The sequence below is a fragment of the Macaca thibetana genome, chromosome 7, assembly GCF_024542745.1.
Source record: "Macaca thibetana thibetana isolate TM-01 chromosome 7, ASM2454274v1, whole genome shotgun sequence".
Taxonomy (NCBI): Eukaryota; Metazoa; Chordata; class Mammalia; order Primates; family Cercopithecidae; genus Macaca; species Macaca thibetana.
In genome coordinates this window covers 19,146,124-19,268,019 of record NC_065584.1, presented here as the reverse complement: position 1 = coordinate 19,268,019, position 121,896 = coordinate 19,146,124, and the positions used below count along the sequence as shown (strand labels likewise).

The 121,896-nt window shown below is 39.4% G+C and overlaps 2 protein-coding genes across 8 annotated transcripts in view; one reads left to right on the top strand and one right to left on the bottom strand.

The window, feature by feature from the left end:
- Nucleotides 1-10,704: 10,704 nt before the first annotated feature.
- Nucleotides 10,705-74,985, top strand: SPATA7 (spermatogenesis associated 7). 6 transcript variants are annotated; one of them, XM_050798544.1, is made up of 12 exons: nt 10,705-11,140; nt 16,630-16,704; nt 18,592-18,687; nt 21,693-21,740; nt 51,170-51,303; nt 62,591-63,063; nt 63,999-64,065; nt 65,677-65,792; nt 67,762-67,815; nt 69,712-69,789; nt 74,076-74,130; nt 74,363-74,985. In XM_050798544.1, exons 1-12 carry the CDS (start codon nt 11,122-11,124, stop codon nt 74,945-74,947), a joined length of 1,800 nt encoding a protein of 599 aa, XP_050654501.1. In that variant the 5' UTR covers nt 10,705-11,121; the 3' UTR covers nt 74,948-74,985. The 6 variants fall into 6 exon arrangements, with proteins under 6 accessions (XP_050654501.1, XP_050654500.1, XP_050654503.1 ...); XM_050798543.1 differs by having other exon boundaries at nt 63,999-64,068; XM_050798546.1 differs by lacking the exon at nt 18,592-18,687.
- A 19,818-nt stretch (nt 74,986-94,803) lies between these two features.
- Nucleotides 94,804-121,896, bottom strand: part of PTPN21 (protein tyrosine phosphatase non-receptor type 21) — a 90,317-nt gene continuing 63,224 nt past the window's right edge. For both annotated transcript variants that reach the window (XM_050798527.1, XM_050798528.1), the window contains 9 exons: nt 115,882-115,942; nt 115,172-115,256; nt 108,981-110,413; nt 102,957-103,094; nt 101,546-101,767; nt 98,931-99,059; nt 98,508-98,742; nt 97,922-98,082; nt 94,804-97,303 (listed from right to left, as the gene is read on the bottom strand). In XM_050798527.1, coding sequence (XP_050654484.1) covers nt 97,175-97,303; nt 97,922-98,082; nt 98,508-98,742; nt 98,931-99,059; nt 101,546-101,767; nt 102,957-103,094; nt 108,981-110,413; nt 115,172-115,256; nt 115,882-115,942 — 2,593 coding nt within the window. In that variant the 3' untranslated portion in view covers nt 94,804-97,174. The remainder of the gene's footprint in view (nt 97,304-97,921; nt 98,083-98,507; nt 98,743-98,930; nt 99,060-101,545; nt 101,768-102,956; nt 103,095-108,980; nt 110,414-115,171; nt 115,257-115,881; nt 115,943-121,896) is intronic.

Below are 121,896 nucleotides of genomic sequence, written 5' to 3'. Positions count from 1 at the left end.
CAAAAATTCATTAACTGTTAAAACTTCAGATTCTATTTTTTTTAAGTGGAAAAGATATTATCAGGATAGATGAACAGATTGATTAAGCTTTTTGTTTCGCTTTGTTTTTCATGGTGAAGCCACTTGTAAACAGAGAATGCGTTTGGTGGAGATTATCAAAGCTTTAGGGTGAGCATCCTCCCAAATGTACTGTTGTGGAGATTGATTGACAGTGGAAGAATAGATGGAATGCTCTTCTTAAGCTATGGGGACAGGTTACCTAGTAACCACCAAATGATTAAGTTCTGTTCACGGAGACTTGTTCTCTTAATTGGACGAAAAGATTTAAAGAGCGCAGCTGGGGAGAAATGGAAAGATGGAGGACCATGGCCATTATTAGTGGACCTGACATCTGTAGTCCCAGCAGCCTTAGCCAAATGGTCACAATATGAGTGAATCTTCTGTTAGTACAAAGAAGTCAGTGAAGGTACCTACAGAGTCACTGTTTTGTGCACTTTTCAACTGTAGGAAAAATGAAAATAGAGTGTGGAATTACACATATTAAAAAGTGCAGTGAAAACTGTGTGGTGTTATAGTTATGAGAGTGATCATTTTCTGTGGACAAGATTATATTTGTGTTCAGATATCAGAGTTCTATTCTATAAGAGAACTCAAAATAAGCACTTGAGGTCAGTATATCCTATCACAACTCTCTTTGGTCTAATACCATCAGGCACATACTGCTTTATAGAGAATTGTGGTCACTTCTGCTCTCTCCTGCTTTTAACAATAAAATTAAGAAAAATCAAGGTATACATTGGTAATAATGACATTTTTCATTCATTAAGGACTAAGAAAAATCAAGGTATAGTTTGGTGATAATGACATTTTTTATTCATTAAGGATTTTTAGACGATAGAGTGCTTTTTGCCTATGCTCAAAAAAGAACTCAGTATTTATATATTAGAAACAAAAAAGTATCTGAGATAAGCCTCAATCAATTTAGAGATTTATTTTTCCAAGGTTAAGGATCATGACCTATGACACACCCCCAGAGGACCCTAAGGACATGTGGCCAAGGTGGTTGGGTTATAGCTTGATTTCATGCATTTTAGGGAGACGGAAGTTACAGGTAAGACATAAATCAATACATGTAAGGTATATATTGGTGTAGCCGGGAAAGGTGGGACATGTTGAAGGTGGGGGGTAGGCTTCTATGTCATACGTGGATTTAAAATTTTCCTGATTGGCAATTGGTTGAAAGGGGTAAGCTCTGCCTGAAGAGTTGAAATCAGCTTGAGTGAAGCTAACTGGGGAGGGGTGGGTTGTGGAAACCAAAGTTTTTGTCATGTAGGTGAAGCCTCCAAGTAGGAGAATTGAGACACAATAGATGTGAATGTCTCCTGTGGAACTTTAAAGGTCATCAGACTATTCAGAAAGACCTAATAAAGGAAGGAGATTCTCTACAGAATGCAAATTTCCCCCACAAGAGACAGCTTTGCAGGACCATTTCAAAATATATCAAATAAGTATATTTGGGGGTAAATTACTTTCATTTCTTCAGGGCCTACTATCTGTCACGTGATGCTATACTAGAGTCTGTTTGGAAATTGCTGGCTTATTGCTATAGAGCCTGTTCTGTCAGTCTTAGAATTTCTATTTTCATATTAATGCTGGTCAGTTGTGCCTGAACTTCAAAGGGAAGAGGGTTTAATGAGATTTGTCCTACCTTCCCCTTCTCGTGATGGCCTGAACTGGTTTTTCAGATTCCTTTGGGTCCCCTTGGCTAAGAGGAGGATCCATTCAGTCAGTTGGGGGGGCTTAGAATATTATTTTGGTTTACCATATATATATATGTATGCACACATATATATGTACACATATATTATTTAATTGGAGAAGCTCTATCCTGGAGTGGAGCTTTTTTGTTTGTTTGTTTTTTAATTTTTAATTTTTGTGGGTACATAATAGGTACATGTATTTATGAGTTACATGAGATATTTTGATACAGGCAAGTAATTGGTAATAATCACATAAGAGTAAATGGGATATACATCTGCTCAAGCACAATCCAATTATGCTCTTTTCATTGTAAACCAAAAAGTATCTGAGGCAGGTCTCAATCAATTTAGAAAGTTTATTTTGCCAAGGTTAAGGACATGGGCCTCGGAAGCTGCACCTGGGAAACAGATCTGTGCTTCTCTCCAAAGATTATTTTGAGGGTTTCGATATTCTAAAGGGGAAAGAGGAAGAAATTTTTTAAAAATGTAGATAGATAAGAGACAAGTGGTTGCATTCTTTTGAATCTTTGATCAGCCTTTCATCAATTACAAAGTGTACATGTGAGAGGGGATAGAAGAATAACCCCTTATGCCTTCTCTAGCTCAGCGATCTGCATTTTTACACCAGAGGAAGCAATCAGATATTCATGTGTCTCAGAGGAGCAGAGAGATGACTTAGAATTCTGTCCTTTGTCCTGTACCAGTGAAGATAAGCTATTACTTACGTTGTTGGGATAAAATTCAACAGAGCTACTTTAGGATAAAGCTCTTGGGCCCCACAAGGAATTTCCCAGTGGGCAAACTGTGAGGCAGGTGTGTTGCTTTTTTATCTTTGTAGCTGTCTTATTTAGGAATAAATTGGGAGGCAGGTTTGCCTGATGCAGTTCCTAGCTTGAGTCTTCCCTTTGGCTTAGTGATTTTGGGGTCCTGAGATTTATTTTCCTTTCACATAGTTATTTTAAAATTTACCATTAAATTATTTTTTACTATAGTCACCCTTTCGTGCTAGCAAATATGAGGCCTTATTTATTCTTTCTAACTATTTTTTGTACTCATTAACCATCCCCATTTCCCCCTCCAACCCTGTTACTCTTCCCAGTCTCTGGTAACCATCGTTATACTCTCTGTCTCCATGAGTTCAATTGTTTTGATTTTTAAATCACAAATAAGTGAAAATATATGAAGTTTGTCTTTCCATGCCTGGCGTATTTCAGTTAATATAATGACGTCCAGTTCTATCCACGTTGTTGCAAATAACAAAATCTCATTCCTTTTTATGACTGAATAGTACTGCATTGTGTATATGTACGTTTTCTTTATCCAGTCATCTTGTCGTTGTTGTTGTTGAGACAGAGTCTCGCTCCGTCACCCAGGCTGGAGTACAGGAGCGCGATCTCGGTTCACTGCAACCTCTGCCTTCTGGGTTCAAGCGATTCTCCTGCCTCAGCCTCCTGAGTAGCTGGGATTATAGGCGCTGCCAACACGCACAGCTAATTTGTGTGTGTGTGTGTGTGTGTGTATGTGTGTATTTTTAGTAGAGACAGGGTTTCACCATGTTGATCAGGTTGGTTTTGAACTCCTGACCTCAAGTGATCTGCCCACCTAGGACTGCAAAGTGCTAGGATTACAAGCATGAGCCACCATGCCCGGCCTATCCATTCATCTTTTGATGGACACTTAAGTTGCTTCCAAATCTTGGCTATGGTACATAGTACTGCAACAAACTTCAGAGTGCAGATATGTCTTCAATATCCTGATTTCCCTTCTTTTGGGTATATACGCTGCAGTTGGATTGCTGATTTATATGGTAGCAGTATTTTTAGTTTTTTGATGAATGTCCAAACTGTTCTCCATAGAGGCTGTACTAATTTACATTCCCACCAACAAGGTACAGATGTTCCCTTTACTCCACCTCCTTGCCAGCATACGTCACTGCCTGTCTTTCAGATAAAAGCCATTTTAACTGAGGCAAGATGATAGCTCATTGTAATTTTGACTTGCATTTCTCTGAGGATTTATGTATCTGTTGTATGTTTTTTGATTTGAGGTTACCATGAGGCTTGCAAATACTATCTTGTATTTATTATCATTAATTATTTTAAGCTAATAACAACTTAACACAGCTTGCATAAACAAACAAGCAAAAAAAAACCAAAACAATAAAAATTCTACACTTTAACTTCATCTCTCAGCTTTTTAACTTTTTGTTGTATCTATTTATATCTTATTGCACAGTCTATGTCTTCGAAAGTTGTAATTATTATTTTTGATTTCATCTTTTAGTCTTTCTACTTTAGGGTACTTTACACTCTACAGTTACAGTGTCATAATTTTCTGTGTTTTCCTGTATATTGACTACTACCAGTGAGTTTTGTACCTTCAGATGATTTCTTATTGCTCACTAATGCCCATTTCTTTCTGATTGAGGTACTCTCTTTAGGGGAGTACTTGTAAGACAAGTCTTGTGTTAATGAAATCCTTCAGCTTTTGTTTATCTGGCAAGGTCTTTATTTCTCCTTCATGTCTAAAGAATATTTTCACTAGATATACGATTCTGGGGTAAAAGTTTTTTTTTTCTTCAGCACTTTAAATACGTCATGCCACTCTCTCCTGGCCCGTAAGGTTTCCACTGAAAAGTTGGCTGCCAGATGTATTAGAGCTCTAGTGTATGTTACTTGTTTCTTTTTCTTGCTGCTTTTAGGATTCTTTCTTTATCCTTGACCTTTAGGGGTTTGATTATTATATGCCTTGAAGTAGTTTTCTTTGGATTAAATCTGCTTGGTGTTCTGTGGCCTTCTTGTACCTTGTACTTGGATAGTGACATCTTTCTCTAGGTTTCGAAAGTTCTCTTTTATTATTTCTTTGAATAAACTTTCTATCCCTATCTCTTTTTCTACCTCATCTTTAAGGCCAATAACTCTTAGATTTTCCCTTTTGAGGCTATTTTCTAGATCTTGTAAGCATGTTTCATTATTTTTTATTCTTTTTTCTTTTGTCTCCTCTGTGTATTTTCAAATTGCCTGTCTTCAAGCTCTCTAATTCTTTCTTCTGCTTGATCAATTCTGCTGTTAAGATACTCTGATTCTTCATCAGCTGTGTAGCCTGGGGTTGGTGAGGGGGGACAAACAGGGAGGGGTGCAAGCACGCTCTTAGCTTCCCCAGCTGGTGTCCTAATAGGTCATATGTCCCACCCTCCAACCCAATCTACTGGCTCTGCGCCCAGCTCAACACTAGGACTTGCTTAGGAATTGAAGTTCTTGTGACCTAAACTGCCCCTCAAGTTCACTTAGGGCCCCAGTGCCTCCAGCCCACAGTGACAAGGCTTGCCAGAACTCAAGCTCCAACTGCTGGAATGGACAATTACCCTCTGCCTTGGGCCGGTCCAAATGCCCCCTCCATGGGCAGGCATCAGCTGAGTACAGCTCAGTTCGCCTTCTGCTGTGTTGGGGCAGCACTGAGTCTAATGCAAAGCCTCATGATCGCTGTGCTCCCCCTCTCTGAAGCACAGAGACTGTCTGTACCAGGCAGCTGCTGCTGGGGAATGGGGGAGGAGAGAGGGGTAGCATCAGCAATTTAAGACTGTCTTTCCTACCCTCTTTGGTGCCTCTTTCAGTGATGTGAAATCAAAGCCAGGCACTGAGAGTGCTCCCTTGATTTTTCATTCCTAGGAAGGTTACTCCCTTTGTGTAGACAGTTGTCAAGCTAGGTGTTCCTGAGAAGGGATGACTGGTGGAGCCTTCTATTCAGCTATCTCACTCCACCCCTCCCCTGGAGTCACTTTTTAAAATGTTTGTCAGTTGCACATTACATATTGCTTGAATAAGATTTGTAAGTAATACTGCCTTGGCATGGCTGCTTTCCTCACAGGGATGGAGCTTAAAACTTTCCTAAAGCCCCCTCTAGTGACAAACAGCAAATTAATCCATTATTTCATAACATGCTAATACCCCCAAGCTCTAAAGTTCCATTTCCTCATTCAGTTATTAGATGAATCAATTGCTACATTATTTCAATTAGAGAATGACTGAGAAATAGTTAATAGTTCAAATTCTTAAGCATTCTTAAGTCCCCAAAACCTAAGCAATTTTGTTTTGAGACTGAGGTTAGCACAGTGCACATTCAAGTCTATAATTTTACTCTGCCCTCATACATATAAGTTTTAAAAATTCCCTAAATTTCCTTCATTTTTGTCTTTCAGGAACTTTAAGGATTAAAATATGTTTGCAATAACTCAACAAATAGAAAAATGTTGTTTTGATCTTTGACTTCTTGTTGTTTTCACTGTATTTACTGGAACATTTTCTAAACACAGAAATATAAATTCCAGGAATCCTCTGAATTATGAAACTAGGGGTCATTCATAAAGACATGGATTAAATGTATAACAATAACATAATATTTAAAATAATAATATATAATAAAACAGAATAAACAATAAACTATATATTATTTGCATAACTATAGGTTATGGTATTAAAATATATAGTTTATTTCATTTATATAAAATTGAAATATATATTTTCAATTATATAAAAGCCCATTTCCAAAGGGCTTAAAGCTCTTCCAATAAGACAGGTCTAATTGAACCATTAAAAGAAGAGTAGAAGAATGGAAGTCATATTCCTAATAAAGGGAATTAAAGAGATAAATTTTTAAAAGTCCATGAATATTTATTTGCAACTGAGCACAAATCTTAGTTTTGAGGTTCCAGTAAGCTAATACTAAAAAAGAAACCCAATAATTGGCTAGTTCATGCAAATTCATTAAGGGAAACAAAGTATTTCCGTCTAAAATACACATATGGGTCAGGCACAGTGACTCACGCCTGTATTCCCAGAACTTTAGGAGGCTGAGGCAGGGGGATCACTTCAGGCCTGGAGTTTCAGTTTCAGAACAGCCTGGCCAACACGGCAAAACCCTGTCTCTACTAAAAATACAAAAATTATCCAGGTGCGGTGACTCACCCCTGTAATCCAGCACTTTGGGAGGCCAAGGCAGGCGGATTGCCTGTGCTCAGGAGTTCAAGACAGCCTGAGCAACACGGTGAAACCCCATCTCTGGTAAAATACAAAAGAAATTAGCCGGACGCGGTGGCATGCACCTGTAGTCCCAGCTACTCAGGAGGCTGAGGCAAGAGGACTGCTTGAACCCGGGAGGTGGAGGGTGCAGTGAGTCGAGATCATACCACTGCACTCCAGCCTGAGCAACAGAGCAAGATTCCGTCTCTATGAAAAAACAAACAAACAAACAAAAAACACATACACAGATTCCTAAATGTCAACAACAAGATTATAGCATCGGAATAATTTCAGAACATGAAATTCATGTGTAAACATATATATTCAACAAAAGGTCTTCAGAATGCCTACTCTCTAAGGCCATTGCAGCTGGTGATGATTTCCCCAATAGAAGGATGTTTCTCGGGAGCTCACTCTATAATAAACTCATACCAGCTGTATCCATCACCCATGATCATGAATTATTTCCTGGGACTAGCAACCAGAAAGAATCTTCTCTCATGTTTACATACATAGAGCCACAGCAAAGGACAAATTAAATTGCACTTAGGATAATATGTTCATTGCTAAAATTGGAGAGAAATAGACCCTATTGTGCACACATTCTTGAAATAATTGGAACAAAATGTTGAAAGAGAAATAATGAAATAGATGGCTTCAGACAAAGTTGGGTACCAGGCAATATGGTCTTCAGAAATTTCTCCCATTCTGCTGCCCTCTCTAGATCACGGAGTCCCCTTTGAAAACTTTGAAAACAAAATCTACTTGTCATCCCAGAGTCTACTTTTCTAAGAGGAGCTGGTATCACCTTCCCTGAGTCAGGTCACTGTGTTGCTTATTCCAAGGGTGTTTGCCTTGGGTTCTTTATTTCTAATTCAATTCAACAAATGCTTACTGGGGCCTATTATATGCAAAGTATTTGCAGTTGCAAGTAGTGAAATAAAGGCCTTCATGATCTTAGAAATGGATTTCAAGCAATAGTAAGTACCTAGGAAGGAGTTTTTTTTCTCTGCATGATATGATTTGGTTCTGTGTCCACCTCCAAATTCCATGTTGAACTGTAATCCCTAATGTTGGGGGAGGTACCTAGTGAGAGGTAATTGGATCACAGGGGTGAATTTTCCCCTTGCATTCTCACGATACTGAGTTCTTATGAGATCTGTTTGTTTAAACGTGTGTAGCAGTTCCCTGTTCACTCTCTCTCCCTCCTACTGTGCCATGTGAAGAAGCTACTTGCTTCCCCTTTGCCCTTCTGCCATGATTGTGTTTCGTGAGGCCTCCCCAGCCATGCTTCCTGTACAACCTATGAAACTGGGAGTCAGTTAAATCTCTTTTCTTCATAAATCACCCAGTCTCAGGTAGTTCTTTATAGCAATGTGAGAATGAACTAATACACTGCATAACATCTGACTCCCTGCTGCTGTATCCTTCCAAATGACTTGTTGGGGCCACAAAGCCAGCACACACACGCTTCAAGATGCCTCCAATTTTGAATCATTGTCTATCTACCCTGGGTTTTAGGAAAACAGGGGTTCAAGTGTTACTATAGCCAGGTTTCTGATTTATTTCTCCTTCCTTATTATAGGGTTTCTGACTTATTTCCTCAAGCCTGAATTCCCTGATACCCAGCTCTGCTGAGATAGGAATCTTAGAAGAGAGAAAGCTAACATTTTTTGAATACATTCTTTTATTTGCCAGGCACTGTTACTTCTTTTAACTACAAAATTAGTAGCATCATTTTTTCATCCTAAGCAACAGAGAGGTAGACTGTTGACAAAAAGAGTCAAACTTAGTAAAATATTTTTAGAGATTTATTCTGAGCCAAATATGAGTGACCATGGCCCATGACACAGCCCTCAGGAGGTCCTGAGAACATGTGCCCAAGGTGGTTGGGGTGCAGCTTGGTTTTATACATTTTAGGGAGACATGAGACATCAATCAGATACGTTTAAGAAATACATTGGTTTGGTTCAGAAAGGTGGGACAACTCAATGCTTATGTAAATTTAAACATTTTCGGGTTGACAATTGGTTGAGTTTATCTGAAGACCTGGGATCAATAGAAAGGAAATGTTGGGGTTAAGATAAAGGATTGTGGAGACCAAGTTTTATTGTGCAGAGGAGGCTCTCAGATAGCAGACTTCAAAGAGACAGCGGGTTGTAAAATGTGTCTTGTCGGGACCTAAAAGGCCTGGCTTTCAGTTGATTATCTCCTGGATTTGGAAAGGAAAGAAGGAAAACAAAGGGGAAAAGAGATTCTCTACAGAATGTGGATTTTTCCCCACAAGAGACTTTGCAGGGCAGTTTCAAGGTATGGCAAGGAAATATATTTTGGGGTTAAATATTTTGATTTCGGTGAAACTCCGTCTCTACTGAAAATACAAAAAAAATTAGCCAGGGGTGGTGGCGGGCGCCTGTAGTCCCAGCTACTGGGGAGGCTGAGGCAGGAGAATAGCTTGAACCCGGTAGGCGGAGCTTACAGTGAGCCGAGATCGCGCCACTGCACTCCAGCCTGGGCGACAAAGCGAAACTGTCTCAAAAAAAAGAAGAAAAAAAAATTTTTTTTTTTTTTTTCCTTGTCTCATAATGTTGTGCCAGAATCAGATTGGAAAGTAAGTCATGATATATAGAGTCAAATAAAACTCATCTGATAAGAATTTATGGTTTGTAGGGCATGACTCCCTAGACCCCTTAGATAGGAATTTGGGCAAGATAAAAAAATCAGAGCTTAGTCCTCACATCTCCAGAAGAAAACGACATTTACCCAAGAAAGGGCATTGGAATGGGAATATGTGTGCCATGGCAAATTGTTTGCATATTAAAGGAATTAAAGGAAAATGAAGGTTTTTTAAAAAATAAAAAAAGGAGAGGATTACATACATAATTGTTTTGAGGTAATTAGCCTTAGCTCCCAGCATCAATAACAAGGGTGACGTCAGTTCAAGGTTGGACAGACAATTGCTGGGCAGATGTCCTCATAGAAGTATCTTTTTGGGTAAGGTGAGTCTTTGTTCAAGGTTGCGGTTTTTGCAGTATTTTGTGATAGTTTTTATTATCAGGCATTCATGCATGACAACTCTCCTTCATGGCCTTCCTCAGCTCCACTTGTCAGGTTTTCTTTTTTAATACGTGTGACTCTATTTTAATGCTGACGACTTTCACAATTTACATTACAAAAGAGGAAACTCAGGCTCAGAAAGTTTTAGAAACTAATTCAAGATCAAGCCGGTAAGTCCAGAAAATTCAGAATTAAGTTCTGCATATCTGGCTTCCAAACCAGGATTCTTTTCATCACAGCAGCGGTTCTCAACAGAGTTGCGATTTTGCCCCCCAGGGAATATTTCACAATGTCTGGAGACATTTACGACTGTCAGGATTGGAGGTGGAGTGGGTGGGGTCTGCTTCTGAGAAGCTACTTGCTTCTAGTGAGCAGAGGCCAGGGATGCTACACGAAACAGTTCATAGGGACAGCACCCCCACACAGAGAATTATACAACCAGCCCAAAATGTCAATGGACATTTGGGCTGAGAAATCTTACGTGACAGAATGCTTCCTACCCTGTTCTGACGTTATTTCCAAGGATTCAAAGGTAACTGCTTCAAAATTAAACAAATTATAGAAAGCCATAAATAAATCAACCCCTTATTCATGTTGCAGCTCTCTTCCATTATAAAGAAAAATGGATCGAAACTTACGATAAAAGGGAGGCAGGGTCAGGACGGGGGAAGCTTGGTGAGCAGAAAGGAAATTCAAACTTATTAAGGTTAAGAATTAAGATGTAAATATGTAGATTTTTTCACTCCTAGGATTTTCACTAATCCAAAGGTTCACGGACTGCTTTGAAATTTAATTATTTGGAACTGGTTAAATGTTACCCTGACCTCAACTAACATTTGTGTTTGACTTTTCTCCAGGACCCAGGGGACGTGGATGCCAGATGAGTCCACCTCCTCTCCCTGCTCTTCCCGCAGGGACAGAGCCTGCCAGGTGCTGGTGACTTGGATCCTGACAGGAGGTCGCTCTGCGGAAAACTGGCAGGATCCCAGAGCAACAGACTGGGGCTCGATGCACCTTCCCCGCCAGGTCTCTCCGTCCGCAACTGTCCTTCTAGTACCGTGCACCCCTGGCGCGGGGAGGCGGAGCGCACGTCCTCTGCGCCGTGACGTCATAATCGCGACTCACTGGACCCGGCCCTTAGCAACGGGCCTGGCGACGGTTTCCCTGCTGCTGCCGCCCCCGCAGGCTCTTACTTTCCAGTCCTCCACTGCCGGGGCTGGGCCCGGCCAGGGGAAGGACCGAAGGGGATCCCCCGTGTCCCTACGGCGGCTGCAAGAGGACTAAGCATGGATGGCAGCCGGAGAGGTAAAGGGCAGCTGTCACGGGCTACCGCCGCCTCGCCCCTTGCTCCAGCCGGCGCTCCCAGCCTCGGGTCCGGGCAGCCGAGTGCAAGGCCGCCCCTTGGGCGCTTCCTACCCCTGGCTGAATCGCCAGTGTTGCCCGGAGCTGCCCGGGCCCACGCAAAGGAAGAGGGAGAGACTGCTTGCCAGCCTCGCAGGTCCGCTTCTTTGCCCTGAATTTGTCGCCCTGACACCAGGGGCCCCTGTCTCCTGAACTCAGGGTCGTGCAGCCGTTAAAACCTCGGTAGCTCCCAGGCAGAGGAACCAGGTTTGGTCTTTGGAGTCAGACCGCCCCGGGCCCCAAATCAAACCCCTCTGCTCTCCATGGAGACGACCCTCAGTTTTCTCATCTCTTGAACATGAGGGTCAAATACTCAAGCCATGGAGTTCTTGAAGATTAAATGCAGATAATGTAGAGAAGATCCTGGCACATTTTAAGTGGTCAGTAAATACGAAATCTCCCATTCAGTAACTACCTCCCAGGTATGGAGTAACCCAGGGCTTCTGTAACTTTATGTAAATAGGAATCCCCTCAGAATCATGTTAAAATGCAGATTATGATTCAGTAGGTCCCTTGGGGGTGGCTGAGATTTTGCATTTATAATAAATTTCCAGGTAATGCAGTGTTGCTGGTCAGCGGACTGCAGTTTTAGCAGCAATCCGTAATCACTATATACACCTGTTATCTACTGATTTCTTAAGTCAGGTGGACATCATGGGGTGAGGTTGGGGGGTGGGGAAATATAACCTTAAATCTCTACAAATCGGCCCAAACCAAATAATTTGCATTTTCACACTTTCTGAATGAGTAGCATTCTTTCCTCGAGTCAAATGAGGCAATCTTTAGACTCCCCGCCCCTCCTAATACAGTGTTTTTATCTATTTAAAAGACTGCCTTTAAACCAAACTGCTAAATGATTCCTGGATGTCATTTTTTGAATGAGTCTGCCTTTATTATGTAGTCATTGATCAAAATAAGTGCTACTCTGATTGTAGGAGATAACTATTCATTGATCAGCAAACTGTATATTCTGACACTTTACCAACCTAGGTTTCAGAAAAAGCAAATCAAAACGCTTTATGATCTTAAGAAATTTTGCACATAAACTAAAATTAAACCCTTACTATGTACTAGGAACTATTTCCAAATTATCTCATTTAATGTACAAAAATATCTTGTTAGGCATTAGCTTTATTTCATAGTGAAGAAACTAAAGCAAAAGATCACAAATGATTTGCCAAGGTCACAGTGGCAGAACAGGATTTGAATCTAGGTGAAAAATATAAAATCTGAAGCCAATGCGTTTACTTACTATTCCATGGTAGGGATGGGCAGGGGGAAAGGATATATGTAAAATTTAGAGTATAGTAGATTTAGTAAGTTGTCAGTATTTGATTTTTGAATTATTTTAAAAATTGGGTTCATGCCAAATGTAAAAGTTAATATTTTTACAACTTGCACAATTTAGTTAGCTTCCTATTTAGGATATAATATATGATAATATCAAATATTGTTATTAGTTTTGAATTTTTAAAATAAATGTAATCAGCAAATAACTGGGGCAGTCAGCTTTCATATACTGTAAATTATTATTAATAGGAAACCATAAATAATTTTAGACAAAGCTAAAATACTTAATTGAAAATAAATTTCTTAGATTTCATTAGAAGGTGCTTTTAGTTATTTCAGATGATAAAATGTTAAAATATCTAAAGAAAAATTATGTTTTGTCATGCTCTTACTGTAATCACGTTTTAGACATTCTTTTGCAAGGCAAACCTTCTAAATGGTGGTATAATAGAGCAACAGACTGAAAAACGGTTAGTCTTGTTTGTAATCTTCGTTTCCTATTAACTAGGTCATCTTCACCTCACTCTACATCCCTGGGCCTCAGTTATTTATCAAATGGGGGCTTGGACTAGGTAATATATAAGGCGTGGCTTCCAGCTTCCTATGGGGGAAGATGAAGAAAAGATTGGTAATAACAAATTGCCATTCACTCTAATATCAATGACCTTTGGGGAGGAGAGGAGGCAACCTATTAGTATAGGTAACTGAAAGTAACTTGAAAAAAATTTTTTTCCCAGCACTCTGGGAGTTTCAGGTCTGGAGTTCGAGACCAGCCTGGGCAACATAATTAAACCCCGTCTCTACCAAAAAATACAAAAATTAGCCAGGCATGGTGGCATGTGCCTGTAGTCCCAGCTACTGGGGAGGCTGAGGCAGGAGAATCACTTGAACCTGGGAGGAGGAGGTTGCGGTGAGCCAAGATCATGCCACTGCACTCCAGCCTGGGCAACAGGGCAAGACTCCATCTCAAAAAAAAAAAAAATTATTTTGATCTATTGGTCTCATAGAGACACTTATCAATGGTAGATTCCGAAACCTTTGGTCTTCCGGAGAAACCCTGCCACAAGAAACACTTTCATCTTTCCTCACTGGACTTTCTTCTGGCTATTTTAATCAAATTGTGTAGGAAAATGGGCTGCTCTCATATACCCGTGAATTTCCCCACTAAGATCTTCGATCTCATTGACAGGATGTTAGTCCTAATAGTTAGAGAATGATGTTCTTTTCCTTGGCATTTGGTTTTTAGGCTACTTCTTCATGCCCCTTTGGCTCATTCTGGGTCCAGTCAGGAGATAGAAACCATACATTAGTTTATACAAGGAAAAGTTAAAGAATTGTTATACTTTCATAAAAGAGTATAAGATGTAAGAGGCTGGGTATGTCAGCTCATGCCTGTAATCTCAGCATTTTAGGAGGCTGAGGCAGGAGCATCACCTGAGGCCAGGAGTTTGTAAACAGCCTGGGTAACATAGCAACACCCTGTCTCTAGTATTTAAAAAATTTAATGAATTAATTAAAAAGATATAAGAAAACTGTATTTGGTACCTAGAATTAAGGGAAAGTACTCAAGGAAGGACAATTTGAAAGAGACTTTCTCCCATAGACTGGGGTTCAGACCTCATTAGCGAAGGCGTGATTGTGCACGTGCCCAAAGCTTCATCACTGAGGAGTGGTATCAGAGGCTTCCCATTCCATGGGAAATAGACTGATAAATTGCTTAGCCAAGTCACTAAACAAACAAGTGAACAACAATGGAAACAAGCTTAGGAGAGGATTCTGTATCTAGAGTTGCTACAATATGTTACCTAAATGTTAACTTTTCAACAAAAAGAAATTACAAGTCATGCAAAAAAACAAAAACAAAAACAGGACAATGTGACCTATACACAGGACACAAAGCAGGACCCAGAAACTGTGAGAGGGTAGATGAATTAAGTTGTCTATTTCTCCCATCAATTCTGTTAGGTTTTTGGTTTTTTTTTTTCTTTTTTTGAGACAGGGTCTTATTCTGTTACCCAGACTGGAGTGCAGTGCAGCCTCCTGGACTCAATCATCCTCCCACCTCTGCCTCCTGTGTAGCTGGGACTACAGGCGCACACCACCACACCCAGCTAATTTTGTATTTTTTTTGTACAGTTAGAGTTTCACCATGTTGTCCAGGCTGGTCTTGAACTCCTGAGCTTAGGTGATCTGCCTGCCTTGGTCTCCCAAAGTGCTGGGATTACAAGCATGAGCCGTTGTGCCCAGCCCTAATTCTGTCACTCTTAATATGACATTTATATGTAGGAATATCAGAACCCAATGAGTATATGCCTTGGTGTACATCTGATAGTAAATAGACAAGGGAACATAGACATCAAGGAACATCTAAATTCCATGTTTGTTCTTATCACCATCTTATGCTAAAGAGAAGCTGGTTTGATTCCTGGGGCCAAATATTAACCACCTTGTTCACAGCTGTCACCTACAGATGGGTGGGGAAGCATTTCTATCCAAGGCAGTATCACTAGGTTCCAACCTTTTTTCATTCTTTTTTCATCCTTTCACACTTCTCTGGGTATACCTGTTTTTCCTTTTTCTGTGACCTATAGTGAAACATACATACAATAGAATGGAATTTGAAGGGAATAAACTACATATAGTTGAGATATCTTCTTGATCTGTTTCACATGATTTAGTAGCTTAGAGCATGGTTCAAGTACTGAGCAGTTTATATTGGTCAAGATAGTGTAATAAGTAAGATCCAGGAACCAGACTGCTTGGGCTCAGATCCCAAATCTGTCACAATCTTGTGTAATCTTTGGCAAATTATGAGTTTAACCTCTGTGCTTCAATTACCCTCATCTATAAAGTAGGGAGAATTGTAAGGATTAAATGAATTTATACCAGTAAAGTGCTTGGAGCACTGCCTGGCAGGGTTACTACTAAATTAATTAGCATTTTGACTACAAATGAAGAAATCAGCTCATACTAGTTTAAGCTAAAATGTGATTTTTTTTTTTTTTTTTGGCTAATATAAAGAAAAGTCTAGGTAAGGTAGAGCATCAAATATGGTTGGCCTCAGGTACTCAAATGATGTCACCAAGGAATCTCTTTCTATCTTGGTTCCACTTGACTGTGTAGGCTTCATTCTCAGACAGGTTCCTTTATATGGTTCGGGATGGCCACCAGCAATACAGGGCTTGCTTAGACCCTTCACTGGGTTTAGCAAGCCCAGTGAAATGAAAGGACCTTTCCTAATAGTTCCAGTCAAAGGCCCAGGATTGTGTATCTCATGGCGGGACTTGGATCACATAGCATTGCTGACGCTGTCAACGCAGCTGTCCAGATTTGGGTTTTATGCCTAACCCTGACAGTGGGGTCAGCTCTCTTTGAACCACCTGGGCTAAGAGTAAAGGAATAGCAGTCGCCCAAAAGAAAGTTGAGTTGTCATTTCCAGGTGAAAAGGCATTAAATTCTGGACAAGAAAAAAGTCACAGTTCTTTCTATCTGGAGAAATGAGGCTTTTCTGAGAGTTTGTTGGTATTTTTTCTACCCTCCTTCTTTCTTGGTAGAAGCTATGCTCATTTCATCACTGTCTTTTTTCCCAGTTCAGATGGCATTGCCTTGGCTTGTATTGTCCTAAGTAATTTTTTTCCATCCTGCACTCTGACCTGTGACATAGAAAGAGCTTCATAGGTATTCCGACCTCAGTTTGTTTTTCTGTTTTAATCTATTCTGACAAGCTTTGTTCTCTGGTCCTAGATTTTAGTTCTCCTATCTTGATACTTCTTTTTTCTACATTTAGTCATCCATATATCTTCTAGACTTTGTATGTGTCCTCCTTGTTATAGCTTTTAACAGCCCACCTGATAGTGAACTAGCCATCTTACCCTCTTAAAACGTCTCTGGGGGATATAGCATTTATATTTTGCATATTAAATTACGTTTAATGCCGTAACTCAGACTTCCTGTTTTGGAGATTACCACTAAAAACATAATCACCTTTTGGGAAAGAAATTATTTTGTGATAAATTTATTATTTAAAAAATATTGAATATTGTTGTTTTTGTAAAAGTTGTGTTTCATTTATCCTAATTTATGATTTTTTTTCTTGTTAAAAGTCAGAGCAACCTCTGTCCTTCCCAGATATGGTTCACCATGCCTATTTAAAGGACACTTGAGCACCAAAAGTAATGGTAAGTGAGGTGCTTAAAATGGTAACTTTGTTAAAAGATTGTCTGAGTGTTTCCTTTACTTGCAAATTATATGACATGATGGAAAAATTATTTCATTTGACGAATATTTGAACCTCATATTATTAATTTTAATGAAATATAGGCGTTCTTGAGATTAGAGAATTTTGGAGTCTATGATTTCAAACTATTATTGTGCCCTGGATGTGGACTTGGCTGTCTCCTGCTCCCAGCTGCTACAGCAGCCCAGCTCTACTTTTGCCAGGAAACTACCCTGATTTAAGGCATGCCTGCCTTGTTAAAATGGTAAGTAGCAGGTATTAAAGACATAAGCACTGAAAAGGAAAAGCTATGCCAAGAAAAAGTGCACTTGAATAATACATTTCATATTAGGAGCAAAAGCCTATGGGCCTCTTTATCCAACTGGATTTCTAGGTGCTGTGATATTTTTATATTTTAAAACTTTCAAGGTAAATTTTTAAGATAGGTTTTTAAATAAATTTTTGTAATTATAGCTTAGAAGTATAAGTGAGTATTCTTAGGCAAAATAATTGAAAGCCTTATTTTCCCTATTTACATGAAAAATCTTTGATACTGTTACCTCCAAATGTGTTGGGAGGATCTTATTTTCAGTTGCCTCACTTATTTGTCTTACAGTGTGATACATACATACATATACAGCCATAATCATAAACTTTAAAAAAATAAATTTTAAATAAAAAGTTGAAACTAGATTTAAAATATACATACATAGAAATCAGGATAAAGAACAATATGTAAAGTTTGCTAACTTTCTTTTAAAGAATATATGTATAGAGCTGGTATAGGTATGGTGGTTGTAAGTATAAGGCTGCCTTGCGTCACATGGAAGCTGCATCCCTTATCAACAGTGTAACCTTGAAGATGTAACTCATATCTCTGTGCCTCAGTTTTCACTTCGAATAAATGATGATAATAATGATGAGATAAGTTTATACTTATGAAGAATTTAGAACAATGCATGGTAAATGGCATTTATTCAGTAAATATTTTTAGTAGTAGCATCAAGCTCATAATTATTGCATAGGCTTATATTATGCACAGAGCCTCTGGAAGGATGCATTTAAACAGTAACGGTGTATTTCTGGGAAGAGAGACTAAAGGTCAGGGTAGAGAAGTCACTTATTTTTCAATCTCCATATGCCGTTTTATCTGCTGAATTTTTTAAACCATTTTGCATGTATTCTCAAAAACTTTTTAATGTTTAAAAAAGTTTTGCCTACATTTACATTATATACTTGTATGTAAGTGCTTAACTATTTCTAAGATTTCTTTTAAATGGTTTGAATGAGGACCAAGGAGTTTCATGTCATGGAATTTCTTTGCGATTACACTTGTTATAAGATAGTTTTAGTACTTCAAAAAGAATGTAGTAAACTGATATGTAGATCTTGTTTTCAGGTTTAAGTTAGAAATTTGCTTCTCAGAATATAATTTTTGTATGTAGAGTTTTGGGATTGGGTATTCATTGAATTTCTGAAACTCCATTGATTGTTTAAGTATTAACAGTGATAACTAATTAAGCAAGCAGCTAAACATTCTTAGTTACAAGATTGAGAGCTGCCAAAAAGAAATAGTTTTCTAAATGCAATAATAGGTCATATCCTAGAATCTCTTCCTCAGACTCTCAGGCTTGTAAAATTTTATTCTCAGGAAGGTTTGAACCCAAATGGTCAATAGCTCATTGGCATTATCAGTGCAAGATTAAAGATTCACATCACAATGTCATATCAATATCTCTGGTTGAATTTCAGAACATTTTATAAGAATGAATTAAATAATCAGTACCTTGTTTATCTCATGATTTTTATATTAGTTTTAAATATATAATGATTATGTTTTAATTTTTAGCTTTTTGCACTGACTCCTCTTCTCTCAGACTAAGCACTCTCCAGCTGGTCAAGAATCACATGGCTGTTCACTATAATAAAATCCTTTCAGCCAAAGGTAAAAATGTGCAAATGTGAACTCTCTGTTCTCAATTTAAACCTCCAGCTTCACTTCTCATTAAAATACATCTATAGCAAAAATGAAAACCTTATATATATATAAGAGGATTTGTATTTGTTTGGTTTAGTGTGATACAAATTATTGACTCTAGGTACTTAGCAAATTCACACCCATTTTTGTTAACTATATTTGAAATCTATATAATGCCTGTTTTATTTCATTTTATCTCTATTGCTAATAATATTTTGTTAGATATTGCTTTTAATATAAAAATTTATAATCTGCTTTTTTGTTTACACATCTATGGAAGTTGCACAAAGAAGATGCTAGCTATATTTCTGTTTAATTTTTTTTCTTTTATCAGCTTTATTGAGATAAAACTTACATTATAAAATGCATTGATTATAATGTGTACAGATAAATACTTTGAAAAATGAACACATTTATATAAATACTACTACAACCATGCTGTAAAACAGGAATCAGCTAACTACACCGTTCAGGCCAAACCCTCTACCACCTGTTTCTGTACAGCCCATGAACTAAGAATGGTGTTCATATTTTTAAATGGTAGCAATAAATAAAAACAATATTTTGTGACATGAAATTCAAATTTAGTTATCCATAGACAAACAGTCATTTTCAATCTTTTACATATTGTCTGTGGCAGCTTTTACACTAAAAAGCAGAGTTGACCACTTGTGACAGACTGTATCACCCTGCAAAGCCTGAAGCATTTACTACCTGGCCCGTTGTAGAAAAAATTTGCCGACCCTTGATATAGAAAAAATCCATTACCTCAAAAGAGTTCCCCCTAGTCCTTTGCAGTCAGTCTCCTCCTGACAAATCCCTGGCAACCACTGATCTGGTCTCTCTCCTGTAGTTTTACCTTTTCTATAAGTTCATAGAAATGGAATCGTGTATTGTTTTGGGTCTGCCTTTTTTCAGTTAGCTTAATGATCTTGAGACTAATCATGCTGTTCTGTGTACCACCATTTATTCTTTTGTATTGTTAAGGAGTATTTCATTTAATGAATAGACCACAATTTGTTTATGATTCACGATTTGTTAAATATTTGGATTGTTTTGACTCACTTTGGGCCATTAGGAGTAAAGCTGCTATAAACATTCACATACAATTTTGGAAGATGTGTTTACATTTCACTTGGGTAAAGTTATGTGTCAGGAGTAGAACTATGAGGTAATATATTAAGTATAAGTTTACTTTTATAAGAAACTACGGTTTTCCAGAGGGAATATACCATTTCCATTTCCATTACTTCTGCACCCTTACCAACCCTTGGTGTTGACGGTCCTTTTTTAACGATTCTATGAAATAGTATAACTTCACAGTTTTAGTTTATGAAATAGTATAACTTCACAGTTTTAGTTTGCATTTCCCTGATTTCTAGTGATGCTACGTTATTATTTCCCATCTGTATATCTTCTTTGGTGAAATGACTATTCAGATCTTTTACCCATTATTAAAAATGAGTTGTCTCTTTAGTATTAAGTTGTGAGAGTTTCTTTATATACAGATTCTGTATCAGATATATGTTTTGCAGATTTTTTTTTTCTCAATCTGTAGCTGGTGTTTTCATTTTCTTATTTAAATTTGTATTCTGGAAAATTTTTTAGACTTACAGAAACATTTAAAAATGGTGTAGAGAGTTACCATATACCCTTTACCCTGCTCTTCTGCTAATGTTAAAAATCTTAAAAACCGTAGTATAGTTATCAAAACCAGGAAATCAATATTGATGCAATCCCATTAACTATAGACCTTATTTGAATTTCACCAATTTTTGACTAATGTCTTTTAAATTTTTATTTTCTCATTTAAATAGCTAAAGTTTTTAAATTTTAGTTTATATTTTATGATGCATATATTTTTAAATGGCTAAAAAAAATCAAAAGAAAAATATTTTGTGATGTGAAAATCGTGAAATCTTTAGTTTTTTATACTTGTTTTCATAATCTGTTCAAGAAATATTTGCCTAACCTTAGGTCACTCAGATTTTCTTAATATGTTTTCTTCTAGAAGTTTTAAAGTTTTAGCCCTTACATTTAAATTTGCGATCCATTTTGAGTTAGTTTTTGTATATGGTATGATATAAGAGTTTTGATGTTTTTTGTTTGTTTTGTTTTTTTACCTCTTCATATCCAAATTTCCCAGTTCCATTTGTTGAAGAGGTTATCTTTTCTCTATTTAATTGTCCTAGTACTTTTTGAAAGTCAGTTGAGGCTGGGCGCGGTGGCTCACGTCTGTAATCCCAGCACTTTGGGAGGCCGAGGCGGGTGGATCACGAGGTCAGGAGTTCCAGACCATCCTGGCTAACATGGTGAAACCCCGTCTCTACTAAAATTACAAAAAATTAGCCGGGCGTGGTGGCGTGCGCCTGTAGTCCCAGCTACTTGGGAAGCTGAGGCAGGAGAATGGCGTGAACCCGGGAGGCGGAGCGGAGCTTGCAGTGAGCCGAGATTGTGCCACTGCACTCCAGCCTGGGCGACAGAGCGAGACTCCGTCTCAAAAAAAAAAAAAAAAAAAAAAAAAAAAAGAAAGTCAGTTGACCATGTACGTGGGTCTGTTTCTGGACTTAACTCCTTGGTTCTGTTGATCTATATGTCTGTCTTTAAGCCCCATACCACACTGCCTTAATTATTGTAGCATTACAGTAAGTCTTGAAATCAGGCCGTGTAAGTCTTCCATTTTGCTTTTTTTCCCCCAAGCTTGTTTTGGGACTACATTATAAGTATGTTAAGTCTATTTCATTCTGAATAGTTTATATTGCTGTGTTTTCAAGTTCACTAGTATTTTCTTCTGCAGTATTGAATGATTTATTAATCCCAACAGTGTATTTTTAATCAAGGGTATTGTGTTTTCCATCTCTAGAAGTACAATAAACAACTGCAAGGTCTGGAATATTTTGTGAGTTCCACATTTGGTATTTGTCATTTATAAGTACTGAGAATATTATTAAACTATTAACTTTCTCTTTCAGCTGCAGTAGACTGCTCAGTTCCAGTAAGCATGAGTACCAGCGTAAAGTGTAAGTAATTTTTTAACATTATTTTAATTAAAAAACAATTAAGATAAAATATACATCATATAAAACTTACTGTCTTAACCATTTTTAAGTGTCCAGTTCAATATTAAGTACATGAATATTGTGGTACAATAATAACCACTACCTCCAGAACTCTCTTTATACTGCAAAACTGAAATTCCTGTGCCACATAAACATTAATTTCCTCCCATAGGCCCTGGAAACCAACATTCTTTTTATCTCTGTGAATTTGACTACTGTCACCATTGTACTTACAATCTCTATGAATCTATTTTAGGTACCTTATATAAGTGGAATCATATAGTGTTTGTTCTGTTGTGACTGGCTTATTTCACCTAGCATGATGTCCTCAAGGTTCACCCACATCATAATGCGTCAGAATCTCCTTTTTTAAGGCTGAATAAAATTCCATTCTGTATATATACCACATTTTATTTATGCATTCGTCAGTTGATGGACACTTGGGTTACATTGACCTTTTGGCTGTGGTGAATAAACTATACTGCTATGGACATGAGTATACAAATACCTCTTCAAGACCCTCCTTTTAAAGATTTTGGGAGTATATTCAGAAGTGGAAATGCTAAATCATATATTCTATTTTTAATTTTTTGAGAAAGCATACTATTTTCTTTTTCTTTTTCTTTTTTTTTTTTTTTGAGACAGGGTCTCATTCTATTGTCCTGGGGCTAAAATGCAGTGGAGTGATCTCACCTCACTGCAAGCAATCCTCCTGGGCTCAAGCAATCCTCCCACCTCAGCCTCCCAAGTAGGTGGGATTACAGGTGCAAGCCACCATGCCCAGCTAATTTTGTCACAGCCTGTAATTGTCTTTTTATGTAGAGACAGGGTTTTACCATGTTGCCCAGGCTTGTCTCAAACTCCTGAGCTCAAGTGATCCATCTGCCTCAGTCCCCCAAAGTGCTGGGATTATAGGCGTGAGCCACTGCACCCAGCGACCACATCGTTTTCTGTAGCAGCTGCACCATTTTACATTACAACTAATGATGCTCAAGTATTCAGATTTCCCCATGTCCTCCCCAACACTTGCTTTTTTCTATTTGTTTAATAGTAGCCATACTAAAAGGTGTTGACACATTGCCTTTTGAGAAAGCATTTCTAACTTCAAAATTATCCAAAAATACCCAGGCACAGTGGCTCACACCTATAATCAGCACTTTGGGAGACAGAGGCACGTGGATCACTTGAGCCCAGGCATTTTAGAGTAGCCTAGGCAACATGATGAAACCCTGTCTCTTCAAAAAATACAAAAATTAGCTGGACGTGGTAGCATGCAACTCTGGTCCCAGCTACTCAGGAGGCTAAGATGGAAGGATTACTTGAGCCAGGGAGGTCAAGGCTGCAGTAAGCCATGATCATGCCACTGCACTCCAGCCTAGGTGATAGAGTGAGACCCTGTCTCAAGAAAAAAAAAAAAAGGAAAAAGAAAACCCATAATATTGACACAGTATATGTAGAATTCTTATATAGCTACCCTTTGACCAAGTATCTTCGTTTTTAGAAATATTTACTAAGCAAATCATCCGACTGAAAATTTGAAAACCCTGTTTAAAAATTTCTGAAGAATACCATTTGAAGGCTTTGTTTGATTTCAATTAAGAAATGTATACTTTAAAAATAGGATACTTTAAAAGTGTATACTTTAAAAACATGGCTGTCACAGCCTATGATTGTCTTATTAATCATATAAAAATCAGTGTTATAAATTTTAAGTTCAGGCCGGGCGCGGTGGCTCAAGCCTGTAATCCCAGCACTTTGGGAGGCCGAGGCAGGCGGATCACAAGGTCAGGAGATCGAGACCACAGTGAAACCCCGTCTCTACTAAAAATACAAAAAATTAGCCGGGCGCGGTGGCGGGCGCCTGTAGTCCTAGCTACTCAGGAGGCTGAGGCAGGAGAATGGCATGAACCCAGGAGGCGGAGCTTGCAGTGAGCCGAGATCGCGCCACTGCACTCCAGCCTGGGCAACAGCGTGAGACTCCGTCTCAAAAAAAAAAAAAAATAAAATAAATAAAAAAAAAATAAATAAATAAATAAATTTTAAGTTCAGTGTTTTCTAAGTTTCTAAGTTTTCTAAGTTAATATTTGAATTTATGTAGAGTTTGAGAACATTTCTACATTAAAAAGTAAATATTCACCTAAGGTTAGTTCATGGTAAATGATAAATGGATAAAAACATAGATAGGGAAGTGCCTTTTGGTTGCAATCTAGGAAAGATCAGAAACAGTAGGAATGGTTAACTCATCTCTTCTTGTATATCTTCTTAGTTGAAGAGATAGAAGGTAGGGGAGACAGTAGCTACCAGCTATAGTTCATAGCTACAAACACAGTGTCTTTCTCAGGCCTTGTGCTTGACACTTTGTATTCTCCCTTTTCTATTCCTTTTATGTTTGCAACAAACCTTTGTGTAGGCTGTCATTTTTTATGGAAAATTAGATTCAAATAATTTTAAAGGAGGAAAAAAGGCATGTTAGGCAAGAGTAGAGACTGCTTACTACATATTTTTAAAGACCAGTTTGGTCACTACATACAAGTTATATGGGCAAGTCATTTTACCTCTAACCTTCCTTTTTTGTGAAATGAAAGGTAATTAGATGATTTCTAAGGACCCTTCCAGATTTTTAATTTTTGTGCTTTATATTTTTTTCTTCTGTATCATATTAGTAACTTTTTTCTAGCACAAAACTGGTTCAGTGTTTACATGCTTTAAATATCTGGATCATTTGAATTAAGTTGGTTTTACCTAATTGTCATGAGAGCAAATAATCCTCCTTAACTGTGTGTCAATTTTATTTAGGAAAGCTTTGCAAAATTTTCATACTGGTATTAATTTTTTTTAAAAACATAGATATATAAAATAAAATTATCCCCTTTTTAAAAAAAACCTTGAATATATGTATTAATCCTCTTATTCAACCACACTTTTGGGTTTAAAATCCAAATTTACCCTTCACATTCCCAGCTTAGACTGGCACCACCACATACACCTGCTCAGACCCAGTACCCCTACATATCTTCAGACCTGACACTCATGCACACCCCACTAAGTTGGTGGGCTCATACCCACCACAGGTAATATGATGGATAATTTCCCTATTGAAGCCAGTATGTAAAGTCTGGAAGAGGTGAGTACTTCTTCAAATGTAGAGACAGAAATGCAGGTCTACATGGAACACAGAAAAATATAGGAAACATGACACTACCAAAGGAACACAATAAATTTCTAGTAAAAAGTCCCAAGAAATAGAGATCTATGAATTGCCTGACAAAAATTCAAAATAATTGTTTTGAAAAAGCTTGGCAAGAGAACACTGATAGACAACTCAAAGAGATCAAGGAAACGATACATGAACAAACTGATAAGTTCAACAAAGAAAATTTTTAAAGAAGCAAATAGAAATTATAAAGCTGAAGGAAACGAAAAATACAATAGAGGGTTTTAACTGCAGACATGTTAAGGTAGAATAATCAGAAAACTTGAAGACAGGTAATTGGAAATTATTCAGTCAGAGAAGAAAAACAATTGAAAAAGAGTGAAAAAAACCTAGGGACATAGGGTATATCATTAAGCAAACCATGCATACTATGGGAGTTTCAGAAGGAGAGACTGGCAGAGAGTTTGTTTAAAGAAATAACGACTGGAGAACTTCCCAACTCTAGGGAAGGAAATGGATTAGATTCAGAAAGCCCAAAGGATCCCAAATTGAACATAAAGAGGTCTATTCCAAGACACATTGTAATTAAATTGTCAAAAATTAAAGACAAAGGGAGAATTCTGAGTGTAGCATGAGAAAGGCAACTTATCACATACAGAATCCTATGCAAGATCATCAACTAATTTCTCACAGCAACCTTGCAAACCAAGAGAAGGTGGGATGATATAGTCAAAATACTGAAAGAAAAAGAAATTGCCAAGAATATTTTACGTAGCAAAACTCCTTCTTAAAATGAAAAAGAGATAAAGTCTTTCTTAAACTAACAAAAACTGAGGAAGTTCATCACTACTAGACCTGACTTTCAAGAATTGCTCAAAGGATTTCTTCAAATTGAAACAAAAACATGTTGACCAGCAATATGAAAGCATAAGTCTTTCTGGTAAATATAATAACATAACACTGTAATGGTGGTGCATAAATCACGTTAAACTCTAATATATGCTGTTTTATTAAATATTGAGATAATTGCTTTCCTTTAAAGGAGAACTTCATATGGTTTGGGTCCCGTTTAGGATTTTCTGCAGGGCCCACATGTAGATGTATAAAAGTTAACATTTTTGTTTTTTAAAAAAAACATAATGTAAAAATTAAAAGACAACAATATTAAAAATAACTATAACCACAAAAGTTAATGGATGCACAGTGTAAAAAGAAATAACCCTTATTACAAGAATACAAAGTATTGGAAGAGGGAGTAAAAGTGTAGAGTTGGCCAGGCATGGTGGCTCATGCTTGTAATCCTAGCACCTTGGCAAGTTGAGGCAGGCAGATCACTTGAGCCCAGGAGTTCAAGACTAGCCTGGGCAACATGGTAAAACCTTGTCTCTACAAAAAATACAAAAGATTTGCTGGGCATAGTGATATGCACCTGTGGTCCCAGCAACTCAGGAGGCGGAGGTGGGAAGATCACCTGAGCCCAGGGAGGTCGAGACTGCAGTGAGCCATGATCACACCACTGCATTCCAGACTGGGCGACAGAGTGAGACCCTGTCAAATAGGGTAACAAGAAAGAAAAAACCTTAATAGACACATAAAAAAGAATCAAAACAAATCACTCCCAAAAAAGCTTAAAATAACAAAGAGAAAAGTAGAGGAACAGAACAATTGCAAAACAAAATCAACTAACAAAGTGGCAATAGTAAGTTCTCACTTATCAAAAATTTCTTTAAATGTAAATAGTTTAAACTTCTCAATCAAAGGCATAGAGTAGCTCAATGTATATGCTGAAAATGAAGGATATTCCATGCAGATGATAACAAAAAAAAAAAAATCAGGTGCTGCTATACTTAACAAAATAAACATAAAATTATCTCCTTTTTTTTTTTTTCTTTTTGAGATGAAGTCTTGCTCTGTTGCCCAGGCTGGAGTGCAGTGGCGCAATCTTGGCTCACCACAACCTCCACCTCCCAGGATCAAGCGATTCTACTGCCTCAGCCTCCCAAGTAGCTGGTACTACAGGCGTGTGCCACCATGCCAGGCTAATTTTTGTATTTTCAGTAGAGACGGGGTTTCACTATGTTTAACAGGCTGGTCTCGAACTCCTGAGCTCATGATCTACCTGCCTCGGCCTCCCAAAGTGCTGGGATTACAGGCATGAGTCACCGCGCCTGGCTTTAAAATGATCTCTAGATACAATGACAGCCATTATATATTTTTTAAAGGGTCAACTTAACAGGAAGATGTAACAATCATCTACATACCCAACATCAGAACTCCTAAATATATCAAGTAATTGTGTACAAATCTGAGGGATAAATTACATTAATACAATAATAGGAGACTTCAATAATCCACTTTCAATAATGGATATAGAACCCAGACAGAAATCATTTAAACAGCTGACTTGAACAGCATAACAGACCAAAGGAATTTAACAGATATGTACAGCCCTTTACACCCTATGGAAGAATATGTATTCCTCAAGTGCACATGAAACCTTCTTCAGGATAAATCTCATATTAGGCCACAAAATCAGACATAACATATTTAAGAAGTTTAAAATCATTCCAAGTATCTTTTTTCAACCAGAATGGAATAAAACTAAAAATTAATAGCAGTAAGAAAATGGGAAATTCACAAATACATGGCAACTAAACAACACATTCTTGAACAGGCATTGAGTCAAAGAAGAAATAAAAACAGAATTTTTATATCTTGAAGCAAAGGAAAACAAAACCACAATATACCAAAACTTATGGAAAGCAGCAAAATTACTACTAAGAGAGTGGTTTATAGTGATGAATACTTACATTAAAAGAGTGGATCTCAAGCGACTCAACTGTATACCTCAAGGAACTAGTAGAAGAAAAATAAACTAAGCCCACCTGGGTAAATCCCTAGAAACATACAACCTACAAGAACTGAATCAAGAAGAAATATCCCAAATAGACCAATAGAAAAAAGGAGATTGAATCAGTAATTAAAAACCTCCAACAGAAGCCAGATGTGGTTGCTCATGCCTGTAATCCCAGCACTTTGGGAGGCCAAGGCAGGCAGATCACTTTAGATTAGGAGTTCGAGACCTTCTGGCCAACATGGTGAATCCCCGACTCTATGAAAAAATACAAAAAAATTAGCCAGGCATGGTGTTGTGCACCTGTAATCCCAGTTATTCAGGAGGCTGAGGCAGAAGAATCACTTGAGTCCAGGAGGTGGAGGTTGCAGTGAGCCAGATCATGCCACTGCACTCCAGCCTGGGCGACAGAATGGGATAAAATCTCAAGAAAATAAAATTAAAAATTAAAAAAAAAACAACTTCCCAACAAAGAATAACCCAGGACCAGATATCTTCATAGGTAAATCTACCAAATATTCGAAGAAAGGTTAGTACCAGTCCTTCTTAAACTCTTATAAAAATAGAAGTGGGAATACTTCCAAACTTATTTTATGAGGCTAACACCACCCTGATGCCAAAACCAGACAAAGACACCACAAGAAAAGAAAGCTACAGGCCAATATATCTGATTAATTTAAGTGCAGAAATCTTCAGTAAAATACCAGCAAACTGAATTCAACTGCATGTTAAAAGAATCAAACACCATGACCAAGTCAGATTTATCCCTGGGATACAAAGGTGGTTCAACATATGCAAATCAACCCGTATGATATACCACAGTAACATAGTGAAAGATTAAACACTACACAGTCATCTCAATACATGCAGGAAAACCATTTGACAAAATTCAGCATCCATTCGTGATAAACTCTCTCAACAAAATAGGAATAGAAGGAACTTACCTCAACAGCATGAAAGCTATATATGAAAATCCCACAGGTAACATGATGCTTAATGAAGAAAAACAAAGCTTTTCCTCTAAGATCTGGTATAAGGCAAGGATTCCCCATTTTTGCCACTTCTATATAACATAGCACTGGAAGTCCTAGCCAGAGCAATTAGACAAGAAAAATAAAAGGCATACAAATTAGAAAGAAAGAGAAGTAAAACTAGGTGTGGTGGCTCACACCTGTAATCACAATACTTGGGAGGACCAATGTGGGGAGATCACTTGAGGCCAGGAGTGGCCAGCCTGGGCAACATAGTGAGACCATGTCTCTACAAAATAAAAAAAACTAAAAATTAACCAGGCATGGTGACACATACCTGTAGTCCTAGCTACATTGGAAGCTGAGGCAGGAGGATCACTTGAGCCCAGGAAGTCAAGGTCGCAGTGAACTTTGACCATGCCACTGAACTCCAGCATGGGCAACAGAGAAAGACCCTGTCTCAAAAAAAAAAAAAAAAAAGTAATTTCTGTTTGTGATGACATGGTAATATATGTAGAATACCCTAATGCCCAATAAAAAAGAACTGTTGCAATAAAGAAATTTAATATAGTTTCAGGATACAAAATTAATGTACAAAAACCAGTGGCATTTCTGTACACAACTGTCTGAAAAGGAAATTAAGGAAACAATGCCATTTCCAACAGCAACAGAAAGGGTAAAATGCTTAGGAATAACCTTAAACAAAAAGGTTGAAAACTTGTACACTGAAAACTATTAAACATCAATAAAGGAAATTTTAAAAGACACAGATAAATGGAAGACATCCATGTTTATGAATTGGAATAATCAATATTGTTATAATTTTTGTACTACCCAAAGTGTTCTATAAATTTACTGCAATCCCTATAGAAATCTCAAAGACATTCTTTACAGAAATAGAACAAACAATCCTAAAATTCATATGAGACCACAGAAGACCACAAACAAAACAATCTTGAGCAAGAAAAACAAGGTTGGAGAAATCACACTTTCTAAATTTCAAAATATATTTCAAAGCTACAGTAATCAAAACAGTATGGAACTGGCATAAAAACACTTATCAGACCAATGGAAAAGAATGGAGAACCCAGAAATAAATCCATGTATTTATAGTAAACTGATCTTCAAAAGGGTACCAGAAACACACAATGGGGAAAGGATAGTGTCATCAATAAATGACTCTGGGAAAAGTGGATAGCCCCACGGAGAAGGATGAAAATGGACTCTTAAACCATAAACAAAAATCAACTCATACAAAAATCAGCTCAAAATGGATTAAAAAACTTAAATATAAGGCCCTAATCCATAAAACTACTAGAAGGGAACATAGAAAAAAAGCTTTTTGGCATTAGTCTGGGCAATAATGTTTTTGGATAAGACTCCGAAAGCCAGGCAACAAGAGCAAAAATAGACAAATGGAATTCACCAAACTCAAAAGCTTTTGTACAGCAAAGGAAACAATTGACAGAGTAGAATGCATAGGCAACTTACAGAACGGGAGGAAATATTTGCAAACCATGTATCTGATAAGAGGTTAATATCCCAACTATGTAAGTAATAAGTACAACTCAATAGCAAAAAAAAAAAAAAAACAAAACCTTGCTATAAAAATGCATGAAGGACCTGAGTAGGCATTCTCAAAGGAAGACATACAACTGGCCAACAAGTATATGAAAAGATGCTTAACATTACTAATTATCAGGGAAAATGCAAATCAAAACCCTAATGAGATATCAATCACACCTGTGAGAATGGCTATCAAAAAGACAACGTATAACAAGTGTTCGCAGGGATGTGGAGAGAAGGGAACCCTTGTGCACTGTTGCTAGGAATGTAAGTTGGTACAGCCATTAGGCAAATCAATATAGAGCCTCCTCAAAAAATTGAAAATAGAACTACCATATGATTAAGCAATCCCACTTCTGAATATATATCCAAAGGAAATGAAGTCAGTATGTCAAGAAGATATCTGTTCTCCCACGTTTGTTGCAGCATTGTAGTAAGTAGTCAAGATATAGAAACAACCTGTCTGTTGACAGATGAATGGATAAAGAAAATGTGGTATGTGTGTAAAGAAATATTACACGCACATATACACAACCCACACCACATTTATAACATACACACAGACACAAAACCCACACCACATAGTCAGCTTTTAAAAAGAAGGAAATCCTGTGATTTCTGTCATTTGTGACAACACAGATGAACCTGAAGGTTCATTTTAGATTCCACATGTAAGTGAGGTAATGTGGTACTTGCCTGTGTCTGGATTATTAAACATGTATGTGTGCAATCTAAAGTGGGCACCCTCAAAGAGGCAGAGAGTAGAATGGAAATTGCCAGGGGGAAATGGGGAGATGTTGGTCAAAGAGTATAAAGTTTTAGTTATGCAAGTTGAGTAAGTTCTGGAGATCTAGTGTACAACATTAATTAGAGTTAACAGTACTGTATAATGTACTTGAAATTTGCTAAGACGGTACATCTGTGTTCTCACCACAAAAAAAGAAAAAGTGGTGACTATGTTAGGTGATACATTAATTATCTTGATTATGATGATTATTCACAATATATATCAACATATCAGATTAAATGCCTGAAACATATATAATTTGTCCGCTATACCTTAACAAAGCTGAAAAAATTATTACCTAAACAATCTAATATATACAAACTTAAATAGAATGACTACCTGGTCATGACTGGAAATAATATATTAACCAGATAAATTTGGTTAATGTATTGACTGGACCAAAAGAAAGGGCATATCTTGTTATAAGATAAAAAGATTCTATATAATGCAAATGTATTATATTGATACGTACTTTTTAAAGTATTGATACTTTTTTTTTTTTTTGAGACAGAGTCTCGCTCTGTCGCCCAGGCTGGAGTGCAGTGGCCAGATCTCAGCTCACTACAAGCTCCGCCCCCCAGGTTTACGCCATTCTCCTGCCTCAGCCTCCCGAGTAGCTGGGACTACAGGTGCCCACCACTGCGCCCGGCTAATTTTTTGTATTTTTTTTTTAGTAGAGACGGGGTTTCACTGTGTTAGCCAGGATGGTCTCGATCTCCTGACCTCGTGATCCACCCGTCTCGGCCTCCCAAAGTGCTGGGATTACAGGCTTGAGCCACTGCACCCGGCCAGTATTGATACTTTTTAAAGTAATTTCTAAATTCAATGTGAGCTCAATTAAGATGCCAAAAATGAATATTGTTCATATACTACTTGACAAAATGTTCCAAAAGTAACCTACATATATATGAGAAAATAGCCATAAATAATCTGAACATGAATAGAAAAGGGTAGTAGAGTAGCCCTACTAAGTATTTAAAAGTATTTTAGGTCAGGCATGGTGGCTCACGCCTGTAATTCCAGCACTTTGGGAGGCTGAGGTGGGAGAATCACCTGAGGTCAGGAGTTCGAGACCAGCCTGTAGAGAAACATGGTGAAACCCCCTTCTCTACTAAAAATACAGAAATTAGCCAGGTGTGGTGGCACGCACCTGTAGTCCCAGCTACTTGGGAGGCTGAGGCACGAGAATCACTTGAACCTGGGAGGCGGAGGTTGCAGTGAGCCAAGATCACGCCATTGGACTCCAGCCTGGGCAGCCTGGGCAGCAAGAGTGAAACTCTGTCTCAAGAAAAAAAAAAAGGAAAATCAAAATCACAAATGTAAAATAATCATTCTGAATAACATTTAATTTAGTTTGCTAGAGTTTGTTCATTGATTTATTCAGCATATGTTTTTTGGGCCCCTGCTATGTGCTAGACACTATTCTAAGGGCTGGGACTAAAGAGGTGAACAAGACAAATTTCCTGCTTTTGTAGAGTTCACACTGTAGTTGGAGGAGACAAACAATAAGCGAATACCAATAAATAGATAAAGAATATGTCATATGGTAATAAATGCAATGGAAAAAAAATGACTGAGAGTCCTTTGGAGGAGAAGGCCTTGCTGATAAGGTGACAGTTGAGCAGAGACCTGAAAGAATTAAGGAAGAGGCATGTAGCTGTCTGGTGAAAAAGCAGTCCAGAGGAAACAGCAAGTGTAAAAGCCTTGCAATGGTGTCGTGATTGGTGTTTTCAAAAAACAGCAGGGAGGGCTGTATAGCTAGTATGAAATAAGCCAACTGAAGAGTAATAGATTAAGTCACTGAGATGGAACAGAGGGATGCAGATGATAAAAGGCAGTGGCCATTGCACAGACTTTGGCCTTCACTCCGAATGACATTGCAAGCCATTGGAGGGTCTTGAAGAGAGGAGTAGCAGGACCACTTTTACTTTTAAAATCACCCCTTTGGCTTCATAGTTGAGAATAGTCTGTAAGAGGCAATTACAGAAGCAGAATGACTAGTTAGAAGACAAAAAATAATCCAGATGAGAAATAATGGTGACTGGGACCAGAGTGGTTGCAGGGGAGAGAGATTGAAATAATTGGATTCTGGAAACATTTCAAATGTATGTCAATAGTATTTACTGATGGGTTGGATGTAGATGTAGTATGAGGGAAAAAAGAGGAGTGAGTCAGAAATGACTTCCAAGACTTAGAACCTGTCAGCCAAAAGGATGGAGTTATGATTTACTGAAGTGAGCAATATCACAGGAAAAGATTGAGAGGAGAAAGCAAATCAGTAGTTCAGTGTTGGTCATTACATCTGAAATAAATGCCTATTACGTAGCCAGTTGGCAACCCTGAGGAAGCAGTTGGAGTGCAGGTCTGGAATTCTAGAGACAATTTCAGGATAGAGCTAAAAATTTGGGATTCGACAGCATATAAGGGGTATTTAAAGAATTGCTTACATTTTTTGTTTTTAAAATTTAGATTTAGGTATTTATCCATGCTTATTTATCCATGCTATTTTCTGCTTTTAGTCAGTTAAGGCAGGAGTTTTTCCTTTTTGCTATATAAACCAAATTGTGATGGCTTAGAGTAATTGCAAATATTATAATCACCAAATTAAGTGTAATTAATAATCATTCTTCATTATATATGATTTTTCATTATAATGAATTTGGCTTAGAAACAGGCTTTCTAGACACATAAAAAGAGAACTCTGGATTTGAGCCATCTCTGTTTTTATAAGCTACTCTGTACTTTTCTGTCATAGCAGACTACCAACTTGATCAGTACCTAACCTGGAATGTAGTTTGTTGAATTATTTAAATATTTTCATTTTTATAGAAGTTTTATTGAAAAATAATTTACATACTATAAGATTCACTGAGTTTTACTAAATTTACAGAATTGTGTAACCACAAAGTAATTTTAGAACATTTTCATCAGTTTATGAAGATCCCTTGCACCCATTTGCAGCCATGCTGCAAATTCCTACCCCTAGCCTCAGGTAACCACTAATCTACTTTTATTTTTTTTTAGTATTCTATCTTTTGTTATTGGAAAAAGAAGAAATTCTATTAAATAAATATATTTACAGATCAAAATGATCTTTAATCTATTTGTAAGTAGTTTCCACAATTGCATTTGTATATAGTTTCTTTAGAGAAGAAAAATATTGACTAAAAAATATCCAGGTGTTCTTTTTTTCCCTTTTTCTTTTTTATTATTATACTTTAATGTCTGGGATACATGTGCAGAAGATGCAGGTTTGTTACACAGGTATACATGTGCCATGGTGGTTTGCTGCACCCATCAACCTGTCATCTAAATTAGGTATTTCTCCTAATGCTATCCCTCCTCGAGTCCCCCAGTAGGCTCCAGTGTGTGATGTTCCCCTCCCTGTGTCCATGTGTTCTCATTGTTCAACTCCCACGTATGAGTGAAAACATGCAGTGTTTGGTTTTCTGTTCCTGTGTTAGTTTGCTGAGAATGATGGTTTCCAGCTTCATCCATGTCCCTACAAAGGACATGAACTCATCCTTTTTTATGGTTGCATAGTATTCTATGGTGTATATGTGCCACATTTTCTTTATCCAGTCTGCCATTGATGGGCATTTGGGTTGGTTCCAAGTCTTAGCTATTGTGAATAGTGCTCCAATATACAAACATGTGCATATGTCTTTATAGTAGAATGATTTATCATCCTTTGGGTATATACCCAGTAATGTGATTGCTGGGTCAAATGGTATTTCTGGTTCTAGATCCTTGAGGAATTGCCACAGTGTCTTCCATAATGGTTGAACTAATTTACATTCCCACCAACAGTGTAAAAGCATGCCTATTTCTCCACATCATGTCTAGCATCTGTTGTTTCCTGACTTTTTAATGATTGCCATTCTAACTGACATGAGATGGTATCTCATTGTGGTTTTGATTTGCATTTCTCTAATGACCAGTGATAATGAGCTTTTTTTCATGTTTGTTGGCTGCATAAATGTCTTCTTTTGAAAAGTGTCTGTTCATATCCTTTGCCCACTTTTTGATGGGGTTGTTTTTTTCTTGTAAATTTGTTTAAGTTCCTTGTGGATTCTGGATATTAGCTCTTTGTCAGATGGCTAGATTGCAAAATTTTTCTCCCAATATGTAGGTTGTCTGTTGACTCTGATGATAGTTTATTTTGCTGTAGAGATGCTCTTTAGTAGATCCTGTTTGTCAGTTTTGGCTTTTGTTGCCATTGCTTTTGGTGTTTTAGCCATGAAGTCTTTGCCCATGCCTATGTCCTGAACGGTATTGCCTAGGTTTTCTTCTAGGGTTTTTACGGTTTTAGGTCTTACATTTAAGTCTTTAATCCATCTTGAGTTAATTTTTGCATAAGATATAAGGAAGGGGCCCAGTTTCAGTTTTCTGCATATGGCTAGCCAGTTTTCCCAACACCATTTATTAAATAGGAAATTTTTTCCCCATTGCTTACTTTTCTCAGGTTTGTCAAAGATCAGATGGTTGTATATGTGTGGTGTTATTTCTGAGGCCTCTGTTCTGTTCCATTGGTCTATATATCTGTTTTGGTACCAGGATCATGCTGTTTTGATTACTGTAGCCTTGTAGTATAGTTTGAAGTCAGGTAGCATGATGCCTCCAGCTTTGTTCTTTTTGCTTGGGATTGTCTTGGCTATACCAGCTCTTTTTTTGGTTCTATATGAAATTTAAAATAGTTTTTTCTAATTCTGTGAAGAAAGTCAATGGTAGTTTGATGGGGATGGCACTGAATCTATAAATTACTTTGGGCGGTATGTCCATTTTCACAATATTGATTCTTCCTATCCATGAGCATGGAATGTTTTTCCATTTGTTTGTGTCCTCTCTTATTTCCTTGAGCAGTGGTTTGTAGTTCTCCTTGAAGAGGGCCTTCACATCCCTTGTAAGTTGTATTCCTAGGTATTTTATTACTCTTTGTAGCAATTGTGAATGGGCGTTCACTCATGATCTGGCTCTCTGTTTGTCTGTTTTTGGTATATAGGAATGCTTGTGATTTTTTGCACATTGATTTTGTATCCTGAGACTTTGCTGAAGTTGCTTATCAGCTTAAGGAGATTTTGGGCTGAGATGATGGGGGTTTCTAAATATACAATCATGTCATCTGCAAACAGAGACAATTTGACTTCCTCTCTTCCTATGCGAATACCCTTTATTTCTTTCTCTTGCCTGATTGCCCTGGCCTGAACTTCCATTACTATGTTGAATAGGAGTGATGAGAGAGGGCATCCTTGTGCCAGTTTTCAAAGGGAATGCTTCCAGCTTTTGCCCATTCGGTATGATATTGGCCGTGGGTTTGTCATAAATAGCTATTATTTTGAGATACATTCCATCAACATGTAGTTTATTGAGAGTTTTTAGCATGAAGGGCTGTTGAATTTTGTCAAAGGCCTTTTCTGCGTCTATTGAGATAATCCTGTGGTTTTTGTCATTGGGTCTGTTTATGTGATGGATTACATTTATTGATTTGCGTATGTTGAACCAGCCTTGCATCCCAGGGATGAAGCCGACTTGATCGTGGTGGATAAGCTTTTTGATGTGCTGCTGGATTCGATTTGCCAGTATTTTATTGAGGATTTTCACATCAATGTTAGTCAGGATTATTGGCCTGAAATTTTCTTTTTTTCTTGTATCTGTGCCAGGGTTTGGTATCAGGATGATGCAAAATGAGTTAAAGAGGAGTCTGTCTTTGTTGTTTGGAATAGCTTCAAAAGGAATGGTACCAGCTCCTCTTTGTACCTCTGGTAGAATTCGACTGTGAATCCGTCTGGTTTTGGATTTTTTTTGGTTGGTAGGCTATTAATTACTGTCTCAATTTTAGAACTTGTTATGGGTCTACTCAAGGATTGAACTTCTTGTTTAATCTTGGGAGGGTGTATGTGTCCAGGAATTTATCCATTTCTTCTAGATTTTCTAATTTATTTGCACAGAGGTGTTTATAGTATGATGATAGTTTATATTTCCGTGGGATCAGTGGTGATATCCCCTTTATCATTTTTTATTGTGCCTTTTTGATTCTTCTCTATTTTCTTCTTTATTAGTCTGGCTAGTGGTCTATTTTGTTTATCTTTTCAAAAAACCAGCTCCTGGATTTATTGATTTTTTTGAAGAGTTTTTCACATCTGTATCTCCTTCATTTCTGCTCTAATCTTAGTTATTTCTTGTCTTCTGCTAGCTTTTGAATTTGTTTGCTCTCGCCCTTCTAGTTCTTTTCATTGTGATGTTAGGGTGTCAATTTTAGATCTTTTCCGCTTTCTCCTGTGGGCATTTAGTGCTATAAACACCCCGTCTAAACACTGCTTTAGTTGTGTCCCAGAGATTCTGGTACGTTGTGTCTTTGTTCTCATTGGTTTCAAATAACTTATTTATTTCTACTTTAATTTCGTTATTTACCCAGTAGTTATTAAGGAGCAGGTTGTTCAGTTTCCATGTAGTTGTGTGACTTTGAGTGAGTTTCTTAATCCTGAGTTCTAATTTGATTGCACTGTGGTCTTAGAGACTGTTTGTTATGATTTCCATTCTTTTGCAATTGCTAAGGAGTGTTTTCCTTCCAATTATGTGGTCAGTTTTGGAATAAATGCGATATGGTGCTGAGAAGAATGTATATTTTGTTGATTTGGGGTGGAGAGTTCTATAGATGTCTAGTAAGTCCGCTTGGTCCAGAGCTGAGTTCAAGTCTTGAATATCCTTGTTAATTTTCTGTCTTGTTGATCTCTTTAATATTGACAGTGGGGTGATAAAGTCTCCCACTATTATTGTGTGGGAGTCTAAGTCTCTTTGTAGGTCTCTAAGAACTTGGTTTATGAACCTGGGTGCTCCTGTATTGGGTGCATATGTATTTAGGATAGTTAGGTCTTCTTGTTGCATTGATCCCTTTACCATTATGTAATGCCCTTCTTTGTCTTTTTTAAATCTTTGTTGGTTTAAAGTCTGTTTTATCAGAGACTAGGATTGCAACCCCTGCTTTTTTTTTTTTTTTTTTTTTTTTTTTTTTTTTTTTTTTTTGGCTTTCCCTTTTCTTGGTAAATATTCCTCCATCCTTTTATTTTGAGGCTATGCGTGTCTTTGCCCTGACATGGGTCTCCTGAATACAGCACACCAAAAGGGCCTTGAATCTTTATCCAATCTGCCAGTCTGTGTGTTTTAATTGGGGCATTTAGCCCGTTTACATTTAAGGTTGCTATTGTTATGTGTGAATTTGATCCTGTCATTATGATGCTAGCTGGTTATTTTGCCCGTTAGTTGACGCAGTTTCTTCATAGTGTCAATGGTCTTTACAATTTGGTATGTTTTTGCAGTGGCTGGTACCAGTTTTTTCTTTCTATATTTAGTGCTTCCTTCAGGAGCTCCTGTAAGGCAGGCCTAGTGGTGACAGAATCTCTCAGCATTTACTTGTCTGTAAAGGATTTTATTTTCCCTTCGCATATGAAGCTTAGTTTGGCTGGATGTGAAATTCTGGGTTGAAGAATGTTGAATATTGGCCCCCACTCTCTTCTGGCTTGTACGGTTTCTGCAGACAGACCCGCTGTTAATCTGATGGGCTTCCCTTTGTGAGTAACCCGACCTTTCTCTCTGGCTGCCCTTAATATTCTTTCCTTCATTTCAACCTTGGTGAATCTGAAGATTATGTGTCTTGGGGTTGCTCTTCTCAAGGAGTATCTTCATGGTGTGCTCTGTATTTCTTGAATTTGAATGTTGGCCTGTCTTGCTAGGTTGGGGAAATTCTTCTGGATAATACCCTGAATCGTGTTTTCCAGCTTTATTCTATTCTCCTGGTCACTTTGAGGTACATCAATCAAACGTAGGCTTGCTCTTTTCACATAGTCCCATATTTCTTGGAGGCTTTGTTCATTCCTTTTCATTCTTTTTTCTCTAATCTTGTCTTCATGCTTTATTTCATTAAGTTGATATTCAATCTCTGATATCCTTTCTTCCACTTGATTGCTTCAGCTATTGATATTTGTGTATGCTTCACAAAGTTCTCGAGCTGTGTTTTTCAGCTCCTTCAGGTCATTTATGTTTTTCTCTAAACTGGTAATTCTAGTTAGCAATTCCTCCAATTTTTAAATCAGGGTTCTTAGCTTCCTTGCATTGGGTTAGACTATGTTCCTTTATCTCAGAAGAGTTTGTTATTACCCACCTTCTGGAGCTTATTTCTGTCAATTCATCAAACTCATTCTCTGTCCAATTTTGTTCCCTTGCTGGCGAGAAGTTGTGATCCTTTGGAGGAGAAGAGGCATTCTGGTTTTTGGAATTTTCAGCCTTGTTGCACTGGTTTTTCCTCATCTTTGTGGATTTATCTACCTTTGGTCTTTGCTGTTGGTGATCTTTGGATGGGGTCTTTGTGTGTATGTCCTTTTTGTTGATGTTGATGCTATTCCTTTCTGTTTGTTAGTTTTCCTTCTAACAGTCAGGCTTCTCTGCTGTAGGTCTGCTGGAGTTTGCTGGAGGTCCACTCCAGACCCTGTTTGCCTAGGTATCACCAGTGGAGGCTGCAGAACAGCAAAGATTGCTTCCTGTTTTTCCCTCTGGAAACTTCGTCCCAGAGGAGTACCCACCAGATGCCAGCCGGAGCTCCCCTGTATGAGATGTCTGTCGACCCTGCTGGGAGGTATCTCTCCATCAGGAGGCACAGGGGTCAGGGACCCACTTGAGGAGGCAGTCTGTCTCTTAGAGCTCACATGCTGTGCTGGGAGAGCCGTTGCTCTCTTCAGAGCCAGCAGGCAGGAATATTTAAGTTGGCTAAAGCTGCGCCCACAGCCACCCCTTCCCCCAGGTGCTCTGTCCCAGGGAGATGGGAGTTTTATCTATAAGCCCCTGACTGAGGCTGCTTCCTTTCTTTCAGATATGCCCTGCCAAGAGAGGAGGATTCTAGAGAGGCAGTCTGGCTATAGCAGCCTTGCGGAGCTGCGGTGGGCTCCGCCCAGTCTGAACTTCCTGGCGGCTTTGTTTACACCATGAGGGAAAAACCGCCTACTGAAGCCTCAGTAAGGGTGGACGCCCCTCCCTCCACCAAGCTCTAGCATCCCAGGTGGTCTTCAGACTGCTGTGCTGGCAGGGAGAATTTCAAGCCAGTGGAGCTTAGCTAGCTGGGTTCCATGGGGTGGGATCCGCTGAGCTAGACCATTTGCCTCCCTGGCCTCAGCCCCCTTTCCTAGGGAGTGAATGGTTCTGTCTCACTGGCATTCCAGTTGCCACTAGGGTATGAAAGAAAACTGCAGCTAGCTCAGTGTCTGCCCAAATGGCCACCCAGTTTTGTGCTTGAAACCCAGGGCCTTGGTGGCATAGGCATCTGAGGGAATCTCCTGGTCCGCGGGTTGCGAAGACCACAGGTAAAGGATAGTATCTGGGCCAGAGTGTGCCGTTCCTCACAGGAAAGTCCCTCATGGCTTCCCTTGGCTAGGGGAGGGAGTTGCCCGACCCCTTGCGCTTCCTGGCTGAGGCAGTGCCACACCCTGCTTCAGCTCGCCCTCTGTGAGCTGCACCCACTGTCTAACCAGTCCCAATGAGATGAGCTGCGTACCTCAGTTGGAAATGCAGAAATCACCTGCCTTCTGCACTGATCTCGCTGGGAGCTGCAGACTGGAGCTCTTCCTATTTGGCCATCTTGCCAGCCATCCTATATTTCTTCCAGGTATTCTTTATCCTACCATACTTGCAGAGAAATTCATATATAACAGTGGTGTACTCCAAATAACTGTTAACATTTTTTCCAGCAGTAAAGTCATTAAACAATTCTTATAATATTCCATTAACTCCCATTTCCCTTCACTTCATCCTGAACAGGTACTTTGATCAAGGAGAAAGCATTCTGGCAGAAGAATTATGACAAACAGTGCTGACACTTTAGACAACAACCTTCTGTTTTTCTTCTCTTTCTGCTACTATCCTCTTCGTCTTTTCTTACTTTTAACTTTAGATTAAGGGGCTACAGGTTTGTTACAAAGATATGTTATGTGATGCTGAGGTTTGAGATACAAATGAACCCGTCACCCAGATAGTGAGTATAGTACCCAATACTTTTTGAGCCCACACCTCCTCTCCCTCCCCCTTCTTCTAGTCTCTAATGTCTGTTGTTCCCACCTTTATGTTCATGCGTACCCAATGTTTAGCTCCCACTTATAAGTGAGAACATACAGTATTTGGTTTTCTGTTTCTGTATTAATTCACTTAGAATAATGGCCTCCAGCAACATCCATGTTGCTGCAAAGGACATGATTTGTTCTTTTTCATGGGTATGTAGTATTTCATCCTGTATATGTACCACATTTTCTTTATCCAATCCACCATTAATGGGCACCCAGGTTGATTCCATATCTTTGCTAATGTGGATAGTGCTGTGGTAGATATGAGGGCTTGTGTCTTTTTGGTGGAATGACTTATTTTTCTTTGGGTTTATACACAGTAGTGGGATTGCTGGGTTGAATGGTAGGTCTATTTTTAGTTCTTTGAGAAGTCTTCAAACTACTTTCCGCAGTCGCTGAACTCACATTCCCAACAACAGTGTGTAATTCCTTTTTCCCCGCAGCCTTGCCAACATCTATTATTTTTTGACTTCTTAATAGTAGCCATTCTGGCTGGTATGAAATAGTATCTCATTGTGATTTTGATTTGCATTTCTCTGATGATTAGTGATATTGAGTACTTTTTAATGTGTTGGCTGCTTGTATGTCTTCTTTTGATAAGTATGTCCTTTTCTCACTTTTTAATGGGGTTATTTGTTTTTCTTCTTGATTTTTTTTTTTTTTTTTTTTAGTTCTTCATAGATTCTTGTATTAGGGTTCTCTAGAGGGACAGAACTAATGGAATATATATATATATATATATATATAAAGGGGAGTTTATTAAGTATTAACTTACATGATCACAAGGTCCCACAATAAGCGTTCTGCAGGCTGAGGAGCAAGGAGAGCCAGTCCGAGTTCCAAAACTAAAGAATTTGGAGTCCGATGTTCGAGGACAGGAAGACTCCAGGATGTAGGCTGGGAGGCTAGATCAGCCTCAGTCCGTTACGTTTTTCTGCCTGCTTTATATTCAATGGCAGCTGATTAGATGGTGCCCACCCAGATTAAGGGTGGGTCTGCCTTCCCCAGCCCACTGACTCAAATGTTAATCTCCTTTGGCAGCACCCTCACAGATACACGCAGTATCAATGCTTTGCATCCTTCAGTCCAATCAAGTTGACATTCAGTATTAGCCATCACAATTCTTGATATTAGTTTTTTGTCAGATGCATAGTTTACAGATATATTCCCCCATTCTGTTGGTTGTCTGTTTACTCTGTTGATAGTTTCTTTTGCATTGCACAAGCTCTTTAATTTAATTAGGTCTCACTTGTCAATTTTTGTTTTTGTTGCAATTGCTTTTGAGGACTTGGTCACAAATTCTTTGCTAAGGCCAATGTCTAGCAGAGTATATCCTAGGTTTTCTTATAGGACTTTTATAGTTTTAGGTCTTACATTTAAATCTTTAATCCATCTTGAGTTAATTTTAATATATGGTGATAGGTAGGGGTCTAGTTTCATTCTTCAGAATATGATTTAGCAACCTATCCTGGCACCATTTATTGAATAAGGAGTCTTTTCTCCATTGCTTATTTTTGTAGACTTTATTGAAGATCAGTTATGTGTGCAGCTTTATTTCTGGGTTCTCTGTCTGTTCCACTGGTCTATGTATCTGTTTTTGTACCAGTACCATGCTGTTTTGGTTACTGTAGCCTTCTAGTATAGTTTGAAGTCGGATAATGTGATGCCTCCAGTTTTGTTCTTTTTGCTTAGGACTGCTCTTTTTTGGTTCCATATAAATTTTAGAATAGTATTTTCAATTTCTGTGAAAAATGATGTTAGTAGTTTGATAGGAATAGTGTTGAATCTCTAGATTGCTTTAGGCAGTATGGACATTTTAATGATATTGACTCTTCCAATCCATGAACATGGAATGTTTTTCCATTTGTGTGTGTCGCCTCTGATTTCTTTCAGCAGTATTTTGTAGTTCTTTTAGATATCCTTCACCTCCTTAGATATTTTCATAGGTATTTCATTTTGTGTGTGTGTGCAGCTATTGTAAATGAGATTGTGTTCTTGATTTGGCTCTCAGCTTGAATGTCATTGGTGTATAGAAATGCTACTGATTTTTGCACATTTGATTTTGTATCCTAAAACTTTACTGGAGTTGTTTATTAGTTCAAGAAGCCTTTTGGCAGCATCTTTAGGGTTTTCTAATTATAGAATCATATCAGGAAAGAGATAATTTGACTACTACTTTTCCAATTTGGATGCATTTTATTTCTTTCTCTTGCCTAATTGCTCTGGCTAGGACTCCAGTAGTATGTTTAATAAGAGTGGTGATAGTGGACATCCTTATGCCATTCCAGTTCAAAAGAGGAATGCTTCCAGCTTTTGCCCATTCAGTATGATGTGGGCTGTGGGCTTGTCATAGATGGCTCTTATTATTTTGAGGTATGTTCTTTCGATGTCTAATTTGTTGGGGTTTTTTTTTTTTTAATCATGAAGGATTGCTAGATTTTTTTAAAGGTTTTTGCTACATGTGTTGAGATGATCATAAGGTTTTCATTTTTAATTCTGTTTATATGGTGAATCACATTTATTGATTTGCATATGTTGAACCAGCCTTTCATTCCAGGAATGAAGCCTACTTGATTGTGGTTTATTAACTTTTTGATGTGCTGTTGGATTCGGTTTGCTACTATTTGTTGAGCATTTTTGTGTCTATGTTCATCAGGAATATTGGTCTATAGCTTTCAGTTTTGGTGTGTCTTTGCCAGATTTTGGTGTTATCATTATGCTGGTTTCATAGATTGGGTTTCATAGAATGAGTTAGGGAAGAGTCTTTCCTCAATTTTTTGGAATAGTTTCAGTAGGACTAATACCAACTATTGGTATATCTGGTAGAATCTGCCTGTGAATCTATCTGGTCCAAGGCTTTTTATGGTTGGTAGGGTTTTTTTTATTACTGGTTCGATTTTGGAACTCAGTATTGGTCTCTTCAGGGTTTCAATTTCTTCCTGATTCAATATTGGGAAATTGTATGTTTCCAGAAATTTATCCATTTCCTCTAGATTTCATAGTTTCCATGCATAGAAATGTTCTTAATAGTCTCTAAGGATCTTTTCTATTTCTGTAGGATCTGTTGTAACATTGCCTTTGTCATATCTGGTTGTGCTTATTTGGATCTTCTCTTTTTTCTTTGTTAATCTCACTAACAGTCTATTGATCTTGTTTATCCTTTCAAAAAACCAACTTTTTATTTCATTGAACATTTATATGGATTTTGGAATCTCAATTTCAAGTATTTCTGCTTTTAGATAATTCTTTTCTGCTACTAGCTTTGGGATTAGTTCTTGTTATTCTACTTCCTCTAGTTGCAATGTTAGATTGTTAACTTGAGATCTTTCTATCTTCTTGATGTAGGCATTTAGCACTGTAAACTTGCCTCTTAACACTGCTTTTGCTGCATCTCAGGAATTTTGGTATGTTGTGTTTCTGTTTTTATTTATTTCGAGGAGTTGTTTTTTTTTTTTTTTAATTTCACCTTGTGTTGTTTTACCCAAAAGTCATTCAGGAGCAAGTTGGTTTAATTTCCATGTAAAATTATGTGGTTTTGAGGAATCCTCTTGGTGTTGATTTCTACCTTTTTTTCCACTGGGATCCAAAAATATACTTGGCGTTGTTTCAGTTTTTTTAAATTTATTGAAACTTGCTTTATCATCGAGCATATGGTTGATCTTAGAGTATGTTCCACATGCAGATGAGAAGAATGTTTATTCTGTGGTTGTTGGGTGGAGTATTCTTCTGTAGATGTCTATTAGGTCCAATTGGTCAAGTGTCAAATTTAAATCCAGAATTTCTTTATCAGTTTTCTGCCTTGAGGGTCTATCTAACACTGCTAGTGGGATGTTGAAGTCCCCCACTATTAATGTGTGGCTGTCTAAATCCTTTCATAGGTCTAGAAGTACTTGTTGTATGAATCTGGGTGCTCCAGTGTTGGGTGCAAATATATCTAGCATAGGTAAGTCTTGTTGAATTGAACTCTTCATCATTGTGTAATGCCCATCTTTGTCCTTATTGCTGTTGGTTTAAAGTCTGTTTTATCTGATACAAGAATAGCAACCCCTGCTCTTCTATTTACTATTTGCATGATAGGTTTTCTTCATCACTTTACTTCAAGCCTGTAGGTGTCATTACATGTGTGATGGGCCTCTTGAAGATAGTAGAAGGTTGTTTTTTTATTTTTTAAATAAAAAATTATTTTATTTTTAAATAAATATAAATAAAAAGTGGTTCTTGCCACCTTGTGCCTTTTAAATGGGTACATTTAGACCACTTACATTCAAGGTTACTATTGATGTGTGAGGTTTGAACCTGTCATGGTGGTGTTTGCTGGTTGCTTTGTAGTCTTGATTGTGTAATTGCTTTATAGGGTCTGTGAACCTCTGTATTTACGTATTCTTTTATGGTAGTGAGTATCATTCTTATGTGTGCATGTTTAGAACTTCCTTGAGCATTTCTTGTAGGCTCGGTGATGCAGTTTGGGTATTTGTCCCCACTCAAATGTCACATTGAAATGTAACTCCTAGTGTTGGGATTGGCCCCTATTGGGAGGTGATTGGATCATGTCTGTGGATTTCTCATGAATGGTTTAGCACCACCCGCTTGATGCTGTCCTTATGATAGCGAGTGGGTTCTTGCAAGATCTGGTTGTTTAAACGTGTATGCCCCTACTGCCTTCCCCTCTCATTCTTGCCATATGAAATGCACATTCCCTCTTTGCCTTCCACCATGAGCAGAAGGTTCATATGGCCTTCCCTGAAGCAGATGCTGGCATTATGCTGCCAGTACAGCCTGCAGAATAATGAGCCAATTAAACCTCTTTCCTTATAAATTACCCAGTTTTGGGTATTTCTAATAGCAATTCAAGAACAGCCTAACACACTAGGTCTAGGTATACCAAATTCCTTTAGCTTTTGCTTGTCAGGAAAGACTTTATTTCTTCTTTGTTTCTGAAGCTTAGTTTGTCAGAATATAAAATTTGGGGCTGGCATTTTTTTTTTCTTTAAGAAGGTTAAAAATAGGTCGCCAAATTATTCTGGCTTGTAACATTTCTGCTGAGTCCAATTGTTAGCCTGTTATTGGTGTTCCTTTTTCTCTAGCTGTCTTTAAGATTTTTTTTTTTCCACGTTAACCTTAGAAAGCCTGGTGACTCTGTGTCTTGGGGATGGTCATTTTGTATAGTATTTCACAAGGGTTCTCTGAATTTCTTGAATTTGTATGTTGACATCTCTAGCGATTGGGGAAATTTTCATGGATTATATCCTCTAATATGTTTTCCAAGTTGCTTATTCTCTCCTCTCTCATGCATGTCAGTGAGTCATAGGTTTGGTCTGTATTTTTCAGAGGCTTTCTGCATTTTTTAAATTCTTTTTTTTTTTTTTTTTTTTTAATTTCTGAGTGAGTTGATTCAAAGGACTGGTCTTCACACTCTGAAATTCTTTCATCAGCTTGGTCTAGTCTGTTAATAAGGCTTTCAATTGTAGTGTGAAACTATATAATGAATTTTTCAATTCCAGAAATTCATTTTGGTTCTTTCTTAATATGGTTATGTTGTCTTTCATTTCTTGGATCATTTTTCTTGCTTCCTTGGATTGGATTTCAATTTTCTTTTGGATCTTGTTGAGCTTCCTTACCATCTAGATTCTGAAATTATGTCTGTTATTTCAGACATTTCAATCTGGCTAGGATTCACTGCTGGAGAACCAATGTGATCTTTTGGAGGTAAGGAAACACTCTTGACTTTTGACTTTTTGAATTGCTGGAGTTCTTGTGCTAATACCTTCTCATCTGAGGGGGCTGGTATTTCTTTCTTATCTTTCTTTTTATTGAATTCACTGTCATTTGGTTAGGGATTTTTGTTTCTATATTCTTTTTTTTCCCTTGAGAGTTTGACTGTGATGTATGTGGTGTGTAGTTGATTGGCTTCATTTCTGGGTGATTTCAGAAAGCTAAGGCTCTGTATGGGTTCCTTAGTTTCCTGCATTGGGTTTCACAGGCATTATGTGTTGAAGAAATTTATTTTTGTTTGTGTTGTAATTCAGGCTGTGATCCAGTAGATGGCACTTAAAAGTAAGGACCAACACATAGTCTCTCAGCCATGTACCTGTTTGTATTTCAGTGTGTAAGCAGCAGTGTTCTGGAGAGGGAAGATGGGCAGTGAAAGATGACTCCCTCACCAGGTCTGTTCTCAGGCCTTGGTGGAGCCCCCTACAATTACTGGAGCCATACCTGCATTTCATTAGCCCCAGCGGGGGCTTTGGTGAGCTGCACTCCTCCCTCACTTAGGGGCAGTTCAAGCTGAAGGTTAGGTCACCAGGGGACCCACAACTTTCTGCACACTCATTGGTCCTCTGAGTTTGGCAGAGTCAGAGCGTGTTTTGGGATTTGTCTGTTGTGGTTTTGTGATGGAGTGGGTCAAAGGTGGGGGATCCCCAGGCATAGCAGTGGTACCACAAATGTGCAGCTTGTGTGGCACACACAGCTTGAGCTTTTTAGCCCAGCAGTTGGCTGTGGGGCCTGCCTAGCTCATGGTCCCTTGACCTGGTGGGTCTCTTTCCAGCATTCCAGCATCTGCCCCAGGAACAAGCCTGACCAGCTAGGCTTGTCCCAAGACTTCTGCACCCAGATCATTGGGCTGTTCCAGTTATTCTCTACCATAGGAGTCCCTGAGGAAGAGGCTGTAGCTGGCTAACAGACCACACCCTTGCCAGATCCATCTTCTGGAGTAGCGGATGCCCAACTCCCATGCCATCACATGATGAACCTGCGCCATGTTTTTCTCAGTGTTCTAAGCATGAGGGCTCTGGCTCTGCTCAAGCTCAGGTCACAGATCTCAGCTTTATACCCCTGGGTGGTGTAGTTGAATCCTGGGGAATTGGGACTGGGCCAGCCCATGATTTTGTTCTCTAGCCCCTCAGGTTGAAGCAACAACTGTGCACGGGAGCTAAACTGTTCCCAGACCACCAGTAAAACAATCACGTAGGGCAGTGAAGGCTGTGCTATGGGCACCCTGTTGTGGGAGCAACCAGGCAGTGGTCGTGGGAAGGGCTAGTAAGCAATGGGGGCATGTAGTTCAGATGGACCCAGTCTCCCAGAAAAGGCAACCTTTGCTTTCTCTTGGTCTGGCAGACAGCAGGAGCTATAGTCACGCAGAGCAAAATGGAGGGCCTTGGGGGATGGGTGCCTATGGTCGCATTTTGCCACAGCTGCACTGTGCGTCAGGAATCCTGGGCTCTGTTCGGGTTTGAGCACTGCCTCTGCTGATCTCCAGACAGTTCCCCCTCCAATTCAGATGGCTATGGGGGTCGTGGGATCTCTTGTAGCTAGGATCCCAGAGTTCCTTTACTTACCGCTTCCTTAGAACCAGGAGCTAGTTCTGGCTCTCAGCGACTCTGTGCAGGTTTCCCAGCTTCCTCCCTCTTCACCGTGATCTCTGTGTCAACTCTCTCAATTTGCAGCATTTCCTCTCAAAAGTTCTGTTCAGTGGGATGGTTTACTCAATATTTTAGCTCATCTTGGTGGGAGAGGCATTTCCAAGCTGCATCTATACAACTATATTAGTTGTATCCTACTTACTTTCTCTACAGATCTGCCTTTTCTGAACATTTCACTTAAATGGAATTATTTATATGGCCTTTTGCATTAGTCTTTTCATTTTGCATAATGGTTTTCAGAGATTTGTCCATGTTGTAGCCTGTGTCAGTACTTCATTTCTTTTCATTGCAAAATAGAATTGTTACATGAATAATGCCACATTTTGTCTGTTAATCAATTGATGAACATTTGTATTGCTTGTATTTTTCTGGCCATTATGAATAGTGCTGTTACAAACATCCATATACAAGTCTTTTGTGTGGACATGTTTTCATTTCTCTTGAGCATATACCTGAGAGTGGAATTGCTGGGTCATATTGTAATATTATGTTTAACTTTTTAAGAAACTGTCAAACTTTTCTAAAGTGGCTGTACCAATTTGTATTCTACCTCCAATATATTAGGGTTTCAGTTTCTGTATATCCTTGCTAACACTTGTTATTGACCCTGTTTAACTATAGCTATTGTAGTGAGATTGAAGTGGTATCTCATTGTGGTTTTAATTTGTATTTCTTTCATAACTAATGATGTAGAGCATTTTCTTTTGTGTGCATATGGGCCATTTATATATCTTTGGTGAAATACCTATTTAAATCTTTTGCCTATTTTTAAATTGGGTTTTCTTATTATTATTGATTTGTAAGTTATTTTTGTTTTCTAAATACAAGTTCTTTATTAGATACATGATTTGAAAATATATTTTCCCCATATGTGACTTGCTTTTTTCTCACACGTGTGGCTTTTGAAAAAGTGTAAACGTTTTTAATTTTTTTATTTTGAGATAGAATCTCACTCTTCTCACCCAGGCTGGAGTGCAGTGGCTCGATCTCAGCTCACTGAAACCTCCACCTCCTGGTTTCAAGCAATTCTCCTGCCTCAGCCTCCTAAGTAGCTGGGACTAGAGGCACACACTATCATGTCCGGCTAATTTTTGTATTTTTTTTCTTTTTTCAGTAGAGAGGAGGTTTTACCGTGTTGTCCAGGTTGGTTTTGAACTCCTGACCTCAAGTGATCTGCCCACCTCAGCCTCCCAAAGTGCTGGGATTACAGGCATGAGCCACTGGGCCCAGCCAGCATCTTTCAATTTTGATTGTCTAATTTAAGAATTTTATAGTTTCAGCTCTTAAATTTAGGAATGTGATTCATTTGGAGTTGATTTTTATAGATGGTGTGAGGAAGTTTTACTTATAAATGAATAGGTAGATTTGACAATACAAAAGAACATTTTTCTAATGTTAGTGTCTGAGGACTCTTCTTTTTTTACTCACCTATTTTACCTATAAGTAAGATAACAGATCCAACTGAGAAGGTACTATTTAATTCACTCCACAAGCATTATAATTTAGCTAATACATTCATTAGGCAAGTATTCGAGGATAGAATAGCCTTAAAGTAATATTTCAGTCATTTTAAATGACAAATAGACCTATTTACTTTAACATGCTTATAATCTTATTTAACAATTATACTAAAGCTATATGTACATACAAATTACCTTAGTTTTTTAAGCTTGTAGACATTTTTATAAATTCTGATTCAAATAAAAGTGATTTTAGACTTGATACTATCTTGTCCACTAAGTTGGAATCAATTCCAATAGATTTTTAATTTTGTATGAAAAGACAAGTCATTTTACTGATAGTGAACCTTCTACTTAATTCTGAAATTTGGCTAGCTTTCATTTCATTATTTTTAATCTTTATATAATGATTAGTCTTTGATAACTAGTCAGTGCCTGACATAAAGCACACTAAAGTGTGAAAGCACTTTTTTGTTTGTATTTCCAAATGAATAGCAGTTAAGAGAAATAGAAGTCAGTTGCCCTGATCACACTAATGTTTTTAAAATGTAACATCACCTTTTGAAGTCATATAAATTTAATACTTTAATGGAATATGATGGTATTAATAATATTTCATTTGGAGAATAAGTCTGTAGACTAGTACAAACTTATGTATTTGGTGATTACATAGTCACAAATAACATGGTTAAGCATTTGTAACCTTCATATCTTTGTGAATAACTGCTAAGAATTGCTTTCTTATGCCCTTAGGCTTAGCCAGTTTGTCATATCTTGTTGGCGTTCTTTTTTTTTTTTTCTTTTGGTAACTACACAAATCTCACTACATTGTTTGTGTTATTTAAATAGTTAATCCATTTAGAATTTCTATAAATTAAATGTTAGTTAATATCTAGAGGCACATGTGAAATAAATAATTTTTAAAATGTGTAACTCTTTATATAGGAAAGTATATGGATTTCTATTTGCATATCATAACATTTTAACAAGAAAAATGTTCCGTTTATTATTCTAACAAGACGGAAAAAAAATTTTCTATTTTGTTCCATATTTTGAAAGATTTGTTTTCCCTTTTAGATGCAGACCAACAACGAAGAGAGAAACTCAAAAAGGAATTAGCACGATGTGAAAAAGAGTTCAAATTAACTAAAACTGCAATGCGAGCCAATTCTAAAAATAATTCCAAGTCACTTTTTAACACCTTACAAAAGGTAAGATAGTATTTTTATTTTTTTAAAGCAAATGTTTCTATGGTACTTCATTAGTGGTACAGTCTGACTTTGTTTACTATAGTTTAGGGTCAGCAAATTTTTCCTGTGAAGATCCAGATAGTTAATATTTTAAAAGGGCGGGGGGCCATACAGTTTCTGTCACAACTACTCTGCCATTGGAAGGCGGACATAGACAGTACATAAATAAATGGGCGTAACTATGTTCTGCTGAAACTTTATTAACTGAAGACATTGGGTCAGATTTGGCCTGAAGGTTATAGTTTGCAGACTCCAGTTATAGGTTTTTTGTGATACCTTCAAACATCTGGTTAAATAAGTTCTATTCCTAGTTTGTGAAGTTTTTTTTCCCCCTTTCTGCTGAATGGATATTAATTTTATGAGATCCTTTTTTGCATCTCTTGGAATGATGATATTATGATATAATTTTTCTCTTTTTAATCTGTGGTTTTTTTGTTTTGTTTTGTTTTGCTTGTTTGTTTTTTTTCTGATACAGTCTCATTCTGTTGCCCAGGCTGGAGTGCAGTGGCATGATCTTGGCTCACTACAACCTCCACTTCCTGGGTTGAAATAATTCTCCTGCCTCAGCCTCCCGAGTAGCTGGGATTACAGGCACCCACCACGACTTCCAGCTAATGTTTTTATTTTTAGTAGAGATGGGGTCTCGCCATGTTGGCCAGGTTGGTCCCAAACTCCTGACCTCCAGTGATTCACCGACCTTGGCTTCCCAAAAAGTGCTGGGATTACAAGCATGAGGCACCGTGCTGAGCCTCTTTTAATCTGTTAATGTAATGAATTACAACAATTGACTTCAATGTTAAACCAACTTTGCATTCCTGTTGTAAACAGAACTTAGTCGTGGTACATTACCTTTTTTATTCATTGCTAGATTTAGTTACTAACATTTTGTTTAGAAATTTGGCATCTATCCATTATTGATACTGGCCTGTCATTTTCATTTTTTCTACTCCTTGTGTCTGGTTATGCTAACCTCATAAAATATACTGGGTACTGTTTCTTCTTTCTGTACTCTAGACTAGCTTGTGTACATTTGGGTTTATTTGTTCCTTAAATTCGATGGAACTCAACATTAAAATTGTCTGGGCCTAAAGTGTTTTTTTAATGAGAAAATTTTTGACTACTGATTCATTTTTTAGGTCATTATAGAATGAATTCAGTGTTATATTTATGTAGGAAGTTGTTCATTTTATGTAAATTTTTGGCAGAGAATTGTTCATACTATTCTCTTAATCTCTCCTGAATATGTATTATTTCCCCTTGTTATTCCTAAGGTAGTTTATTTGTACCTTCATTCTTCTTCGTCATTCTCATCAGAGATTGAGTAAATTTTTTTAAAGGACACATTTTTTATTGTGTTAATCTTCTCTATTGTATTTGTTTTCTGTTTTGTTAATATCTGCCTTTTTCTTTATTTCCCTCTTTGACTTTCTCTGGGTTTATTTTGCTGTACTATCTCTAATTTTATTTAAGTTACTAATTCTCAGCCTTACTTCTTTGCTAGTGTAAGCATTTTTAACGCTATAAATTTTCCACCAAGTACAGCTTTAGCTGCATCCCACAAGTTTTGATATGTGATATTTTTATTATGTTTCAATTCAAAGTATTTTACAATTTTCTTTTTTTTGTTTTTTTTGTTTTGTTTTTCGAGGCAATGTCTTGCTCTGTTACCCAGGCTGGCATGCAGTAGTGTGATCTCGGCTCACTGCAGCCTCCACTTCCTGGGTTCAAGCAGTTCTCGTGCCTCAGCCTCCCAAGTAGCTGGGACTACAGGTGCCTGCCACCATGCCCAGCTAATTTTTGTATTTTTAGTGGAGTCAAGTTTCACCATGTTGGCCATGTTGGTCTCTAACTCCTGACCTCAAGTGATCTGCCCACCTCAGCCTCCCAAAGTGCTGGAATTACAGGCGTGAACCAACATGTCCAGCCTACAATTTTCATTATGATTTTTTTATTTAACCCAGAAGTCATTTAGAACTGTTTCTTAATCTCTATATCTATTTTTTCCTTAGTAACTGTTTGTTACAGATTTCTAGCCTTTTTGTATTGTGGTTAGGAAACATCTGTATTATATCCATTTCTTGAAATTTATTGAGCACTTGTTTTATGTCACAGTAGGTGGACAATTTTTTTTAAATGTACTGTGTCATTATATGTTTGAAAATAAAATATATTCTATAGTTTTTGCATGTAGTATTTAATATATAGTATATTATTAAACTTTGTATTTTCCAGATGTTCAAATCTTTTATAACATATTGATTATTTTTGTCTGGTTAATCTATCAGTTATTGAGAGAAATCTTCCACGTAATTATGTATTTAGCTATTTCTCCTTGTGGTACTATTAATTTTTGATTTATATATTTTGAATGCATGTTATTACATAATACAGATTTAGAGATATTAGAGATACATAATACAGATTTAGAAAAACCTGAAGGAGGTAGTTTCTTGGTGAACTGAACCTGTTAGCACTGTGCTTTGAATTTCTTTACCTTAATGGTTTTTCTATTAATATTTTCTGATACTGATATAATTAAATTAGCTTTATTTTGACTAGTATTTACTTGGTATATCATTTTCTGTTTTTTAATCTTAATGTTTTCTTCTTTTTTTTTTTAAGTATCACCTGCCAATCTTAATGTTTTAGGTTAGTATTTGGTGGGTCAGATTATTCAATCTGATAATCCTTGTCTTTTTAATGGGGCATTTAATATGTTTTTATTTCTGCCTTCTTTTTTTTTTCTTTTTTTTTTTATTATACTTTAAGTTCTAGGGTACATGTGCACAACGTGCAGGTTTGTTACATATGTATACGTGTGCCATGTTGGTGTGCTGCACCCATCAACTCGTCATTTACATCAGGTTTAACTCCCAATGCAATCCCTCCCCGCACCCGCCCATAATAGGCCCCGGTGTGTGATGTTCTCCTTCCCGAGTCCAAGTGATCGCACTGTTCGGTTCCCACCTATGAGTGAGAACATGTGGTGTTTGGTTTTCTGTTCTTGCGATAGTTTGCTGAGAATGATGGTTTCCAACTGCATCCATATCCCTACAAAGGACACAAACTCATCCTTTTTTATGGCTGCATAGTATTCCATGGTGTATATATGCCACATTTTCTTAATCCAGTCTGTCACTGATGGACATTTGGGTTGATTCCAAGTCTTTGCTATTGTGAATAGTGCCGCAATGAACATACGTGTACATGTGTCTTTATAGCAGCATGATTTATAATCCTTTGGGTATATACCCTGTAATGGGAAGGCTGGGTCAAATGGTATTTCTAGTTCTAGATCTTTGAGGAATCACCACACTGTCTTCCACAATGGTTGAACTAGTTTACAATCCCACCGACAGTGTAAAAGTGTTCCTATATCTCCACATCCTCTCCAGCACCTGTTGTTTCCTGACGTTTTAATGATTGCCATTCTAACTGGTGTGAGATGGTATCTCATTGTGGTTTTGATTTGCATTTCTCTGATGGCCAGTGATGACGAGCATTTTTTCATGTGTCTGTTGGCTGTATGCATGTCTTCTTTTGAGAAATGTCTGTTCATATCCTTTGCCCACTTTTTGATGGGGTTGTTTGTTTTTTTTTCTTGTAAATTTGTTTGAGTTCTTTGTAGGTTCTGGATATTAGCCCTTTGTCAGATGAGTAGATTGCAAAAATTTTCTCCCATTCTGTAGGTTGCCTGTTCACTCTGATGGTAGTTTCTTTTGCTGTGCAGAAGCTCTTTAGTTTAATTCGATCCCATTTGTCAATTTTGGCTTTTGTTGCCGTTGCTTTTGGTGTTTTAGACATGAAGTCCTTGCCCATGCCTATGTCCTGAATGGTATTACCTAGGTTTTCTTCTAGGGTTTTTATGGTATTAGGTCTAACATTTAAGTCTCTAATCCATCTTGAATTAATTTTTGTATGAGGAGTAAGGAAAGGATCCAGTTTCAGCTTTCTACTTATGGCTAGCCAATTTTCCCAGCAGCATTTATTAAATAGGGAATCCTTTCCCCATTTCTTGTTTTTCTCAGGTTTGTCATAGATCAGATGGCTGTAGATGTGTGGTATTATTTCTGAGGACTCTGTTCTGTTCCATTGGTCTATATCTCTGTTTTGGTACCAGTACTATGCTGTTTTGGTTACCGTAGCCTTGTAGTATGGTTTGAAGTCAGGTAGCGTGATGCCTCCAGCTTTGTTCATTTGACTTAGGATTGTCTTGGAGATGTGGGCTCTTCTTGGTTCCATATGAACTTTAAAGCAGTTTTTTCTAATTCTGTGAAGAAACTCATTGGTAGCTTCATGGGGATGGCATTGAATCTATAAATTACCTTGGGCAGTATGGCCATTTTCACGATATTGATTCTTCCTATCCATGAGCATGGTATGTTCTTCCATTTGTTTGTGTCCTCTTTTATTTCACTGAGCAGTGGTTTGTAGTTCTCCTTGAAGAGGTCCTTTACATCCCTTGTAAGTTGGATTCCTAGGTATTTTATTCTCTTTGAAGCAATTGTGAATTGAAGTTCATTCATGATATAGCTCTTTGTTTGTCTATTACTGGTGTATAAGAATGCTTGTGATTTTTGCACATTAATTTTGTATCCTGAGACTTTGCTGAAGTTGCTTATCAGCTTAAGGAGATTTTGGGGTGAGATGACTGTCTCTCAGACCACAGTGCAATCAAACTAGAACTCAGGACTAAGAAGCTCAATCAAAACCGCTCAACTACATGGAAACTGAACAACCTGCTCCCGAATGACTACTGGGTACATAACGAAATGAAGGCAGAAATAAAGATGTTCTTTGAAACCAATGAGAACAAAGATACAACATACCAGAATCTCTGGGACACATTTAAAGCAGTGTGTAAAGGGAAATTTATAGCACTAAATGCCCACAAGAGAAAGCCGGAAAGATCTCAAATTGACACTCTAACATCACAGTTAAAAGAACTAGAGAAGCAATAGCAAACACATTCAAAAGCTAGCAGAAGGGAAGAAATAACTAAGATCAGAGCAGAACTGAAGGAGATAGAGACACAAAAAACCCTCCAAAAAATCAGTGAATCTGCCTTCTTATTTCATACTTTCTATTTGACTCAATGTGGTAGACAAAATTCGAAGACGACACCCCCACAGTGACCCACACCCTTAAGCAATCCCCTCCTCTTCAGTGCAGGTAGGACCTGTAACTCAGTAGAATATGGCAAAGATAATAGGATGTCACTTCTGTGATTCTGTTATATGGCAAAAATGAAGGGATTTTCCCCCTGCAGATTAAGGTTTTTGTTCCTTAAAAGAGAATGGGAAAGTAAGTCTAGGAAGATTTTCTGCAGTGACTGCTCTTTCTCTCCCCAAGCCACACCAAGGTAGGAAAGGGATTCTCTCTGCTCTTCCCTATAAGCTTGTGGTAGGTTTCCTACAGGAAAAGCCTGCAAGAGGTACAAACTCCCCAGGGCCTCAGGTCCAGCACAGACCTGAGCACATCACTAGTCCACACTCAGTCTTTAGGAAATTAACAAATATTTATAGCATAATCTTATCAATTTATATGGCATTCCATGGCATCTTTCCCAAGTAAGCAAGTGCTCAGATACTTATCTCTCTCCAGATTTCAGGTTAGTTGTTTGCTCTGTGTCCTCAGTTTTCTCATTAGTTCAAGAAAAATCATTAATATGCAGATTGTTCAGCTTTTTTCTTCTTGTAATGGTGAGAGCTGTGTTCTTTCCATCTCTGTCTCTCAGCTGAAACAGTAAGTTTGTTTTCTTTTTATGTGTGGTTTCATTTTTTGAACTTTTAAATTTTGAAAACCTTAACATCTACAAAAATATAGTATAATAAGCCCGTATGTTCCCATCACCTAGGCTGTAGCAATCATCAGCTCAGAACCCGTGTTATTTCACCTATATATCCACTCACTCTCCTAGGTTGTTTTGATGCAAACCCCAGACACCATATAATTTTATCCATAAATATATGAGTATGTATCTAAAAGATAGACTTTTAACACCACAACAATACTATTATGCTTTAAAAAATAATAACAGGCTGGGCGCTGTGGCTGACGCCTGTAATCCCAGCACTTTGGGAGTCCGAGGTGGGCGGATCACGAGGTCGGGAGATCAAGACCATCCTGGCCAACATGGTGAAACCCCATCTCTATTAAAATACAAAACAAAAAAAATTAGCCAGGAGCGGTGGTGTGCGCTTGTAGTCCCAGCTACTTGGAAGACTGAGGCAGGGGAATCGAACCTAGGAGGCAGAGGTTACTGTGAGCCGAATTTGTACCACTGCACTCCAACCTGGTGACAGAGCAAGACTCCGTCTCAAAAAAAAAAAAAATTAATTAATAACAGTTCTTTAGTAACAAATATCTAATGTTTAGATTTCCCCACTGTCTCCTTTTTGAATTTGTTAGAATTGGTATTAGAAGGCCAGCAGTCTCCTTCAGCTCAGTGCCAGGGTTCAGGAGGTCCTGGAAGTTTCCTTGCAAGTCGTCTAGTTGAGGAGTAGCCATTGAGAGAATCCCAGATTCTCAAGCATGATCTCTTAGAGCTTTGTTTTCTGCCTCAGCACCCATGATGTGGTTTAAAACAAAACTATGGATTATTGGGCAAAAGCCAGACTGACTGCTCTGCTTACCAAATACCAATGCCATAATAATGAGTCTGGATTTTTTTCCTTGAGAAATGCTGGGAGCCACAGACCAGTTTTTAGTTGGGAAGTTATGTCATCATACTGACACTATACAGACTACACTGACAACAGTGGAGGACACTTATAAGACAGTTGCAGTAATCGGGGAAGCAGTAATTAAGACATGATTCTAAGACAGCAGAGAGAGCATATGGAATACATTTAAGAGATCATTAGAAAGTATAATCTCAGCTGGGCACGGTAGTTCACCCCTGTAATCCCAGAACTTTGGGAGGCCGAGGCAGGCGGATCCCGAGGTCAGGAGTTTGAGACTAGCCTGGCCAATATGGTGAAACCCTGTCTCTACTAAAAATACAAAAAGTAACTGGGCGTGGTGGAGTGCACCGTACTCCTAGCTATTCTGGAGGCTGAGGCAGAAGAATCGCTTGAACCCAGGAGGCGGGGTTGCAGTGAGCCAAAATCGTGCCACTGCACTGCAGCCTGGGTGACAGAGCCAGACTCCATCTCAAAAAAAAAAAAAAAAAAAAAAAGAAAGTAGAATCTCCAGGGCTTGGTGACTGAGTGGATGATGTGAAGAGCACATCATTCACAGAAATATAATGGGATAAAATGCAGGTTTTCTTTGGGGCTGGAGGTAATAAAAGATAGGAGTTTATTGTTTGGCTGTGTTTGATTTGAGGTGCTTTTGGAACATCTAGTATATTTAATAGACACTTGGAAATAAGTATCTGTGTCAGCAAAGAGGTCTGGGCTGAAAATAGATTTGGGAGTCATCAGGGGAAGCAGTGAATATGATTGAGAGACACAGGGCTATTATGTAGATAAAAGGACTAGGAATAGAGCTGCTTCCTTTAGAATAAATCTGTTATCTGCTCTGTATTATACTTTGCTATCTGGGAATCTGTTCCTCAATGTTTGACTCACAGGTGTATTTTCATTTTTAGCGATTGTACTTTGTAACTGAAAATTTAAAATTTGTTTCTATTATTCAGCATGAGTATAAATTACTAATTATATTTTGAGATAAGAATGGGGTTTCTTGAAAGTACAAATCATATTTTAATATATCTTTTTAATGTATTTTATATATTTATAATAAAGTAAAATATAAATACATATTATTTACATATTTTATATCTTAATATATTTCCGTAAATGTTAGATGTTTTCATTTTTCCAATAGCAACTATAACCCTATAACTTTTTGTCTCCATAAAGTTGTTAATTTATTATTTTATCTATATGTTTATTGACTCCATTTAGAATTCATAGTAACTTGCAGTTGGCCTACATTTTTTATAAGCCCTGATAATAAATATTTTAGATACACTCAGATTGTCTTACAAGCCTTATTTTGGGCAGTATATTTGGATAATTGAATGGGTGTTATGGTTAACAGACACCTGTTATGGTTATAATTTGTATTCACTGTAAAGGCTGCTATAGTTAAAATATTGGCTTTAACCTCTGAATGTATTAGCCCTTTATATGTATTATAAAGGTCCCTATATCAAAAACCTTTTATGATAATTGCCCATATCCTCTTGCCACTTTTCTTCTCTCATACTCTGACTCACATGCTGTCACCCTCAGAACCCTCCTAAGCCCTTCCAGTCTTCACCCTGTAACTCTGAGTCATTCACTACTTAGTCAGTGCTCCCTTACTACTCATTTGCTTCACTGGTGTAGCACTTACCGTGTGCTTTTAAGATTAAGTGAATATGTGGGTGTGATCTATATTTCTGAATAAATCTAGAAAAGAGGCGGGAGCAGTGGCTCACACCTGTGATCCCAACACTTTGAGAGACTGAGATAGACAGATCACTTGAGCCCAGGAGTTTGAGACCAGCCTGGACAACATGGCAAAACCCCGTCTCTACCAAAAAATACCTCCCCCCGCCGCCGCCAAAAAAAAAAAAAAAAAAAAAAAAAGCCAAGCATGATGGTGCACATCTGTGGACCCAGCTACTCAGGAGGCTGAGGCAGGCAGATTAATTGAACTCAGGAGGTCATGGCTGCAGTGAGCCATGATCAGACCACTGCACTCCATCCTGGGCAACAAAGTGCGATTTAAAAAAAGAATCTGGGAAACTTTTTAAAAACAATATAAAATAGTGAAAATCAAGAGTTATGTTTCTTTTATATATAATTTGAAACTTTTTTGCAAACAAATGTTAGATTTTAAAATAATTTATACCCATCCAGTTCTACAATTGAATTGACTCTTCAACTGTTTAAAAATCTGACAATTGGAAAATTATTATACATTATGTCTTCTGACATCCTTAAAAAAGATTGATTTAGACTGAGTTCTGTATTGTAAAATTCTTGACATGAAAGTATGATGAGTATATAAACTACGTTATGGCTATTACTTTACATAAATCCTGAAATCACAGAAACAGTGCACAACAAACCTCATAAACTAAGAATGACATAAGAAAGTGAGTGTTCAGGGTACCACGAGACTCTGCTCCATTGGCATATAATTGATGAACCCTTTTCTGATTTCAGAACTTCTTTACAGTGATCTGCTATTCATGTTTTGGGATTCTGCCAGTGTGTTAACATATATTCTGCACAAATATCTTTATCCCAGTTTTCTGATATTCATAACTAAGGAAACAAGATGCAGATTGGTGCAGTGGATTTTATACTGTAGTCTACTGGTTTCCAAGGAAAGAAAAAGTAGGATATAAGGTAGAAATTATAAGATACAAAAATGAGAAAAATTTCATGCTTCCAATAAGTTCAGAAGCAATTTTTCCATCCCATTTCAGAGAGATAGCTTAACATATGCTTCTACCCTTTACAAAGACTTTCTTTGGTGTTTCATTTTGTTTATTAAATAATCATTACTGATAAAATTTCTTTACAGGCAATCATAATGCCTTATGCATTTCTTTCTTCTTCCTCTGATCTCAGTTTGTGCTGTTCTTCTAAGTGTAAATAATTCCCGTGCTTATTAATTAATTGCACTATAGGATATTTTTAGACTGTACTTAGAAATTTCTTCTTTGGGAGCTAAACTCTTCTGGTACATAAGCTGTAGTGTGAGTATCATTTAGGACTATTTATAAAAACTAACATCTTGAAGTCATTTACCAAATAGTACCCTAGTGACTCAACATTTAATGTCGGCATACTTACTTGCTTTGAGTACTTTTGTCTTGTATTTGGAATAAGGTTGTAAAGCAGTTGGAAAGGAAAGGTGATTTGACATATTTTAGGTAGTAGTCACAATGTCCAGTTATCTGCAGTTTTTTGCTTTGATAAATCAGAACTTTAGGTTAGCTGACTTATTTGTTCCCAGAAAAAGAGTTAAAATCAGTTTAAGATTTTTTATGCTGTAAAAAAAATCTAAAATCATATAATTTTCAAATAAGTTTTAAAATAGACAATATGATAAAGTGGCAAAGAACATGGACTCTGCCTCTGTTCAAATCTGTGAGATTCGGCACCTCAGAGCAGTGTTTTTATCTGTAAAATAGAGTAATAATTGTATTACCACCCAGAAGTTGATGTTAGGATTAAATGAGCTATACAAGAAAATTAACTAGTACAGTACCTTGCACATAGTAGCACACCATATGTATTAGTAGCAGTGACAGAAGTTCTTATTATTCCTCTTCTATTCAATGTCAAGAGCAGTAGCTTGCATACAGGAAGCACTTGGCTTTTTCCTTACTCAACTTGTCCATCTTCTCCTTGTTATTCCTCCCAATGAGGTTATAAGACACATATAACTGGCTAAATCCTAGCGAGTTTTACCTCAATTTCTGTAACCTCCTTGTAATTTCCCCTCTACCTAATGAAAGTGCCTCAGAGTTTTGCAAAGGATATACAGATGTGTCCATAAGGGCTGAAGTCACAGGCAAAGCTTCTTAGACATTTTCAGTTTATAAAAGAATAAAATATTATCTGTGTTTTTAAACTTTACAGATAACCTATAGAAATGGTTTTCCTGAAGTTAAGCCAAAAAGAAATGGAGCAAGTCAAAATGCCTCCCTTTTCAAAGTATTACCTCCACCCCAATGAAAATAAGTTGAGAAATATATATGAAATTTTTATGAAATAAATATTTATTAATTATATTTAAATTATCAATTACCTAAGCCAGGGCTCCATACATTATGAGGAGAAGTTCCTTTTCATTTCTTTAAATGCTTGACATCACAGAGGGATGGCTTACACTGTACTCTCCAATAGTGACAAGACAGGACGATGAGGATGATGCCACTAATAGTGGTGGAGAAGGGCATTGGTGCTCACAATTTGTGTGGAAACTTTCAGATAAAACTGAGATCTCCCAATAGATCTTAATATGCAAGTTTAAGATCCCCAAAATAGGTATGTTATTCATCTTTTTTTAATTTCAGAAAGGAAATTGATTGCTCTACTACTTATATTTGGAATTAAATTTTAATCTTAGTTTAAATACTTGACTAGAACTTCAAATAAAATATTAACATCTTCAGGAACATATCAGTTAATTTTGTAAATCCTTGAGGCTATCATTTTTTTAATGTATAATCTCAAAATCCCCAATTACATGAATTTGTAATGCAGTTGATGACTGTCATGTCAAATGTTCTTAGCCCTCAGGTGAACCACAAATTGAGGATGACATGTTAAAAGAAGAAATGAATGGATTTTCATCCTTTGCAAGGTCACTAGTACCCTCTTCTGAGAGACTACACCTAAGCCTACATAAATCCGATAAAGTCATCACAAATGGTCCTGAGAAGAACTCCAGTTCCTCCCCGTCCAGCGTGGATTATGCAGCCTCCGGGCCCCGGAAACCGGGCTCTGGAACCCTGTATGGCAGAAGGCCCAGAAGCACATTCCCAAATTCCCACCGGTTTCAGTTAGTCATTTCGAAAGCACCCAGTGGGGATCTTTTGGATAAACATGCTGAACTCTTTTCTAACAAACAATTGCCATTCACTCCCCGCACTTTAAAAACAGAAGCAAAATCTTTCCTGTCACAGTATCGCTACTATACACCTGCCAAAAGAAAAAAGGATTTTGCAGATCAACGGATAGAAGCTGAAACCCAGACTGAATTAAGGTATGACACATCAACAACCAATAGTAAATCCTTCAGGAAATTAAATGAAAATTAACGAATTAATATTCCTTGTTTGCTGCTGCCAGCCTTAAGATCTGGTAGTGCCCTTTGGATTGGAATGAGATGAATGTGACTTTTCCTTTTCTGTGTATCACTAGAACTATCAGAGTAATTGCTGAAAAATAGCAAAAAATATTACACTGGTCAAGTGCCTTATAAGTATGAATTACATATTTTATTGTTTCAAGCATGGTTCAAGAATTGTGTATGTTTTTAAATATTATACTTTCAGAGAATTCTTAAAATATGTCATCAGACAGCATTTGTGTAAATATGCATGTTGATTCATGTTAAAAGTGGCAAAAATATGGGCTATAGAGGGAAAGAAACTAACCCTTTATCCATCTACCCCTCTGCTCCATTCCCTGCAGATATTCAGGCCAGTCTTCATAGCAACAACTGCCAAGAATAATTTTAAATTGGGATAATTTCTGGAAATTAAGTATAATTTGCCTCAATAATGTTTTCAAATACAATAGTGTGTGGCACAAGGTGAATGTTCAATAAAAGTTTGCCAAATGACTGAAGAAAAAAATCTTGTCAAGTTTTGAGATTTAGCAGATTTGTATTGTGATCGTTTTTCTAGTATTACATAAACAATTTAACCGGCACTAGGTTTTAGTTGTTTTAGAAAGTGAAAACAATTTAAGATTAGTATTTTTTTTCTTTGGATATAGGTAAGAGGTACAGTAATATCAGATGAGTCTGCAGATATTTTATCAAATAAAATCAAATAATTCAAAATTATGTATTTTATAAGAACAGATGGATCTCATTCTTTTATGTTTGAGTTTATTTTTTCTAGCCAGTAAACCTTGTTACCACAGTGCTTATATTTTGAAGGATTAACAGTTATTTATTTTAAATTATTACAGCTTTAAATCTGAGTTGGGGACAGCTGAGACTAAAAATGTGACAGAATCAGAAATGAACATAAAGCAGGTAATAAGTATGAAATCTTTTAGTATTGCTACATTTGAATTACAGATATTTTTCTGTAAATAGAATATGTACAGCTATTTAGACTGTGAAGAATAATCTGTTGGTAGCACTTATCATACATGATATAGCCAGTATACAGAAGGTCTGGCTGTTTACAAATGGTTATAGCTCTCTGAATGGCCAGGTGGATCCTGCCAAATCTGGGAAGTCATTTGTTACTAACATCTTTCCTAGATGATTGGTTGGCTGGCTGGACAGATGGAAGGATCAGTAAAATACCTTAAGTATTGTTTACAAAGATGCAGACCTGGATTACTAGAGGAGCCAGCAGAGTAGTGCAGAAGTTGAGTTTTTATCCCTTTTTTTTTTTTTTTGTAAAGAATTGCCACATATTACATGATTGGAAAGTATACATTTTATAAGAATAAGTGGCTGTTATTATGTTTACCTCTACTTTTTCTAGACCATAAAGCTGTTTATTACAGGGTTTATATTTTGAATTCTTAGCATCATTTCTTTTAAAATATTGCAACTTTGAGTCTGATTTTGAGATAAATTGTTTTATTTTTGGAGTGTCAGTCTTGCACTTGTGTCCTGACTTAAATTTGTTGTTTATAAAAATGGTTTGTCTATTAAAATGTCAAACACAGATCCAGAGATAGAAGAATAAAATATAATCATACTCAACTTCCTCCTTCCCTTCTGAAAATGGGTAGAAGGTGGTCGTTTTCCATCTCAGCCATTAATGTTGTTTGACACAGGGCCCTGCCACTTAAGGTCCAAGGACAAATCACTTATTCTCTGAGAGCTGCATTTCCTCATCTAGAAAAACTATACTTAACTTGCAGGATTATTAGGAGGAGTAAATGATGTAGGCAAAGTACCTAGCCTGGGCTAGGGCTTAATAGACTAGCTTGAAATTTTGGGAATGAGTTAACTCTGCAGATAACTACATAAACATGAAACAGTATTTATTTACAATCCTGCAAGAAAATGTGTGTCCTCATATTCCACAGTCAGTGCCATCAGTACTTGACTTGAAGAAGCCAGTATTAACTGCAGTAGATCCACATTTTAACAGCACCTTTAAAACTGTAAAGCACTGTACATAAATTGTCACGGTAAAGATTAACTCTAACGATGTGAGTAAATGCTTGGCACAGTTTGTGGTGCATAGTAAGGAGTCTATAAAAGTAAGCTGCCATTATTTTTGTTAATATTATTGTTCATGCTGCCAGCGCTACCACTGCTTCTACATATTTGACATGTTGGCATGTAAAACAGATGAGCTATTTGAATTTCTGAATAATGAGACTTTGTTCCCTCAAATTTACTTAAAAGTTGAAAATTTGCTTCATTTTTCCCTTTATATGTTTATTTGTGACAATTTCTTAGTGTTATTTAAATGCCACTCATTAAAATACAAGAAATAAGTCATTTTATCTTTAAGAAAAACGTGCTGAATGGATAGAAAAATTATTCTAAAATATTCTTTGTCATACTGTATAATTTTTATCTACTGGATATCTCTGTTCACTTAAAATTTGTTATATTTCTGCTTTCATAATGTATTTTTAAGCAAAAATGAAGTTTTTTTTATTGCATCCCCAGGCATCTAACTGTGTGACATATGATGCCAAAGAAAAAATAGCCCCTTTACCTTTACAAGGGCATGACTTAACATGGGATGAGATTAAGGATGATGCTCTTCAGCATTCCTCGCCAAGGTACACAGTTCACAGGAGAAATAATTTCAACTGTCTTTAATTGCCTTCTTGTATAACAGACATATAGTGTTTGCCACATAAGTACTATTTAATTGCATGCTGTAGTCTATTTTGGTGTGATGTAATTCAATAACAGTTTTAGTTTTACCAAGGAAATTTCACAAATTTAAGTGCTTAGTAAAGGTTTAAATGAGTTAATTTTGCTAATTCATTAGTAAAGGAAAACGCCACGCCAACTTGTATTATTTGTCATCACTATTCATTAAAAAAATAATTTTCCCCAAGACAAGTCCTCTGACAGTGATGCTAACCAGTTTACATGCCACAAATAATGCTGAAGAGCTGTACCATTTGAGGAGTCATAATTTGTGATTTTGAATATTCATCATATGCTAGTGCTTGACCTATCTGTGCTATATGAAGACACTATTTATTTATTTATTTATGAGACAGAGTCTCTCTCTGTTGTCCAGGCTGGAGTGCAGTGGTGCGGTCTGAGCTCACTGCAATGGAGACACTCTTTAAAAATTACTCATCGTGTTGAGTGATTAAGGAATATTATACATTAATTAGCAGGTAGTAGAAAACCTAAAACATGCCTTGATAGTTTCAGTTGTCAAATGTATTTCCAGTGTCAGAGAATGGATATGAAATGTGGGGCGGGGAGGGGGGTAGAAGAAAGGAAGGAGTAGAGATTAAAAAGAGGGCAAGAATGAGGTGTTAATGTAGCAGATCACTAGGAAAGTACACACAATGCCCTCAGGCTCTGGCTTCTCCCTCAGGCCTTTGCTAGGAAGATCTCACCTGCTAAGGCCGTGGAGAGTTCATTGTTAACTTCCCTGTCTTTGAAATTTCTGGTGTTTCAACACATATAACTTATTATTTATTAATATAAACTGCTCTTGAGCCAGTCTTCACTGAATATTAAGAATGACTTAAGGAAAGGAGTATTTATCTTTTCTAATACTTTCTAAAAGAAGTAAAGTAAAATAGTATAATTGAGTATACCTGAATAAAATTTAGCTTCAAATTAATTATTGGTAACATAACTGAGTAACAAAATTTATCATGATGACCAGCTTTAAAAATACTTCATACCCAGCACTTTGGGAGGCCGAGACGGGCGGATCACGAGGTCAGGAGATCGAGACCATCCTGGCGAACACGGTGAAACCCCGTCTCTACTTAAAAAAATACAAAAAACTAGCCGGGCGAGGCGGCGGGCGCCTGTAGTCCCAGCTACTCGGGAGGCTGAGGCCGGAGAATGGCGTAAACCCGGAGGGCGGAGCTTGCAGTGAGCTGAGATCCGGCCACTGCACTCCAGCTCGGGCGACAGAGCCAGACTCCGTCTCAAAAAAAAAAAAAAAAAAAAAAAAAATACTTCATAGTAATGTATCTATATCTAGCATTATCTATACATTAACCTTAGTCAAATTGTCATTGTTTATACTAGAGAAATGCCATAGTGTAGTTTTGAAAAGAATTGTGAATTTATAAGTAGAAGAGTAGTTTAAAAACCTATCTTTGCTGCTTACTAACATTAACCTTGGAAAGTTATACTTAGCCTTTCTGACACTGGGTGAACTCATCAGTAAATAGTAAAAATAATACACAGCCAACATACCTGACTGGGTTGTTTAGAATATTAAATTAGATATGGATATGAGAGTGCTTTAAAAATTGCTGAAAAGTGTAATTACAGGTTGAACATCCCACATTTGAAAATCCGTAAGTCACAATACTCCAAAATCTGACGTGACACCCAAAGGAAATGCTCATTTGCGCATTTTGGATTTCAGAGTTTTGGATTGAGATGCTCAACTACTAAGTATATAATGGAAATATTCCAAAATCCAAAATCTGAAACACTTCCGTTCCAAGAGGGATATTCAGTCTGTACTAATATACAGTGTTACTGAATACTTATTGTATGCCAACCATTGTTTTGCTCAACTACTTTTCTTTCTAGGGCAGTGTGTCAGTATTCCCTGAAGCCCCCAGCAACTAGTAAAATCTACTCTGAGTAAGATCTTTTTTACCTCTTCATTTTGCATAGTGGAATTAAGAATCATAGAAACCATTATTAAATAAGTCAGGATTGAACAATAATCTCTTTTTTTAAAACTGGCAAGTAATAAATGTACATATTCGTGGAGTACCTAGTGATGTTTTGATACTTATACTGTACAGTGATTAAAACAGTTTAATTAGTGTATCCATCATCTCAAAGGTTTTATCATTTCTTTGTGTTGGAAACATTGAGTATCCTTCTTCTAGCTATTTGAAACTATGTATTATTGTTAACCATAGTAGTCATCCTGTAGTGGTATATAACACTAGAACTTACTCCGCCTATCTAGCTATAATTTTGTATCTTGTAACAAATCTCACCTTGTCCCTCACTCCCCTCTACCCTTCCCAGCCTCCAGTATCCTCTGTTCTACTCTCTGCTTCTATGAAATCAACTGTTTTTAGCTTCCACATATGAGTGAGAACATGTGGTGTTTAACTTTCTAGTGCTGGCTTATTTCACCAGCATCCATCCGTGTTCCATCCATGTTGCCACAAATAACATGATTTTATTTGTTTTTATGGCTGAATAGTATTTCATTGTGTATATATACATTTTCTTTATCCATTCATCTGTGAACGCTAATCTGTCTTACAACCAGCTTTGGGGTATCAACCATATAATACATGCTAAATTTGAGAAAATGACCTGAATAATTTTCTCAAATTTATTTGAGAAATAATAACTTAACTTTCTGGAGCAATTGTCAATCACGTCGTTTTTATCTCCAGTAGAAGTTTGTCCCTAAGCTAATACCTGATACTTTTTAATAATTAGTATCCATAATTCTTATTTATATGTAAAAATAATAAAATAATAAAGAAGAGTTTTAGAGAAATACAGACTTTTAGTAGTTCAGGATACTCTTTCCAGAGGTTTCTAATCTCAGCAGTTCTTTGCAGATATTTTACTCGTAGATTTTCATGTTGTTTTAATTAAGTTACTTTTTTTAGGGAAAATAATTTATAAAATTTTACTTATTTTCAAATATGCTGTTTTTAAACAAGCGAGACCCTGTGAATCAGTTTGAAAGTATAACTTTTTATTAAACATTTAGATCTATTATTTGATTTGCTTATTAACTCTTCCCTTATATTTGCTTATTCAGTAATTTAGTTACTTGCTACTTACATTTGGTACTAATTCTCTAATTTCAGCTAATTAAAATCAAACATACAATAATATCCTAACTTTCTTATAATAGCTACTAAAATATAGTTATAATAGGGAGGTGTGTTCAAGTAGTTAAAAATTACCACAATATTTATGATCACAAATTTTCCTTTGAGATTTTGTCTCCAAACGTTTTGAGAGAAAAAATAAATTTTTCTGCTTAGTGAATTTCTCAACCTTAAGATGAGAAGATGCTGGCCTGGGGCTAGGAGAGGACTTCTTAGTTGAAGCTCCTGCTTCTCTGGACAACTTTCCTTTTCCTTCTTGCAAATGCTTTGCGGAGGGGCTTGCACCTCTGCTGCTGGACCTGGTCAGGAGCCAGAGGAAATTTAAAACATTCCTTGAGGGTGCTTGTTCCCAGTGGATTGCATTTGATTGCCCCTTGTCGTTGGTCTCTTTTTGTGTTGTTTAATTCTGCTTATTTTTTACTGCTATGGATGTTGCAGATATCTTTGAAATTTTACTCTATTAGGTCATTATCTTTAATAAATATTTATCCTTGCATAATTTGAGAAGGTAGACATGTTTGTTTGTAATATTCCCCTTAGTAATATGAGATAGAAGTACATTGGTAATGGTAGAGATAGATATTTCTAATTAGGTACTAATGTTTCTTACAGTTTTCAGAATAAGTAAGCAATAATTTTTATGCTGTATATTGCCTTCCCTTTACAGCGAAGAAGAACTGTTGTATCTGAGTTTCATTGAAGATGTAACAGATGAAATTTTGAAACTTGGTTTATTTTCAAACAGGTTAGTTTTTTTTTAATTGTGTTATGGCAATTCAGGAGTACGTTAAATATTCTTCATATTTCTTCATATGATGTTAAAATTTTAAAGTTATTTTCCCATACTAGGAAATGAAAAAATATATTGCTTTCTTGGAAACTTATTATTGTAATTGTAAAGAATGTTTAATTCATACTCTAGGGGAAGTTCATCACTTGGGAGAATTAAAGAATAGAGCTTTTATTCACTTTAATATTATATCCTTTGTATTATAAGTGACTCGTGAAGGAAGATCTTTACCACTTATTTGCAAAGCTTCATAATCCCATTTTACTATCTAAAACTGTCATGAGAATCAAAGGCAAGCATTTTTGGTACAACCATTATTAGTATTAGATCTAGTAAAATGAGAACAAATTAAGAGCTAGGTTTGTGCACCGCAAGTTAAATGAAAAGTTTGCAAAACCAGATTAGCTATTGCATAGCTTAAGGAAACTGTGTGTCCTGAATTTAGCTTGAACATTTATGTATCTAAGATTCTTTGAGCACTGGGCTCTACTTTATGTTATGTAACCTAGGACCCTGTTATGTATACTACTTGCTTTCTCTGTTGTAATAATATGCCAAACATAGACATTTCTAATAAATTATTTCTATCCTTTACATCAAGTTTTTAAAAAAATTAAAGCAAACATTTTCATTATTGGCATAAAAAGGCATATCAAAAAGACCTAAGATTTTTGACATTAATTCTTTTGACCGCTTTCGTTTTAAAAAGTTGGTAAATAATATTCACATAATATGGGTAAAGAGTTTCAGGATACATAATGAAAAGTTTTAGCCATCTGTATCACAGTATGAATATACTTAACACTACTCAATCGTGCACTTAATGGTGAAGATGATAAGTTTTGTTGGTTTTTGCCACCACAAGAAAAAAAATACACATACAAAATCGTATTTATGCTTAAAATTTTGTTTTTATCACGTGTAAGACTATTTATTACAGCATTTTTATAATAGTACCAAAAACCAGAATCAACCTAAATGTTTAATGGTAAATGTTTGGTTGAATAAACTGTGGGATATATGTGAAATGTAAGGTCTGCTTAGGGATTAAAAATGATGTTGAAGTGAATTTACAGATACAGAAAGATGTTAAAGATATGTGTCGTTGATTAGAAAAAACAAAATAGGGCTGGGCACAGTGGCTGACGTCTGTAATCCCAGCACTTTGGGAGTCCGAGGCGCGTGGATCATGAGGTCAGGAGATCGAGGCTATCCTGGCTAACACTGTGAAACCCCGTCTCTATTAAAAACACACAAAAATTTAGCCAGGCCTGGTGGCAGGTGCCAGTAGTCCTAGCTATAGGCTGAGGTAGGAGAATGGCGTGAACCCAAGACGAGGAGCTTGCGGTGAGCCGAGATCGCGCCTCAACATTATAGCCTGGGCGACAGAGCGAGACTCTGTCTCAGAAAAAATAAAGAAAAAGAAAAAAGAAAAAAACAAGATAGATACCCAAATAGTATGTATCGTTTAATTACAATTTGGTAAAGAAATACAAATGAATAGAAAAAATGCCTAGTAGTGAATATTCTAAAATGTTAACAACAGTTGTAAAAAGTAGAATACAGATTTCTTGGGTTTTAAAAAAATTGTGAAATAATTCAGAACTACTAACTCTGAGGTTGGCTCATAACTTCACTGATGCTAGCAAATGATAACAAAGGAAATTAGTTGTTTTTTAAGAAACTGTTGGACATTCCTGTGATAGAGAGGTGAGCATGGTGTTTTAGAATGAAGAAATTATGTGGAGCCAGACACATGTGGGTTAAATTCCCCTAATGGCTTTTGACCTCAGGGGAGAGGAAATTGTCATCTTAGAGATGTGGCTTTCTCATCTTTAAAATGGTTTTTACACTATCTTTCCCTCCCTACGTTGGTCAGAATTAGAGGTAAAATGATTATTATGGCTAGCACAGTAGCATTTAATGGAACTTAATAAGTGATAACATTTAAGTTATTATGTGGATTTACCATCAGTGGGAATTTTTAAATTTTTTCATTATTTTTTAAAATTGTGTGACGTACACAGTAGGTGTATATAAGGGTCCATGAGATGTTTTGATATAGGCAAGCATTGTGAAATAAGGACGTCACGGAAAATGGGGTATCCATCCTCTCAAGCATTTATCTTTTGAGTTACAAACAATCTGACTACATTCTTTATTTTAAATGTACAATTAAGTTATTATTGACTGTAGTTACCCTGTGGTGCTATCAAATGATCTTATTGATTCTTTCTATGTTTTTGTACCCATTAACTACCCCTCTTCCCCTGCAGCCCTCCACTACCCTTCCCAGCCTCTGTTAACCATCCTTCTACTCTCTATGTCTGTGAGTTCAATTGTTTTGATTTTCAGATCCCACAAATAAGTGGAGCATGCAATGTTTATCTTTCTGTACCAGGCTTATTTCACTTAACATAATGATCTCCATTTCCATCCATATTGTTGCAGATGACAGGATCCTACTTTTTTTATGACTGAATAGTACTCCATGGTGTATATGTCCTACATTTTTTTATCCATTCATTTGTTAATGGACACTTAGGCTGCTTCCAAATCTTAGCTATTATGAACAGTGCTACAACAAACATAAAAGTGCAGATATCTCTTTGATATCCACTTCCTTCCTTTTGGGATTGCTGGAGCATATGGTAGCTCAATTTCTAGTTTTTTGAGGAACCTCCAAACTGTTCTCCATAGGGGTTGAACTAATAGTTTACATTCTGCTAATAGTGTGCAAGGATTCCCTTTTCTCCACATTGTCACCAGCATTTATTATTGCTTGTTTTTGCATATAAGCCATTTTAACTGCAGTGAGATGATATCTCATTGTAGTTTTGATTTGCATTTCTCTGATGATCAATGATGTGGAACACCTTTTTATATTCCTGTTTACAATTCATATGTCTTTTGAGAATTGTCTATTCAAATCTTTTGCCCATTTTTTGATGAGATTATTAGATTTTTCGCTATAAACCTAATAGTAAATAGTTGTTTGAGCTCCTTATATATTCTGGTTATTAATTCCTTGTCAGAGGGGTAGTTTGCAAATATTTTCTCCCATTCTGTGGATTGTTTCTTCACTTTGTTGGTTATATCCTTTGCTGTGCAGAAGCTTTTTAACTTATGATCCCATTTGTCCATGTTTGCTTTTTTGCCTGTGCTTGTGGGATATTACTCAAGAAGTCTTTGCCAGACTAGTCCCTAGAGATTTTCTCCCAATGTTTTCATTTAGTAGTTCCATAGTTTCAGAACTTATATTTTGGCCTTTAATCTATTTTGATTTGGTTTTTGTATGTGGTGAGAGATAGGGGTCTAGTTTCATTCTTTTGTATATGGGTATCCAGTTTTCCCATCACCATTTATTGAAGAGACTGCCTTTTCCCCAGTGTATGTTCTTGGCAACTTTGTCAAAAATGAGTTCACTGTGGGTGTGTGGATTTGTTTCTGAGTTCTCTATTCTCTTCCATTGGTCTGTGTGTCTGTTTTTATGCCTGACCATGCTGTTTTGGTTACCATAGCTCTGTAGTATAATTTGAAGTCAGGTAATATGATCCCACCAGTTTTGTTCTTTTTACTTAGGATAGCTTTGGCTATTCTGGGTCTTTTGTGGTTTCATATACATTTTAGGATTTTTTTTTCTATTTCTGTGAATAATGTCACTGGTATTTTGATATGGATTGCATTGACTCTGTAGATTGCTTTGGATGGTGTGGATGTTTTAACAATATTGATTCTTCCAATCCATGAATTTGGAATATTTTTCCTTTTTTTTTTTTTTTTTTTTGGTGTCCTTTTCCATTTTGTTCATTGGTGTTTTATACTTTAATATAGGATTTTTTTAAAAGTATAATTTAGGAAGGATTATAAAATATCTCTGTAAAAGGCTTTTCTTTAGGGTTTGGTTGTGTGTGTGTGTGTGTGTAAAGATGGGGGTAGAGAGGCTTTGGGTGTTTGCATATGTCTGTGAGAAAAACAGCTTTTTGGAGGTGGGGTGAGAAAAAGGAGAATTTTATTCAAAGAAATAAAAGTAGCATACAGTCTTTCAGAAACATGTAACGTGAAGCAAACGCACAACGGAAGAACATAGAACAGGAAAGCATTAGTCTTCAGCTTTACAGAGAAAAAGAATAATCTAAAACACGTTTTTCAACCTTTATAGTTTCACTGTTACATGGCTAGTTTATATTTAGATGATTTTCTGATTTTGAAACATTAACATTTTTGTTTATCATTTGTAGGTTTTTAGAACGACTGTTCGAGCGACATATAAAACAAAATAAACATTTGGAGGAGGTTTGTCTTTCCTTATAACTTCATTAGAAAAATTCTAATGTAAAAATAATTTTACGGTTTTTTCATACCTTCAAACAATACATTAAAAGCTTTTTTTTCCCTTGAACTTTTTTGAGGGTGGTGGTGGGAGAAGTGAAAGGAAAAGTATTAATCCTGTGAGATTTGCAGCACTACAGTCAAAATTTGATTTGACTCAATTAATGTAATTATTCTCATCTTTTCTTAATCCTAGGAAAAAATGCGCCACCTGCTGCATGTCCTGAAGGTAGACTTAGGCTGCACGTCAGAGGAAAACTCAGTAAAGCAAAATGATGTTGATATGTTGAATTTATTTGATTTTAAAAAGGCTGGGAATTCAGAACCAAATGAATTAAAACATGAAAGTGAAGTAACTATTCAGCAGGAACGTCAAGAATACCAAAAGGCTTTGAATATGTTATCGTCTGCACCAAAAGATGAGAACGAGATATTCTCTTCACCAACTGAATTTTTCTTGCCTCTTTATAAATCAAAGCATTCAGAAGGGGTTATAATTCAACAGGTGAATGATGAAACGAATCTTGAACCTTCAACTTTGGATGAAAATAATCCAAGTATTTCAGACAGTTTAACAGATCAGGAAACTTCTGTGAATGTCATTGAAGGTGACAGTGACCCTGAAAAGGTTGAGATTTCAAATGGATCATGCAGTCTTAACACATCACTCTCCCAGTCTGTTCAGTTCTCCAGTGTCAAAGGTGATAATAATCATGACATGGAATTATCAACTCTTAAAATCATGGAAATGAGCATTGAGGACTGCCCTTTGGATGTTTAATCTTCATTAATAAATACCTCAAATGGCCAGTAACTCAATATTACTTTTCTTCCTTTTTTAAAGTGTGTGTATAAGATTTCTGTGTTAGTTTTCTGTGCTGCAATAATAAGTTACCAGAAACCTAGTGGCCTAACATGCCACATGTTTATTTATCCCACAGTTTCTGCGGATCAGGAATGTAGGCACAGCTTAGTTGGGTCCTCTGCCCTGGGTCTCACAAGGCTACCCCACAATCAAGGCAGTGACTAGGGCTGTGTTCTCATTTAGAGGCTTGTTGGCAGAATTATCTTCCTTGCAGCTGTAGATTTGAGGGCTTCGTTGTCTTGCTGACCAATGGCTAGAGGCTGCCTGTAGTTCTCTGCCACTTGGCGCTTTCCTTAGGGAAGCTATAACATGGCTGCTTGCTTTTTTAAGGATATCAGGAAAACCAGAGAGATTCTGCTAACAAGATGGAGTCTTATATAATGTAACATAATCACAGGAGTGACTTTCTATCACCTTTGCCATGTTCTTTTGGGTAGAAGCAAATCACAGTGCCCACACTTAAGGGTTGGGAATATATACAAGGGTGTGAATGCCAGAACACAGCAATCACTGGGGTCATCTGAGGACCTGCTGGCCACAATTTCTAAAATCACTTTTCAGAGGAAACATATTTTACCCATGTTCTCAGAGGAACATTTTTACCCAGACATAAGCGGTTTTGTCGGCTATGGGAAATGGTTTGTGATCTGGTGTGGGTCTTGAAGCATTGGACCTTGTCTGCAGTATCTTTAATTTCGTTTTTCTCGCTTTCCTGCAATATCTACAGCCTCGAGGACCTTTCAGTTGTCAGTGACCCAGGGAATTCTGTCAGCTAGCTGAGATGTTGTCTCTTCTTGTGAGTGCAAACATTTAGTCAGACCTGTCTGAAGCCCTCCCCTCCCCTGTAGCTCATGAATGAGACCCTTACTATTAGAACATGGCCCAGAAGATTCATCTCTAATTATACCTTTTCAACTATTTACAATAATATAATTGAATATTCATGTGCCCGTTATGTACAAAGTTTCATGCCTAGATACTGTGGAGGATAAAAACAACCCGTTTTGTTTTTATAAGCTATATTTTAATTTTATGTTTAAAAAAATGCAACCCAAGTATTCTTCCAAAAACTTAGCAGTGACTTCCAAGTATCCTGTTCTTTAACTCAGGCTTTTATCATCCTTTGGCCGTAGCAGTGTTTCCCAAAGTGTGGTACATACCCCTGGAGAGCTGAGAGTTGATTTTTAGTGGTATATGGATGACATGTCCATCTCATTCATGGGATGCTGACCATCACCACTGTCTTCAGGATTCAGATGCAGGCACCACCTGCAAAGCACAATATGGTGGGACTGAGTACCCAACCCACTTCTCACCCCCACTGTCAGAATCCCCAACTCACCCTGCTGCAACCCTTCCTTGGCACACCTGCCCCTCAGCCCTCACCTCTGGACTTCTTCCCTTTAACCCTCTAAGCAACACCATCTCTCCCCTCTTGCAGTCCTCCTAAACCTCCTGAAATAACCTCAGCTCTCTTCTTGGTTCCCAGCCTGGGTCTCCCAATCTGTTTGATCTTTACTCCTGTATTTGCTTCTTGGGCTATATTGTTCCTCAGCCCCAGGGTTCCTTTCTTCAGTCCCAAACTCACTCTTTCACAAACACCCTCTTCCCAGTCCCCATGAAACTACCCCAGACCTACTGGCCTGGCCCAAATTTTCCTTTCTTGGTTGTAGCTACTATTTGTCTTTCTGGAGGCATTCTCAGAAATTTTCTCCTGGCCGTTGTTCTCCAACACTTTGATCTGGGCCCCAGACCTGCCCTATTTGACATGTCCAGTCTTCTTCATGCTCTGACTCTGGGTACAGCTTCTTGTCTCTGGGGCCATGACCCATCCTAACTTGGATACCTATTAGGACAATTTGTTGTTATCCTTTAGTTTCCCTTTAAGTTTTAAAAGGTGAGTTAATTTAAATATTAACAATGATTCTGAAAAAAGCAAACAACCCCATCAAAAAGTGGGCAAAGGATATGAACAAACACTTCTCAAAACACATTCATACAGCCAACAGACACATGAAAAAATGCTTATCATCACTCGCCATCAGAGTAATGCAAATCAAAACCACAATGAGATACCATCTCACACCAGTTAGAATGGCAATCATTAAAAAATCAGGAAACAACAGGTGCTGGAGAGGATGTGGAGAAATAGGAACACTTTTACACTGTTGGTGGGACTGTAAACTAGTTCAACCATTGTGGAAGACAGTGTGGCAATTCCTCAAGGATCTACAACTAGAAATACCATTTGACCCAGCCATCCCATTACTGGGTATATACCCAAAGGATTATAAATCATGCTGCTATAAAGACATTTGCACACGTATGTTTATTGTGGCACTATTCACAATAGCAAAGACTTGGAATCAACCCATATGTCCATCAGTGACAGACTGGATTAAGAAAATGTGACACATATACACCGTGGAATACTATGCAGCCATCAAAAAGGATGAGTTTGTGTCCTTTGTAGGGACATGGATGCAGCTGGAAACCATCATTCTTAGCAAACTATCGCAAGAGCAGAAAAGCAAACACCGCATGTTCTCACTCATAGATGGGAATTGAACAATGAGAACACTTGGACACAGGAAGGGGAACATCACACACCGGGGCCTATTATGGGCGGGTGCGGGGAGGGATTGCATTGGGAGTTAAACCTGATGTAAATGACGAGTTGATGGGTGCAGCACACCAACATGGCACACGTATACATATGTAACAAACCTGCACGTTGTGCACATGTACCCTAGAACTTAAAGTATAATAATAATAAAAAAAAAATGATTCTTGAATGTGGCAAAAGTATTATAGTATGAAGGTAGGATGTGAGTGGTAAGTTTGGGAAACAGCACTTAAACTTTCTAGCAGCATCTTTTTTTTTTTTTTTTTTTTATCCCTAAGACATCTTGTTAACATCAAGCAACATCTTTATATCTTCCCCTTTTCCTTCTCACACAGCCCATCAACTGAAGCTGAGAGGCACGATGAATGGTAGTGTGCCTTCTGAGCCAGGTTGCCTGGGTTTGATTGCTTTTAAGCTGGGTTTGATTCCTTTTAAGCTGGATTTGATTCCTTTTAAGCTGACTTTGAGCTGGGTTACTGAGCTTGTGTGTATTTTCTCGATCGGATGGGGGTAATTATAGAACCTTTATCATAGAGTGCAAGAATTAAATGAGCTTGCATGAGAATTAAATACAGGCTGCTTTTTTTTTTTTTCTTACTATTTATTTTTTATTTCAGTAGGATTTTGGGAACAGGTGATGTTTGGTTACATGAATTAAGTTCTTCAGAGGTGACTTCTGAGATTTTGGTGCACCCAGCACCTAAGCAGTGTGTACACTGTACTCAATGTGTAGTCTTTTATCCCTCACTCCCCTCCTACCCTTTACCCCCAGCCCCCAAAGTCCATTGTATTACTCTTATGCCTTTGCATCCTCATAGCTTAGCTCCCACTTATGAGTGAGAACATACAATATTTGGTTTTCCATTCCTGAGTTACTTCACTTACAATAATGGTCTCCAATTCCATCTAGGTTGCTGCAAATGCCATTATTTCATTCCTTTTTATGGCTGAGTAGTATTCAATTGTGTGTATGTGTGTATATATATACACATCACATTTTATTTATCCATTCGTTCATCAATGGGCATTTGGGCTGGTTCCATATTTTTGCAGTTGTGAATTGTACTGCTATAAACATGCATGTACAAGTTACATTTTTTGTATAATGACTTCTTTTCCTCTGGGTAGATACCCAGGAGTGGGATTGCTGGATCAAATGGTAGATCTACATTTAGTTTTTTTTTTTTTTTTTTTTTACCTTGTTTTATCATGTTTTATTTTATTGTACTTTGCAGATACTACAGTTTTACAAATTGAAGGTTTGTGGCAACCCTGCATCCTTGGAGCAAATCTGTCAGCACCATTTTTCCAACAGTACATGCTCACTTTGTGTCTCTGTATCACATTCTGGTAATGCTTGCAATATTTCAAACTTTTTATTATTTTTTTTATTTTTTATTATACTTAAGTTCTAGGGTACATGTGCACAACGTGCAGGTTTGTTACATATGTATACATGTGCCATGTTGGTGTGCTGTACCCATTAACTCGTCATTTACACTAGGTATATCTCCTAATGCTATCTCTCCCCCCAGTCCCCTCCCAACCATAGGCCCCAGTGTGTGATGTTCCCCTTCCTGTGTCCAAGTGTTCTCATTGTTCAGTTCCCACCTATGAGTAAGAACATGTGGTGTTTGCTTTTCTGTTCTTGCGATAGTTTGCTGAGAATGATGGTTTCCAGCTGCATCCATGTCCCTACAAAGGACACAAACTCATCCTTTTTTATGGCTGCATAGTATTCCATGGTGTATATGTGCCACAATTTCTTAATCCAGTCTGTCATTGATGGACATTTGGGTTGGTTCCAAGTCTTTGCTATTGTGAATAGTGCCACAATAAACATAAGTGTGCAAGTGTCTTTATAGCAGCATGATTTATAATCCTTTGGGTATATACCCTGTAATGGGAAGGCTGGGTCAAATGGTATTTCTAGTTCTAGATCTTTGAGGAATCACCACACTGTCTTCCACAATGGTTGAACTAGTTTACAGTCCCACCAACAGTGTAAAAGTGTTCCTATTTCTCCACATCCTCTCCAGCACCTGTTGTTTCCTGACTTTGTAATGATTTCCATTCTAACTGGTGTGAGATGGTATCTCATTGTGGTTTTGATTTGCATTTCTCTGATGGCTAGCGATGATGAGCATTTTTTCATGTGTCTGTTGGCTGCATAAATGTCTTCTTTTGAGAAGTGTCTGCTCATATATTTTGTCCACTTTTTGATTGGGCTTTTTTTTTCTTGTAAATTTGTTTGAGTTCTTTGTAGGTTCTGGATATTAGCCCTTTGTCAGATGAGTAGATTGCAAAAATTTTCTCCCATTCTGTAGGTTGCCTGTTCACTCTGATGGTAGTTTCTTTTGCTGTGCAGAAGCTCTTTAGTTTAATTCGATCCCATTTGTCAATTTTGGCTTTCGTTGCCGTTGCTTTTGGTGTTTTAGACATGAAGTCCTTGCCCATGCCTATGTCCTGAATGGTATTGCCTAGGTTTTCTTCTAGGGTTTTTATGGTTTTAGGTCTAACATTTAAGTCTCTAATCCATCTTGAATTAATTTTTGTATAAGGTGTAAGGAAGGGATCCAGTTTCAGCTTTCTACTTATGGCTAGCCAGTTTTCCCAGCACCATTTATTAAATAGGGAATCCTTTCCCCGTTGCTTGTTTTTTTCAGGTTTGTCAAAGATCAGATGGTTGTAGATGTGTGGTATTATTTCTGAGGGCTCTGTTCTGTTCCATTGGTCTATATCTCTGTTTTGGTACCAGTACCATGCTGTTTTGGATACTGTAGCCTTGTAGTATGGTTTGAAGTCAGGTAGCGTGATGCCTCCAGCTTTGTTCTTTTGACTTAGGATTGTCTTGGCAATGCGGGCTCTTTTTTGGTTCCATATGAACTTTAAAGTAGTTTTTTCCAATTCTGTGAAGAAAGCCATTGGTAGCTTAATGGGGATGGCATTGAATCTATAAATTACCTTGGGCAGTATGGCCATTATCACGATATTGATTCTTCCTATCCATGAGCATGGTATGTTCTTCCATTTGTTTGTGTCCTCTTTTATTTCGTTGAGCAGTGGTTTGTAGTTCTCCTTGAAGAGGTCCTTCACATCCCTTGTAAGTTGGATTCCTAGGTATTTTATTCTCTTTAAAGCTATTGTGAATGGGAGTTCAGTCATCATTTGGCTGATTGGTATATAAGAATGCTAGTGATTTTTGCACATTGATTTTGTATTCTGAGACTTTGCTGAAGTTGCTTATCATCTTAAGGAGATTTTGGGCAGAGACGATGGGGTTTTCTAAACATACAATCATGTCATCTGCAAACAGAGACAATTTGACTTCCTCTTTTCCTAATTGAATACCCTTGATTTCTTTCTCTTGCCTGATTGCCCTAGCCAGAACTTCCTATGTTGAATAGGAGTGGTGAGAGAGGGCATCCCTGTCTTGTCTAGTTTTCAAGGGGAATGCTTTCAGTTTTTGCCCATTCAGTATGATATTGGCTGTGGGTTTGTCATAAATAACTCTTAGTGTTTTAAGATATGTTCCATCAATACCGAATTTATTGAGCGTTTTTATCATGAAGGGCTGTTGAATTTTGTCAAAGGCCTTTTCTGCATCTGTTGAGATAATCATGTGGTTTTTGTCTTTGGTTCTGTTTATATGCTGGATTACATTTATTGATTTGCATATGTTGAACCAGCCTTACGTCCCAGGGATGAAGCCCACTTGATCATGGTGGATAAGCTTTTTGATGTGCTGCTGGATTCAGTTTACCAGTATTTTATTGAGGATTTTGGCATCGATGTTCATCGGGGATATTGGTCTAAAATTCTCTTTTTTTTGTTGTATCTTTGCCAGGCTTTGGTATCAGGATGCAATTGGCCTCATACAATGAGTTAGGGAAGATTCTCTCTTTTTCTGTTGTTTGGAATAATTTCAGAAGGAATGATACCAGCTCCTCCTTGTACCTCTGGTAGAATTCGGCTGTGAATCCGTCTGGTCTGGACTTTTTTTGGTTGGTAGGCTATTAATTATTGTCTCAATTTCAGAGCCTGTTATTGGTCTATTCAGGGATTCAACTTCTTCCTGGTTTAGTCTTGGGAGAGTGTATGTGTCCAGGAATGTATCCATTTCTTCTAGGTTTTCTAGTTTATTTTCGTAGAGGTGTTTATAGTATTCTCTGATGGTAGTTTATATTTCTGTGGGGTCAGTGGTGATATCCCCTTTATCATTTTTTAATCATGTCTATTTGATTCTTCTCTCTTCTCTTCTTTATTCGTCTTGCTAGCGGTCTATCAATTTTGTTGATCTTTTCAAAAAACCAGCTCCTGGATTCATTGATTTTTTTGAAGGGTTTTTTGTCTCTGTCTCCTTCAGTTCTGCTCTGATCTTAGTTATTTCTTCCCTTCTGCTAGCTTTTGAATGTGTTTGCTCTTGCTTCTCTAGTTCTTTTAATTGTGATGTTAGGGTGTCAATTTGAGATCTTTCCTGCTTTCGCTTGTGGGCATTTAGTGCTATAAATTTCCGTCTATACACTGCTTTAAATGTGTCGCAGAGATCCTGGTATGTTGTATCTTTGTTCTCATTGGTTTCAAAGAACATCTTTATTTCTGCCTTCATTTTGTTATGTACCCAGTAGTCATTTGGGAGCAGGTGGTTCAGTTTCCATGTAGTTGAGCGGTTTTGATTGAGTTTCTTAGTCCTGAGTTCTAGTTTGATTGCACTGTGGTCTGAGAGACAGTTTGTTATAATTTCTGTTCTTTTACATTTGCTGAGGAGTACTTTACTTCCAACTATGTGGTCAATTTTGGAATAAGTGCGATGTGGTGCTGAGAAGAATGTATATTCTGTTGATTTGGGGTGGAGAGTTCTGTAGATGTCTATTAGGTCTACTTGGTGCAGAGTTGAGTTCAATTCCTAGATATTCTTGTTGACTTTCTGTCTCGTTGATCTGTCTAATGTTGACGGTGGGGTGTTAAAGTCTTGCATTATTATTGTGTGGGAGTCTAAGTCTCTTTGTAAGTCTCTAAGGACTTGCTTTATGAATCTAGGTGCTCCTGTATTGGGTGCATATATAGTTAGGATAGTTAGCTCTTCTTGTTGAATTGATCCCTTTACCATTATGTAATGGCCTTCTTTGTCTCTTTTGATCTTTGTTGGTTTAAAGTCTGTTTTATCAGAGACTAGGATTGCAACCCCTGCCTTTTTTTGTTTTCCATTTGCTTGGTAGATCTTCCTCTATCCCTTTATTTTGAGCCTATGTGTGTCTCTGCACGTGAGATGGGTCTCCTGGATACAGCAAACTGATGGGTCTTGACTCTTTTCCAATTTGCCAGCCTGTTTCTTTTAATTGGAGCATTTAGCCTATTTACATTTAAGGTTAATATTGTTATGTGTGAACTTGATCCTGTCATTATGATGTTAGCTGGTTATTTTGCTCATTAGTTGATGTGGTTTCTTCCTAGCATCGATGGTCTTTAGAATTTGGCATGTTTTTGCAGTGGCTGGTACCATTTGTTCCTTTCCATGTTTAGTGCTTCCTTCAGGAGCTGTTGTAGGGCAGGCCTGGTGGTGACACAGTCTCTCAGCATTTGCTTGTCTGTAAAGGATTTTATTTCTCCTTTACTTATGAAACTTAGTTTGGCTGGAAAAGAAATTCTGGGTTGAAAATTCTGTTCTTTAAGAATATTGAATATTGGCCCCCACTCTCTTCTGGCTTGTAGAGTTTCTGCCGAGAGATCTGCTGTTAGTCTGATGGGCTTCCCTTTGGGGGTAACCCGACCTTTCTCTCTGGCTGCCCTTAACATTTTTGCCTTCATTTCAACTTTGGTGAATCTGACAATTATGTGTCTTGGAGTTGCTCTTCTCAAGGAGTATCTTTGTGGCGTTCTCTGTATTTCCTGAATTTGAATGTTGGCCTGCCTTTCTAGGTTGGGGAAGTTCTCCTGGATAATGTCCACAGAGTGTTTTCCAACTTGATTCCATTCTCCCCGTCACTTTCAGGTACACTAATCAGACATAGATTTGGTTTTTTCACATAGTCCCATATTTCTTGGAGGCTTTGTTCATTTCTTGTTATTCTTTTTTCTCTAAACTTCTCTTCTCGCTTCGTTTCATTCATTTGACCTTCAATCACTGATACCCTTTCTTCCAGTTGATCAAGTTGGTTACTGAAGCTTGTGCATTTGTTATGTAGTTCTCGTGTCATGGTTTTCATCTCTATCAATTTGTTTAAGGACTTCTCTGCATTGGTTATTCTAGTTAGCCATTCGTCAAATCTTTTTTCAAGGTTTTTAGTTTCTTTGCGCTGGTTTCGTAATTCCTCCTTTAGCTTAGAGAAGTTTGATTGAAGTCTTCTTCTCTCAACTCGTCAAAGTCATTCTCCGTCCAGCTTTTTCCCTTGCTGGCGAGGAGCTGCATTCCTTTGGAGGGGGAGAGGTGCTCTGATTTTTAGAATTTCCAGCTTTTATGTACTGCTTTTTCCCCATCTTTGTGGTTTTATCTACATTTGGTCTTTGATGATGGTGACGTACAGATGAGGTTTTGGTGTGGATGTCCTTTCTGTTTGTTATTTTTCCTTCTAATAGTCAGGACCTTCAGCTGCAGGTCTGCTGGAGTTTACTAGAGGTCCACTCCAGACCCTCTTTGCCTTGGTATCAGTAGCAGAGGCTGCAGAAGAGTGAATATTGCTGAACAGTAAATATTTCTGTCTGATCGTTCCTCTGGAAGCATCGTCTCAGAGGTGTACCAGCTGTGTGAGGTGTGAGGTGTCAGTCTGCCCCTAGTGGGAGATGTCTCCCAATTAGGTTACTCGGGGGTCAGGGACCCACTTTAGCAAACAGTCTGTCCATTCTCAGATCTCAGACTCCATGCTGGGAAAACCACTACTCTCTTCAAAACTGTCAGAGAGCGATATTTACATCTGGAGAGGTTTCTGCTGCCTTTTGTTTGGCTATGCCCTGTCCCCAGAGGTGGAGTCTACAGAGGCAGGCAGGCCTCCTTGAGCTGTGGTGAGCTCCACCCAGTTCGAGCTTCCCGGCCGCTTTGTTTACCTACTTAAGCCTCAGCAATGGCGGGCGCCCCTCCCCCAGCCTCGCTGCTGCCTTACAGTTAGATCTTAGACTGCTGTGCTAGCAATGATGGAGGCTCCATGGGCATGGGACCCTCCGAGCCAGGTGCAGGATATAAGCTCCTGGTGTGCTGTTTGCTAAGGTCCTTGGTAAAGCACAGTATTATAGTGGGAGTGACCCAATTTTCCAGGTGTTGTGTGTCACGGTTTCACTTGGCTAGGAAAGGGAATTCCCTTCCCCCTTGTGCTTCCCGGGTAAGGCGATGCCTCGCCCTGCTTCGGCTCTCGCTCATTGGGCTGCACCCACTGTCCTGCACCCACTGTCCAACACGCCCCAGTGTGATGAACCTGGTACCTCAGTTGGAAATGCAGAAATCACCAGTCTTCTGTGTCGCTCACACTGGGAGCTGGAGGCTGGAGCTGTTCCTATTTGGCCATCTTGGTGCAGATGCTACCTTTAGTTCTTGAAGGAATCTCCACACTGTTTTCCATAGTGGTTGCACTAGTTTACATTCCCACTAACAGTGTAAAAGTGTTCCCTTTTCACCACATCCACACCAATATCCACTATTTTTTTAATTTTCTGATTATGGCCATTCTTAGAGGAGTAAGGTGGTATCGCATAGTGGTTTCGATTTGCATTTCCTTGATAATAAGTGATGTTGAACATTTTTTCATATGTTTGTTGGCCATTTGTATATCTTCTTTTGAGAATTGTCTATTCATGTCCTTAGCCCACTGTTGGTGAGATTGAGAGGTGACAACGTGCTAGCAGCCCTCGCTCTCGGCGCCTCCTCGGCCTCAGCGTCCACTCTGGCAGCACTTGAGGAGCCCTTCAGCCTGCCACGGCACTGTGGGAGCCCCTCTCTGGGCTGGCTGAGGCCGGAGCCACCTCCCTCTGCTTGCCGGGAGTTGTGGAGGGAGAGGCATGGGTGGGAACCCGGGCTGCGCGCAGCGCTCCCAGGCCAGTGTGAGTTCCGGCGGGCACGGGCAGGGGTTCCGCGCGGGCACGGGTTCGGCCGGGCACACGGAGCGACCAGCTGGCGCCTTAGGCCCAGAGCAGTGAGGGGCTTAGCACCCTGGCCAGCAGCTGCGGAGGTTGCGCCAGGTCCCCCAGCAGTGCTGGCCGCTGGCGCCACACTCAAATTCTTGCTGGGCCTTAGCTTCCTCCCCGCCAGGCAGGACTCGGGACCTGCAGCCCACCATGTCTGAGCTCCTCCCCCTGCAGTGGGCTCCTGCACAGCCTGAGCCTCCCTGACAGGCGCCCCCCCTGCTCCATGGGACCTCATCCCTTGGACAGCCCAAGGGCTGAGGAGCGCAGGTGTGGCTCGGGACTGGCGGGCAGCTCAGCCTGCAGCCCTGGTGCAGGATCCACTGGGTGAAGCCAGCTGGGCTCCTGAAATGGATGGGGACTTGGAGAACTTTTATATCTAGCTGGAGGATCGTATGTGCACCAATCAGCACTCTGTATCTAGCGCAGGGTTTGTGAATACACCAATTGGTACTCTGTATCTAGCTAACTCTGTAGCTAACTAGCACTCTGTGACTCTGTGTCTAGCTCAAAGATTGTAAGCGCACCAATCAGCACTCTGTCAAAATGGACCAATCAGCTCTCTGTAAAATAGACCAATCAGCTGTCTGTAAAATGGACCAATCAGGAGGGTGTGGGTGGGGCCAGATAAGGGAATAAAAGCAGGCTGCCTGAGCCGGCAGTGGCAACCCGCTCCGATGCCCTTTCACATGGTGGAAGCTTTATTCTTTCAGTCTTTGCAGTAAATCTTGCTGCTGCTCACTTTTTGGGTCCATGCTGCTTTTATGAGCTGTAACACTCACAGCGAAGATCTGCAGCTTCACTCCTGAAGCCAGCGAGACCACGAACCCACCAGGAAGAACAAACAACTCTGGACGCGCTGCCTTGAAGAGCTGTAATACTCACCATGAAGGTCTGCAGCTTCGTTCCTGACACCAAGACCGAACCCACCAGAAGGAAGAAGCCCCAGACACATCTGAATGTCTGAAGGAAAAAACTCTGGACACACCATCTTTAAGAACTGTAACACCACGAGGGTCCGTGGCTTCATTCTTGAAGTCAGTGAGACCAAGAACTCACCAATTCCAGACACAAGATTGTTTTTTTTTTTTTTTTCTTGCTGATTTGTTTGAGTTCCTTGTAGATTCTGGATATTAGTCCTTTGTCAGATGTATAGATTGCAAAGATTTTCTCCCACTCCGTGGGTTGTCTGTTTACCGATGATTTCTTTTGCTGTGCAGAAGCATTTTAGTTTACCTAAGTCCCATCTGTTTTTCTGTTTTTGTTGCATTTGCTTTTGGGTTCTTGGTCATGAACACTTTGCCTAAGCCAGTGTCTACAAGGGTTTTTCCAATGTTATCTTCTAGAATTTTTATAGTTTAAGGTCTTAGATTTAAGTCTCTGATCCATCTTGAGTTGATTTTTCTAAAAGGTGAGAGATGAGGATCGAGTTTCATTCTTCTACATGTGACTTGCCAATTGTCCCAGTACCATTTGTGAATAGCTTTGTTGACTGCAAGTATTTGGCTTCATTTCTGGGTTCTCTATTCCATTCCTTTGGTATATATGCCCTTTTTTTTTTTTTTTTTTTTTTTTTTTTTTTTTGGCAGAGTCCTACTCTGTCACCCAGGCTGGAGTGCAGTGGCACGATCTGGGCTCACTGCAAATTCTGCCTCCTGGGATCAAGCAATTCTCCTACCTCACAGCCTCCCAGTAGCTGGGATTACAGGTGCCTGCCATCATGCCCAGTTAATTTTTGTAGTTTTAATTTTGTAGTTTCTAGTTTTAGTAGAGACGGGTTTCACCATGTTGGCCAGGCTGGTCTCAAACTCCAGCATAGAAGGTATGTCCGTTTTATGCTGATTTTGCTGAGGGTTTTAATCATAAAAGGATGCTGGATTTTGTCAAATGCTTTTTCTGGTCTATTCAGATGATCATGTGATGTTTGTTTTTAATTCTGTTTATGTGGTATATCACATTTATTGATTTTCAGATGTTAAACCATCCCCGCAGCCCTGGTATGAAACCCACTTGATCTGATGGATTATCTTTTTGATATGCTGTTGGATTTGGTTAGCTAGGATTTTGTTGAGGATTTTTGCATCTGTCTTCATCAGGGATATTGGTCCATAGTTTTGTTTTTTTGATATGTCCTTTCCTGGTTTTGGTATTAGGGTGATACTGGCCTCATAGAATGATTTAGGGAGGATTCCCTCTTTATCTTTCGGAATAGTGTCAATAGGATTTGTACCAATTCTTCTTTGAATGTCTGATAGAATTCAGGTGTGAATTCACCTGGTCCTGGACTTTTTTTTTTTTGGTCGGTATTTTTTTTTTTTTTTTTTTTTTTTTTTTGAGACAGAGTCTTGCTCTGTCACCTAGGCTGGAGTGCAGTGGCACGATCTCGGCTCACTGCTGCAACCTCCACTTCTTGGGTTCAAGCGACTCTCCTGCCTCAGCCTCCCAAGTAGCTGGGATTATAGGTGCCCACCACTGCGCAAGGCTAATTTTTGTATTTTTAGTAGAGACAGCGTTTCACCATGTTGACCAGGCTGGTCTCTTGAACTCCTGACCTTGTAATCCACCCGCGTCAACCTTCCAAAGTGCTGGGATTACAGGCGTGAGCCACTGCGCCCAGCCTATTTTTGTTGGTAATTTTAAAATTACCATTTCAATCTTACTGCTTGTTATTGGTCCATTCAGAGTTTCTATTTCTTCCTGTTTAATCTAGGAGGGTTGTATATTTCCAGGAATGTATCCATATCCTCTAGGTTTTTTAGTTTTTGCATGTAAAGCTGTTCATAGTAGCCTGGAATCATCTTTTTTGTTTCTGTGGTATCGGTTGTAATATGTCCTGCTTGTTTCTAATTGAGTTTCTTTGGATCTTCTCTCTCATTTTCTTGGTTAATCTCACTAATGGTCTATCAATTTCATTTATCTTTTCAAAGAACCAGCTTTTTGTTTCATTTATCTTTTATATTGTGGTTTTTTTGGGGGGGTTTCAATTTCATTTAATTCTGCTCTGGTCTTGGTTGTTTCTTTACTTCTACTGGGTTTGGGTTTGATTGTTTCTCTAACTCCTTGAGGTGTGACCTTAGATTGTCTGTGCTCTTTCAGACTTTTTGATGTAGGCATTTAATGCTATGAACTTTACTCTTAGTTCTGCCTTTGCTGTATTCCAGAGGTTTTGATAGTTTTTGTCACTATTATCATTCAGTTCAAATAATTTTTTGAATTTCCATTTTGATTTCATTGTTGACTCAATGATCATTCAGGAGCAGGTTACTGAATTTCCATCTATTGACATGGTTTTGAGGGTTCCTTTTGGAGTTGATTTTTAATTTTATTCTACTGTGGTCTGTGAGAGTACTTGATATGATTTTTATTTTTAAAAATGTATTGAGACTTGTTTTGTGGCCTATCATATATGGTCTGTCTTGGAGAATGTTTCATGTGCTGATTAACAGAATGTATACTCTGCAGTTTTTGGGTAGAATGTTCTGTAAATATCTGTTAAGTCCATTTGTTCTAGGGTATAGTTTAAGTCCATTGTTTCTTTGTTGACTTTCCATCTTGATGACCCGTCTAGTGCTGTCAGTGGAGTAATGAAGTCCCCCACTATTATTGTGTTGCCATTTATCTTATTTCTTAGGTCTAGTAGTAATTGTTTTATAAATTTGGGAGCTCCAGTGTGAGGTGCATATATACATTTAGGATTGTGATATTTCCTGCTGGACTAGTCCTTTTATCATCATATAATGCTCCTCTTTGTCATTTTTAACTGCTGTTGATTTAAAGTTTGTGTGATATAAGAATAGCTACTCCTGCTTGCTTTTGTTGTCCATTTGCATGGAAAGATATTCCATGGGTAACAAATATCCCATTGGTATTTTGTTAGTAACTTTTTAATTACCATTTCAATCTTGCTGCTTGTTATTGGCCTGTTCAGAGTTTCTGTTTCTTCCTGGCTTAATCTAGGAGGGTTGGATATTTCCAGGAATTTATCCATCTCCTCTAGGTTTTCTAGCTATTCCATTCAAGATATTCCTTCCAAATGGACACCAAAAGCAAGCAGGAGTTAGCTATTCCACCCCTTTACCTCAGTTTATGTGAGTCTTTAAGTGTCAGGTGGGTCTCTTGAAGATAGAATATACTTGGTTGATGAAGTTTTATCCATTCTACCATTTTGTATCTTTTAGGTGGAGCATTTAGGCCATTTAAATTCAATGTTAGTATTGAGATGTGAGGTACTATTCTATTCATCATACTATTTGTTGCCTGAATACCTTAGTGTTTTTTTTTTCATTGTGTTACAGTGAAAAATTATAGGTCCTGTGAGATTTATGCTTTAAGGATATCCTATTTTGACGATTTCGAGGATTTACGATTTAGAGCTCCCCTTTTAGCAGTTTTTTTTTTTTTTTTTTTTTTTTTTCTGAGATGGAGTCTTGCTCAGTCACCCAGGCTGGAGTGCAGTGGCATGATCTCGGCTCACTGCAAGCTCCGCCTCCTGGGTTCACATGATTCTCCTGCCTCAGCCTCCCGAGTAGCTGGGACTACAGGTGTCCGCCACCACACTCGGCTAATTTTTTTTTGTATTTTTAGTAGAGACCAGGTTTCACCATGTTAGCCAGGATGGTCTCGATCTCCTGACCTCGTGATCCACCTGCCTCAGCCTCCCAAAGTGCTGGGATTACAGGTGTGAGCCACCGCGCCCGGCCTTTAGTAGTTCTTTTAGTGCTGGCTTGGTAGTGGCAAATTCTCTCAGCATTTGTCTGAAGAAGACTGTATCTTTCCTTCATTTATGAGGCTTAATTTTGCTGGATACAAAATTCTTGGCTGATAATTGCTTTGTTTAAGGAAGTTAAATATAGAACCCCAGTCCCTTTTAGCTTGTAGGGTTTCTGCTGAGAAATCTGCTATTAATCTGATAGGTTTTCTTTTATAGGTTACCTGATGCTTTTGCCTCATCGCTCCTAAGAGTCTTTCCTTTTTTTTGACTTTAGATAACCTGATGACTGTGTGCCCAGGCAATGATCTTTTTGTGATGAATTTCCCAGGTGTTCTTTGAATTTCTTGTATTTGGATGTCTAGATCTCTAGCAGAGCTGAGAAAGTTTACTTCAATTATTCCCTCAGATATGTTTTCCAAACTTTTAGGTTTCTCTTCTTCCTCAGGAACACCCATTATTCTTAGGTTTGGTGATTTAACATAATCCCCAACTTCTTGGAGGTTTTGATCATTTTTTTAAAATTCCTTTTTGTCTTTGTCAGATTGGGTTAATTTGAAAGCCTTGTCTTTGAGCTGTGAAGTTCCTTTCTTCCACTTGTTCAGTTCTGTTGCTGAGATCTTCCAATGCATTTTGCATTTCTCTAAGTGTGTTCTTCATTTCTAGAAGTTGTGCTTTTTTGTTTTGAGATGGAGATTCACTCTTGTCACCAAGGCTGGAGTGCAATCGCAAAATCTTGGTACCTGCAACCTCTGCCTCCCAGGTTCAAGTGATTCTCCTATCTCAGCCTCCCGAATAGCTGAGATTACAGGTGTCTGCCACCACACCTGGCTAATTTTTGTATTTTTAGTAGAGACAGGGTTCACCACGTTGGCCAGGCTGGTTTTGAACTCCTGACCTCAGGTGATCCACCTGCCTCAGCCTCCCAAACTGCTGGGATTGCAGGCGTGAGCCACCATGCCCAGCCATGATTGTTTTTTACTTATGCTGTTTCACTGGAGATTTTTCCATTCTTATTCTATATCTTTTTTTTTTTTCTTTGAGAAGGAGTCTTGCTCTGTCACCCAGGCTGGAGTGCAGTGGCACAATCTCGGCTCACTGCAACCTCCGCCTCCCCAGATTTAAGCAATTCTCCTGCCTCAGCCTTCCCAGTAGCTGGGACTACAGGTGCCCACCACCATGCCCAGCTAATTTTTGTATTTTTAGTAGAGACAGGGTTTTGCCATGTTGGCCAGGCTGGTCTTGATCTCCTGACCTCAAGTGATCCACCTGCCTCGGCCTCCTAAAGTGTTGGGATTACAGGTGTGAGCCACCACACCCGGCCCTATATTATTTTTTATATTTCTTTAAGTTAGACTTCATCTCTTTCTCTGGTGCCTCCTTGATTGACTGAATAGTTGATCTTCTCAATTCTTTTTTCTGGCAATTCAGAGATTTTATCTTGGTTTGGATCCACTGTTGGTGAGCTAGTGCGATCTTTTGGGGTGTTAAAGAACCTTGTTTTGTCATATTATCAGAATTGTTTTTCTGGTTCCTTCTCATTTGGGTAGAGTATGTGAGGGAAGATCTAGGACTCAAGGGTGCTGTTCAGATTCTTTTGTACCACGGGTTGCTCCTTTGATGTGATGCTCTCCCCTTTTCCCTAAGGATGGTGCGTCCTGAGAGCCAAACTGCAGTGATTGTTATTTCTCTTCTAGATCTAGCCACCCAGCAGAGCTACTGGGCTCTGGGCTGATGCTGGGGAGTGTCTGCAAAAAGTCCTGAGATGTGATTCATCTTCAGGTCTTTCAGCCATGGATACCAGCACCTGCTCAAGTGGAGGTAACAGGAGAGCGAAGTGGACCCTGTGAGAGTCCTTGGTTGTATTTTTGTCAAGTGCCCTGGTTTTGTGTTGGTTGGCCTTTACTTTCTGTAAAGTTTCCCCATAAAACACTGACCAGTTTTAACTTCAGTTGCTTTCTGAGTCTGAGCCACTGCCCTACAGGAGTGAGAATTTATTCTCTGATCTCACCAGCAGGGTGCAGTAGGGAGAAAAGTTGCCCTATAATTTCTTGGAGTACAGAACACATATAGATATGGTTTGGTTCTGTACCACTGCTTACCTTTCAGGGCTCCTGTGGTTTGAGTAAGCTTCGGGGGCACAAACTAAAAGTTAACACCAAGAGTATTGCTTGCATGGGTAAATATTACTAAAAGTCAACATACAAGTGAACTTTTAGAGCGTATTTTTTATTTGGGAACTACCTGAAATACACAGAAAACTGTGCCACCACTTTAACAATCCAAGGACTTCAAATGTTTTCTAAAATCCTATCTACCCAAGTATCCCCAAAACATGCAAACTTTGATCTGAATTTCCTAACGTTTCCTCATTTTTCGTTTGTGTTTGTTTTGTTTTTTTGAGACAGAGTCTTACTCTGTTGCCCAGGGTGGAGTGCAGAGGCAAGATCTCAGCTCACTGCAACCTCTGCCTCCCAAGTTCAAGCAATTCTCCTGCCTCCACCTCCCTGAGTAGCTGGGATTACAGACATGTGCCACCATGCCCAGCTAAGTTTTGTATTTTTAGTAGAGATGGGGTTTCACCATGTTGGCCAGGCTGGTCTCTAACTCCCGACATCGTGATCCACCCGCCTCGGCCTTGGCCTCCCAAAGTGCTGGGATTATAGGGGTGAGCCACCACGACCGGCTGTCCTCATTTTTCTATAAATAATTTTAGATAGTAGGGTAAATGGAGCTCTTATCTACAGGAATTTGAAAAGCTCATATTGAGAAATGTTTTCCCAGGCAAATTTCTAATGCAGCTATTCCTCTACTTTTGAAATGTCTATCCCTCAGCTCAAAAGAAAGCCCCCTGCAATTTAGATTCTTTAAAAAAAAAATTAAACCGGAAAGGGATAGTTTTAGCTTGTTCCACATGAAATCTTGCTGATAAGCAAGTTCAACTACATTTCCACCCAAAAGAGTTCCTTTAAAAAGTCTGACTTACAACCAGGCACAGTGGCTCATGCCTGTAATCCCAACACTTTGGGAGACCGAGGTGGGTAGATCCCCTGAGATCAGGAGTTTGAGACGAGCCTGGCCAACATGGTGAAACCCCATCTCTACTAAAAATAAAAAATTAGTCCAGCGTAATGGTGCACATCTGTAATCCCAGCTACTTGGGAGGCCAAGGCAGGAGAATCGCTTGAACCCGGAAGGCAGAGGTTGCAGTGAGCCAAGATCGTGCCATTGCACTCCAGCCTGGGCCACGGAGCAAAACTCCATCTCCAAAAAAAAACAAAAAACAAAAAAAAGTCTTACTTACAATAGTAATTCCTGTTTCCATTTGTTCATGCAAATCTCAAACAATAAACCTGCTCTTGTCAAGTTGCAGCTAATCTCCAGTTTATTTTACTGTACATAGTTGTATATTTAAATTTTCTTAATATTGTGAACATTAACATCTCAACCCATCTGAAATGACTCCTGTCTTCTGATGGTGAAAGCCTCACAGAAAAGCTGGCCACGTCATGCTGTCACCACTCAGTCCCACACCACCACAGTCTCCTCCCTCCTGGGTTTCTGACTAGACATTGCTTTCTGGACTTTTCTAAGGAAGCACAGGCCCAGCTTCTAATTCGGCCAAAGGGTTTTAAAGACTAAATTCTAGCATTTTCTGAATGCTTCATAGATGTTCCAGAAGACATTAATAATAAATGACTACAATAAGCATTCCAAATGATATTCTAAAATGAGTACTTTCTGGCCGGACACAGTGACTCACGCCTATAATCCCATCACTTTGGGAGGCCGAGGCAGACAGATCACTTGAGGTCAGGTGTTGGAGACAAGCCTGGCCAACATGGTGAAACCCCGTCTCCATTAAAAATACAAAAATTAGCCGGGCATAGTGGTGCATGCCTGTAATCCCAGCTACTCAGGGGCTGAGGCAGGAGAATGGCTCGAACCCAGGAGGCAGAGGTTGCAGTGAGCCGAGATTGTGCCACTGCACTGTAGCCTGGGCAACAGAGCAAGGCTCCATCTCAAAAATAAAAAATAAAATGAGTACTTTCTGTGATCAAAACTATCAGCTAAACTATTTCATCAAAAGACCCCACTAATCAGGAAAACTGATGCCAAAGATACCAAAATTGATCAGTGGAAAACACTGGTTTATAACTCGATACTTTGTAGAAGTGCACATTTTGATAATTTGTATTAAAGACACTAAGATACATGAAGCACTGTGTAAGTTTGGCAGACATTAATATACTAATTTCAGAGGTGGTAAACCTATGAACCCTCAATGTTCTAGTTTGCTCTTGAAAATCACACTATTTCAAAGCTTAGTAATGTGGATAGATTTTTATTCAGAAATCCTTTCATATTCACTAACTGCAATTAAATGTTTAAAATTACATGGCTCTTAGGAACGATGTCAAACATGCAACATTTTAAGAGTGATAGATTTAAACAGTAATTTTGCCCTCAGAAGTTTACTTATCAAATTATTACAACAGAAACACAAATAGACCATATATTACTCTTTAATTGGATTTGTTTTACAATATGTTGTCAATGAGCTACGTCAAACTGTTTAAACCTGACAGAAAAGCATTTTCACAAAAACGTACCATGGAGAGGGAGGGGGAAGGGAAGCAGCACTTTTTCTAGAGATGGGAAATAGTCCCAGTAAAAAATTCTTACTCCTTTCTTCTAAGGAGCTCGTTCTGAATATTTTCACTTAGTTCTATTGTTCTTTAAACAGGACTTTAAAAAGAATTTTGTATTTACAAAATTTACATTTTGTTGCTACAAAATGTAATTTACATTGTAAAATAAAAATGTAAAATTTTAATTTTGTTCCTACATGAGAAGTGTGCATACTTTCAATTAGTTTTCATTAATATCTTCTGAGTTTCCTCTTAGGTGGTTGGTTTCTGAGTAAGGCAGAGTTAGGCTGGTGCACACACTATTTAGGAAGTCCTGTCTCGTGGCTGACAACATACTTGTAGTGCTCAAAGAAGTGAGTTAAGGAGTGACATGGGAATCAAAATGATGCCTAGAATAGTGTAATTTAGGAAACAGCCCTAGATTTGATATTTTGGAAGCTTTTCATTTTAAGAAGAGACCCCAAAAAGAAGGAAAAAGGAAAGGGTTCCTCCACTAAATATTCCATTCATCCGTACCTACTCAATGGTCATTCTGACGAGGCCATCTTAATCTGGGCCAGTGATGACACACTCCCCCTGTAACTCAGCCTGGTTCTGTCTATTGGGATGTGCCTAAACGTGATGGGTGAGGGGGCACTAAACAGCTAACACTGACCAGGGAATTAAGGAGCTAAAATGCAAGTACCTCTTGAATACCATAGCAATCTCTGTGCACAAATTTGGACTGTACTTTGTGGGAGAAGAGGTGAAAACTATTATTAACTATTCCCTTCCTTCAACCAAAAGGAAAAATACGCCTCTTCAAGGCTTCTTTTAATGATACTATAATGCTGAATTTATTTATGAAAAAGAAACAATACAGGTTTAGGTGGGAAAACCCCCAAGGAAACAGAGTAAGTCACGGGCTGTGAGAGGACTTGAATTCCCTGGGGACAGTGCCGTGGGGTCAGCCCCCATACTCCAAGCCCCTGCTCTCCATCCCAGCACCTCAGTCTGAGTATAGATAATACTGCATTTTTGTAAAGACGAAGGCATCCTGCATTTACCATCACACTCCCCCACTCTTGTCCTAGTCATCTTACATACTTAGTCCTTAATCTCTCCCAAAACACTTCTCGGCGCCCATTGTTATTGTGCCATCTACAAAACAACACATACATTAAAACTCAAAGATATGTTTTTAACAAAAAAAGTGCTTAAAACCACCCTAGGCAATTGTTTTTCACTTCATTTTCAACCAATAAAATCAAATTCATTTAGATTTATGAGTAATACTGAAAAAATAATGTTTATTAACTCTTACATTTTAAATAATGTGCCTTCATCCCAACTTTACATTAACTGACTCATTTCAGTATCTAAATGAGTTGAGCTCTCATTTGAAAAATAGAGAAGATACAACTATACAGAATTTTTAGGATAAAAAATGTTCTGGATAGAAAAATCCTTTTGATGTTTCAAAATAACACTTATAGATTCTCAGTATAGTTTTCAGTTTGGTAACTAAACCATTAAGTAACCAAGGTTTTCAAAAAATTACAAAAGATAATAACATGATTTTTAAATACAAAGTTAAATAGGAGCCACTCATATCTGTGGATCATCCCTACACAAAGTTGTTTCTCACTAGAAAATCCCTAAATATTTGTCATAAAATAAAACTCCATTATCAAAAATTAGTTTAAGATAGAAATCTATGCGCTTTAATGATTGCCAGAATTGCCCAGCATAGCTTCAGTAAAATAGAGCATTGTCTAGAAAATACAATCTCCAAAATGTGTGCAAGTACTGCAAACCGGACAGACCAGGGCAGGGCAAGGCCCTTGAAACCAAGTCCTCCTTGAGCACCTTTCCCAGGTTAGAAACCCGTCTTCAGCCTGTGCTTCGCACATTTCCTTCAGTGCGCCGCCATTCAGACTGCACCATTTACGTCCCAGTGCCACGCTGCGTGGATCAAGTGTCAAGGGGGGAAAGTATGAGTTAGGCAAGCGCTTTTTTTTAAAGCTGTAAACGCTTCACATGACTGGCCCCGTAAGGAATCTGGGAGCTTAGATGAGCCTGGAGCTTTTCAGGAACTGGATGAGGACTCTGTACACAAACGTGTACTGGCAGAGAGTCTGCACCAGCATCATTCTCTGTTGCCTCAGCATGTCCAGTACTCTCGGGATGTCCAGTACCTAGGTTGAGAGAAATGGTAATGAAGATAATGCGTTCCCCTTGGGAGAGAGAAAGGATGGGAAGACACTAGTGTCCTGGCAGAAACCTGGCTACCTTAGCATCTTTTAGAAATAAGCCATGATGGCCTACTTCTGATTTTCGGATGAGTTTTAACTATAAATAGAATGTCCATGCAGACTATTTCGTCAACATTCCCTGGGTATAGCTCACTGACTCTGTATGGTTGGACATAATGACCATATCTCACTAAATACCAAGACTCTACAAAAACAGAGTGTGCTGTCAATATCTATTTCCCTCAAGGGCTCCGGGCAGCATGAATCATCCTTGAAATGTAAACAGAAAGAAAGAGTTCTGAGCTCAAATTTGAAAAACCTTGAGCAAGTAAAACAAAATTAAACAGCTTTATTTATTGTATGACTTCTCAGTCTTTAATATGCTAATTGGTACTGAGACTCTCCAAGAAGACACAGCCTTTTGCAGGGAACATTAGTGACATCTTGAGGCCACCAGAGTCCAAGGAAATGTGCGCAAAAAGAGCTATTAGGTCACTACGTCCCTCTCTTCCCCAGCCTTATTTCCACCCAAAAAGGCCAGGCAATCATAAGCGCCATCACCTCATTGTGTTCCAGGCAGGCGATCATGATCTCCGACAAAATAACCACGCCAGTCCTTCCTACCCCAGCACTGCAGTGGACCAGCAACGGAGGGTTTGGGCTTTGGGGATCACTTGTGCTATTTGTATGGCGTCGAACAGACTGGATCTCTTCAAGATACGCTGTGGAAAATCAATGAAATAGAAAAATACTCAAGGATCAAGGCATATCACATTGACGACTCAATCTTCATATTCTCTCCACTGATTAAGAGGACTGCAGACAAAGAGCACTGGGTACCAGTGAACCAAACCCAACCACCGAGGGACAGTGTGACCCTGAGCAAGTCACTACCTCTGCCCACTTTCTGGTCTACAAAATGAAATGGGGGAGACACTGAGTCAGTTGTGGCATTCTACTCACTACCAAATCATAATTTATAAACCTCTTGTTAACCCTCCCCAAAACACTTGTATTCTTTATGTTAAAACAAGTCCGAAGCTTATATGAGAGAACATAAAGGAAATATTTCAGAAACATAAATGTTCCTCTCTATTTAACAGCTCCAGAGGCAGCTGTCCTGGGAACAAACTTAAAAGTCACTCACATAAAAATCCCTTGAGGTCTTCTGGACAGCCATGCTCAGGCCAGTCTGTGTACTGGAGGTGCCAGACGGTCCTCTCTTGCCCAGTAAGGAGGTGCTTCATCTTCAGGCCCGTGGTGGCATAGCAGCCAGAGTCTGTGCGGAAGCGGGTCGTGATCTTAAACCTTCCATAGGTGACAGTGTTGTGCCTGGAACCAAGTCGTGGCCAATACCTAAAGCTCTTCTCCCTTCCACCCTCCTGTTAAAGACGAGCACGGTTAAATGACTCGAGATCCGACAATGGATGCCCTTCTCACACAGATGGCACATCTGAAACAGAACCACAACCCTACCCTGCCTTTTTCTCCACAGGTCAGGATTCTAGATGATTAACATTAACTGTTCTTCAGAGGCTGAGAAAATCACTTAAGAGAAATGAATACCTACCTCTTCTGCTGTCACCATTGCTATAATTGCAATTCCCTGTTCCCATACCATCTGCCAAAAATCTTGACAGGTATTCTGTAATGGTCCCTGTGTGGCAATATAATCCCATTCAATTCCACTGACAGAGACCTGGGATTAGAAAAGGTTAAAAAAATTGACATGTGTGTATAATATACATAGGTATGTATGCATACATTCATGGTAGTACTAAAAAAGTTGTTTAAAAAAGTAAAAAAGTAGTAAACTGGATTATTCAGCAGAATAAGGAAAGACTTTTCATCTTTTCCCTTGTGAATACAATTTGCATTACTGACATTTTTATAAACATAGGCACTGTGAATATACATAATATCTATGCAACCTGCTTAACCTTGCTGAATCTCAGTTCTCATTTATAAAATAAAAATACTGCCTACCCTCATAGGGTCGTTGTGAGGACTGAGTCAGTATCTATGGTACCTGGTATATAACTCAATAAGTAGCTATTATTACAGCCATGGTTCCTCTTCTTTAAAAAAAAAAAAAAAAAAAAAAAAAAAAAAAAAACTTCCTACTTAAGATAGTCTCACCTCTGAACTTCTGAGTCAAGGTCACTCTCCACAATAATATTAAGTTTCCACTTAAGATTTAACTTCCTTGAGAGCAGTCTAATACAACAGTAATTACTAGATTTGTAGTTAAGAGACCTGGGTTAAATCTTGGCTTCACCAATGTTGAGTGACGACAATAACTGTCTCCAGACGCTCACTAAATGTAAAACCCAGTGCCAAGCCTTGTGTCACATGCACTCTCACTCAGGGCTGCCAGTCCCCTAGTCACTGCTCCACATCATCTCACTGAGCACCCAGTGGCTGCCACTGTGGATGAGTAGCAGATTGTAACAGTGAATAAGTACTAGGGAGGAGGAAGGGCTAGTGAGAAGCCGGCATCATTTATTTATTTCCATATAACTGAGATGAGGTCCCACAACACAGCTTATAAAGTGAGGTCCCACCTCATTTTAGATCTAGGAGTCAGACCCAGGTCTCAAATTCTTTCCTCTATTCTGCAAGTGGCTGCTGAAGATTTTGAAATATCACTACAGAACTACAGTATCATTCATTCTTATCCATCTAGTCATGAGACTGGATGAGTTATTTCAAAGAAATGCTCGATTTTTAAGTAAAGTATGCTGATCTTATATTTAAAAATAAAAGAGTATGTGCATAGGTTCCCAAAAGCCATCAAGGGGTCCTGGCATTCACAGGCAGACTTCCAGTCTCCAGAAAGCCTTGGTGTCAGCTTGTTCCCTTCTCAAATAATACTTGCAAACTAAAGAAAAAAAAGCACCACCTGTCCACACTTACTTCTTCACTCACCATGAGATTTCTCCTTCCCAAAATAAAGAATTGAGGCCGGGCGCGGTGGCTCAAGCCTGTAATCCCAGCACTTTGGGAGGCCGAGACGGGCGGATCACGAGGTCAGGAGATCGAGACCATCCTGGCTAACACGGTGAAACCCCGTCTCTACTAAAAAATACAAAAAACTAGCCGGGCGAGGTGGCGGGCGCCTGTAGTCCCAGCTACTCGGGAGGCTGAGGCAGGAGAATGGCGTAAATCCGGGAGGCAGAGCTTGCAGTGATCTGAGATCCGGCCACTGCACTCCAGCCCGGACGACAGAGCCAGACTCCGTCTCAAAAAAAAAAAAAAAAAAGAATTGAATGTGGCCAGCATGAACAAAGGGTACAATGAGGAAGAAGGAACATCTGGCTTTATTCCATCACGTGTTGTGAATCATCATTTTGTCCATTTTCATGGCAGTGATATTACCCCAGATAAGGTGCCAAGAACATACATTGGGGAAGGACAGTCTCTTAAATACATGGGGTGGGAAAACTGGATATCCATAAGCAGAAAAATAAAACTAGACCCCCTATCTCTCACCATAAACATTACCCCAGTTTAATGACATTATACTGGTTCCAGGAAAAAAGCACTTCTTCAAAGAACAAAATGATACTTAAAAATTATTACAAAGAGTATGCAAAGAGAACAGATGGCACCTTTTGAAAGTTTTTGTGAACACCATCAAAAAGCCGAGACACTTCTGTTACATAAAAATGCATGTCAGTATGTGATGAGGAAAAACTAGCAATTCAGTGGCTCCCAGAATAATTTGAGCTAAAAAGAGGTCTTCAGATTTAGAAGGACAAAGTTCTAAAGCCAGGCAACAGAAGGTCAAGGCTGTAGGGAGCCATGATCACACCACTGCACTCCACCAGTCTGGGTGACAGAGCAAGACTCCATCTCAAAAAAGGCAAAAGAAAAAAAGCCAGGCAAATAAGTGTGCCCTGAATCCTGCTAACAGTGCTGGGGGCAGAGTGGTTTCGCACATGGAGAGACATGACTTTGGCTCTGTCTGATAGACACTTTTTACCTAGCACTGGTGTGTGGATTTCCCAGCTTGTAGTACAGTTTGTCACAAATGTTCAAAACTAGAGTGTTTATCTAAAACAATAAAATGAAAATAAATTTTAAAATATCTGCATTCTAAACAGACATGAATACAATTCTTACCATTCTTGTAATTTAACTGAAACTGCATGTGCTGTTTATTACTTGAGGTGTTCCTCTCACCTTAATATGTGATGCATTGATGTAACCAGTGTTATTTTCTTTAGTTGGGACCAACTCCACTCTCGCATTGTCATAAGGAAGAACATCTTGGAATCGATTTCTTTCTGCATTTTCAGGGAGTCGTGCTGTTGAGCACTCCCCATCAACTAGCCGTTTCTTAAGAATTCTTTCATATTCTGTGAATACCATTCCTTGTTCTAATCGTTGTTCCAGAATTTTACACTATAAAACAGAATATGTGGAATAACATGAATACAGCCACATGTCGTGGCTACCTTTTGACTGTATATTTGAAATCTTGTTTTCTGCTTCACACCTAGCACTGTCTAATATTGAAAATTCTAGGTTGGGCACGGTGGCTCATGCCTGTAATCCCAGCACTTTGGGAGGCCAAAGAGGGAGGATCACTTGAGCCTAAGATTCAGGACCAGCCTGAGCAACACAGTGAGACCCTGTCTCTGCAAAAAATTAAAAAATGAGCCAGGTGTGGTGGTGCATGCCTGTGGTCCCAGCTACTTGGGAGGATGAGGCAAGAGGACTGCTTGAGTCCAGGAGGTTGAGGCTGCAGTGAACCGTGAGGTTCACTATCTCAAAAAAATCAAAACAAATCAAAACAAAAACAAAATTCTAGGTGAAAACAAAGTTAAAATTTTAACAAGTCACAACAACAAGAATTAAAAGAACAAAGACAATCATTTTGGTGAGAAATATAATGCAAAGTTTTGTTTAAAGTTGAAAATTGGCCTAAAGAAATTTGTTGAATTCATTTTCTCTAGATCTGTGGTCAATTTTGTGACCCCTAATAGATGGAATTCTCCTGGGGAACAGTAAATCTAGGGGACGGATAATGAGTTCCAACATCTATGAACACGTGTTTTCATTTTATATCATACGACATATAAAAGACTAAAACAGTAGGAAATATTGGAAACTACCTCCAGGATCCCGTTGTAAAGCAAATGTATGCCTATCTGATTTTGATGTAATAAAAACTCTTAGAAAATACACCTCAGGCACAAAAGGAAGTTTTGAAAAACTGAGAAACTACTCTCGAGATAAATTTTCAATATAATAAAAGTCAGTGTCTACTGTCTTTCCTATGTATGCTCCTGTATTTTTGTAGATTTCTTCTCACTTTAAGGCCATCAAAATCAAGACTGCCCCAAAAGGCCAAGAGAAGGTAAAAAAGAACACTGAGAAACAAACAAAAAATCAGCATTCAAACCTGAAATTATCTATAGACATTAGCTATACATTTGCCCCAATTTTGAGGACCATATTACAAAATTCCTTAACAATCATTTATTATTAAATTGCGTTAGAAAATTCACCAAAATCTCATGAAGGCATCTGCGTAGTATTTACCGGTTGTTCCAGAGAAGGCGCAAAGCCCCGTGTGTCCCATACGTACCCTTTCATCATTTGTTGCTCTGGTAGCCACTTCCTTTCCTTCATCAGGCAGAGGCACTCGAGATAGGGAGAGTCCGTTTAGGGCAGCCAGTTTAAGAGGACCAATTTTTTTTGCATCTACTCGAGTCTTTTTCATTCCCTGTAAAATAATTTATATGTATATATGAAACATACACAAATACAACCCCTGTGAAAAGAAATGTCAACGCACTGAAGACCAGGAACACACAAAGGGAGTGTTCTCCTTTCACAATAAACCCAGAAAGATTACACTCCTTCACACACCACTTGTTTACCAAACATTAGTGGGAAGACATTCCTTTCAAGGCCAAAGCCCTGATAAGTCTTCCAGATAGAAGGTTTTGAAACAGGATTGGTTACAAAGTTCTGTTGTAATGAAAGGTGAGGCTCCAGGCAGACCGCATTCCTTTTAAAACAAGACAGACATAAAAAATCAGCTGAAGTCCAAAAACAAAACAAAACAAAAAGCTTTAAATGCAATCACTTGACTATAATAAGCTTTTATTGTTTTTTTTTTGTTTTGTTTTTGTTTTTTTGAGACAGGGTCTTCACTCTGTCACCCAGGCTGGATGGAATGCAGTGGCACCATCCTAGCTCACTGCAGCCTCAACCTCTAGTCTCAAACAATCCCACCTGAACCTCCCGAGTACCTGGGAATACCAGCACATGCCACCATGCCCAACTAATCTCTGTGTTTTTGGTAGAGATGGGGTCTCACTATGTTGCCCAGGCTGGTCTCAAACTCCCAAACTTAAGCAATCCTCCTGTGGTGGCCTCCCAAAGTGCTCGAGATTACAGGCATGTGCCACCATGCCTGGCCAGCTTTTATAATTTTTAAAATATATAAATTCTTTAAGTCATTCTGAAAAAATTAAATGCTTTCTGCAGCAGCCCCCTTTGTGTGTTGAAGCTCCCTCCTCTTATGCTACTCTGCGTTCTAGCGTGGACTTGAATGACCCGGGTTAGATCACGCTACCTCTCAGAATGGCTACATTTTTAAACAAGGAAAATAAAACAGAGCTAAAATCTCCATCATGACACCAGGAGGACAGGACAGAACAGAAGGCATCAACAAAATCTTATCTCCTGAAATCAGGTGCTTCCTGAAGTTATTATTAGAGCATGATTTTCCTCTCTGAGAATAATAAGCATAAGAACGCTAAGTTGACCAGGCGCGGGGGCTCACACCTGTAATCCTAGCATTTTGGGAGGCCGAGGCAAGCGGATCATGAGGTCAGGAGATTGAGACCATCTTGGCCAACATGGTGAAACCCCATCTCTACTAAAAATACAAAAATTAGCTCAGCAGGGTGGCGCATGCCTGTAGTCCCAGCTACTAGGGAGGCTGAGGCAGGAGAATGGCTTGAACCCGGGAGGCGGAGATTACAGTGAGCTGAGATCGTGCCACTGCACTCCAACCTGTGGGCAGAGTGAGACTCCGTCTCAAAAAACAAATGCTACGTTTCGTTGGATATACTGCACTTCCTTGGAAGACATCAATATAATGAGTAGCCCCAACTGGAAAAAAATGGTTCTGCCCTGTAAACAAAATCAGTGTTACTCCAGCTCTCTCAACCTGTAACAGGCCAGGAAGCCCCATGATAATGGCGCAAGAACAGAGGGAAAAGGCATCTTGGTAAGAGAGGAAAAAATCCTAAAAGATTGCTGCTGTAATTGGAGACTATGATTGGTACCTAACTCAAAAAGCTAAGTGGATTAATTTTTAATTTTATAGTTCATATTTGATAATGAGCTCCCCACATAATGCAGTCTAGACTAGAAGCAGCAGAGGCCTGGGTTCACATGTGGCCTCTAACTGACCAACTTCTTTCAGGCAAGTCACTTTTCCTCTGTAAGCCTCACCTAGACAGAAAGAGACAGATACACTCAGACACAGGCATACAGACTAAAAAGTTCCTGCTTAGGCTGAAATTTAATGGTTCTAACGTGCAGAAAACAGTGATGTGCTGGTAATATTTAACACTGGCTCTTGGAAGGAAGTTTTGATTGGTGTTTGCCCATATCCATGGTGTAAATACTCCCATCACAGCCAATTTCAAACTGTTAATGTCACATCAGTTGGCTCACAAGATTCCTGAAAATTTAAGTCGGCTCTTGCCAGCCAATACGAGCTAGCTCCCGCACTTCTCTGCTTGAAAATGACTCAAAATATCCCACACTGGGACACGCTGGATAAAGTTGATTGGCTGTGAGGTCAGTTCAAAGCCAGTATTGGAAGAATGTTGTATGTAGTCAAAACTAGCCTGGAATATGCCTTAATTAGCCCTTAGAATATAAGCATAGGATTTTAATGCATACCCTGCACAGTGATTTCTTATGTGAGAACCACTGCACTAAAGGGTACAACAAAAAGAAAATCTTTATGGCCGGGCGCGGTGGCTCAAGCCTGTAATCCCAGCACTTTGGGAGGCCGAGACGGGCGGATCACGAGGTCAGGAGATCGAGACCATCCTGGCTAACACAATGAAACCCCGTCTCCACTAAAAAATACAAAAAAATTAGCCGGGCATGGTGGCGGCGCCTGTAGTCCCAGCTACTCGGGAGGCTGAGGCAGGAGAATGGCAGGAACCCGGGAGGCGGAGCTTGCAGTGAGCCGAGATCGCGCCACTGCACTCCAGCCTGGGCGACAGAGCGAGACTCCGCCTCAAAAAAAAAAAAAAAAAAAGGAAATCTTTATGTAGATTTATGAGCACCCAAACCAGTCTGCCTTTAAGATAACAATCAGGTCGCTGGAGGTGGAGATGGGTGGAGAATTCTAAAATCATTCCTACTTGTCTGCAGTTTATTTCACTGTTTTTAATACTAAACCTCCATAACCTTAATTCACATTGGGAAATTGGTTGTAATGATTAAGATAATGGCAACCCCATGTTACTATGAAAGGTCAGAGGAGACAACAGGGGATTGGCCTCTTCCACTCTTGAAAACCATTAAGTTCAATGTATGATGCCACCTCACAGTAATGTTAATATTGACTAAGCTCTTTCAATGTGCCAGAACCTCATTTTATTCCCCCAACAATTCTCTGGGGTCCTCTCATTGACAAACGTAAAAGCTGAGTCACAGAGAGATTAAATAGCTTGTCTGAGGCCACATGGCTGCCTCTTTTACAAGGTAATCAGTGTCAAAACAAATAAAAGCAAATCTTTGGTTAAAATCAGTTATGCTGAATCATATAATTCAGGAGGCATTTTTTCATGCCTAACTGCATGTGGGACATAATGCCATGAAGCAGGCAGAGCAGGGATGACCGTCCTCGTGATCTGAGGTTATCTGATGTGGAAGCTGAGGTTCTGACGCATGAAGGGTCCTGACCGTGTCACCAAGAACTAACAAATGGCAGGCTCTAGACTCAGCCCCAAGGTTCTTAACTCGTAGGACCTCTGCTCTTTCCTCGTGACCACAGTTGCCATACCCATTCTTTAAGTAGAATCCTGTAAGCAAAAAGGACCAAAACCATAATCCAATCACATAATTTTACTATTATTGTGGTCTTAAAAGTCAATGGGAGAGAAAAGTTCTTTTAAGAGAACCAAATTGATCAACGTCCTCAGATTTAACTGAACCTACCAGACCCCATTCAAAACATACAAGGATAAAATAGGCCTGAGTACTTAGCTCTACTCAATTAGCATTTGCGGAAAGTACTTGAGTCACCATAAAAACAGACAGTTCTTAATGCAATAGGAAGGGTGTGAAGTATTAAAGGACTCTGTCCAGCTGGCTCTGGGATTCAGGTAGAGTTACTTTGGAAAATCTACCCACATCTTATCCCTGAATCACTGCTCCCTACACTCTTAAATCTGTGTCCGCTGAAGGCATTGACCTTTACTGTTCAGATACGTGAGTCATGTTGTACACTTGTGAAAAACTTAAAAATCAACTTAAAATTCAAACCCAAAACTTACTGAAAGAAAGCAAATTTAGGCCAGGTGTGGTGGCTCACACCTGTAATCCCAGCACTTTGGGAGGCTGAGGCAGGCAGATCACGAGGTCAGGAGATGGAGACCATCCTGGCTAACACGGTGAAACCCCGTCTCTACTAAAAATATAAAAAATTAGCTGGGTATGGTGGCGGGTGCCTATAGTCCCAGCCACTCGTGAGGCTGAGGCAGGGGAATCGCTTGAACCCGGGAGGCAGAGGAGGCAGTGAGGCGAGATCGCACCACTGCACTCCAGCCTGGGCAACAGAGCAAGACTCTTCTCAAAAGAAAAAAAAAAAAAGCAAATTTAAATCTATGGTACTTTTTTTGTTAAGTAGGTTTTTGTACATTAATCTCTTTCATAAGCACTATAATAGTGTGGGTTTTTTCCTGTTTAGCAAGATGTTTGCAGCATCTTAAAGGATCTCATACACTAGGCCAGAACCACACTTGAAATGAGCCCTCCTGTCTGAGTTTGCAATTTAGCAGCGATGTGGGGAGGAGAACCCTAGTTGCCAGGACACTGGAAGCCAATGGAAGATACGATGGAGGCCCTAATTAAGTTAGCCTGGCTCAAGTGCGGGGCATGAGGAGTGGAGATGTGGGCCAGGAAAAGCTGGAAGCCTGAGCACTGCAACAAAATAACTTCGGGTGGACACACTTCATCACAAGGCCACAAATGCTTAGTCCCAGGTTGAGGACGGAGTTTAAAAGTTTCAGTGAAAGCCGGGCGCGGTGGCTCAAGCCTGTAATCCCAGCACTTTGGGAGGCCGAGACGGGCGGATCACGAGGTCAGGAGATCGAGACCATCCTGGCTAACACGGTGAAACCCCATCTCTACTAAAAAATACAAAAAAAAAAAACTAGCCGGGCGAGGCGGCGGGCGCCTGTAGTCCCAGCTACTCGGGAGGCTGAGGCAGGAGAATGGCCTAAACCTGGGAGGCGGAGCTTGCAGTGAGCTGAGATCCGGCTACTGCACTCCAGCCTGGGCGACAGAGCCAGACTCCCTCTCAAAAAAAAAAAAAAAAAAAGTTTCAGTGAAAGACTAGCAAGGCTTCAACAGGTAATTATGACTTAATAGAATATATACAGTATACTTCAATGCAGAACATACATTGACAATGTAGATGATATAAGAACGGGCTGCTAAGTATGGGTTTAAAATTCCAGTTCAGTCACTCACTAGTCATATGACCTTGAAAAGTTAGTTAATATCTAAGTCTGTTTCTTCAACTATAAAACAGGCATAACAATAGGCTTACTGTAAATAGGCCAGAAAAGTAGAGGAAATACTTGGCCCATGGTAAATGCTCCAAGGATGGCAGCTAGAGATGATGCTATTATGCTTTTTTATATTTTGCTTCAAAGTAGGTAAAAAGTGCTTAATTCATATTTATTTATTAGGCCGAATATTAAAGAATTGCATCTTCTACAAGGGACTTTCCTTAGATTCTCAGTTGAATTCATCTTTCTTTTAAATTTAAGAAACCTGGACGTCTCAGGATTTGCCTTGACAAAGTGCCACCTTCCCAACTCCAGGATCACTCTGGAGAATCACAGCCAAGATATGTAAGCTATATCCACACACACTCCAACCTGGAGAATTATATTAGGATTGGGAACACTTTCCTGGATGCTTTTCTCAGGTATCTCTTCAACAAACTAAACAAATACTGTGGGTGCCGCATCACCCACAGTATTTTTAATGGGTGGCTAAAGCAATCCTGGCTAAAGTCATGAAACCTTAACTGTCTTTCCCTTAACACTGCGTTACTAAAACCTTTCATCTTTTCCATTCCTTTCGACAAAGCCCTGTGAATTTACCTTTTCACTTCATCTATAATAATCTCCAGTAAAACCACTAAAATTCAAGTGGATCCCCATGATTTCCATATGTAAATTTCAATGTGTTCAAAATTAGACAAAAAGACAGTGACGTGGGGGAATGAAGAACGTTAGAAGAACAAGAGGAGCTGAAAAACACGGGACGTGATGAGTGAAAGAACCGCCAGGGCGAAGGCGCAGTCCCCTGGCCGGGCACTGCTCGCCGCGTGGCTTACCCCCAGGGGCGGGAGCCCTTCCACGATGTTCTTCTTCCCAGAGAGGAGGTCCGACACCGGCCTCTTCTTCAGGGAGTCCCTCCGGGCTCGGTAGCGGCCAGACGTGGTGAGGTCGGACTCCGACATGGAGGGCGTCAGCAGCCCGTCTCTCCAGGGCCGCTGGGCCTCTGCGGTCGTGCCGACGGGACTGCTGTCCATCATCCTCTTCTCCGAGTCCGGGACGTGGGCCTTGGGCTCGAGGATGTGCAGGGGCCCGGCGAGCAGGGCGCGAGGGCAGCCAGGTGGGTCCTGGGTTAGGCCAGGCCGGGGCTCGCGCGCACGTCCAGGGGGCGCCCGGGCCCCGCTCTCCTCCTCGAAGTCCTCGTCCTCTTCCTCCTCGCTGCTGTGGATCAGCATGGTGGCGTCTGACAGGGACTTCTCATGGCCATATCTCAAACCCTCCGCCTCCTCCTGCCCTTCCCGCTTCGTTCTCTCGGTGAAAACGCTGGGCTGGGAGCCCGCCGAGAGGGCTCGCGGCACCACCTCCGCCGCCGACGCGGACAGCGTCCGCTCCTTGAGCCGCAGGCCCTCCAGGCAGTGGCTGAGCCCGGCCACCTCGATGCTGTTCCGCTTGTGCAGCTGCGCGTGGCGCGCGGCGGTGAGGGGCTCGCTGACTTCCTGCAGCGAGTGCGCCACGGGCAAGCTGTCCTCCTGGAACGTCTGCACCGAGTGGTGCACGCGCCGCGTGATGAGGTCGGGGTTGCTACTGCTGATGTACAAGTGGCGGGACAGGTCGGGCGTGCTGTTGGCTGGCCTGGGGGGCGGGTAGGGTGGGGGTGGCCGGTACACCTGCGTCCGCATGATGTTGGGGGCCGGGTAGTCCTGCGCCTGCAGCTGCGCGTTCGTCAGCTCGGGCACGCTGACCGCGCCCACCACGGGCCGCCGCTCGGCGGGGTAGGGGTAGGGAGACGGGCTGTGGAAGCTGTAGCTCAGGCTGAACGGGCAGTGCGCCGTCGGCGGCGAGGGGAGCTGCGCGTGCTCGCGGATCTCGGGCTGGCTGTAGACCAGCGCCGCGGGCCTGCTGTAGGCGTACGAGCTGCCGATGTTGAGGTTTCGCAGCGAGTGGCTCTGCCGTTCCGCATGCACCAGGCCCCTGTTGAGCTGCTTCATCACAGTCTCATAGTCTGGGGTGGGGCGGTAGGACGGGGGTATCAGGGCGCTGTGCCGATGGGATGGGACGTAGTCAGGCCTCATGACGTCACTCCCGGTGATGCTTGGGTTGGACGACATCGGCGAGGGCTGCAAGTAGGGCTGAGGATTATTTAAGGAGTTGGTGCTGTGTGCGCTGTAGACACTGCCGTTACGAATCCGACCACTGAAGTCAATCTGGGCTCTATCCAAGCTTGTCTGAGAATGACAGTAGTATCCGTTCTGGTTGGGCACAAAGAGGTTATCTAGAAAAAGAATAAGTTCAAAATGAGATTTTTTTTAATTGGACTAATTACTCCAACCAAATATTGAGATCGGCCCTTACCTCTGAGGACATTTGAACACAGCTTGTAAAAATCCATGCTAAAATGACCTAGCTTTAGCCACACTATCTGAGTGACCCTGGGAGCTTCGGCTTCCTCATCTATAGGATGGGGGTGGCTCTGCCTACTTAAGGGGTGGCATTCATTGGGTGACAAAGTAAGACCCTGTCTTAAACCACACACACAGCAGACTAGCAGACTTTTTGGTACTCTGGGGAAGCTGAGGCAGAGATACCATTCAAGGCACTGGGCTGGGGACTCTCTTCCCTGGGTAGGGATGTGGCCTTGCTGCTGCTGAGCCAGTTCAAGCACCGACTGTCTGTAAGCATTTCCTTAACTGGAATTTTTGATTGTTCTTCCCAAATGAATACACAAGCTTCGACTGTAAAAGGGTAATGGTATAGCAGGATCTGAGCTTCTCTGGTCCAACAGTGTCACCAGCAGCCACACAGCCCATAAAGTGTCCAGAGCCAAGAGGAGTCACATTAAAACAGCTGCAGCTGCCCCCTGCCCTGGCTCCCATGTTTCAGGAAGATTCAGACCTGCAGCTAACAGAATCAGTTTAACCTAATCTTACAATAGCTATGCATGTGTCCCTGCCCAGGGATGACAGGGGCCATGTTTCTTCTAGTCAATTTGTAGCTCACCTGCCTTCTGTTACGGAGGATGATTTCTAACCCTAGATGATTTCTAACACTCAGCAGCCAACTCCTTCAAATAACAATTTCCTCTGAAAGGCATTATTTGTGCTTCAAAATCTCCACAGTGATTTAAGTGATACTTAATATGCCACAACCCGGTGGGTACACTTTATTCTGGTGGCACATAAGGCTGTGAGGAAATAGCATTCAAACCTCCATGGTATTCTTCTGCTGACACACAGCACTTCCTTGTCACTGTGCTTTCCTTGTCTATGCAAAGCTTGGTCGTGGCTCCATCTCTGCAATCCCACTTTTCTCACTGCTATCACAGCTCGGGCCCCTACCCCAGGCTTGTCTGAACTAGCTCTATATCCACCTAGTCTCCCTGCTTCTGCACCCCACAAACCATCTAGCCATTTATGGTACTGTTATGTGGAAAAGGCAATACTGAGAATAGAAGGGGAAAAAGACGGTTGGAATACAGGCACGAAAAGGGGAAAGGTATGCATGAAATCACCATAATTCAAGGAAGGGAGAAGAGATAAAAGGTTACAGGAGTCCAGAGGAAGGAATGGTCATTTCCAGCCTGGGTGGGGTTGATGGGGACAAGAAAGAGAGAACCAAGAACCACCTCGCAGAAGATATGGCAGTTAAGGGGACTTGAGGGGTAAGTGGGTGAGGTGGGCATGTCCAGCTTCCATCAGAAGTGAGGTCTCTCAACCTCTCAGAGCAGGCAGGATTATGCCTCCTCACCCCTTGATACCAGGCACAGCAATGCGACTAGTAATGGTCAAGGGAAAGTGTACAGAGAGTTAAAAGCCAGCTTCCAGGCTCTCTTCCAACTGCAACACTGACCAACAAACAACATTCCAGAGAGAAGAGGCTCTCCAGCTCAAGCTCCTACCGCAGACTCACAGGGGGCAGAGCCCTCCTGCTAGTGCAGTGTGCAATGGACAGGTGACCCTTACTATTACTTCCCTGAGAGTTTGGAATGGAATATTTTCTCAGCACAGCATAGCCCTGCCTATCTGGTCTGGATGGCATGTGAACAGAAGGGTGCATGAGGTAAGGGCACCTGGGGGTGCAGAGCAGCACTGGCAAAGCCAGGGAGCACCCCCCGGAAAGATGGGGTGGCTGGAGTGTCAGATAGCTACAGAGGAGTAAAATAACTTGGGAAGTAAGGTTGGAAGAGCAGGCTCAGTGAATATTGTGTGAAGTCTCGAACACTAGGCAAAAGAATGATCCTGTAGCTGGGGGCGGTGGCTCATGCCTATAACACCAGCACTTTGGGAGGTGAGGCAGGCAGATCACCTGAGGTTGGGAGTTCAAGACCAGCCTGACCAACATAGAGAAACCCCATCTCTACTAAAAATACAAAATTAGCTGGGCGTGGTGGCGTGCCTGTAATCCCAGCTACTTGGGAGGCTGGGGCAGGAAAATCACTTGAACCCAGGAGGTGGAGGTTGCAGTGAGCTAAAATCACACCACTGCACTCTAGCCTGGGCAATATAAGCGAAACTCTGTCTCCGAAAAGAAAAAAGAAAAGAAAAGAAAAGAAGAAAAAAGAAAAGAAAAGAAAAGTTAAGTTAAATGTGGATGAGACCCCTGGGAAGCTCACAGAGGGAGGGAAGAAGCCACAGGACAGACCTGCAGGGCACACCAAACAATACTGATGGGAAGGAGGAGGGAAAAACCCAGCATGCCAGAAGGAGAGTTTCCAGAAGGTACAAAGGCTTGAACGTGATGGTGAGGGGATGCGGGGGTGCTGGGAGCCTTGGAGAGGGCCTCTTTAACAGAGTGGCAAAGGCAGAGGAGTGGGCGGTAACCAGCAAGCAGAAGCAGCACACAGAGAATACTCTTAGAAGTCAGTGAGAAAGGACGGGCGCGGTGGCTCACGCCTGTAATCCCAGCACTTTGGGAGGCTGAAGTGGGCGGATCACGAGGTCAGGAGATCGAGACCACCCTGGCTAACATGGTGAAACCCTGTCTCTACTAAAAATACAAAAAATTAGCCGGGTGTGGTGGCGGGGGCCTGTAGTCCCAGCTACTCGGGAGGCTGAGGAAGGAAAACGGCGTGAACCTGGGAGGCGGAGCTTGCAGTGAGCTGAGACCCCACCACTGCACTCCAGCCTGGGTGACAGAGCGAGACTCCGTCTCAAAAAAAAAAGAAGTCAGTGAGAAAGGAAAGCAGATAGCTCAAACCATCACTTAAAGCGAGGAGAAGAAACAATATTAGGATGTTTATAGACGGAGGAAAGAGAACGAATGGCGAAATGAGACAATGCAGAGGACAGCCAGGTCCCGGAAGTGGGAGGGGCCAGGATTGCAAGTACCAGACAAGGGCAGGGCGCGAGAGGAAGGAAATAGAAGAACATGGTGAGGGGGGCACTCTCGGGCTCTACATCCAAAGCCCTGCTCCCTACTACCCACCTCACTGCATGAAAACGCTCATCTTTACACCAGGGCCGACACAAACAATAGTCACATCCCACCTTCTGGTCCCTTCATGCATCACTCCCTACTAGTTCCTTACCCAAGAGGGAACCTGGACCACTCTACTCTCCAAACACGCACTGCTTCATTCTGTGCATGGCGTTCACTATCCCCAAAACTAGGAACAGCAACCCCAGTCAAGTCCCTGCCTTTCTACCTGCCGAAATCCACCCATCTTTTCAGATACAGAAAGTTCTTCTCAATCTCCCCAATGTGATGAGTCTCTCTTCCATTGAGAAGCATGGTAATTGCACATGCTGTCTCAGAAAAACTATCATATTCAAGTTATTTGTGCCAGGAGTGGTAGCTCAGGCCTATAATCCCAGCACTTAGAAAGGCAGAGGCAGGAGGACAGCCTGGGCCCAGGAGATTGAGACCAGCCTGAACAATATAGCAAGACCCCATTCTCCACAAAAAGGGGTTCAGGGGGAGAAAGACAAAGTTATTTGTGCACCTGTCTTATCTTCAACTATCAGATTCTAAGTTTTTTTTTTTCTTTTATTTTTTATTTTATTTGAGATAGTCTCCCTCTTTCATCCAGGCTGGAGTGCAGTGGTGCAGTCTTGGCTCACTGTAACCTCCACCCCCACCTTGGGCTTAAGCAATTCTCCCACCTCAGCCTCCTGAGTAGCCAGGACCACAGGCGCATACCACCAGGCCCAGTTTTTTTGTGTGTGTTTGTTTGTTTGTTTTTGATAGAGACTGGGTCTGGCCCTGTGGTCCAGGCTGAAGATAAGCTTCTTAAGATGTGGAAATACTCATCTGCATAAACCTCCTTAGCATTTGGTATAGCCCCACTGCTTAAACTTCAGTTTGGGAGTTTGTTACAAATACAATTTCTTATACTTCTCAAGTGAAAACTGCAGTAGTCACATGTTTAACTTTTACAATAGGAAAGCCTCTGGCAGGGGAAGAAAAGTAACCCCGGGAATTCTTTGTCAGACAGCAAAGAAGCACTTAAAGGCTAATAGAGTGGTGGTAAAAGGACATAGGAACTAGCTTGATAGTTTCCCATTGGCCAAATTTGAGATCAGTGGAGCATCAAAATTTGACACTGCTTTTTTTTACATATATTCAAGAACCCGAATATATGTGGTGGCTCACACCTGTAATCCCAGCAATCTGGGAGGCTGAGGGGGGACGGATCACCTGAGGTCAGGAGTTTGAGACCAGTCTGGCCAACATGGCGAAATCTCATCTCTACTAAAAATTACAAAAATTAGCCAGGCATGGTGGCGCACCTGTAGTCCCAGCTACTTGGGAAGCTGAGGCACCAGAATCGCTTGAATCTGGTAGGTGGATGTTGCAGTGAGCTGAGACACGCCACTGCACTCTAGCCTGGGTGACAGATTCAGACTTTGTCTCAAAAAAAAAAAAAAAAACTGAATATATTGGCTTCTTTTATGAATCCAGGATAGCTATTATCATGATGCAATTTGGGGTGCAACTTCAGCCAAAACCTGTCCAGGCTTCACAATCTCCAAGCATTCACAGATTTATCCATAGTAATAACTATGTAAGGCATGGCAGAAACAATGTACTTTACCTTGGGAAGAAGCATATGGTTCTGTATAATGTCCATTATAGTGCAGCTGTGGTGGGGGAGGCATCACGTAGGGCTGGGGTTTAGGCTAAGAAATGGAAAGTTGGACACAGGGTTAAAACACATTGCTTATGTAATACAGGTAAAGTTATTATCCACTGGATTCTTTCTGTTAAAAAAAAAACTTCTGAAGGAATTAAATATATTATATATGGAAAATAAACACGAAGACACAGTAGTTCTTATCATATCTAGCATTTTCTATGTTTCCCCAAATGGCAATGCCAAGCCCTATGACTGATACCAAGGACATTAGGCTCCACAAGAAAATCTGCATCTAAAAAGCTAAGAGGAAGAAGGAATAGATACAGATTTCCTTGTATAAACATTTGAACATAAGAAGCTTATATGTATTATAATATCTTATTAAAGTCATCTAATATTTTAAATATATACCAACTTAGGATTACTCTTGGCCAACAGTCTAAGTTCTTAATATTAAGGTCAGACCTAATATTCAAATATGTATAATATAATAATATAAATACTAGATTAGACCTATGGGAAAAAATCACCATTTCTTTGGTTAAAAATGATGAAAGATCAATACACTTTTATGGTTCAAACTCAAAATTAACAGTATTAAAAGCATATTTTATTAAGGAAAAACATCACTAAAATATAAAAGCAATCATGTTTTCCTTGTTTCTTACCAGAGACATCCTTGAAGAAGACCTCCTCCTGATTGGGTTCACTGTGACAGTCTGAGTTTGCCTATAAAATAGGATGTCTCTGAGAAGAGCACATACACACTGTCTCTTAAATTCTACCAAAACAAGATATAGGAACGTAAAATAATAAATCTTCTAAGGCAAAAAAAAAGACAAGCTATCTAAGTCATGAAGTCAGAGAAAAGAAGGGAGTTTTTTTTTTTTAACCAAAAAAAAAAAAAAAAAAATAGCCGGGCGTGGTGGTATGCGCCTGTTTCTCTCTCAGTCCTTTCCTGCTACCCCAACCCCTCAACCTGCCCTGTGGCTTCAGGCTTCCCAAACAGAGTCATCGCCTGGACCCACAAAGGGATCAGAGCATCTTTGCCAGGCCCATCCCAGTAAACCTTTGGATTAGCCGCAAGCAGTGGGGAAAGAGACGAGGCTGTATCACCCACACACTTGCTGCAGGAAAAGTGGGATTCAGTGCAAATGCAAATGTGTTTCTCCTGTGCGCTGGGGAGCCCTGGATCTCTCCACTAACCTTCCTCCCGGGGAACCATCCACTGTCAACACAGAAGCCTCATTCAAGCAGTAAGAACTGCCTTTAATTAAAAGTCTGTTAACCACAGACTACAAACATAATAAAGAAATGAATTTAGAATTTTAGTGACAAGAAACTACATTTCCAAGTGCAGTAAGCACGCTCCTGTAGTCCCAGCCTCTTGGGAGCATCTTGGGCCCAGGAGTTCAAGACCAGCCCAGACAACATAGCAAGACCCCATCTTTTAAAAAACTCAAATATAAAAAAAATTTCAAACATATATATTTGTAAAATCTACATTTCCTCTAAGGAACCAAGGGAAAGCAAGGCACAAGATTTGGCTCAGTAAGCCGATGGTAAACCCATTTACCTTTCTTTGCAAGAAATTTCTGATTTGTTTTGAATATATTTTTTAAAAAACACCTAAGGCCAGGCACAGTGGCTCACACCTGTAATCCCAAACTTTCAGAGGACAAGGCAGGTGGATCACCTGGAGTCAGGAGTTTGAGACCAGCCTGGCCAACATGGTGAAACCTCGTCTCTACTGAAAATACAAAAACTAGCTGGGAGTGGTGGTGGGTGCCTATAATCCCAGCTACTCGGGAGTCTGAGGCAGGGGAGTCACTTGAACCCAGGAGGCAGAGGTTGCGGTGAGGTGAGATTGCGCCATTGCACTCCAGCCTGGGCAACAAGAGCGAGATTCCAGTCAAAAAAAAAAAGGCACCTAAATGTATTAGGGAGTGCTGACGAATACTTATCTGATAATGTGAGATTTTAAACTATTCGCATGGCAAGTTCTATGTTTAAATAAACAATAAGGTAAAAAAAAGGAACAAGAAACAGAAAAGCCCATTTGTAACTATTGTTTTTAAATAAAGGCAAGATTTTTTTTTCTTCTGTGTGGTCAGTTTTACTGCAAGATCTGGGAACCTACACACATTGAATTCTTGGCTTTGTTGATGACATGTAGTTTGTCAAAGCACTTTTTCTTAGACCTTTTACCATCTATTCCTGGTTCATGTACTTATGTAACACATAATTACTGATTACAAAAATATTCTGTGACCTTTGGTTACGGTGTTCTAAGGACTAATTACTAGAAAATCCATCATGACAAAGTGAATATTCAATCCATTTAAGTAAATTTACCATAATATCAAGCCTCACGTCTCATAAATTAACATTACTCTTAACACTCTGAAAACTAGTATCTTATATTCAAAAACCCTGAATATTAGCTTATTTTTATAAGACTCTTGAGATAAAAAGAAAACCAGTACATACTAGTTTTAACATCAGGTGATTACAACTGCTTTTACTAGCTTTTATAAATAATTTCATATTCTTTGTTATTGGAAAGTATTCAGGCTGTTAATGAAAAATAAATGTCTCTTTTCCAAAAGATGTTCCATTCTTCTAGTGCTTATTTTGGTGAGACAAGTCTGCGTGGTGTGTCTGGTTTTTTTTTTTTAAAAAAAACAAATACTCCTTAACTGCACATTAATATATTCCTTAAAATTAGTACCCACAAATTAGCTGGATGTGGTGGCAGGTGTCTGTAATCTCAGCTACTCAGGAGGCTGGGGCAGGAGAATCGCTTGAACCAAAGGGGTAGAGGTTGCAGTGAGCCGAAATCACGCCACTGCACTCCAGCCTGGGAGACAGAGTGAGACTCCGTCTCAAAAAAAAAAAAAAAAAAAAAAAAAAAAAGATAGTACCCAGAATTTGAAGACACCGCATTTTTGCAGCCTTGAAATTTACTTTGGTTATTCTTCACTGTCAGGACTAGGTTTAGGCAAACTGGGTCCTCTGAATATGTGTTCAGTCTAGCAGAGACTCACTGTCCAGATGGACTGAACTTAAACTTTTAAAGTACTATAAATTCACAAGGGTTGCCGACAGAATTCTCTGTCAACAAACTCCAACAACATGTCTATAATTGCCCAGCCTGGGGCAAAAATAAAACACAAAACCCAAGGATGCAGAGCTTCAGCACATGGGCGGCCCTCCCACACTGATAGCTATCTTGGCACTCTTGCTGGCAGCACCCAGTGTGGAGGCGAACACTGCCCACTGTAGTAGCCGGCTCTACTAACAAAACAAACTACAAAAGCATGTACCTGCCAAAGTGCTTGACCCAGGCAGCTGCACCATCAGTTCTAATAGTCTAACCTTCTCTTTCTTCTTGGCGTTGTTCTAATAAATGCAGTTTACTCCGAGACCAGCTATCCTCAACTTGGCATATAAGAGAAAACCATGTAACTATTGGTTGTGGTTTCCAAACTTTTTGGGCAGTTACTATGTTGATGGGTACTGCTAAATAACTGAGAAGAAATCACTAGAATCTGTGTGCCAAAGAAGACAAAATAAAAATTAAAAAGGCTGAGCTAGGCATGGTGGCGTATGCCTGTGTAGTCCCAGCAACTTGGGAAGCTGAGGCAGGAGGATCCCTTGAATCCAGGAGTTCATGGCTGTAGTGCATTATGATCACATCTGTGAATTCCCACCATATTCCACCTGGGAAACTGAGACACTAGGACCTTGTGTCTTTAAAAAAAAAAAGAAAAGAAAAAAGGCTGCCAGCCCAAGTAAAATCAATATTATGTATTGAAACTGTGCTAAGGACTGTACGTGATTATCTCGTGGAATGTGTACACCAACCCCACAAGGGAGGTCCAGTTATTATCCTGATTTTACAGATAAGGAAAGTGATACGTAGGTTCAGTAAGTTGCTCCTGGTCACATGGCAAACAAGTAGTAGAACCGGCATTTGAACCAGCAGGTCTGTCGGATTCCTGAGTGTATGTGTCTAACAATCATGTGTTCAACCTGCTCCCCGGCCCCAACTAATCTGTAAGCTCCATGGAGGCAAGATGTGGTATCCCTGGTGCCTTTGCTGAGCAAGTGAATGACTAACAAGTGAGGACTAAAGTGATGCTTATTACTAAGCATTTACAGCTGAGCTTATATTTCTAAGCCTCGTCTGAATTTTGCTTTTTAAGTTTCCTTTCTTATATGACGAAAGGGAGTTAAGATTTTGACAAACAAAAAAAATGCCATTGATAGCTCATAAACTAACAGATAGTTCAAGGAATAGATTCCTTCCTGTAATCCCAGGTACTTAGGAGGCTGAGATGTAAGGATCACTTGAGGCCAGGGGTTTATGACCAGCCTGGGCAACATAGCAAGACCCCATCTCTAAAAAACTAAAAAAAAAAAAATTAGCTAGGCATGGTGGCACACACTTATAATCCTGGCTACTCCAGAAGCTGAGGGCTGAGGCCACTGGATCCCTTGAGCCCAGGAGTCTGAGGTTACAGTGAGCTATGATCACACCACTGCACTCCAACCTGGAAGACAGAGTAAGACCCCATCTCTTAAAAAAAAAAAAAAAAAATGTGTTAGATGGTGGAAATACCTAGCAAATGTTTGTCTCAATGACTTACCTTTTGAGCTCACTATAGTAAGGGTAAGGAAGAATAAATGCTCTCCTCCCAGCCTACACTTGGGTAGACCAGGGCTACATCCAAGCTGCTTACAGGTCACTGACTTGGCTCTGAGATGCCTGTTCCTATTGTTCACCCCCCTACCAAATCCCACCTTAGGTGCAGCTTCCTGGCATTGTGGGCAGGGAGAGGAACAAAGCCAGCAGAGACCATCTCAGGTAACTGGGAAGGAATACTGATGGAGTGAGAGGCCCTGGCGTCACTTCAGCCCCATGACATGTGTGGTTTTCTTGTTTTTGGAGACAGGGTCTTGCTCTGTCGCCCAGGCTGGAGTGCAGTGGTGTGATCCTGGCTCACTGCAACCTCCACCTCCCAGGCTCAAGTGATTCTCCTGCCTCAGCCTTCCGAGCAGCTGGGATTATAGGCGCCCGCCACCATGTCTGGCTAAGTTTTGCATTTTTAGTAGAGATGGGGTTTCACCATGTTGGTCACGCTAGTCTTGAACTCCTGGCCTCAGATAATCCACCTGCCTCAGCCTCCCAAAGTGCTGGGAACACAGGCATGAATCACCGCACCCGGCCAACATGTGTGGTTTTCTAGGGCGACACTGACCTCTATCCATATAAGAACCCACTCAGAAAAAGCCGCTGCCTCTCCTCAGCTCCACCAGGGGTCCATGTCCCCATACCCAGAGGTCCCACTGTTTGGCCTTGTGGCTGCTCCTACACTCCCCTCCCACCTCTTCCTGCCCCCCTCCTTCACATGGATCCATGGGAACTACTGGCTCCTCGCCACACTTCTGGGACTCAGGGGACTGGAATGGGATAGGGGCTGTTCCATCTTCTTTCAGACTTCCTATAGTCTCTTCAAGCCCTGCAGCAGGCCTAGAAGAAGACGGGGTAAATCCTTTCCCTTTCCAGGCAGGGCCTACTCCAGTCAGTCTCCTGATTACAAAAGTCTCCGGAACCAAGGTGGACACTGGCTGCTATGTTCACCGACACCCCTGAGCTGCAGGGAGCACTCACCAGCCATCTCACTGCACTCAGCGAGCGGCCTGCTGCGGTCTGAAATACAAGTTTCCCTTCTGGAGAAAGTCTCTTGAACCCTCTATCGCTTGGCTCTACAGGTTCAAGGATACCATCCTCACTTTCACTCATAGAAAAGTACAGGGGAGCCCCCTACACCAAGGGGCCTCTCAAGACTCCCCCACTCTCCCAGCCTTTTCCTTATATAAATCAGGGAGGGTGATTACAGCATGACCAGTTCTGGGGCTTGGAGTGAGAGACGGTGGGTTTGAAGCAGATTTCTGACCTAACGGGTTGACATTATTATCTCATTTAATTCCCAATTCGACCCTAAAGGAATATTAAGTATAAAAGTCTCATTATCCTGACTTTATAATTTTTAAAAGACAGATTGTTATCCATCTAACATTTTTAAGGTTTGGATAACGATCATTCTGTTATCTAAGGTACTTTGTTAGGGGGTGGAGAGGGAAGGCTGTTGGATCGTGCCATTGTGTAAATACTAAAATATAGTTATCTGGGTCAAGGTTAGATGAGTGACATAAAGCCATCCCAAACACCAATAAACTATAGATCAGGACTGCGGGTGAAGGGGACATCCTGGGATTACAGTTCCCCTTTCTGTGCAAGTCGAGTCTATCTCCTGGGCCACCAGTCACCCCAGCCCAAACCAGATGTCCAGAAGCCACTGTCCAGTTCCAGGCCAGCTGCAGTTTTGTTAAATGCCTATCACGCTTTAGTTTACCTATGTGGCCCATGACAACAAGTCTACCAATACTTCAGAATCATAATATTGGAACATGACTAAACAGTCTATATTGACAGCCTTTAAAACATGGTCGTAACAATTAAAGTTCTTTTCATTTTATTATCAAGCAAAATTTTAAAAGCTAATATTAAAAGCTTCATTTACTTTACATGGGAAACAAATGCTCACAATGAAATATATTAGTTCCCTACAGAATGAATCATAAGTAATTACATAGGAATAGCTCATGGAAATCGA

Bases quoted from the DNA above. Each gene is read 5' to 3' on its own strand.
- SPATA7 (XM_050798543.1), top strand. The intron at 16,705-18,591 runs GTAAGTGAGGTG...TTTAATTTTTAG, and splicing joins CTTGAGCACCAAAAGTAATG to CTTTTTGCACTGACTCCTCT. The intron at 18,688-21,692 runs GTAAAAATGTGC...TTTCTCTTTCAG, and splicing joins TAAAATCCTTTCAGCCAAAG to CTGCAGTAGACTGCTCAGTT.